The sequence below is a fragment of the Cygnus atratus genome, chromosome 8 (genome assembly GCF_013377495.2).
Source record: "Cygnus atratus isolate AKBS03 ecotype Queensland, Australia chromosome 8, CAtr_DNAZoo_HiC_assembly, whole genome shotgun sequence".
Taxonomy (NCBI): Eukaryota; Metazoa; Chordata; class Aves; order Anseriformes; family Anatidae; genus Cygnus; species Cygnus atratus.
In genome coordinates, this window is record NC_066369.1 from 6,553,299 (window position 1) to 6,697,477 (window position 144,179).

A 144,179-nucleotide genomic window follows, 5' to 3' on the forward strand; every position below is an offset into this window, starting at 1 on the left:
GAATATGAGCGATGACTTCTATTTCAACAGAAGGAGAGAGGAGAGATGACAAATGATTTCTTGGTAGACTGTGATGCCACCACTGATTTATTCTGTATGTATGCAGTCTACTGTACCTCACCTGTAGTTTATTTTTTGCAAAGTCATTTTTGAGAACCACTATTATAAAGTTCATCAGCCCCACAATCCAATATTGACGCCATGCTGTATTGCCTTACAAAAAAAGTTATCACGGGCACACTACATTCCATTTTTTCTTTTCTTTTCTTTTTCAGTCCAAGAAGCTTCTGAAAAATCATCAGTTCTAAGTTGGGAATGTAATCTCACTGATACAGCAACGAATGATGTTCACAACCAAACTATCAAGGCTAAGTATGGAGGGTTCAGCTACAACACGCACTCCAAACCAGAGCTTTGTCTTACACAGACACAATCTATGCATTTGTATAAACAAATGCCATCTTCATTACCTCAAATGGCTCCATGCTACTGAAATGGAGCAAGCTGAACACAGCGCAGAGCTCTGAACAGAGGTGTTTGAAGAATTTCAGCACAGCCTGGCGGGTAAACTGAGAAAATGCAGCAGGGCCACCAAGGGACTGTAGGGAGCACTGCTGTGGGCACGTTCTGCGTGGTCGGGATCTCAGCTAACTGTCAGGCAAGGTCAGGCTAGCATGAGGTTTGCCCTCCAAAACCAAAACTGTGATACTGAGTGCTAAAATTGGTCCAAAGTAAATTTCCTGTTTCTTTTTTGCCTCTGTGTTGTGCAGTCACACTTTTGGATTCAAAAGATAACCTGGCTGTAAATGGTTATATGCCTGTTCCTTTGAAAAAGGTTTATTATTTTAATTTCACAAATTTCAGATTCAATGTATTGCTGATGCTGAAAATTCTGAGTCTGAGGACACAGCTATTTAATAAACCCCCATTTTTCACTAAGGTTGAAAAAAACAATAAGACTTATTTACAGTAACTTACTGTATTGCTGTAGAATTCCTTTTTGTCCCTAGCAAGGAGATATTTTAAATTAAATTTCTTTAATAATTTTGCAGTTGTCATCTTCCTTTCATTTGCATTGAAAAGAAAGATCAACTAATAAAACTTTTGTATAAAACTTTTCATTTATACCTTGCTGTACGTTTATGATGTACTGGGTCCCATTCTTCTTCTGAAGCCTTACATTTTTCTGACCACCGCAGCCTGGACCAGTCCCATGCTCAGTGGGCTGGACATTTTTATGTTGCATAACATTCATCTCAAGAATCATGATATGGCTGGTATTCATAACATACTCTCTCTGCAAAAGATATTAATATTACTACCTTTCATTACAGAGTGCAAGAAATTTATAAAAATATAAACTAAAGAGAAAAAACACAAGGTTCATCCCCAGCTGTAGTTACCTGACCAAGAAAGACCTTGTGAAGGCTCTGAGACCCTTCCTCTCTCCACATCTTCCTACACCTGACTCCACTAACACATTATCATTCTTCCACTTTTCTACTGGTTTCTATCCAGTAAATTGTGGCAGAAATCCCATCCCTTTGGTCACATTAGGCCTTGATTAACCGAATTTGTCTCCCAGATTACCTGTTGCTTAACTCACCCATTGCTTAGCTCTTTCTATCCTGGATTTCAGATTATAAAATACTTTTGAACAACAGCTAACTCTTAGCTTGAGGCTGTGGTTACCAGTCTTTTTCAGTTTAGCTCTACTTGAGAAAGTCAATATCTTACTTGGCATGTTTGTTTCTCAGTTTCTAGGCTATGCCAGGTATCCGGCCTGCTTACAATGTTGTTCTTGCCTTAACAAAGCCAGAGCAGTTTCTTAGCAGATTATTAGCTTGGGCTTTGTGCCTCACCTGTGATGTGCTTCATTGTGTTCCTGGGAGACATAAAAATACAACCACAGACTACCCACATGAATACAGAGCCTCCCAGCATAATGACACTCTTCTACAGATTCTGTCACCACCTTTTGGATTTTTGAAACTCAAATGACAATAGAAAAGGAAAAAAAAAGGCACCCTGATGTATACATAGCAAGTTCCTAGAAGTAATCAGAACTTCTAAAACGTATTAAGGCAGACTCCCTCAATTGTCACATTGGGATTGTATGAAGAGTTATTTTATATATACATATATATATACAGATATATATATATGTGAGTGTTTGCTGCCACTTACTCAAGTAAGACTACCAAGGTGCAGCACTAAACTGATAATTGTGAATTAATTATTTGATCTCAATTAGCTGCAAAATTAAATTAATCTTTTAACTGTGACCATATATGTTTTTTACATAGCTCTCTATTTTCAATTTTGTTTTGTAAGGAGAAATTAGGAGCATGCAGTGATAAGTGGAGGGGCACTAAGTCTGTTGAGTAACTGTTTCTTTAATGACTTCAAGCAAGAGAAAAATGGTTTTGTTCACCTGTAATGAGAGAATCATAACACTTACCTGGATTCATACACAGTATTATAAGAATTTCCTACTGAAATTTGTATTTTTTATCCATATATTGGACAGCACAAAATTTTGTGCATTTAGAAGAAATGACCAGTTTACAGACTGTTAGAACAATTTCCACCTTGTTAACTATTAATTAATCTTTTTATTTGTTTTAAAAACAGTAGGCTAAAATTCAGCGAGAAACAGTAGAAGTATCACAACTATAACATACAAAATCTCTTCAAAAAAAAATCGTAGTACTAGTTGAAATCTACACAGTTTGGAGAAAAGCATCTACTCTGAAAACAGGTCATATGCATTCATGGAAGTAGTCTCTTTAAATTACAGGATATAAGCATACAAAATAAATGTGCAAGCACACAGTATTTCAAGCTCTAAGAATAAACAGAACGTGTTTTCTGTCAGAACTGTAATCATTCAAATCTCCAAACTTTCTGCTTTGAATCTAATATTGAAATCTCAGATGAATATATATGGAGCAACAAGGACATCTTGAGGCAAGTTAGAAAAATGCAAAACTTCTATTCCACATTGATTTGGGAGGATTTACTGAAAATCTGACCCTTGGAATTAGCACACAATGTAAACAATAAGCTCTTGAAGTTGTTTGGCAAAGTCCCATAAATTCCACTTATTAAAACAGTGCTTGGTCAGCACTCCTGAAGTGATAGAACATATGCTTACCAATTAGAGTACTTGCTAATAGTTTTGAAGACAGGCCTGTTTTAGCAATACACTAGTCTTGCTGTGTTGAGTTGTTTTCCTCCTTGTTACAGAAGAAAAAAATAAAATAAACACTTCCCACTGCTCAACGTAAGAACATAGTATTATAGTATTACACTGTGCATATTTTTAAAATGAAAAGCATAAAAACAGTGAAAAGTTTTGGAAGAATTAAATGCAAATCTACACAAAAAATGAACTTTCACAGTTCTTTGTCACTCTCTACAAGTTTCAAGTATTCTGTTAAATTTGTAACTTTGAAAATCTTATGTAAAAGTAGATGTCTTTCAAAAAGGTATGAAGAGGGGAAAAAAAATCATATACTTCTTATTTTGGTTAAGATTTTTGCACATGAAAATGCATTGTTTATTTTTTAGCAAAAAAATCTAAGTTAAAACTGGAGTTGTGGGGCCATTTGTTGAGCTTTCTGTTCCCTTAGTAGTATCTGCAGCCTTAGAATCCTCACAAACTTCAGAAGCCCCATTTTCCTCTGGTATTGATGGGGTAAGATCAATAGTGATCAAATCAGTTTCCTGATCTTTTTTTTCTACTTCATTGCAAAATTCAACTTTATCTTCCTGCTGGCTGTTCTTCTTTATTTGTCCATTCTGTGCAGGGTAGATACTGGCAATGGTGTCATACAGAAATTGGTAATGTTCCTTAAAAATAAAGAGAAGAGGTTAGTATGAATGGAACACACAGAGCCCACAAATAAGCCCATTCATTCTTTCTTTTCTTGAATTTTAGAAACATAGTGCACAATTGAACATGGAGGACCACATATGAAGCAGCTTCCACAGTTTTTGGTGTACAGGATAGTGGTTCTATGGTTTATTCTGATTTCATGTGTATATAATGTCTCTGTAGCTGCTTCTGTCAGATGCTCCAAGTTGAGTCACTCAGTACCCTCTTGGTTCACAAGGCAAAGTCCCCCAGATATGTTTTTCAGAGTACCTAAATTGTAAACAACATTTATCACAAGGACTCTGGGAGAGTTATCTTATATCTTATCTTAAACCAAACCTGGTTTGTTTTTTTAGTAAATAAAAAGTGTATGCCAGAGACACAAATTCTCTGGAGTGACTTAAAAAAAGTTGATGGCTCATAACCTGTGAAATTAAGTTCGCCTCCTAACCCAGGGTGCTGTGCAAACATGCCCCTACACCAACTGTAGAAACACCAATTTATGCAATTTGTAATTGTACAATGTGCAACCTTCCACTAGGTGTTATAGCATTACAGCTCTGGATATCTCACAGACTTCTTTATTCTTACCAGTAATGCCAATTCCCAAGTAGTGATTAGTGGCTGTGAATGTCTTGATTATAATGAGTATTCACTATGCAGAAACGATGCATAACATCATAAGGATATTTGTGACTGTGATAAGCAATCTTGTGATTTGTCCTGGTAAGTCACAGGATTTACTTACAAAGGTGGAGACCACTCCCAGCCTGGTACGACGGAGAGCTTTTACTACTTGGAAAACATCTATTACTTCTTCTGTTTCTGCACTTTCCAAGAGGGTCATTAAAGCACAAAATACACCAGTCTGCTGCGATCCATCACTAGAAGAAAACACACCTTTTTAAAATGTATAATCAGCAAGACTTCTCAGTAAACAATAGCTTAATTCAAAGTCTATACAATGAATTACATTTTCAAAACATTTTTTACTGGACAGAAATTGTTACAATTAAGAATATCTGTAGGACATACACAAGACAGTTTATCTAGATTCCATTTGGAACTCATTTGAACACTTAACAGATAAGAGAGAAATTAGAAGTTTCAGTCCTAAAATCTCAGCAATCATTATCAGGATTATCTTCTCTTTAAAACGGTATGCAAGGCAATTTCTGGAAATGATCCTAAAAAAGTGGGCTTATACACTGGGTTGAACTAAAAGCTCTGCTGGGTCCTCATTAGTAATACATTACAAAAACTCTCTGAGCTAGCATTTCTTCTCAAAATACATGTACCAGGCAAAAACACCCAGCTCTAACCGCCTCCTCCACATCCATATGGGCTGAAGAGAATTGCACTCACCTTTCAGCACTATAATCAAAAAGGTCAGTTCTGAGCATTTTGAGGAATTTTATACAGAGAGCTGAGTGTCTTCCACAAGCCATGGCAGGGCTTGTGGGAAAAGGTGGGTATCACAAAATTGTGGTTATTAAGTATATCCAGAACTTAGAGCCAGGTTACAGAGCGTGCTGCATTTAGACCCACCGGCAGTGGACGACGAGTGGGACACTGCGGTTGTTCCTGTTGTCCTCAGAGGCTGGTCTGGTTGGGATTTTTTGTTTAAGGTTTAGAATCATGCTGACTAAATCTTTAGGATCTTCTGGAACATCCAAGCCACTCCACCTGTGATACTGATACTGATACACCTTCTGTGTTTCTTTCCTCTGCAAAACAGCAGTGGAGTCATAGTTAATGTTCAGGCTAAAATTAAAGATACATGTAGAACACCCATTGCAACTATTTTACAAAAGAAAGCTTTTATTCCTGGGGAACTATATTGTGATATGAGTTCTGCCTTCATGCAAATATGAGCTAGGCAGAGGTCTAAGCACTGCTTACAGTACAAAAGAGAGCTGACCTCCCGAGACTCCACTACTACCATCTCAGCAATTCACTAAGTGGTAAATTTTAGCCAGTTTGTAACATTTATCATGATAAACTGCTGGTCTTGAAGAGAAAAATACTTCAGTTTTTTAGCACAGGAGGTACGTGTGTTTGGAACTGTCCCTCCCCTCTTTCTTTGTGCTAGGTTTATAATTAGAAGAACTAGTGTAAAACTTCCTTTCATAATTTGCAAAGAAACTTTTACCTTCAGATGTGTAACATCAAATGCTCGTATCGTATAGCTAGGACAACAGTTGACATCCGTCATTTGAACTTCTATGCCATCATATGTTTGTTTGCCTTCTCCCCAGTACTGTGCACAGTGTTCCTAAAATAGATAAAAGTACAAGTCAGTGCTTACCATTCAAACTTCCTTTTAGTTTATCTTCCACATGCACTTACAGAACACGTTCACTTCAAAGTAGTAGGAGTTTCTCTGTATTTTTAAATATAGCATCAAACAATACTTTCCCTCAAAAATTAATTAGAAGGCAAATTAAGGAGGTAAACAATAGAAAAAAATTATATTGGAAATACAAATTCCTCATCTCATGAAACACACTTAAGTGGAGGAACAGAGTAAGAGAATGAAATTCAGTGTTTTCCTTCTATATAGAGGACCCTTAATACATCAGTGTGAAAATCACGCCCTCACCTGATCTCCTTCTTTTAGCTCTGTCAGCATAACAATGACTTTGACTTTTCTTTGGAATACCATCTGCCAGAAGTCAGAGATAGTTTCCTGTAGTGGTCCCTGTGTTGCAATCATGGCTTTTGGACCCCAGTAACCCTATAAAAGAGATTTTAAGTATTTTTTTTTCCTTAAATTCATTTGAAATGTGAGTGTCATGCAGCAGAACTCATTGTTATATAAAGAATAGTAAACTAATTATCCATTTGTTCATAGGGAAAATATGCCTATCACAATAGGCAATGAATGATCTTACAGGAATTGTAACAGCCAAGTGACATTAAACTCCCAGTATCACTTCCAAAGTATTACTTCCAGACTGACAACAAGATATACTCATGCTATGGTGAGACCCGCCATTATCTACAAAGCATATTTTTTCAGAGCTAAAACAAATATTTAATTCTACACAGTTGTTTAATTTCACCAATGAGAAGTTTAAGCTATACGCTAGACTTAGTGCATCAGTCAGTTGACACTGAGCTATCCAAAAGCAAAAATACGTTTACTTTTAGTAGTTGCTGTAACTGTGTCACACTTTAAAGAATCTAGATAAATCTAATTTACCTAATAATTCCATAACATCTATTATCTAATTAGAAACTGGTAACTGCTCTGTTTGGAGGTAAATATGACACCAAAAAATTGATGGCCCAAATTTTTACTAGTACAGTTCTGTATATCTGAATAACTGTACTCACATTTCACTCCCAGAGAAAATATTAATACAGATTGTCTTGTAGTAGTGAAATGTAGAAGATTTTGATTATTAAAATTCTAAATGGATTTGCCAATCAACCATTAGGTCTTCCTCCTCTGTTCCAGTAAACTTATTCTATTTGTGAAGCCAATAAGAGAATGAGTTCAAGCTATTATATAGTTATCATAGGCAAGCTTTATCTGAAAGCTTGTGAGATGCTTAGAGTGGACCCTCTATATACATACAGTTATGAAGGAAGCATTGATGTATTTGCTTGATTCTTCACAGTCACTTTCTTCATCTGAAGAATCATCTGAATCATGTTCACCCTCCTTAGTTTGTTCCTCTTCATTCCTGATTGGCACTCGGTTGAAGTCATCTGCATGAGACAGTGTCACAGTTATGCCACTGCTGCTTATATACAGCATTAGAGGGGGGCTGTCTCCACATCACCATTCTGCTTCCTCCAGGGAATCCCAGCTACTGTTTTTTATTGCTGGATGAAGATGGCCACACACATGGTGGCCTGGCTTCCCTTGTGGCTTGGTTGCTTTGCTCTGGGGGAAGAGCAAAGACAAGTTTTTCCAATGATCCTGAACTGTAGCAAGTTTCTGAACTTGGTGTTGTGGTACCAAGTATGTTTGTGGCTTCCTAAGCAGTAGAAGGGAGTCAGGGAACTGGTGGCTGATTTTGCAAAACCCTTGCAACACATACTAAGACCAGTTCCCAGGCAGTTGTGTCTTTACTGGGGAAAGGCCAAAGGCATCAGAAAAAAAAAAAGGATTTGACAGAAGAGGGCTAAGGGCTCCTCCACCCTGGGTAATGTCAAAAGCCAACCTTGAGGTACTCTAGATTTGAGAACGGCTCCTCCAGGTTCCCACCCATCAGACTACCTCCTTCTCTCTCCTAATGCAATTTTTAAGTGAGCCACAGACATTTTGGGATGCGTTGCATCCAAGTACTGAGCAAAGTTTTACCCTATACATAAGACAGTGACCCGCTCTTTGAAACCTAGCGCTTGTGATCCTTCACTAGCTTGTCTAGGGGTCATCAAGTTCTAGTTCTTCATTTTCACCAAAGGAAAAGGCAGTTGGTTTCTGATGTTTTAATGGAGTCTGTAAGCAGAAAAAGTCCAGTCCTTCAATAACAGACTGCAGAATAAAGCCCACTTTATTTGAAATAAACATAAACACTCCCAAGAATTCACAGTTTAAAAAAAAAAATCTTCTTTAAAACACTAAGAGAAGTTTCTAATTTTACAACATTGAGAAAATTAATTAATCAAATACATCTCAGTAAGGTAATTTACTGTCCTTGTTTGTTCAAAATTTAATAGGTTTCCAAATAGATAAAATAACAAAAGGTTCATAGAAAATACTTACATGGAATTGTATTGGCATTCCTATTTTTGCTTTTATTTTCTTCTCGATTCCCAGTGTTCTGTGTCCGCCAGCCTTTATAGGAAGGCAGTCTCTAAAGAAAGAAATGTGGCATTATGCTTGGAATAAAAATGGTTTCTAGGATCACTGTCCCCTCTGGACACCCATATCTTTTCTTCATCTCCCAGTGCATCACTTCTTAATATAATTCTATAAATTTTGGTCACACTAGATTGGTCTATTGGTCACACTAATTTGTTCTCGCTACATTGTACTACATGTACAATGGCATGGAAAATATGCACATAGACACAAGTAATCATTTTATGCCCTTAAACTTTATTTAAAATTTTAACATCAAAAGCAAGAATCAAATTTAAGTCATTTACAGGATAGTTTTCTTTCATGAAGGTAAAGAAATTGTTTCTGTGCCAAAGAAAATAGCCCAGAAGTGATCTATTTTATTTATATGGTACCTCTTTTTCATGGCTATTGTGCAAGGCACTTTTTAATGTTAATGGGAGTGACAGGTTAGTGCACTAGAAGGCAATGCTTATTTACCTGAAATTCTGCCTCCAGCAGAGAAGGATCACTTGGAGGATCTTTTCTTTTCAGATTGTTAAGATAGGAATGCAGTTCTGAGAGACTGATCTCTGTTTCTCCATATTGATTGTATTCCACTAGCGCTTGATGGATAAGGATGTACTGTGACTGGTATTTCCCATTTGAAGGATTTAAAAATGAAGTTATTGATGAGCAAAAAAAATCATAGCACTTTTTAAAACAATTATAAAAAACAACTACTTATATGATGTTACTAGTGGTAATAACAGTAAACATTAACATTATATAGGCATTAAATTAAACTATTGAAAATCATAGGGGCTTCCAAATTAAATATTCTGGAGCACGGTGTGTTGGATGAAAAGTATTCTGTAAATAAACATCATATCTTTCAAAAAACATGCAACTGAGATTTGAAAAATTTGATCTGAAAAACATCTAAATAAGTTTAAAACATACATTCCATCAGTCCATGACTTTTATTGTACTCTCAACTCAACTGAAAATCTCAGGAGACAGAGATATTTTTGAATATGAACATTAAGTTTGATTATATAAGTCCACATTTGTTCGCTTGTATTTATGAAGTGTATGCCAGAAGCTGGCTTATCAAATCCAAAATGTTGCTGTCTTTTTTCTCTAATGTCTAAACTTAAAAAGCTAAAGTTTCTAAAATTTAAAAATTGTACTGGAAGTTTTTCTCTCTCTTAATATTTTTAGAGCTATATTTTCTATGAAAAATTTCACCTGAATTGTAGGAGTACCCAAGACTGAGCAGAGCACTTCTGAGAAAAACTGATGAAGAACTTAGTGAAAGAGAGTTCCAAGTGAAAGGATGTTAGCAAGATACCTCTACTTGAACCATGAGGCACCGCTGCCGACGCAGCTTCACAACATAGCCATAAACATCCACTCTGCCTTCTGCATCCAGCCCCTCCAGCATTGCATCAATTCCAATATAGGTTCCAGTGCGCCCAACACCAGCACTGCAAAGCACAAAAGGATTTGGTTATCGAAGGGGAATGGCATCTTCCAGTCCCTCCCTGAGAGGGGAGAAGTCAGTGAGAGAGAGAAAGTGAAAACCCATGAGAAGTGGATAGAAAGGAAATCAAAACAGTTCTTCTAGTGAATTAATTGGCAACACTAAAAATTATAAGTTTGGATTTTAAGCATCTTTTAATGAAAATAAGGCCAATATTGTCAAACATGGTGCTTATAGCCAGAACAGTGTGGCATTTACCTGGCTGCTTTTCAGAAGTCTACGTATCCTCAGGTTTAGTTGACTTGAATCAGTCTTCAGGGACTTCAGAAAACAGACCTTTCAATGCCTCTCTAGCTATTTCACTCTTAAGTAATCAAATCACAAAATTTGGGATCAGTATCAAAACTACTGAACTTTCCTAGCTCCCTTTTGTGAATAGTTTCACTTCATGTTCATTTAGCATAATATATATATATATCTATATTTAAGATTTACCTGCAATGAACCACTATTGGGCCACTAAAAAAGTTGCTTAGAGCATTAACTCTGCGTCGGAGTTTAAGAAGGAGATGAGGATCCTCGGGAACTCCGTGGTCTGGCCAACTTGTGAACTGAATGTGAGTGACTTCTCTACCAGCTGTCCTTTCTCTTCCCTAGACAAAAAGAAGTATGTTTTTTTGTTTGCCTGTTTGATTGTTTTGTTTTTTTAACATATCTATATATGCAAAGCTAAAATCAAGTGCAGATATACAAAGCAAAAGAAAAATAAGGACAACAGTCATCAAATGTTGAAGCAGAAATTTCAAATAGTGTGCTGTCACGTGGTGCTCAATGGTCTCTCAGGTTACAACATTTTTCATATTCCGTTTAAATTAAAAAAGTAGCAGTCAAGAAAGCTGTGAATCAGGAATTCAGAATAACTTATACAGTGAACAAGCAGGAGGTTCAAAACGTTGTTACAAATACTTTATTCTCAGGCTAGCTTATGATCCAGAGTATAATATGTCTCCCCACTCTATTCATGAATAACTTGGCTAGTTTATAGCTCTGCTTGCTTCAAGGGATACTGGCTAGTAATTCTCTCATGTCTCCTAGAAGTACCTTGCTGAGGGTACCACAGATTAAAAATAAAATAAATAAAATTAAACTAACTCAGAATAGAAAAAGGTACAGGAGAACCTATGATTTTCAATGATACTGACTCTCTTTTTTAAGTCACCTGATTAAGGCTTAAACCACATCTAGGGTTGGGTCTTATTTTCATATGTTGCTGCTAGATTCAAAGAGAAGACACACATTTTGATAATCATCATTATAAAACAAAATGACAAAGACTTCCTATGGCTTTTTTACTGGCCAAGATTCAGTATGGCTACATGGGTATCTCCCCAGTAATTAATCCCCAAATTCTTGCTCAGACTTGAAGTATCCAGCTGTGACACAGCTGTTCATACAGTTATTCACCACTCTTTCAGGAATTATACATCACTATTGCACCAGAACTGTAGAAGTGTCCAATTTCTTGGCAGGGATGACTCTTAAATTCCACAAGCATTTTCAGTTTTATCTATATTAATACGATGTCAGCCAGAGAGCAGACAGCTCTAAAATATTAGTCCTCAGCCTGCACCAATCTTTCCCTTCTACTATTAGACTTTTTTAGTCACAGAGCAGTGTCTTTAACAGTTAATTCTTAACATCATCATATTCTCACTGTCTTCACACAAAGTTGCAATTTTGGCATTATTGAAATGCAATGAGACAGCAGAGTAGGAATTCCCAGCTGTAATCATGGGTCAAGATGGGCGGAGTCTGTTGCTTGAGTATTTTGCTGAAGATCTGTGATTTATATTCCACTTCCCCATACTGGAATATATTTGCAAAGGGTATGAGAGGAGCATTTAGCCTTAGATGGCAAATTTTCTTCTCAATTACAAATAGAGCAACTAATATGATTTCAGATGTATAAAAAAGATGGGTTAACCAGCCTTAGTGACTTTTCACATAGCCAAATGGTAATTTTAAAATGCTTATGTTTATAAATGCACTTGAGATTACCAGAATTTGTACACTGTACAACTGCACAACTGTTATGAGGTAGATAATAGTGGTCTGTGAGTCACATTAATTTTACTCGTAAAAGACAATGCTGAGATACATATAAACCAGATAAATTTCTGGATTAAAAACAAGCTAAATATCTAATGAAAACACAGAATATTAAGTTTTCCATACTTAGTATATTAAGTGTCCTCTTAAAAAGTAGATTCCAAAGTACTAGGGAAAATACATTTTTAAGTTGGGAAATGCATGTCTAGCTCATATTTTCTGTAACGAATGACACCTACATGTGGCAAGTCTTTATTTAAACCAAATATTGCTTGGGGAAAACCAGCAGGCATCTTCCAATGACAGCTGACTCTTCTCATGCTTTAAAAGAATTTTTTAACAAAACCTACAGACTCCAAATACACATTCCAACTCCAGTCAGTCTTACACTCCTGAGTCAACTTACCTTTGTGATATGTAGTTTCTGAATTATATAGTCTGGACACATTTTACTTTCGTTGATCTTCACAATAATGTCCCCGTATGTTGCAGAGCCGTTCTCCATTGATGGCCAGTACTGGGCACATTTGTTCTACAAAGACATGAAGTTAACTGGTGAGCAAGCATGACAGCAAAGTGGCAGACAGTAGAGAGCTAGAAGGAAGTCTGATTTTAAATAGACAGCAACTTAGTATAGTTTTCCAGTTTCTCATAGGTCTTGTCCTCTCCTGAAAAGGTGGTCACTACTTAGGACATCACTGCCAAATAATTCCAAATATCCATGGAATTCAACTTGTAACATAAAGCGACAATACTATACAATAGGTGCACAGCAACCTGTTCTGTTCCACAAAAAGAATCCACAAAAGAATGGATGGATGGATGGATGGATGGATGGGTATTTCTCACCCTGTTTCCTTCCTCACAGCGAGTAACCATGACAATAATTGTTGCCTTCTGCTCCCAGATCATTCTCCAGAAATCATCTGTGGTTTCATCCTTGGGGCCTGGCAGGAGATATATTAAGGGATTTTTTCAAAAAGAGTACAGCTACACAAAAGCTGCCTTGTTGATATGTTTAGCTACGCAGTCTGAAAAACTCACCAGAGATCATGCAAATAACAGCCACAGGTTTGCTTTCTTTATGACTGCAGCCATTAGGCTAAAACATTTTAAAAGTTATATATATATACATATATCTTTAGTACATATCTGTGAAATATGAAAATCCCTTGCATAAAACTACACAGAATCAGACTGTGCAGTACAATTTGTTCATCTTCACAAAATTCCTGAAGTCAAATCTCGTTGGCAACTTTTTTCACGTTTAATTTCAAAATGTTAGATTTTCAATTTTTCTTTAAATTCACTAATACTTTGTGACTACTTCCTAAGTGGTTGAATGAAAAAAAACAGATTCTTTTAAGTTTAGAAATTACCTTGTGCAGCAATATATTTTCTTGGTTCTTTGAAGCCCTGTAAAAATGTACAACGTTATTCAACTTTTAAAAAGAAAATACGAACATTTTAAAAAGATTTGCAAATTTAGAAATCAACTAAATATGCAAAACTCCAATAATATCAAATACATTACAAAGACTGAAAAAACTCAAATGGAAATCCTCAGAGTGTCTCATACACGAAATGTGCAGATTACAGGGTTTCTTCAATAGAGCCTATGAGGTTTTATAAGTAGAAATCACTCACATCAATATGACTTGCATTGATATAGTCTGATCCTGGATCTCCTGGTATCTGAGAGAGCTCAACACGGTTATGGTCATCTGTTTAAAGTATTTAAACAAAATAATTATATTGTCTTGAGGCACTGAGACAACAAATATTTATAGAACATGCAAAAACTAACAAATACTCACATGGAAGGATATCAATGTAACGGTTTTTGTTCTGATTATGGCTTTTTTTGGCCTCCCTTATTGAAAATTTAGTGAAAATTCTAGGAATACTCTGTAAAATACAGTGTTTATTTAATTAGTAATCATGTAATTAAAAGAGCTACTCACAATCAAATATATATGAAAGAAATTTGCTACTAAGACTCTGGAAGATAACTTTCATACAGTACTATTTCACATACTTCTATTTAAAATAAATGAAAAGTATTCTCCCTTAATTATATATCTCCACAATTATATATTATTTATATCCCCATGCCTATTTAGTGAAAGAGACTGTAGAAAGTTAACCTCAAAAAGTACTTTTGAACCACTCCAGAAAGAAAAAAAAAAAAAAAAGTATTTTCATTGGATCATAAGAAGAACTTGGTAGCAAAATTAACTGAAGCCGTATTTGACCTCAGATAAGAATTCACTCAATTTTCTAGATTCTTTGTTATTTATTTATAACTAGTGCGTATCTAGTGCATATACTTTAGACATGCTCCTGAACAGAATTTTTCCAACCACCTGGCTACAAATCTGTGGTATATATTGAGCCAATGACAAACCTGAAATTCATCCAAGAAAAGTCTTCCTTCATCAGCAATCTTCCTCTTATATGTCTCCAACAATTTCTCAGAAGGTATTGGCTCTATGTTCAGAAGCTGTCTTTCATCATCTTTAACTGTATAAATATGTTGAACATTTATTTTTACTGTTTTTTAAAATGTAAACTACATATCAGTAATGTAATGTGCTTCTCAAATTGTCAGTTAAATTAACAAAAGGATGAACCCGGTTATTTCAATTGAGTATATTTATTTTTCAAAAACTGTTATTCCCCAGACAATCTACAAGCAAACAGGTCCTGGGAATAACAGACCTTGTTCAGCTGTGGAATTGTGGACGCATCAGGAGGAGGCCACATGCAGGGACTTTGCATGAACAGCACTTTTGCACAAAGTGGCAATTGTCATACTTGGGTCACAGCAACAGACAGCCCAAACACCCACAATAATTATGGAGGTGTACTTTAGTTCTAATCATTTCCTGGCAATGTTTAAATGGATTACTATACAAACAACCTGCTTAACATTTCTTTTGAAATATAACAATAAATGTTGCCTACTTTTCCTAATTTTCTCCAACTTATTCTGAGCTGTAATAATCTGTACTATCTTTGATAATAATGATTGAACAAGGCTTAACATCTCTAACTAGACATCTGTTGATTTTTCAGTTCCATTTAAAAGATTGTTTAAACAATTATGTGTATCTGAGCAAATGGATTTGGATATCAACGCAGTATTACTTCCAATTTAATGTAATTAATTTTTGTGGGCTTGAATGTAATAAAAGATGTTTTCTTGAAGCTTTCTGGTATTGACTTATTCAGTTTGTCTTCATAAGCTTTGAAATCCTGTACAAAAAGCTACACATTATGCTTAGTTTCAGTCTTTGGAATTCGAAAGCCTTCAAAATTTTACAGTGATAAAGTACTGCTTTATGTTAAAATTTTTGATTTTAAGAAGGTATAGGGAAACAGGAAATCTGGGGTAACTTTTTTTTTTTTTTTAATGAAATAATATCAGGTTTTCAAACTGATAAACTTTGAGTTAATTTAAGTACAAATACTTCCGGAATATATTTGAAGTTCAATATTTCAATATGTAGAGAAATACTGAATGTGTGTTTTGTTTGTTTTTCTCTAAAGTAGGTTTTATCATGTCAATATCTGTAATCTACATATAAAACCTAGAATGTAAACAATCCAAAAGTGGCAGTAAGACGTGACTAATTTTATTTCCACCTGCTAAATATGTAGATACTCACCTCCTACAAGGCTGATGTCTTCAGAAGAATTGCTGTAAAAAAGCAAAAGCATCTGTAAAAGCTTTGACTAGTAAGACATATCTGATAATGAGTTAAATAAATACAGTTTCATATATGAACAAGACTGTTCAGTAAACAGACAGCATTACAAGCTCTTTATGAAATAAAAATGACACAGCTAGGACTTACAGACCCTGTACAGAGGAGCTTGGGATCCCTGCCCTACAATTAGCGCTATCACAGGGGAGAAACAAGGGAGCTGCATCAAAGAGTCTTACTGCTTGCATAATTTTCATAGAATCATATCATAGAATGGCTTGGGTCAGAAGGGACCTTGAAGACCGCCTAGTTCCAAACCCTCTGCCACGGGCAGAGAACCCACTAGTTCTGGTTGCCTCGTCCAACCTGGCTTTGAACACTTTGCTATGGATGGGGCATCCACAACTTCTCTGGGAAGCCTGTTCCAGTGCCTCACCACCCTCTGAGTGAGAATTTCCTCCTAACATCTAATCTAAATCTTTTAGTTTAAAACCGTTGCCCCTGGTCCTATCATCATCTGCCCAAGCAAAATTTTCTCTCCATCTTTTTTATAAGTCCCCTTTAAGTATTGAAAAGCTTCAAAGAGGTCTCCCCAGACCTTTCTCTTCAGACTGAACAGCCCCAGCTCTCTCAGCCTTTCTTCTTAGGAGAGGTGCTCCAGGCCTCTGATCTTGTGGCCCTCATCTGGACCTGCTCTAACAGCCCCACATACTTCTTGTGCTGGGGGCCCCAGACCTGGAAGCAGCACTGCAAATGGGACCTCACAAGGGCAGAGTGGAGGGAGACAATCACCTTCCTACACCTGCTGGCCACTTTGTGTGTATTATTTTTAATACTTTTGACTTACTTTATGAAGGAAAGGTTTTGCAGATACTTATGAATATTTTTTCACAAAAGTACTAACAAAGCATATTGTTCTGACAGAATAATTCTTCTGTGGCCTGAAAAAAGGTACACTAGAGAGATTTTAAATCTCGTTCATTGTATTTACATTGCCAGACAAACCACCAAGAGCGATTTTGAGGCTGTTTGTTTTTTTTTTGAAAGGATGAAAAGAAGAAAGGATGTCTTTTCCATGTATTAGTGAAATACGAAACTTCTAACACTTTTGCACTACCTGTTGTGAAATATCATTGAAAAAATAAAAAATAAAAAATAAAAAATAACATTTTTATAAGGAATGGAGAGAAATATGAAGCTTACCTAAGCTTTTTTTGGTGAAGGTCATAGATTTTATACAGAACCAATAGCAAAGCAATTGATGTCACAACAATCAAGAACACCAAGAATATGATCAGGGCCCTAGAGTTATCTAGGGACAGGAAAAGAAAAAAATATATATTATTTTTCAAATAAATAATTAAGAGCATAAAACATACTTTTTTTTTCTCTCCTTGTTTTTAAAAAATCTCTATACAGAACCAGCCTCGAGTTTTTTTTTCATTTGTTTGTTTTTTGATGAAAAGAACTAAGCAATTATTTTTAAATATTGAATTTAGGTTTGTTATTTAAAAGTTAAAAAATGCCAAGCTCACTGACAAGGAGAGAACTTTTTCATTAACAAAACTTTCACTTAAGTTCTTCATGTCCACCTGTTGAGATGCTACATCTCACTCACTGGCCTGGCATTGACATGGTCTGCGTGAGCTGTACATGTGAGCAGGGGAGCTGCCAGCTGCTCCTGGTTTTCAAGGCTGTCACACTGTGTGACAGAGGGAATGCAGTGTCTCATCCCCAGCCCCAGGAGCTCAGCCAAGAAGTGCAGACTGCCCAGCTGTAGGACTGAATTATCCTGTAATCAGTTACTCGTTATACGAAATAATATGTGAAGTTTTGTGTATTTGGTCAGAAAAAGATCTGTTCCTAAATTAATTTATTAATTTACCTCTTTTTAATTTTTTTTTTCCTTTCAGCTCTTGCCAGTGCTACAAGGACACTTCAGTAACATATTCTTCAAACAAAAATGTCTTTTATCCAATTTCTTTAACTCAGCTGTCATTTTGAATTGAATTCAAAACAGGCCTTCTCATTTGGGAGCATCAATGACAGGTTCCCTGTGACCCTTACTGTTGGTTAGACTCCAATGGCAGATGTGAAGGTAAAGTTCCCAAAAAGATGCAATGGAAAAAGCCTTCCAGGTGTATAAGTTACTTGAGATAAGTAATAAATAAAATTCTTATTTATTTATTTCTCTTGTCTACAGTACTTCCCATGTCTACAATACTTGGACTTTCTCATAATTTTTGGCATTGGACACACGAACTCCATGGGAGTGGGGAATCCCTGACAACTCACACATGTTCAGCTCCTGAAACACAGTATCTGAACACAGGAAAATAATTCTAAAGTGAATAATATAAGTCAGAAGAATGAATTTCTAATCACATTAGAACGTTTCCTGAAGAAGCCACAGCTATGTAGTTATTCTGAGTCATGTTTGATGACTTGTCAACATCATTCATTACATTAATGCTGAAGGAGGATACTCTTTTTTTTTTTGAATGCAGATATATTTTTTATATATAACTATAAAAATAGGCAGATTGGATTTTTATTTAGAAACAACTGTAATAGAATTCACAATTTACACTATTACTCTATACTATGCTAAAGACAAAAAGTAAAAATGCCATATTTATTTACTTACATCTGGTTTTTATACTCTGAATTACTGGGTTTCCTTTATGTTTGCCATTATACACACTGATCTGCATGCAGCGGGTGAGAATAATAAAAATGTTAAGATATAGCAAGTAAAATGCCTGCATAATTTGTTTTCAAAAGCAAAGAACTATGGGTCTTTGAAATACATCCATCTATTTTCAAAGAATAAACCTCACTGACAGCATGATCTGTTGTCAATCTTCATACAGCCCTTTACAGTGCATCTCATATTTCCACTTACGTTACAGCAAGATCTAGATCCAGAAATACGTTTATGACTGAATAAAAATGTTAGTGCAAGAGGAGAGACAGTTTACAAAATCAAAATCAGATGCATCTCAACAACAACAACAACATATACATTGTTGTTGTATATATATACAATATATATATAGCAAGAAGCTTCTCCAACTGCAAAAGCCAGAAAACCATTGCAGCAGAGTCAAAACCTCACTAAACCAAAGAGTGTTGAGGGTACCCTTTTGTTTATTCCCTGACCGGTTCAGCAAGTAGACAGAAGGAAATTGTGACATCTGCCAGCTTTCACAGGAGACCTGTTTTTCTTGAGCCTCTCCTAACTTGACCCAGAATCTTTTCATTGCTATCTAAGGCCATAAGGCTTTCCCTGGTTTCTCCAGTAAGAATTGGGCAAAATATGTTCAAAGCACAAACCAGTGTTTTGAGACAACTGGAAGCCAACTTCTTGTCAGACAAGCTGCTTGCTGCAAGTTGTGGAGAAAGGCCTACACGGGTGTGTGGTTTGTGCTACAGGGGACATAAATATTTTTGCTCCTATTGGAGATCATCTTTGTTTTCCAAATACATAGCTTTCTGATCATAATCTGTAGGAGAAATATTGACAAAGGCTCAGAACAAAGTTTAGACTACAAAAGCTCTCTGACAGTGCATTCCTCAGGAAGACATGAAGGGGGGAAAAAGATTTTTTAAAAAAGGAGGAGAATGAGTGAAACTGGTTCCTAAGAGTAATAAAACTCTGTCATTCCTACCAGTTACTTTCTAACCTAATGTTTCCTGAGAGAAGCTGTCAAGACAAAAAGAAATATTCCAATTGTCCACATTAAGGGATGGACACAAGGCCACTGGCTTCGCAAACAAAAGCCAAAAGGATGAAATGCCTAAAAGACGACAACATAGCAGGAAGCCTCCAGGAAAGTGAAGCCTGTAAACAGGGAACTCAGAGAATGATATATTTAAGATGGATACATGGGCAGGTTTGTGAAAGGCTGATGTAAGAACATGTCACAAAAAGAATCCAAACTGCATTATGATAACTAGTCCCTAAAGCATTAGGGACAGCTGAAGAACAATGTACAATGAAAAATTTTGAACAATTAATTTCAGAGCAATGATCTCAAGACTTAAGTTCCATATTTATTCTCTTTGATAGAAATGACAACCAGATATTCATTAAATGTGTTTTAAACATTGTAATATCAGATACATTTAAGACACCCAAATTTCTCTCCGTCCCATGCTATTCAGCTTGTACTTTTCATGCTGGCAGAACTTATATGGAATAGCACATAAGGAATTGATTGATATGGCTAGAAACATATGCAGAGACATTTTATTTCATAAGTAACAGCTACTTCTTTACATCTCTGGCCTACAGATTCACTATATTTGCCTTTTTCTCAAAGATCAAGTATAATACACCTAAACAATGAAAATATAGTTTTTTTTAGATGTTTAGCTTCATAAGCTTACTCACATGAAAGCTATAATTTGTCAAGTATGAGAGATCTCGTATTTGAAAAGCACATGTATTTTCATTTCTTTTTCCAGCATTCCAGGATAATAGAAACTGTGTTTCTTTCCCGTACACTTGTTGATTTTTGCAGGTAATGTTGACGACATTATCATCTTCCAGACGTAGACGGACATCAGTCACTGGATCTGGTACTATTTATAAAAGATGTGTTACTCCTTGCATTCTCATAATTTGAAACCAAATATTTTAATAACCACATGTGTTCGTGTCTATTTGTTATCTTCTCTCTTAATAATGTCAAACAATTTCTTCGTTAAAAATTTCAGTCGCAATTTAACAAGATAGATAAATAAAATCAATGCTGGGTTAATCATAGCCTTATCCAAGCTGGAAAAGCTGTAAAGGGGAGCTGAAACAGCTGGGAGGACCAGAACTCTAGCAACAGTCAAGCTGCCAGAGATAATAAGATGGCAACTTCACCTCTTGCTACTGACATCACTTTCTCATTTCAGGAACATGAGACAACAGACAAAACATGGGAACAAACAAAATTTTCAGTATAAGTCAGTGTCTAAGTTTCAAAGCTGCTGTAACTTGATTTTCCTATCAGAACTTACTGCTGTATTTTGCAAAAGTATTCTTTTGCTTCAAGTGTCACCTTGTCCTAAAACTGGCCTAAAAAACAACAGAAACTTTTTACTTTTTAATGATTATAAATCTGCTAAGGCTAATTTGTTTCCTAGCTCTGATTTTGTATGTTGCACCAAAAGGGCTTGAGAATGGGGACACGGGATCTTTCCTTGAAAGTTTTTTAACCCTTTCAGAAAGTCAGAAAGTAAATAACCTTCAGCATAACGTAGCTTTATTAGCCACATCTCAGTAGAAGGCCACCGCAGAAATTTTCTTCAAAATTCCTTCAACTTGCAAGGCACTATATTAAAAAAAAAAAAAAAAAAAAAAAAAAAAAAAAAAAAGTGCAGTTGTTTCTTTCTTCATATGAAGAGTTAAGCTGTGTGTGGCTTTATGAGCAGATTTCATCTAGGAGCTAGCAGGACATACGACTCGGATGGGTGGGTGGTGGTGTGCATTTTTATGCACAGGGCAAGTCTGTGAATTTCCTACTCAGCATGCTACTGAAAAAGCTGTGGCGAGGAGAAAGTGGGCATTTCCTGAGGGAATGTGTTTGTTGAGGACAGAAAAATATTTTACACAATGTCATTTTTTCTAGTCCCAAGGAGTTGAGCTCTAATGATATATTCTCCTCTTCAAGAAATAAAACCCTTGCAGTATCAGATTGATCATGTTATCTGCTGCTGTATCACCTGGAGAATGTTTAATACCATTAATTCATGAAGGCAAGCAAAGTGTTACTTCCTCAAAAAATACGAGAACTGTGTGGTTTTTTGTTTTGTTTTGATTTTCTAGACCCTTAAACTTGTGTCATGGAACATAATCTCCACCCGAGGTATTAAAATATGAGTATAGCCCCAGAAAGTGGGGTCTCCAAAATGCAAATATGCTCATACTAGATAATCATAAAGAAAGAAAAAAAAAAGGATCATCGTGCTGATATTAGGACTGTTTAAAAATAAAGTATATTTTTCAGTTTTGGTTACAGTTAAGTCTCAGATCAAATATATTACATTATCAATCCATTCATTTACCGGTTGTTTATTTGTTTCCCTATGGGGTTTCAGGTGATAATTTTGATCTCCATATTGTTCCAAATAGAATCTAAAACGTGTTAGCCCAGTGACCCAGAGTAATAGGGAAATTCCACTGTTTTCATGGATAATATTTAAAACTGGATGCAAAAGCTCTGTATATTCCAAAGAGATATAGGATTCAAAATTCAAAAGAATAGTCTGCCAGAACTATTTCCCAAAGACTTAGTGAAACAACTTTAATAACAATAGCAGTCAGATTTAGCGTTCTTATATATCCAACTCTACATACTTTACAGAAGTGCTAAAAGCAATGAAAGATTTTTATTTTTTCCTAATATTAGGAAAACAACAATAACAAAACACAAAAAAAAACAAACAAAAAACATACACACACACACACACACATAAAAAGCCTACCATCACTAGCACAAAAATAACATTTTATTTTTCACTAAAAAGTAATTTTTGATTATTCAGTGCAATAAAGAAAATATTAATTTATTATCCTAGCAGGTATAAATCATCATAGTTTCCCTGTAGCTGTACCTCTATATTAGATGAGCCTAGAGGTGGTGGAACTAGAGCTAAAAAAAGTACTGGAAGAAATTAGACAAACATGATTTTTTTTATTTTTTTTTTCTCAAAGAAGGAATGAGAACAGTAAGAGCCCCTACATCTGAAGATAAAAAGGAACAACAACAAAAAAACCACTAAAATAACTGCAACACCCCCCCCCCCAAAACTAACGAACTAATTAAACAGCAACAATAAATTAGGAAGTAGTAATGTCTGCATCAGTAAATCAGGAAATATCTTTAAAATCTGTATTTTTTCAGCTCTTCTTGTAGTTATATTGACAGAACATGTATGTGAAACAAGGAATCCTGGCCAAGGGGATAGTCTTCCCATGGAGGACAGACCTTTCTGACAGCACAATGCTAGGTATGCTTTTTGTCTATAACCTAATGAGGAGTCTTAGAATTTGACTGCGCATATGTACACCCAAACTAACTGAAACACAGTACAGACATTAGTATTGGTGTATCCTTGGCCATGCAGGTCTGCTGAGAGCAACCAGGCAGCTACAGAATAGAAGGTACGTTCCGCACATCTTTGTAGCTTTCATTCCACAAAGATGTTTCTCTTTCTCTTTTTGCTTAATTTGAATGTTCTCTTTACATGAAGACATAAAGCTTTCTAAAGTCTTCTAAAAAATTCCAAATGAATGCAGATTTTTTTTGAAAAATCTAGTATAGATAAAAACAGTAAATGAATAAATTAAAAATAGATTAAAATTAAATGATTAGAAGTTAATGATATAAACGTTAGTGAAAAAAATCTAATGTTAATCAGTTTATTGAGTAGTAGTAATAACATCTATAAAAATGTAAAGTACAATAAGAAAGTACATATTTCTCGTGTTAGGGTCAACATTGTCCATAACAGTTAGCAAACAAAACTTACCTCCTGGTTCTGTTGTAGAATTGGTTTTGCTATATTCTCCCACAATTTTCTTATGTTTGCTACATATATATGCAGCTACAGACACATTAAATTTGGCATAAGGTCTTAATCCTTCACAAGTAAACTCAGTCTCATCACTTGTCACTTCAAAAAAAAAAAAAAAAAGAGATATAGATATATATGTTAGGAGCACAGAAACTCTTTCACCTCATCAGAGCTACCTAAAACCACTGTTGTGTACTTCCATTTTAATTACTTTGTCCTAAAGAGGCTTGGTTGGTTTGTCTTGCTCATTAACGCTAAATGAAGGAATGAAGGCTCAGGAAGAAGAATATATATATTCCCCAAATACACAAGGAGGAAGTTGACGTTTTTTGTTTGTTTTGTTTTGTTTTACATCCTCAGTATGTCATTAAAACAAGCATAATTAAAAACTAACATAAGGCACATAGACAAAGAGAGGCTGATACTTTCAAGTATCACGAAACTATAAAAAAAAGTGAAAACTGTTCAGCTTGGGAAGAGGTTACTAGATAAATGTCTGAAGTCACTCTGCACACTGGACAAGCTTGTTCTGGTAGTGATGCAGGAGATGCCATCTGCTTTCAGTGGTGGCAAGCAGGACAGAAAGGTATTGTTTGAGGAGCAGCATGAGCAAAGCTACTACCAACACCGCAACTGGGGCTTTGGTGGTCTGGAGAATTGAGGAGCAATGGCTTTTCGATGTCTCCATGAAGCACAGCTGCTTCAGATGAGACCTCCTCACACCCAAGCATACTACCTAGTCTCCTACATTGGCCAAGCCAGACTGACCACAGAAACAGCACATATGAAAGGAGAGAATGCTTAGTAAAAGACAAGTACCTGGCTTTACCTCTGTAAGCATGAATATGCCACCCTCTGTACTTAGGACCCCCTGACTTTTACATACATTAATGTTACACAGAAGGCAGCTCCCTTTCTGCTCTTCCCACCATTTCGGTAAGTGTACACAGATCCATAGTTCTTCTTAGAAATTTAGTTCCTGTTGTCATTCTTGGAGGAATAAATAGGTTCAGTGTTGCTTTACTAGAACCCACCAAGCTTATTATGTTAAGCTGAAACAGGGAAAAAAATCCTAAGGGAAGATAACTGCTAAAAGTTTTTGTATTAATTGTCCTTAAACTTTCTAAAAAAAAAAAAAAAAAGTTTTCACCTAGAAAAATTATTCCACTTCCCCACAAACTTCCGATTTATGAAAAATTAAAACTTTTAGATGAGAATATATCTTCTCTGAGAATAAATGAGCAAGCTATAGGTGCATTTTCTGAGGCAGACAACACCTTTCTAAAAACTGATCAGGCAACTGATGATCTTGTCACATTTTAATACCAGATACTTGAGAAATGAAGGATGACAGTGATGTCCTGAAACGATAAACTGAATAACCACATAGTTGAATTGGAGCAACCTCAAAGTAAAGAAACTTTTAAAAAAGGTTTGTAGAACAACAACAACAATAATAATAATTTCTTGTTTTTACTGGACATTTTTAAGAAATTCCAGTATGTTTGGACACTGCATCATGCTTGGTGCCCACTAAATATTAAAACATGTGAGGAATTATTTTGTACCAACAGAGGATATACTTACTGTTGTTATCAGTGCCATTGCAGTTTACAGTATAGCCACATATAAGAGTCTCTGAAGTCTTGCTAGGTGGTCTCCACTTAACTGTTACACTTTTGTTACAAATTTTTACTGTAAGATTTTCTGGTGCTTCTGGAGCTGTTTTTTTGTTTGTTTTGTTTTGTTGTTTTAAAAAAAAAAGGATGGGAGGGAAAAGTTAGAAAGAAAATGAAAAAATATTCCTTTTTATATCTACTTTAATTAAACTCAATTTCACTGGATATTAAAGCAAGATAGCAATACCATAAGATTTTGCATAGTCTATTTCATTCAGAGAAATTATATACAATTATAGAGTACATATAACAGCACCAAATTAGAGTAATTTCATAAATTTAATTGATTTAGGATATAGGTGAATACAGCAATATCACATCTTACTAAAATTATTCAACAATTCCAATTATTATACATTGTTTTGATTTCCTTATAATTTTAACCAACTTTAAATTTCTATCCCGAAATTTTCTTTGCAGGTTACTTGATTTAAGGTGATTTTCTGTTTAATTTATAAAATAATGCTAAGCCATTTCCAAGGACAATGCTGTATAAGACTTTATCATTTTATCTGGAGACATTCTTTGCAATTATTCTATCATATTTCTTCACAAGCAAGAATTTGATACTTGTTTTTCTCTAGGGCTGCACTTTTTTTTTTCTTTTGTCTTCATCTTCATTGAAAATTGCTTACATTTTGTCACTTTCTCATCCTTAAAAATAAAAAGTCACAGTCTCTTAGGGAAGGCAAGGAAGGCTTGAGACTGCAGGTCTGAGTCTGGGGTTGGAGGGAGAAAGGACAACTGACTGTGGTCAAAGAACTACCGTAAGCACAGGAGATGGGGTGATAAGAGCTGGAGGAGAACCTGAGACTGGCTGAGCATGCTGCTCAAAATTTAACTTCATCCTCCAGGAAGCACAGACAGTGGGATTTGTAATGGGTGTTTCTAGAAATATGTGGAATGCAAAGCAAAATTAAGTATTATACTTGCCATCATATTCCGTTTCTATATTGAAGGATTTGAGGACAAACTCATTTCCAAAATACTTTACTGTGTGATTGCATTTGTAAGGACGGTCAGGTGTTAAATTGTTCATTAATATGCAAGATCCATTTGATTTCTGAGATGTTTCTGGAAAGGTAGACAAAAATGGCTTATCCATATTTTTCACAACTCTAAAAGTATATCATATATCTAAAAGTATATCAAATCATATCTAAAAATATATTATACCCTCTTGACTAGGATTTGCTCTACCATATTTATTCAACATAATTTTTAGTACACTACCAGAATATCCCAAACAGAAAAGCGTACGACCTAGTGAACCCAAGTGACTGGGTTCTAGGTTCTTTTATATCAATTCAATTTGCATAGATCTTTACTTTCCATCACTAACACTCCTATTTTTATATCCCTTTTATATTGTGGACCCCAAAGCTGCACACAGTACTCAAGGAGAGGCCATACCAATGCTAGGTAGAGTGGAACAATCACTTCTTTCAAGTGATTAGCTATATATTGCTTAACACACCCCACAATACGGTTGGCCTTTTTGGTGACCAGGCCATGTTGTTGACCTGTTTTGAGCTTACCATCAACCAAAACCCCCAGATCCCTCTCTAGAGGGTTGCACTGCAGCAACTTGTCCCCCAGACTATATATACATCTAGGATTACACCATCCCATGTGCAGAATCCAGCATTTGCTCTTATTAAATTTCATACAGTTGGTGATTGTCCAGTGCTCTGCTCTATCAAGATCTCTCTGCAAGACCTCTCTACCCTCAAGGGAAGTGACAGCTCCTCCAGTTTAGTATCATCTGCAAACTTTCTTACTGTGCACTCAACTCCTGTGTCCAGGTCATTGATAAAAACATTGAAGAGAACACTCATCATGCATTTTTCTAGACCATGAGGATATGAAGCATGCATATCTTCTTTACCACACCATTTATTTTAAGCCAATGTTTTCTCAGTCTCCAAGGCTGGCAAGCTCCAAGAACAGAGTGTCCATACTCAGCTATCCACGAGCCTGCAGAGCCAGCTACGCACATAGCCTGCAAGGGAGCAGCTCACAGGAGACACTCAGATTTCCAAGCTCTCAGCTCCCCTTCAGGCCATCAAGCAGGAGCTCAACACCTCCAAAAGTCTGCAATTTGTGCAGCTGGTAAACTCAAGGAATGAGCTGTCTGGGCTTGAACTCTCCCCCAGATCTTCTGCAGTGTGTGGAATGGTAGTCCCTAACCTGCCCACCCCAGAAATTCTGAACACCTCTTCCCTCACTCTGGCACAATTAATTTAAATCTGCCAGTCTCATCCAAAGACAACATCTATATTGCTTAATAAATAAATAAATTAGCATTTTAAATTATGTTAGAAGTGTCTTACCTTCACAGCTAACACTCACATTATTACAGGCACCTGAGCAATCTGTATCTGAGGTATTGTCTTTGAAACAGAACTGTACAGATGTGCTGTCAACAATCTTCTTTTCTAAAGAACACTTGCTTTTATCTAGAAAGGATTAATATTAAATATCAATGTGACATTAGCTGTATTGATTCTTTAAATATCGATTTGTTCTTTTATATTTGTTAATTTGTTCTGCAATATGAAGATATAATTGGCACAAAACGATATGCAAAGAATTTAACAAGAAGATGAAATTTAAAAAGTATTCATTAGACAAAAACAATTGTTGTATTCAAATCATAAATGAAACTTTTAATTCAACAAAAGCAATAACTTTAATGAACAAAACATCCAACATAGATAGTAGCTCTCAGGTGCTGGCCAGCCTTGTTATTGCTAGCCATGCTGCGTATGGCTGATGCAGACAAAGTTCACTTTTCCTTTACAATGAAAAAATTATATTTTTACAAGAAAACCTCTGTCTGATTCTCTGTAAAAACAAAAATAGACAATGAAATCCATGAAAGCTGTATTACTGCATGTGGAGGGAAGGAGGGAAGGAGGGAAATTACTAAGACCCTTCTATACCTACCAGGTGGAATAATTATATTCATGTCTGTGCAGTTGTTAGATCTAACTGTATATATTTCGCATATGTTAAGTTTTGCTGTGTTGGTGCTGACATTCACCCGTGACTTCACCTCATCTCTGAGCCAAATAGCATATTCTCTGTTTTTTTTGAGATAATTCAGTGTAACTTCAACCATGTTTTTCTCGTCTGTTCCATTTCCTATGATGTAGGACATATTATCATCTAAAAGAGAAGGATAAAAAAACAAACAATCATTTCATGACAATTTTTAAGGACTCTTAAATGTTTTATGGTATCTGGTATCCTCAGCATCACAGGTGTTAAAGAATCAGAAAATACAGCAAAATTGCTTGCTTTATTTTTAATTTTATTTTTTACCTTAAAAATATTTAAAACAGAAAATTTCCTTAGGAAAATATTCTTTTAAATCATTCTCTAGTAAGGAAAACCAAAGAATTAAAAAGATTAACATTCCAGAATTACATTTTTTTTAAAATTTAAAATGTTAATTCAAAGTGAAATATTTTATTTTGACACATTGAATCCTTTGTTTGTCCAGAAATTTCAGTTTTTCTCATTTAAAACATTTCATAACCATTAAACAATAAAAGCCACTTCTGAAAACTGGGGAAGGGACAGCTCTCTCATTTTGAAGAAAGAGAAACCAATATCCAAGCTTTGGATTTACTAAAGTTATGAACTGCAGTTTGCAGCATGTGTTCATTGGCATTATGGGGAAAAATTAGAGAGAGCCTAGCTGAATGAAAGAAGATCTCTTCTGCAGCCCTTACATCGACAGCCTAGTTCAAAGGCAATTCAACAGAACTATAAATAAAAATGAGAAGACCAGAACTGTTAATAACTTTAATGCAAGTCTTTCAGAAGCATGAGACAGTTTATAAAGCAAATTGAAATGGTAACTCATTTGTTTTAGTGATCAATTTTCGCTGAGTTTAGTGATTTGTTCAAATATCAGGGCTGAGATAAATAAGGGGTTTGGTTCTTACCACAAGGTTCTTCAGTTGTCACTGAGGGACTTACTATAAGAGAAGAAAACAAAATGAAGGTGTACTTCAGCAAGTATGATTTTCACAGAGCATTAGAGGAAGACAACTGGTACTGTCTAAACTGGTACTCTTCATTCAACACATTACAAGTAATTGTATTCAGCACCCTATTCATATTTGAAAAAGGGAGAATATATCAGCCACGTACTTACCAATTTTTCTACAAGCTATTTTAATCATGTGCATTTTGTCATTCTCCAATGATACCAAACTGTTTTTTCATAACATTTCAGCATACAAAGTTACACAACAATATTCCGAAATCACACGTTCTCACAGTGGTATCATAAGCTACAGCAGTTTGCTGGGATACGAATGCTATGGAATGCCTAAGCGAACAGTTTCTAAGGTCACCAAAGAAACAAAATTGATCTACTTTATGCATAGTTACTCTTGTATCTGGAAACAGACTAATTCAAGAGTACAGATCGTTTTATAGCTATTGTTACACTGGAATATCCAGAAGAAATTAAGAGCTGGTATTTAGAAAATCTGTACAGAAGCTTGCGCAAAGAATTTCATCCTGCAACCAATTATTTAAAATATACTAAGGTATGAGTACTATCAAAAGAGACAGATATCTAATTTTCTTCACAGAAGAAATGCCTTGGATTTATCTCCTCCCTCTGGCCTAGGAACCGGATGGCTGAGCAGCGCCCCTAATGAGAGGGTAAGCTAAGAGGGACTATGGAGATTTGTCAAGATGGCTCAGGGCAGGAGACCCACAGGCAGAAGCTAAGCTCAGTCTGTGAAAGAAGACAGCTAACGGCAGCCTACAGCTTCTTGAAGAACAGTTATGAAGATAATAGGAGTCAAACACCTGGATCTACTTTACTCAAACACACACACACCTCAATGACCTAAATAATTCCTTACAGCACAATTGCAACAACAATATATGTAAATGCTTCATATATTAGGTCCCAAAAAAATATTAGTGCTGAGTGAAACAACAGGGAAGCCATTGGAAAACAGAGAGAAGTGCACAGGTCGGTGGATGTAATCTCATTTTTTTGCTGCTTGAGCAAACTTCTATGAGTATCGAGGGGAGTAATATTGACCAAGTAATTGGACAGATTCACTTTCCTACCATGGAAATAGTTGATATTTTTCATTTGCTTGACAAGCAGTAAATTTGGTGTCTCTAATCCTACTCTTAAACTATTAATAATATTCCTTAAAAAAAAAACAACTTAAGTTTAATGCAGTTGTGTGCCTACTTGCATACCTAATTTGTATGACTTAAAAAATACATATCAAGATTATTTCCCTCATTCTAACACATTTTCTGTGGTTGCAGTATCATAATTGTGACAACTGTGTGCAAGTTTGTCACCTATTGTGTGATTGGGGATGATCCCAGTGCTTGCTGGCATGCTGACTGGTGAGGTGGTGCTGTGCAAGGATACTGGTTTGTTATCATCTGTAAGGAAATAAACAATACATCAACATTAAAAAAGTAAAATTCACTATTTCATATGGCTACATCATCAGTAACGTTTTACGCTACACTCCCTCTGTCCCCTTTTTTTCCTTCTAGGGTTTTTGTAAGTTAGAGAAGAGTGCTGAAAAAAAAGATCACGTTCATATATCCAGAAAATGAGAAAATACTTTATATAAAGAGAAAGCAAACTTTTAGGAATATACCATTTACTAATGATCTTTGAAATGTACAGGGATATTTTTTTCTTTCTTTTTTTTTTTTTTAGGCATAATCTGCATTGGAGTCAACAGCTTAGAATAGAATAGAATAAGAATTACCTTAGTAACTGTGAACTAGGAACAAAAACATTCTGCTGTGTTCTGACAGTACAGCACAATTATGAACAGTGCCTGGGTTCTTTCAGAAACAAGCAATCCAGTAATGTTTATTTGCCAGATAAGATACGTTGCTCATTATATCACTTACTATATCTTAGTATTTATCTCCCTGCTTATAAGCCTCGGGCAGGTTTCTCTATTCTCTTAGGTCCGTTCCCATTATTGCTTTGGCAACAACCTCGTTGACAGTAGTAGGAGTTTTGATACTAATAAGGTAACTACAAGACTTGGCCATCAGATACCAGATACTGAAAATAATTAATTTGGCTCTGGCCAAATGCTGAATTGCAGGTACCTATTCCATTTGACGAACCACAAACTGGAAAATGCTACCCTGAGGCTAAATTACTCAGTTTTCCCCTACAGCTCAGAGGGCAGTGTGTGGCACCTAAAAGAAGTCGGCAAACCTGATGAAACATGACTGAAGGCAGTGGGAGTGCGTGTGGTGAGGGCAGCAGGGCTGCTGCGTGGTGAGTTGCTGGGTCCCGTGGCTGGGTCGGAGCCTGTGTGCATGGAGAGGTGTGTGCTGTCTGAGGGGAAGACACCTGTGGCAAGAGGTACAGCGGTTTCATTAGTGTTTCGGAGGCCGCCCACTCACAGAAAGAAGCAAAACTGCAAACAGCACAGGATGGCCCCACTGGGAGCTCTCTTGCACTGAAGCACTGTGAGTTTCGAGCAATCAAAGGTACGCTGAATGCACAAGGGTCGTGGTGTAAGGGAGAACAACAGGTGGCAACCGAACATCCAGTAAGCGTAACCTGTTATGGCACGGACTGCACATCTTCCATAATAAATGCTAGGTTTTAAATTACACTCAAGTACATGACTCAGAACCAAACTGGTTTGATATTCTTCCCTCTTAAAACAGTGTATTTCATTTCACTGGGCTGAATGAAAAAGCATTATATGTATTGCACGTTACACAAGACAACTATACACAGAAAATGGAAAGAAGAAACAACCAGAAAAAAGTGTCAGTGAATTTCTTAATGTAAATTAAAAGTTTCTTACCAGTCGTTTTTGCCATTTCCTGAACTCCTGGAAAAGACAAAGAGAAAATGTGTAAATTACATTTTCAAGGAATCACACGCAACCATATGAGATTTTTTTTTAAAAAGAAACATTTTCTCCTATCAGCTGAGATTTCCCCAGGGAATCACTTATTCTAAAGTAATATTTAAAGATAAGTAGCAACTACTAGACCCCCAAAACATCAAGTATGTATGTAGGCTGTTATTTTCCATATTAGAAGTCCCATTTCCTTGAGCAGGGAGTCTGCTGTGCATCCTGAAGGATCGACATAGTTTCAGGAAGGCTGCAGCAGATGCTGGTTCAGCTGAAACAGAAGAGCAGCAGTACCACGGTCCTGACTTCACGGTTACCTTCAGAGGTGCTTGGAGGTGAGAGTGACGTGGAGCGTGCAGGTGGAGGAGACGTAAGGGAGGGGGGAGAGCTGGCAGGTGCCAGATTTTCGTCTCCTGCTAAACAGTGAGGAAAAAATATCATTGGGTGAGCAATGTGTGAACATGAGAAGCTCATTGCAAGCAGAAAGACTACCAGTTGTCTTCTGAATCAAATGCTTCCCTCTAGCACTGGCAAGAACAAGTTTGCATTGCTCTCCAGTTCCTACACAGACCGTGTAACACACCTGCTTGGATTTATCCCAAGAGCATGGCTTACAATCAGGTCTGCAAAACCATGAAGTAGCAAATTCCTATCAATTTCTCTGGGATGCCTTTGTGGCAATGAGATTTGACAATCCTTTAGCAGGTGGGGGGATGTACTGACTTCAGGTGTTTGAAAACACCAGCTAAAGTGGGGTGAGTTAACACGCAGCTTGCAGAAAGTACAACCTGATTGGGGCTGTTTTGTTTCATGCTATTGATCTGGGAAGGACCTTCTTTCCAGAGATCCTCAGATACCGCTGTGGCGCCTGAGGTAACTGCAGGTAAGTACCACTGTGAGAGCCCAGTGTGAAATTCTCAGCTGGGAGCTCAAGGGCAAGGGGTGTCGATAAGGAAAACATGAACCCATAACAACAGCATGTTGTAGCTGGAATTGTAATTGCTTTCTCTAAAACGCATGCTTCAAATTTCCACCTTTTATTTAAATAGATAAATAAAACTACATATGTCTTCATCATATTAACAAATTTTGCTGCAGTATAATTGGCCTCACATAACCTAAATCACCAGATTGCTTTAACAGTGATGGAGTTAATATTTGATAGAAGTAGATGTCACTTCAGCTGAAATAGAAGAGTAGCAGTGCCGTGGTCCCAATTTTCAGTATTACCTTTAGTGGTGCTTGGAGGTGAGAGTGACGTGGAATGTGCAGGTGGAGGAGACGTAAGGGAGGGGGGAGAGCTGGAAGATGTCCCATTTTCATTTCCTGCTGTTTAGTGAGGAAAAAATACCACTGAGTGAGCAATGCATGAAGGTGAGAAGCTCATCTACATTAGAAAAAGGGCAGTAGTTTGTATGACTTCCTCTAAACCATGCTTCTTAGGACAGGTGAGACTGGAGGGTACTTAAATGGCACTTTCATACTTATCGATGCATTTTGCAATAGCAAAACTAAAACCCTCAAAATCTTTCACTTCATCACACAGCAGCATGTACAAGTAACATCAACAAATAGAGCATGATTTTGCTGAATGAAGAATGATTTTATTAGCAAGAAGAGACACCAACACTAATTCTCTTCTCAAGAAAAATCTTACCTGTCTATAATCCTCACTATACAAAAGCCAGTAATCCAAGGCTCGGTATTCCTAAAAGACCTTTAATTTACCTAATATTCTTCTCTAAATCCCAGCACACTTCCTGGACCATTCTGCTGATACTAAGAATCCTTCTAGAGAACTCTGTCTCCAGGTTAACCTCTCATAAACTACTGCCTGATTTCAGCTGGCAGTTACGCCCTTTTCACAGCTATAAAAATAAGCCTCACTTTTACACTCGGTTTTGAAATCCTGACCCAAAACATTCTTAATTTGTGTAATGTGAAATTTCTCTCAGGATAAAGGGAGACAAAAATAAATGGCAATTGTCTGGAACCAGGAGAATAAGGACAACTCGTAAGAGTGTCCACCATCAAAACAGAAGTTTGTTCTCATCACTGTATCTTTTACTCATTTAGAGGATTAGAATCTTCCACTTTGAAATACGAATTTTGAAAGCCATGCCTGCTTCCTGAAGACATCTTTCTCTAACACTATTGCCAGGCTTTCAAAAGGAGAAAAATTCCACTTGTTCACATGCTATAATTGTCCACAAACTTTCATTCACTCACGTCACTTCCTTTCTTGCCCTTTTTCTACTAGTTCTCCTCCCCTATGTTCCTGTTACAAATAAGAAACAAAAGTACAGATGATCTTCATATATCACTTCAGTGTCTGAAATCTCAGGTAAGGACTGGAAATTTGTTAACAGGAATTGTATAATCTAACTATATGCATTAAGCTGCCAAAGAACCACGTAAAGCTAACGTGTAATCATATTTGCCATAATCAATTCAATCTCAAAGTATCTTTTTATATTTTTAAAATTCGGTGTTTGAAAGCTGGCAGTTGGTGACTTTCAGTTTCATAATATGATTTTTCTTTCTTCAACCTGCTTACCAGCTGAAAAATCAATAATTCCCTCTCCTTCCCAGATCTTCCTTCAGCACATAAATGATACCTCAAGCCCAAAATTAGCTTTCTGTAAGCATCTAGTTTAAATACAGTGTGATGTTTATTGCCTGCTCATGGTGACAGATACCACATGCCACGCATGATCACAAAACTGTTGAGGTTGGAAGGGACCCGAAGAGATCGTCTGATCCAATCCTCATGCTCACACCTGGGTCAGCTCTTAAAACAGTTTGGAAAATAACCATCCTAGATCACCCTTACCCCTTTTTCCTCTAAATAACCGACATTTTAACCGAATGTCATGGCAGTTTTGTGCCATTCTAAGCAGTTTATAATTATCCTGTTCTTCTGTGATTCAATGATATTATATAATTTTCATAGCAATGAAATAGGATGCAGTTAATAAGAATTCAGTAGGTGGCACCAGAACACTAAAAAAAAAACCCTCTCGAACAGCAAAGGTATTGCAGTAACAGCAAGATACATTTCCCCATATAAACTTATACAGGGATATTTGATAAAACAAAGGGGAAAAAAAATAAAAGAAGGATCCCAACACACCGGACTGTATTTCTCCAGTATTAATAGACATGTTGCTAAAATGAATTTAGTTTTCCCAAAACGTCCCACAGCTATCAAATATGTCAGATCTAACCTCTGGGTAACAAAGTTAACTGCGAAGTCACTGCTGTCTGCTCATGCTTAAATTCTAAAACACATACCTGGAAACTTAAAGGTTCAAATCTGAGAATATCTTTAAGAAGGATGTTCAGCCCCCAGAAAACATTATGTGCAGTATGAAAGCCTGATGATTACCAACTAAGCAAGTTGGTCTATTTCCTTGCATCTTAAACTGCACCCAGCCAGAAGCCATTTTAAGATAATATACATAGGATAGTCTCAGACATTCCAAGTGCAAGAATTGAAGTACGTGAAAAGTTGCTAATACAAAAGGTGTATGCAAGCTTCCCTTCACCTTCTCTTGATTTCGCCACTGGCTGGTTCCTACTAACTTACCCAAAAGCCAAGACCTATCAGTAGTGTTGGAGCAGTTCTGGCCTCGGTCGAGTGCCCTGCAAAAAGATACCACCGGCACATACAACCAGCAAATGGACAGCTTGGCTAATTGCTTTTCTTCTCTCTAATGTCTCTCTGTTGGTTGGCAGACAAAGTGCAACTGCTGCTTAAAAGAAAGGTTTGAGATGAGATGACAGGTTCTCAAAGGAATACTCCTAACTTGGATGAGCTAACCATCCTTTCTCCTGAAAGCTTGAAGGCATGCAGGCCCTGAGATTGAAATATGGGATTATTATATTTTGAAGAAGCCCTTCAATGTTCAACAAGAAGAGTAGATGGAAGAACTATGAAAGAAATCAGGCTGAAAATAATGATAATAATTAAAAAAAAAAAAAAAAAAAAGCCAAACATCTTAATCTCCAAGCAGATCAAGCTGTAAGGCACATTTGGAGGTCCAGGAGCAGCTGTATCACTGACGCAGTCATGACTCTGCACCTGCTGCAGTGAACCATGGTTGCACCCTTATAAGAAGTTAATGTTTGCTGCTGTTCTCTAAGGAAAGACAGAATAAAGTGAAAACACTTCCCATTTGGAAGGACCAAGCAACACAAGAGCAGACAATTCAGGCCTAGGATATGTTAAAAGATACTGTGTTTCAAGTAAGTCCAGGGTATGATCTCAAGCAGAAGGAAGCACCAGCACATACTTCCTGTGCTTGTGTGTTATTAAAGGAAACTCCAACTGATAAGATAGTGAAACTGAAGAATCTGCATTAAAAGCCTAAAAACATTAACATGTTTTTATAGGCAAAAATGTCTTAACTGATGACAGGGAACATGCCTTTTAACTACATTCTGCTTCTTACATTGCACAGTGGGTAAAATGGACCCAGTTTTCTATTTCCTGCTGCTCTAGGCAGGGGACTGAGCTTGCAGGCAGGTATTTCAGGCAGCTTCTCCTCCATGCACACAAGTGCTGCAGTACTGCATCCTATACTGCACACAACACAGAAGAATGAGAAGAAAGAGGGTCCCTTTCTGCTAATAGCATATTTAGCGTTTTATCTAGCATGGTACCATACCTATTGGCTCTTCACAACCAGCTGCACTCTGCGTGACTTTGCTAGACCCAGGGAGGGGCAGAGGAAGTCTTTCTTCCTCTCAGCCTCATGTCTGCAGAACTATTGCCTGCCAGGTTTCTCTCCCAGGAAAAGCGCTTTGTGATTCTGCAGAGCTGCTGCCCTTTTCCCAGGACCTCCTCACCCTCTGGCATATTGGACAGACCCCAGCATCCCCCACCAAGCAGGACTTCACACTAAGCAGCCTGTGTAGGTCCAGAATTGGTCTACCCTCCTTTTACAGCTGAACAGTACTGCTCTGCCTCAGCAGGGTCAGGGCTCTTCACATCTGCACTGAAAGCAACAGGATGTGGTCTCCTTGCTCAGATGGAGTAAAGCTCTTTGAGGGGGTCTTCTAGCAAACAGCACAGACATTAGCCAGCTCCACTGCAAGCCAATGCTAAATAGAAAAAAAAAAAAAAAAAAAAAAAAAAGAACAGTTCCTGGTGGGAGGTAGAGGGTGAGTAAGGCAAGGAACTACACAAAATGCTGCCAACCTCCATTCTTTGATTTATTTTTAAACTTCAAGTGGGATAGGATATAATTCACACCTATTTTAAGGCTCCTTTCTGCTGCCAGAACCAGCTAAAGGGACCTTAAAGTAAATGAGCATCAGGGCTAGAGATGTTATTGCTGCTTTTTGCAGCAAACACAAAATGAAGGGATCCTTTGCCACTTTATAAATAAATCTGGGCAAACCTATGAATAGGCTTGAAAACACTTCAACATCTGAGTAACTCTATACCACAGAAGACCCCTCAGATTTTATAAGAAGGATCACGTGTGCTGAAGTGCTTTCATAAACACAGAGTGCAGAAATAAACTTTAGTCTTTATCATTATCTTTGTTTTGGGGAAGAAAAAAGTGTTTCTGTTTTCTGGGCAAGAAAAAAGTGTTTCTGTTTTCTGGGCAAACTGCTGCTTTTTGAAAATTGATTAAAAGAAAGCCACGTGAGGTTCACACACAAAAAATATGCGAAATTTTGCATGTCCTGAGTTAAAAATAAATAAATACTCATTTAGGATTAACATGTAGAAACTTTTCAGTTTGTAGCTGGGACATTTCAGATGGTCCTAAAAAAAAGTGCCTAATACTTTTTCATTGCAGATTTATCAACGAAAGCACTTCAAAATAATCTATAATCCTAACTGATGAAAAACTCAATAGCTGTACAGCAGTCATAGGAATGATATAAATTTACAGCAGCTGAGAATTAAAACTAAGCAAATATTATAAATTATATTCCCACGGGACATATTCGCAATATTTATTTTCACCAGAAATTTGGGATAACTAGAAATTTGGGATAACTAGTATGAGGGCAGGAGATGGAATTAAGACAAACTTATAGCAGGCAGATACAAGAATACAATATTGTGTTCCGCAATGTTGCAGACGTAGGAAAGAGGGGTAAGGACAAACATCAAAGTTTGTCAACTCTGCTATTATACAGAGCCTGTCTTAAGGAAACAATAAGAAGAAAAGCATACGAATGCTGAAATGTTTTCTCAGCTAACCTGAAATTAAATTTCAAAAATAATTTCAAAACCAGAATTTTCTGATTCCACTTATACAATGTAAGAGCTTAATTTTCCTAGAGAAAAATAAAAATGCAGAGAAAAACAGAAATTTCCCTCAAGAAATATTACATTTATGGAAGCAACATTTGTTACAAATGATATCTGAAATTTCACAAAACCATAAACCTGGAGTAGAACATGAACCAAAGGCACCAATTCAAATTCATTTTGCCAAGTACACACTTCTTGCAAACTTAAAATAAATACCTAGAAATATCAAGAATTTATCAAGCAGAAGAAAGGCATTTCTATCAATTGCACCGTATTTTAAATGACATCCTCAGTCTTCATAGGAATACTTTAACTACAGTAACCCACTTGTTCGACTACAGCTAACAACGCCTTTGCTGCTCTGTGGTTTCTCTCATGCTGTTTACTTCTGTTTTTCTTCTACAGAACCCTACTCAAAAGGAAGAGGGTGCAGCATACTGTGGTTTAGAGCTTAAGCACTTCCAAATGGTGAAACTGTGTTACCATAGCACCCACATGCTCAAGCAATCAGACCTATCTCAGTGCTAAACCACAACTTCTCTAGTGCAGTCATGAAATTTCCCTATTAAACTCCTTTTCACCAAATTTGCATTTATAATTATTTTTAGTTGTACAAATTCATTAATATGATACAGTCAAGGCTGCTTTGCAGGGAGAACGTGCAATGACGTGAATTGTCTGCAAGAGGGGAGAATATCAAATCCTGATGTAACAGTTAATTCGGCTGTGAAACGCTGGCTACCATTCACAGTCATTAAGAAACACGTTAACATGTATGTATACATATATATATACAACATGTATAGCATGAGGAATGTAAGATTGGCTGTCATACTTGCTTGGTAATTTTGTGATACGTGCAAAAGAAAAAATGTGCTAATGTTGCTTTGCCTTTTGTATATTTTCAGTGTTTGTGCACGTACAGAGCCAAGAGCCAGAGTACATGTGCTAAACTTACCGTATATCAAGCAGCAGTACCTAACCTCAGATATGACTCTTCTAGCTCCAAATCTACCATGAGCAGAAAGAAACACTTGATCCAAACTGTCAGCTTAATGATACAGACAGGCTGGTTCTGGAATTGCTGAGTGCATACTGTTTATGGCAAACAGAAGAAAGGAAGGACATGCAACAATTACACTCTCTTCTCAATTTCTGTGCCCATGTTTTTGCAATTGCCTCCTCTACTAGTTCTATGCATTCAGCATAGTTGAAGGCAGATCAGTTCCCAAGATTTTTGACCACAGAAAGAAGCTGCAACTGAGAACTGGCTGACTACTGGTGAGAGTGTGAGCTAAGGGCAAAACTTCTTGGTCTTGGACTATCTCATTGGACCTTGGCTTATTTAAATATCTGACTTACTTCTCTATCCACCTCTGAGCTGCTTCAAGATAAAAGTGTTATGCTGTATTGCAGACATCTCCTGACTACAAATTGCTTTTTACATAATTTTGCCAGCAATAAAAAATGAATGGGTCCTGGAAATGTTTCTCTAAACTTTCTCTAATCAGCTCAAATGACAAACCATAAACAGTTTAAATTCATACTGCATGAATTGCAGCATTTGAGCCACTGATAATGTAAAATCAACCAAAATCATAAATCTCCCATTTGTTATAGGTCTGTTAGCAGGAAGTACTTCGATCAACAGCTCTGTATCTACAAGAACTATTATTTCAGTGAGGTAAAATCAGTGAGTTTTAATCAGTGAATTAAAAAAAAAACGCAGCTAGCAATTTTTAAAAATAAATGAACATTTCTTTCAAGAAATTATACCCATCTATGAGTTTTCACTCTATGTAATAATATTTTTCTCTGAGCAGTTGCTGTGTTAAAGACCCAAACAAATATAATGTGGCTAACTGTCCTAGAGGTTCTGAGGGAGGAGTGTAGCTTACAGAGATAAACAAATAATTTTCAGGTGCTCTGAACATTTATGTCTCCAACTGGCATCACCTGGATTGCAAACACTCAGCTCTCCTACAAAATAGGATCAAAGTACAATCAAAAATGGAAAGAAAGCTCACAGGCTGTGAAAAGACACAATAATATTTCCTTTAATTTTATTTTTTTAAACTTTAGAAGTGCATTGTATTCAGAGCCAATAAAGAATTTTAGATGGGAGACTAACTTTCAAGGCAAGGTTGCTTCCTACTAATTTAATTTTATTTATAATGCAGGAATATCAACGTTTGTCAATCACAAATATAACTGCTTGGTGCTACGTTCTGTGGAGGTTGTGTACAAGAAGTTATGCCTGCAAAGTTTTTCATTTAGACATAATGGAAAAAAAGGAAAAGAATATTTATAGTTTTACAAAGGGAAAAAAAAAAAACAGAAAACTTGTCCCAGGTGTTTACAAGATCCTTAACTAAAGAAGAGATGCATGAAACAGAATAAAGATGTTCCTACTGAAAAGCCACCACTAAAATTTCATTTTTTCCAGTGATCTGGCATTCGCCTTCCTGCTCCAAGCTTAACAGGACCCTCAGCAGTTCCTGTGCCCCATGAGCCAACGTCCCAGTGAGACATCGCTGATCAGCAGTGCCCCAAACTATCCTGCTACTCTCAGTCACCTCCCATGACCCAAATTTCTTGCAGCATTAATAGAAGATCCTAACAGAATTGGTTAATATACATCTAGCTTCTGTTTCTTAAAAGGATAGAGAGTACAGAGAGATAAAAGTTCATCTGGCTCAGTGGAGAACCATTCCCACACCAACTCTGCCTGCTGGGCAGCTCCCTTGCCCACCCAGGGCTGCCAGCTGCAGCCCATAAACTGTGTTTCAAGGGAGAGTGATTTTACTTGGTGAGTACCCTCACTTTTTCTTTCTTTTTTTTTTTTTTCCTACAGACATTCAGGCCAGAAATGACCAGCAAAGTCAAATGAATACCATTCATCAAAGACACTACTGAATACCTTTTTTGTTGTTCATAAAGTATTATGACTAATAGCATTCACTGATCAACAGCTAAGTCAACTGTACACTTGTTAGGTTACAATTTAAAGTACAGTAAAATAGTTACACATAATGTTAATAGGAAGCATCATTTAAGGATCAGATTTTACCACCGTTACACACACAAAAAATGATTTGAAAAGTAAATTATTCATTGAAGCATATAAATATCTTTTAGAAAAACTGTCAGTTAAAAATTAGTTATATATGTTCCCTATGTAAAATAATAGGGAATCATTTTTATTTTGTTTTAATGTGAAAGCAGACATTTACCACTATTTAAATTAGTCAGAACTTCCAATGCTTGATGGATAACCTGAAATCCATCTTCTACTCAGCTAGCGTGAGTACAGTTGGGTCTGTGCCCTGCTCGGTGATTACATAGACACTGCTTCAGTTTTACTACTGTGTGAGCAGTCGGACATAGCCTCCATCTCTGTGCCTCTATAACAACATCTGCAAAGTGGAGACACTGGCACTATCCTACTAAACTGGCATATTGTGGTCAGAAAATCATTTTCATTAAAAATCATAAAGTTTGCAGTCAAACCTGACAGTGCTATTAAAAATAAATATGCTTTGACCTGTCTGATGGCACAAACAGGGAGAGCTGTGAGACTGCAAAGAGTGAAACAACTCAGTCTTGAACTCCCCAGAACACCATGCATGTACGTACAAAATCTCACATTATCTCAAAATCTGGATTGCTCTGCCCCTTCAGGAAAGCTGAGCCAACACTCAGGAGAATGGACCTGTGATTCGTGTCGCAGCAGAAGCAACGGTGATGAACAGCTTACACAGCAGTGCTGATACACCCACAACTCCTCCTAGAGTCAGTAAAAACTTTGAGTGAAAGGGATTTCTCAATCCCCTTTCCCTCTTTACTTTTTTTTTCTTTTGAAACATCAGATTATCAAATTTGGTGCCCAACCCTGGGCAGTTATGTGCATTTTAAACCTGACCTTTTTTTTTTCTTGCTCTTTTTTGCTATTTTAATTAAAGCAATCATGAGATGTTAGCCCCAACTTTAACCTACCAATCTACCTGGGAATCATAAGAAGGGGGTGGGGGTGGGTGGGTGTCTATGTTATAGTCAAATAGTTCATCTGATTTTGCTTTCAGTTTTTGTGCTGGCCGTCCTTTTCTAAAAGACTGTGTGCTGAAGATGTCAGGAGATGAAAATACAGGCTCAGAATGACTCCACTGGGCTCACAGGGATCGCCGTGCCCAGTATTCCAGCAAAGAACCTGTGAAATCTAAAGCTCACATTTCTCAGGATCTGAACGAGACTAATTTCAGTACTTCTTTAAACAATTCAAAGCAACAGAAACAGTCTGTTTCTTTCTTTAGTATGTAGCAAGTAATTTTTATTAGCGTTTCATAAATCTTTGCTTTTTTGTTTGTTTCTTTACTACAATTTTGTAACCTAAAAATGCTAAGTGAGTGGTCTGGGAAAGAAAATTAAAATCAAAGGTACTAGGTAAAGAATGCTGGACAAAAAGTTATTTAGGAAAAGTGTTTTATTGACTTTTCAAAGTATAGGGACCCAGAGAAAAAGCCTTCAGGCCAAAGCCAAGAGAACATCCAATTACATGCTCCAGATAATTTAAACTCTTGATTTAGACACAGAAATCCACAGGCCAGGAAATTTAGCAGACCTGTAAACGTTTCTGATATCTAATAAAAAGAATGACGTATGTAGTGGCAACTAAACATCTTACAATAGCAAGTACAACTCCCACTTGGAAGTGGGAGGTCAGAAAAGCTATGTGAGCAGGAAAATGAGTATCAGTTTGTATACAGACATACACGCAGACAGAGCACTGTGGAAGTAGCATGTATAATGTCTCCTGTGAGGACAGATGGAAAAGCTGACACAGAAAGACACAGAATGTGCAAATGTGGGTAAGATTTTATTCTTTAAAGGTCTATAATTTTCCAGCATTTGGTTGAAATAGTGATGAATTTATGACCACTTGACCTGGTAAAATTAACTGCTTTTTCCTTTTTAACTAAGGGAATGTATCAGAATTTTTTCAGTGTGTAGATTAAGACACTTGCAGAGTTTACTGAGCATCCCTACAGCCACACAAACGTGATTATATGAACAAAGCAAAAAAAGACAAAAAGTGCTGGTAAGTGTTCACTTCCACACGCAAATTCATCAATGCCTTCAGTAGGAAGTAAGCCCATAGTTTAAATTAAGACGATGTTCTGAATGAGGAGCGCTACAAAGGTTGTGGTATAAGCATGGGACGGATCCCTAATATCACCCCAGCAACAAATACAAATGGGTATCAGGGACTGACAGGGCTGAATTCAGCATTCAGCTCTGCTGGTTAGGGAAGGCATGTGAGCCTTTCCTCTGCCTGCTGCTTGGTGCACGTAGACCAGTTCCAGCGTGGAATTGCCTGGCTTTCTGTGGGCTCATCTGCACCAGATGTGAATGCTTGGATAAACTGAACTACAGTCAAAACCCGTCATGATCTACAGGACCCACTGCCAAACTTCAATAATTTGTCTATTTTTATAACACTTTGTGATGCAAACTGAAAATTTCAAGGTAATTTCATTCAAATTGAAATTATAACAGTTTGTAATGGTGCCCAACATCAGCACAGCAATTGAGACCATTACACCTGAAGCCTTGAGAAAGCTGCAGCTACTCAGTTTGGACTTTCAAGATTAGCTTCACACCCAGAAAGTCTGAAAAATCTATTAAAAAGTAAAACTCTATCTTTGGGTTCCCGTTTTGTACAGAATGGGTTTGTAACAAATTCCATGGTAAAGAATGGATGACGCTCTGCCCAGTGTAACATAGAAGGTATAGAAGAAAATTGAATTAAAGGCTGTCCTTTCATTTTGGCAGATGCCTGGGGTAGATAACTGCCCCAAGGGAATATGGTTCTCTAATGAATGAGAACAGAAATGGAACTATTATGAAAGCATTCTCCAAAGAGCTCAAGAAACAACAGTAGGATCCCTAACACCTCTTACACCAGCTGACATCCCCTCAGCCTTCTCATGGGTGACTGAGAATCAGGCTGCAGTGAAGGAGATGGCTGTGCAGAGGTGAGGGGCTGATGGCTGAGCGTGATCCCAGTGCTCATGGGGAACTTCTCAAATGAGACCAATTGCAGTCTGTTTGACCACACCGTTCCCCCCGTGAGCATGGGTCTACATTACGTGAGGAATGTAGGCCTCTTGCCAGAGCATCTGCTCTCCAGCCAGGAGTGCAGGTGCTTTTACTTGTGCAAAGGTAGTACAATGGCTTAATAGCCAAGCATGTTTTGTCTTACAATTTTAAGGTACTGGCAATTGCCAATGAAAGCCATCTTTTACCACATCGATGCTAATGAGCTTTGGTACTACATTACCAAATGTAGCATTAATGATCCTGCTTATGCAGCTAGCTGTATTCAGGGATTTGTCTGTCTTGCTTTGCTGTGCCCTGTAGTCATGTTCTATTTGGCTATGAGTCATTAGTCGGCTAGATGGTTAAACACCCATTTCAGTATAAGTCAGCTTCGGTTTGGATTTGAGTGGCTAAACTATGGGAGGGTTCCTTTTGTCTTGTGTGTGAATTTTCTTCCTCTGTCCCTAGGGGACAAAACTGAGAGGTCAGTTTTGGTGGTTACCCATCAGTCAGCTTGGAGTTTTGCTTGGTCTTCATCTGTTAGTTTGGCAGAGATTTTGAACTATCATAAAGTAAATAAAATGCATTTCAACTCACCACCTCTCTAGGAAGTGGAAGAAAAATTATTTGAGCACTTCAACACAACAAAATTGTAGTTAAATGGGCTTAGTCTCTAGTAGTTACTTTGTCCAACAATATGTTTTTGTGTGTTCCTGTCCAGGCTATGTATACTGCTGACACAACAGCTTATGATGACATGCTAATATACTAGTGGTCTAAAAGAGGGGTTTGGGGACAGCTGTAGGTCCAGCAAAGCTCTGATGCTTTGTGCACATGCACCAGACAATGGTACTGTCAGCTGGGAAGCCTAAAATTGCACAAGAAGTGTTTGGTTACTTCTAGCATATTTTTTTTTTCTCTCTCCCCCCAGATAGTTCCTAATTCTCTGCCTCTTCTGGAACAGTTTCAGCGTCCTGCCTCTAAACTGCAATGGTCCCCAGTGTTACGGGCAAGGCTCATCACAGTTAGTTTTCTTGCCATCATGCAACTGCTTACGTCAAGCTCCAGGAAACTGGTCTCTGCCTCCACAGCCCAAATATTCCCATCTTAAAGATGTGTTCAGTCTCCGTAGCCTAAATGCTGGCTGTTTGATACACAAGTCTCACTACAACCTTGCAGTTGCTTCAGAATTTCAATCTAGATTGCATATTTTGAGGTGCCTTGAAAGTTTTCTCTCCGTCTTCCAACTTGACCAAAAATCCTGAGATTTAGAGATGACAAGATCAAAGAGATTAGCTCAGCCTTCTATAAAGTTATTTAAATCTGATCGTTCAGCAAGCCTGTGACATGACTATGTCACCCTGATTATCTTCCTAGTCTTAAACAGATTTCACCAGGGGGATACTGTTTGACTTCAGGTAGACTAGCAAGCTTAATGAAAATTTATGTTTCTTTTCAAAAGATAACCTACTTAATTTCAAAGGAATTTCCAAATTCACCCATTTAACCCCCTATTGTTAAAGATAAATAAAAAATTAAATTCCTAGCTTTGTTCCTGCCAACCACAGAAAGAAGAAGGAAATGTTCACTTCCACCTTGTCTGTGACTTAAGAAATGTGTACGTGTTCCAGAAAGAGAACACAGTTCAAATCTTTTAATGGTTTAAGGCTGGATATTTTATGGTGTTGTTTTTTGTTGGTGGTGGTGGTCTTTTGAACAGGGACGAGAACTGAGACAGGAAATCACAGCAAATAATGGTTGTAGATGTATATGAACAGTTGCATTAACTACAAATTACAGTAATGTAGTTATTTTCATTTGCAGAACTAAAATGGCAGGCAAGTGGCCAGAGCTGTATTTTGCTCTTCCTCTGACACCACCAGGAAGAGTCTGAGTTGCATCAGAAGATCTAGCTCACAAGGCACGCTTTCAACTGTATAAAGGAAATCAAGCATAATATAAGCACTTCGGTGTTTTAACTGTGTTTGGAACTAATGGACTTCTTTTCATTTCCTGGTAAATGGCAGCCTACAAGAACTATATGGTATCACAGGATGTGGGTGTCTTAATTTTATCTCCTTTTTGCAGTGTGCTGGTCTCTATTTAGCAAACCAGCTCTCAGCTTGCATTTTAAGCAAGCGCCTTCCCGTTCCCGTGGCAAGGCTGCTTGTCAACCCACAAATGAGTAAACTTCCTCACTGAGGTAAGTAAGGTGAATAGCAGCAATATACAAAAATATTAACACTTCAGCCTACATCGTTAGAAAACACAGAATCCTACAAAACTAAACTACCAGAAAGTGCAATTGTCCTAATGACTCATCTTTCATTTTTAGCTACAAAGCAATACGTAAGCAGTCTCTCCAATGACAAGCCTCATGGTACATCACAGTACGAGACAGTCATCATCTAACAAATAGGATGGTTTGTGCTTTAACTTCTATGAGCATAACACTCTACTCAGAAAATCCCAAGACTGTCCTGGACTAGGGCTATTTGAGTTGCCCAGTACAAACACCTGATGTACTTTTTTCTCTCATAGCTTTGCTATTGCTTCTGCAAGTTGGTACATCAGATAACACACCTAGCCATGACAGACCACCTCCACGCCATCGCCAGCACACACTGCCAACAGGGATAAAGAGCTGCACCTCCTTACAGAAGGCCACTGAAGTAATAAGTAGGCCTGTAAAAACTAGATATAGGGAAATCACTTAAGAAAACGCATACAACCCACTAGCAAATATTAAAATGTATTTGATATGTGATTCTTTTCAACTATATACCACCCCTAAAAGTGACACTGAAATATTCACCTCAATCTACTTGCTTTTCCTAGCTGGCTACGAATGCAGTTAATCATTGCCAAGAGATGGTTCTTCCAGTCAAAGGCTTACAGACAGGTTTTAGGATTGCTGTACCATTTACAGTACACGCTATTGCCTGAAATACCTATTCAGATTTGTGGGTTTGTTCCCTCTCCAGAAACACCTTGTGAGACCTGATTTTGAGAAAATTCATTTCTGTCAAAAGTAAATATACCAGTTCAATAGTATTTCTAAAATGAACGTATTATATTTTCCTTCATCTAATCAGCTTCCAGTCAGCACAAACTATGACAGCACTGCTAAATAGCCTGTTATCCAGTATCCATCCCAGGTGTCTGGTAATACAATCACTTTTCCCCATTGTATTGTTCCTTAAACCTTTACAGGAAACTTTTATCAGTGGGACAGCTGTTTGAGAAAGAGATTGGCGTTTGAATATTACATTAATGCTTTTTACTATCACTATTTTCTTTCCACCTCTGACTGGAAATAACCTCAATGAAATGAAATTAGCTAATTTTTCATTATTCACTCTTTCCACAACTTCCTTTGCGTACGTGTGCTGGGACTGGCTGGGACGGAGTTACCTTTCCCCACAGCAGCCCATACGGTGCTGTGCTTTGCACTTGTGGCCAGAACAGCATTGATGTCACACCCATGTTCTGGCTGCTGCTGAGCAGTGCTGGCACAGCATCAAGGCTCCCTCTCCAATTCCACCCCCCAGCCCCCAGAGGCCAGTAGGCTGGGGGTGGGCAGGAGGTGAGGAGTGGACATGGTCAGGACAGCTGCCCTAAACTGACCAGAAGGATATCCCCTACTGTATGATGCCACACTTGAAAATATATCTGGGGGAGAAGGGGGGACACTCATTATCAGGGGGACACTCATTATCAAGGTGTTTCAGAGCAACTGTGATGCGCATTGAGGTCCTTGCTTCCCAAGAAGCTGCAGAACATCACTTGCTAATGGGAAGTAGAGACTTTTTTTTTCCTCCTTTTGCTACCGTACAGCCTTTGCTTTTTTTCCTTTCATTAAACTGCTCCTCATCTCAAACCAGGAGCTTTTCTTTTTTCATTGTATTTTCTCCCCCTGTCCTTCTGAGGAGAGGGAGAGAGAGAGCAACTTGGTGGTACTTAGCTGCCCAAAAGTTGTTAAACCACCACTGTACAACAAGCTGGACTAAAGATTTTTAATAGAATCAATCTGTGTTTTTTTTCTTTCTTTTTTTTTTTTTCTTCCGTGCCATACTACATTTCAAGTATTCTTTAACTAACTACTGAAGGTTCATCGATCTAAAGTGCAAAGAGCCACCCTCAAAAAGATGATTTCTGGAGTACACTGACTACCCCACCAAGCTCCACTCTAACAACTGATGTTAATGATAAGGCTGTTGTTTTTTTGGTTTTATTTTAAGTTCATATTCACAAGCCTCTTCAAGAACTTTTGGGTGAACACCACATCATTCGGCTCTGAAGCTAACTTTCTGAAGACAACATGCACAAGCTTTATATGGAGATCTTTCCTAAAAGAAAACCTAGCATCAATAAAAGGCAATAGTCTATCCCTATACCAACAAATCCAAAAACACTTCCAAGATTGCAGGTCCAGATGAAGCATACCAGAGAGCAAAGGGTCCATCTGCCATGCCATGGCTGCTACATGAGGAAGCCTAAATCTGCAGGAAGGAAGGGAGCAGTGCCATGTGCCTGGATGTCCCCCAACAGTCACAGGGCCAGGCTGCAATGAGAAGCTTTGAGCATTTTTTACCTGCAGAAGAGATCCACAGATGTTTACACCTAGGTATTTCACATCATATTTCCTATCTACCTTATCATTTTAAGGATTCTTTTTTAATTTAATAGTTTGAATTATTACTGAGTTTTTGGAAAAAAATCTGTAGCAATAAAAACGCTTTCTTTAATTTTAGAAAAGAAAACAACTGTTTCTCTCTGCTTAACAGATTTATAAATATTAGAAAACAGAAAAAAAAAAAAGTTGATTTCAATGAATTTGCCTGATAGGCAGATTGTAAGTGCCATTTAAAAGAAGGATATATTTATATAAAGAAATACAGAAAGTTCATTCTGATTAATTATTAGCCTGCTGACAGTACAGAGCTAATGCAACAGACCTGGATGTGTCCTTGTGAGCCAACAAAGCAGCAGGATATGGATTTTGCAGAATATGAACAACCCTTGTATCTCAAGAGAATCCTCAAAATTCCCCCAGATCTGCAGAATCTGTATGGTATGATGTTCAAATCTTTTTTATTTTATTTTTTTTTCCTGTACTGTGCAGAGAACTCCTGTCCTAGTTGAGAAATTCTAAGGAATCTTTTTTACTTCCTCTATTTTCCTCATAGCAAGGCTTCATATGCAAAGAAGGCATGAGCTTGGCTGGTGCTTACCAATTCAATCACATTAATAAATGTATCAAAAGCAATATCAAAAACATGCACTAGTAAGTCTGTAAACACTGGACATTTAAATCATATTAAATGTAATGCTTTTTAGGCAAAGAATCATCAAAGAACTGAAATTCTCAAAGTGTTTCAGTTTTTACAACAGCAGGTATATGAAAAGCACCTTATTAAAAAGACAATAAGCGGAGAGACCAAGCTAGGAACTATTTGCAGTCAAACCGATTTCTTCTTCAGCAACTGCATTGTGAAGCTTCTAAGTGGAATGTGCAGACAAGAAACCAACATCCAACACTTCAAATACTCAGCATCAGGTGCTGTCAATCATTCCCAGTATTCTTCATTATGAGTGAAATCTCCTGTCTCAGTATGAGAAGAAGTCACACAGATTTGGTTTTGAGTTTGTTTTTGAGCAAAAGCTTTGAAGCACTTTTTGTTCTGAAACATATCATTACAATGAATTTTGTGACAGATCATTTCCCTAACGATCACGTTTCCTGTAGTGAGACTTCTTATCTGTCTCTAAACTGCACCAACACTGCAACCACGTGCACACAGTAACAACTCCCACCTCCAGTGAAAATGCCATTATGTGCACACAGACTGACATGCGGACAGGACTCAAAGAGATGTGTCACTCCAACCTAAAACACAGATTAGGAGTCTGCTGCACCAGCATGGCTGAACTGTTTTGATTTTGCATTTGTTTTACAAAGATATTAGATAGTAACTTTAATAGAAATCCATATTGTTGAGACCTATCATTATAGTCCTGACCATGCTAATTCCTGTTGGCATTCACCTCCTGCAGTACCACAGTTATTCCAGAACATGAAATTAAGTGCAGCTGCTAACTGGACTGGTGCTGCAAAATGGCCAGCATTGTTTGCATTATTGTTATTTCCCTGCTCTTAATTTACTCATTTCTCTCTAACTTGCTTGTGCTCCAGAACACATAAAAGTTACCACTCTTTGATCTTACCCAACTGTCCAAGCAGCACGTTATTTTGTGCTTCAATTTAATGCCCCTGCCTGAAAGTAGGCAGAAATTTTCCATTGAAGCTGACAGCAATGTTCTCTCAGGAAGAGGGATTTACCCTCACATCATTCCCCACCAGCCCTTGGTGATTTTCAGGCTACATTCTTGTATCCATTTTTAATTTACAAATGCTCTTCTTGTGTCCTCATTTCCCCTCCTCTTTTTTGCTTTTTCTTACTCTGCAAAAGTTACAGAGTATTTCTTTTTGTCCAGCAAATTCCCAGGTGACATTGTGGACGTCAGCTCTCTGGAGCTGCTTCCATTTAACCTGGGAATAATTACTTTGCTTAACTAACGTGTTTTGAGCTCTATGTAACAGCAAGATATTTAAGAAGGTTCACTGAAGTCCATTTCTGAAGCAGAAATATTTTATATCAACTCCACAAGGTGACAATTTGTGAGGATGAACAGGTGTCCCAAGGCTCTTTCTTTTGCATTTCCTCTAATAATTACTGTTTAGCACAACTTAGTACAATAAACTTGCAGTCTGCTTTCTGCAAATACATATAATACCTTCTGACACAAGCATTTCACAAGCTAATAATGTAAAGAAAAATTTTCCGTGATTCATGATTGTCTTAAAGAAATTACTTCAATTTCTTTGTCTCACCTATGAGATTAAAATGACAATCAATGACATTGTTTCACTCAAAACCACTTGTATACATAGGAAACACTTGAGGCTGAGGTACATTCCTAAACACAGAAATCTGTTCCGAACCCTTCAGCATTTAGGAAGAGTTACTGTGTTTCTACTTACTTATGTGTAAAGCTACACACTATAAAGAACTATCAGCCCATTAAAAGTTTGGGAATACTGAGTGACTGCTGTATGAATATATATAAGGGATCAAACCTTGTGCATTTAGCCTGACACTGAAGTATTTTACCTTCACTCTAAAGAACCCCACTGAAATTGTCTCTTAAATTTAAGGTAGTGAATAACCCTTTGCTTTCTCAAAGGCACAGAACTTAAATAAGTAAAATTGCCAAAGTCTTAGTAATATTTATCTTAAAGACAAGCTATTTTTTCCTCAGTTAGCCTCTCATACACATCGTTTGAATGCTTCTCCAGGTAAGAATTTGCAGAAGGGAAACTGTAATCATTACAACAATTATTAATATGAAAGAAATGCCTTCCTGACTGGAAAAAGGATGCATTTTTCTTAACTAGATATTGCTTCTTCCCCTTTGCGTTCATTCTGCACATATGCTTACTCCATAGAGAAGAGAGACATTCTCAGCAACTTCTTCGAGCAAGAATTCCTCCCCCTCCCCTGTAAGGATTGTCTTTAAGTGGAAGAATGATAGTATTCTGCCTACACTTCCTGGAAACTAAGCATAGGTCTGTGTGTCTGCGTTTATCAAAATATCCATCAAAGGTCAGGTAATTTTCCATACTCATAGAGAGACAAAGATGCTACCTATCTTGATGAATCAGTTCAAGAGCGTTAGTGTTTGTCCCTCAAAATGAAGCTGATTTAATCACTGAGAAAACGAAGGACATTATTTCCATAACTTTAACTGTGCTCAGAATTACAATCTTTTCAAATTCTTCCACTGTGGGCCCAGATCTTCCCTAGCTCTGAAGTCGGTGACAGGAGACAAGTGACCAAGCAGCAAATCAGTCAGTAAGTGGGTAACTAGTCGGAAAAGCTAAGAGCTGGATTTCGGAAAGTATGAAGTCACTAGGGAGCAACAGGTTCCAAGTGCTGCCTTGGAGAAAGAAAAATAAATAAATAAATAAAAATGCTTTCTTTGTCCTACCACTAAAATGTTGGAGCTTAGTCATTAGATTTTTATTTTCTTCATACTAACATGTAAAATAGTGTTTGTGGCCTCAATACTTATTTACTCCCTGCATATGAAAGAATTCCACTTATTTCTTAGGGGAAAAAAAAAAAAAAAAAACACCTCTAGTGTTTGTTTTGACATCAGGATTGCAATTATTAGTACAAGGTATCAATATGTCAGCACATTCATAGTAAGACATTTCAAAGGCTTATAGTTCCAAAACAGATAAGGGAATTAGGAGCCTAAGTGATCCTCAGGAATTGCAGTATATCCATCAGGAAAGCTTCTGTCAGCTTCAACAATAACAATACAAAGAAACTTGACAGAAATCAGTTTATGCTGCAAGTATGTTAACCTGATCCAGAGAGGCCAAAATATTTTTTAATACTTAATTCTTATTTTGGCATTACAGCAGTAACACAAAATTTGCTAGATGTCTTAACTTTGAAAGAATTGAAACAGTCAAAAAGAAAAAAAAACACTTAGTTTTTCTTTTTTATCCTCAAACCTCTCTTACACCTGAGCAAAGATAACAACTATTTCTACACAATATTTTGCACCTGTATTCTCTAACATCTTTCAACTTTGCAAGTGTTGGTACTGATTAAATATATAAAAACAAAGGCTAAAACACAAAACATACTAGAGACTGATTTGATTTTAAACTGTGGTGGTTTTTCTGAAGCATCTTCCTGCTACTTCCATGTCAGTTCTATGCCCCGCTGAATGGGAATATACTTTACTATGTTTCAGTCCTTTTTGCAGGAAGCAGGAATACCTCAAAATATTTCATATCATTTGTCAAGTATGTAACAACAACAAATGCCATTTCCATTTTGATAAACAATAATAGAAAACAATACAAAAATGATGAAAACATTAACAATACACAAGTCAGTTTCATTGGTCATAAATACAATAGAGATAATCACGCTCCACAGAAATAAGTAGGAAAAGACAGCCGCCAGCATGTTGTGCTGGGTCAAGAGGTGCAGGATTGACATTACAGTACTGCAAAGAACTGGATGTGTTACCAGACCTCGCTAGATGTCTTAGCAAAAAAAAAAAAAAAAACAACCACCAAACGATCGTTGAAGAGTAGCTATGAAAAAATCTCGATTTGCTTGTTTTACAACACTACCAGAAGGATTTCAACACAGAAATACACTCTAGAAAGTTTCAGATAGATGTGACTTTCACAGGCATAACAACTATTTTATATGACAGTTCTACGCACACAGGCTGTTTCAGAAGACATTGTTTGGGAAGCAATGGTAATTATTCAAGAATTGGCAAATGTCCATTGGTATTGTCTTAGCCTTAGCTTGTAAAGCCTTGGTTCTTTCCCTTTCCTAAAACCTATAGACATCGCTGAGATCTTTTAGTCTGTGACCACAGATTGCTCTTTTTGTCCAGCACTGCCTAGAAACACCGCAGAGCGTGCAATGAAGATACCTTCTGCCTGCAGAGCTAATGCTATGCATGAGCCATGGGAACACAAAAAGAAAAGAGGTCTCATAGCTAAGTAGTAAAATTTTGCTTTAGGTAAGAGGATTATATACCAGCTCGCCACAGAATTCTTATATGATACTACAAAACCTACTTATGCTAAATTTTCCATGCAGCAGCCGTTAATAACTGTTCTGCATTTAACAGATTATTATTTTCATTACACCAACCTACTTTACAGAAATGGTGAGCCTTCAAAACAGCAAATTAACAGAAAGGATGCTTTAAAGGAATATAGTACTTGCTAGGTCTCAGATTGAGCTTTCTCTTTGGATCATTTTATCATCCTGAACATCGAAATCCATTTTTGTACAGCACTGAGACACAGATGACGAACACCATTGAAAATCTCAAGAGGAAACTAATATTTCTAGCTGCAGAAAAGGTTTTGAATAGTGAGTCAATAAATATGGCCTGAACTATGAATTGAACAACACAGACAAATATGTTGTCTGAATATATTTTCATTCTCTACACAGAGAAGGGAATCCTGTAGAGGGAAAATTGTGTGACTGTAAAAACTGCCATAAGACATACAGAGAAGGCTGAGTCCTGAAAACTGTGAGTGCTTGGCTTTACAACTTTAACGTCACTCTGTATGCGTGAATTTTTATTTTTAAAAACATCCTCCACCCACCAAAAACAAAACAGAACACACGCTCAAAAAAAAAAAAAACACGCTATGAGAGGGCACAGTAGTACTCCTCCCAGGCTTTATCAGCAAGGTTGAGACTTGTATATATCTCCTTGCTCAGGTCTGCCTCTGGAGTTAGGGGAGTACTGATAGCATTAGTATGTTTTCATCTTCTATGCAGGACAGTGCTAGAAGACTTTCATCAATGAGGTATTTGCTGACAGCAAAAGAGTGGTGAAACTCAGACTTTCGCTGAGTACAACATAGAGACAAACAATTTTTCTTACTTCCTTACTTCTAGTCCTGTATATCTTTTCTGGCCTGTCTTTGCTCAAGTCATGTTTTCTATCAAAACAGAGCTATCTTGTTTTCTCATCTAGTTAGACCCAATTCCTTAGGCTTCTGATTCCTACCACAGACCCATCTTTTCCCATACCCTGTCTAGGCTTGGCTATCAGTTTTTCAGGTCTTTCCCCTGCTCCTTCCAGCTGCTCTGTTCCCTGCTGCAATCTCAGTCTCAGCATCCAACCTCTTCTCTTAAACCAGTTTCATCACTTAGCTTCATATCTCATTAGAACTGTTTTCTGAACATTATATGCTTATAACTACAGGAAAAAAAAACTCTAAAAAGAAGATAATTACATCCACTAACACCATGAAGATCTGATATCAACCATAACATAGAAGATTTATCACTTTGTCAATCACTGCAGAGCTTTTCAAAGGCTGCCATTATGATTTTAAGTGATTTTTAAACAGGATGCAGGGCTGTGTACCTGTTTCCTGCTACCTATGTTGCACATTGTCACAAGGATAACCTGACATTACAGATAGAGCTCAGATTTTACAGAAAGACAGTATTATTAAACATATATTACATCAGTTTCATTTGGAAGTCTACTGACAGCCATATCTTATGATCAGCTATTTTAATAGCAACCCCAGCCATTCCAAGCCCTCAGCATTTCACCACAAAATCTTTTTACTCAAACTTGCAGCGATCTAGAACCTGAAAGTCTAGAACCCTGAGGAATTCGAACTCACAACCAATTTCACACACACAAACCACCTCTGTGGAGCTCAATAAGTATTTCAAAACTATTCTATACCGCACTACGGATCCAGGCCAAACTTGAATTAATTAGAGGCAATTCCAGAGCTCATGTCTACAAAGTTCACGACGTGATATCCAAGAAATACAATGCCATTCTCTGCACCCCTGAAAGCAACCTCTGTATTTCTTCTTCCTTAGTTTTTTTCAAGAGAAAAAAATTGTCATTTTTTTTTTCTAATCTAAATAAGTTTAAGGGCAATGACAACTCAGAATACATGTAACTATTGTTGTTACTGTTTATGAGCACTCAGATATAAGAATGCTGACCATAATGTAAAAAATTTTGAAACTGAACAGAACATGAAATGTGGTCCCTCTTTTTCACATGCAGATGCTATTCACATTAGATACTATATCTACAGAGGATGAGCTGTTACAAGAATTGAGTATCAGAGGGGTGAAATTATACGCTCTCCCAAACAAAAGTGTGAATGTGTGTTTGTAACACATCATCCACACATTCTGTTGTTTATTTTCCGTATTTCACTCACTGGTTAGAGAACACAATTTGTTAATGAAAGGATTAAACAGTTGGAGAAAATAATCATTACAAACAAATATAGTGCCTTCATATGTGAACCGAGTTTATTATTTCTATCTAGCAAGAAAAGAGCTTTAGAGCAGCAGAAGTTTTTACCTTTGGCTATTTTATCATTAAGAATAATCTGCCATAAAAAAGCTGCATCAGTCGTTGTCATGTAAAGAAGCTGTAAGAGCAAAGTGTGAGAATTACAATACATGGATCTGTGCAGGAGAGTTTTTTTTGGATCCAGGGAATAATTTATTCAGTTATGTGTTCCTCTGTATAAGGTGTTGTATGTTCCTTTCTCAGAAAAAGAAATAACATGGGATTGGGCAAGGTGTTTGGTTGGGCACATGTGCTACTATTGCTTTTTCCCCTCATCTGTCTTTCCTCTGTACCATTCCTTTTTAAGAAACGTCCATGCTGTCCAGAATCAGATCAAACTCTTTGTGGACAAGGCCGTCTTTCATCCTCTGTTAGTACAGCACCTGGCCCAAGAGGAATGCTTGATCATGCCTGAGGTCATTAGCCCTACTATACACACAGGTCAGACTGTCTCACACACACACACGAGCAGCTCCCTCCTGACTTTTCAAGTGTTCAGTATTCACAGCTGCAGCAAAACTCTCAGAAAAGACTAACTTGCAGCTGCACTCTCAAATTTTTCACGTTATCTCAGTGACCAACATGTAGAGGTCTTCTGAAAATCTGAAGATTTTCTACTATGAAAAAACTGCTCTCAAGTGTTTTGGAACTGACAGTGAAAACCAGGGGTGTCTCCTCCAGGCAGTTTTCTCAGGGAAGCAAACAGGAAAGCAGCACTTAAAGTTTAAGGACTTCAGGTAGGTATAAAATATATATATTTTTTTTTTTTCTTATTTTAATATAAAGCCAAAGAAAATTCAAAAAAACACAGTATAAACCACAAAGATAAAATAAACCCTGTAACACTTTTAAAAGTTTCAAAGGCTTGCCTTTGCAGACTTTCCACTGACGTCACCACTGAGGCAAAACTTAGGTAAGCAGCAGTTCTGTTGCGAAGAGAAACCAAGAGCATCAACTGCAGAGAGAGCAGCTGAAAATGGCGTATCTGACATGCGCGCTACTTTTAAAATGTCCTCATTGCTCAGTGGAGAGTGTTTTTTAGAAGCTGTGGTTTGCAGGCAATCTTTCCCTTGCCATTTAAGGCACACTCCTGCAATGATAATACACTTGTTGACATCTCGAGCAGAACTACTCACACATAAACAGCTCTCTTCCCAACATTAAAACACAAACTAAACACAGTTACTCACAGATCTCACGTTCATCTGCTTGAACTGCATCGCTCATATTCAGCACAATTCCACTGCAAAGCTTCTGAACTCAGAGCTATTTTGTCATTCTGCTCTCTAAGTATGTATCAGCTCAAGTGGACCCTAGGTTAAGCACTTATTAATTCCTAATGTTTTCTCAGAGTGAAAATGAGTGCATTGTGTGGCTCTTAGAAACGTTTTTCTATGTCCTTTGATTAGCAGACTAGAGCTGCAAAACCAGAAATGCTACTGTTGCACTATGCCACTGAGTCGCACTAATGTGTAATTCTTACTGCTATTTCACATCTTTCCCCAAACCTCAACCACATTTCATACTCCAGACTAGAACACCAGACTGCAGGTGTGGAGGATGTAGAAAAGTCTTTCAGTTCTGTTGAGCCAGCACAGTTGAGCACAGAAGCATTAATGAAACTGCAAACAAGGCCAAACCGTTTTGTGTACATAATGGGCAGACTCAAGTATCGTAAACTTGATCTCTCTGCTCGCATACACAGATACATTGTGCAGGCATACAAATTCACACACATGGGAAATATTATTGGGATGGGGGAGCTTGTATATTGCTTACAAGAGACCTAGGGCTATATTCTATCACCGCCATCAAGAACCAAGTAAGAAATTTGCATACCATTTAAAAAATAAATGTTTTATTATCATTTGAATGCTTCCAAGAGTGATGAATAGAGAAATCCTCCAGATACTCTAACCAAAACTCATTAAAACAAAAGATTTATCTAATGCATGCATGTGATTCTGTATGTGTTTTAAGATATTTGAGTTGTATCTCAGAAGATAAATTGAATTGCAGCAATATCGGCCATCTTTCCTTCTGTTTTGCGAGCATATGATTTTAAATGGATTCAGCTTGGCCAGCACTTCTCTAGGAGAGTTGACTTACATTTATAAATGTTACTACTACAACTTCTAAAACACCTAAGTTGCTAGAAAGACTCAGTATAGTATTTACCCCTAAGTGGGGAGGATGCTTTGTAAGGTGAAGCCTTTTGCAGCTATGGTCCATTTGGCACATGTTGATCTCACCTCATCTGCAGACAATGGAAGAAAAGCTGGCAGCTCTGTTTCTGTCTCTCAAGGGCTCACTGACTTCAGTTCTTTCACCCAGCAGTGGTTAAAATGGAGACTGCATTGGACATGATCGTATTTTAGAGAATTTCAGATTTGCTGACATTAACCACAGTATGGGTTGCTCTTATTTAGCACAAAAGTATCAACTCCCTGTTAACAACACCTGTGCTTTAGAATGGAGAACAGATCAGAACTTTATGCACAAGTCATTTGTTTCATGCTTTTCATTTTCTCTGCTCAGATACACTATTCAAAATATTCTAATGCACTCTAAAGTTTATTCAGATTAATTTGGGGTAACTTACAGGCTGCAAGGGACAAGCATCCCTCCGAATATTTAAGGAATTATGACTTTGTATGTTGTAATATGATAACCATTAGTACCCTCAACTTTATAGATGATGTAACAGATCTGGAAAAATGAAGACAACACTTCACACCATGAGTTTCTGAGACAGCCTTGACTACAAATGATTTCTGTCTCTTACATCTTATTCTAAAAGCTTGAATGTGTTCTGCCATTTATCTTACTCTTTTCTCCACCTACATACATTTTAACTCACATACACCCAGAAACAGTTCAGGAGATAACACATTAAATATTCCACTCATAGCCTCAGCAATGTATATGATTAGCTGGAAAGGCTTTACTAGCCATATGCTTTTGTACCATCCCAGCTGAGATTCTGTATTGTATTACATTTCCCTGAGTATAAAATCTGTCAGGTTGTATATGAAGTATAAGCTTCATCTAACAAAAAGCTATTTGCTTATGTGCTGTACAGAAAGCATCTTTGTATGGCTTCATTTTTCTATTAGACACAGCTAGTTTTATTTTTATTTTTATTTTTTTTCTGTCAGGAAAAAAAATATATTTGCAAAGGCAATTAAAAATATTGCTCCATGGTGTCCACATTTTTGCAACAACAAAAATTATTCATGCACAAAAAAATATACCTCTAGAGCTCTGTGCAGGGCAGTGGGATTATGAATGAAGAACAGACAGGTTGTAACAGAAGTCTTTGAAAGTAGAGAATTGAAAACTAAGCAAGCAGGCTACCTGAGGAGGCACTGACACAGAGGGTATAAGTGGAAGATCTTATTGTGGAAGTACCGCAAAGCAGCAGCATAAAAGAACAGAAAAGGATTGGATTTTGTTAGCTATCTGCAGCACTATGGATAATATACGCTGGCACGGCTCACAGCTAGGTTCTAAAATCTTGGCACTGAGGGCCCCAAACTGCTTTATTTGAAACAGAAGGAAGCCTAGAAATAGATAAAAGGCTGTAAATGTTACCGAAACCGCATTGAACATGACCTGTTTACAAGTGTATGGATAGCCTGGAAATGTATCAGGACACACAGTGCAGCAGTCTGAGAACAGTAAAGTTGCAGGGGAAAAAAAATTTAAAAAAAGGAAAAAAAAAAAAAAGCTTTCACTACTGTTTAGATTACTTTAATCTCAATATTTACAGGGGGAAGTCAGTTTTGCCACTTTGGAGACTTTTTACCAGTGATTGCACAGAAGGAATTCAGAGCATAATCTTTACCTTGAAGAGAGTAGACAATTACCTCCCAGAATGTTTTTTGATGTTCTGTACTTCATAAGTTTGCGTAAAAGAAATAACTGTTTGATTTCTAGTTATATACAATTAAAGATGAATAAACGCAAACAACAGACAACTCCACACAACGCGGAAAGCAGTAGAGCTCAGGGACAACCACTACTTCCCAGGCAGGGCTGGCAGTCCCAACCTCAGCAGCCAGCTCAAGGACACTTCAGTTCTGAGAAGCCCATGGGCATCCTGTCCAACCCTAGCTAATCCGTTAACGTTCCCATAATACACACCGGTTCTTGCTATGGTTTGAAAGGCATTCACATGCTAGCAAGCCTTGCCCAGCACATGACACCTTCCTGCATTGCCTCTTTGCACAGCTGTCTTGGGTGTCATTGCTGCAGCCACCCCAGTGCACTGCGGTCTTCACCCCCAGGGCCAGCAGCATGGGAGGAACAGCCACCGCAACTAGGGGGAGTGACAGCAGCAAGACTCGGGGTATGTGTGTTCTGCAAAATGCAGGGTAATACGGAGACACTTGAGCTAATGCTAAACAAGGTAGTTAAATGAGTATGAAGAAAAGTCACACCAACACAGCAGACAACTCAGTGTTGGTTAATTTGCTCTGCCTGCCTGGTTGGTCAGATATATGCCTGTTAGTAGTAACTCTTCAAAGTAGACCAAGAATATAAACAGAGGACAGAATATTTTCACGGCCTGCTGTTCTCCTTTGCTTGCTTCCAGAATGGTACAGAGCATGCCACAATGCATCTGCACAGAAAAAGAGAACAGGATAATTTTTATGCGCCATATAGAACACATTCACAGTTTCAGTGTGGAGGTTGCCTACTTGTTCAACGCATGCACACACTCTCAGGGAGGCAGACAGCTTTGCAGATAGGCGACTGAAGTCAGACAAATATAACTTGATTCCTAATACAAGAAGTATTTTGAAAAGTCACTTCATCCTGTTTCCTTCCCTTGATTCTTCTGCCTCGTTATATACATGATTTTTCTAACCCATTCACTATTGATATGTTATTCAGAATCAAAACATATAAACTTATGTTCACCAAAGAAAAACTAAAACTAGAAGAAATGGTTCCAATACACCCTGCCACTGACAGCAGGATTTTCTCTAGAACGAGTCTCTGCATGGCAGCTTTGTGGCTTTAGGTTTACAGTGGTAAAACATTCTCTGTATGTCAATACACTGATGTGAGTGAATACAAAATGACTAGCAAACATCATTTCCATACTATGTAAGAAAGACCCATTAGCTTTGAACCGATATCTCTTGCCCTAAATGCAGTTATCAATCAATATCCCACAACAACGCAGCCATCAGCTTATTCTGTTTGTGTAGGACCAGGTGAACAAGTGAGGAAAAATTACACATTTGGTCAAAGTCTGTAGCTAATTCTTGCTCAGAAACCATGTAGCCATGCTGGTGTGGTACTGTGCTCAGATTAACATGAGCATCCTGCTTAGGTACTCCACCATAATCAAACTGAATGGTTTCCAGTTTAGAGCTGGCTTGCATCTCAGACAGCCCAGGAAGTGAGCAGGACTGCCTGCAGCCCCATGCAGACATCAACTCTTGATCTTGAAGTAAGTATTTGAAGTATGCAAGATGTGAAAACCAGGTAATTTGTTTCAAGTTATTAACAGATCCCTGTCCACAGGACTCTGAGATATGTATTTCAGAAAGCCTCAAGTTCACCACTGAAATAAAGAATACGATACAGTCCTAAAGGAAACGTGCAGTGGGGTGCCTGTAAGAGGAAAACCTCAGAGCGGGTGTTCTGGAGACACCAGACTTCACTTGCTTTTACCCTAATGCCTATCCTCCTGCCTGCGCAATTCCCCTTATCCTTTACTGTACACAGAAAATGAGCCAATATTACGAAGTTCTGCCACTTAAAAATTAGATCTGCCAGACACTTTCCAAAGGAATAGACCTCTTCACAGAAAGTCAGAACCATAGCATGATCTATACAGAAGCTGATGACTGTGCAAAGAAAACATAGCACTTCTAGGTGGAAACCTCCACAGCTGTTGGGAACAGAGACTCCATGGCCTCAGATTTCTGCATGCCTGCTGAAGCTCAATACTTTTTACTTGGAGAATAAAAAAGTCAGACCGAAAACTACCAAGCAATTTTTTAACTTCCTGAAATAAAGGAAGTGGCACGGCAGTAGGGGAAGCTTTTTGAAAGCTGTCAAATTGCTAATACTTTTGTGGGGGAGAAACCTAAATAAAGAAGCTAATGGGAAAAAAAGTGCTAGTCCTGCAAGCATTTATTTTGCTTTCTTTATTATTATTATTATTTAAGGGGAGTAAAGGATTTTTTTTATTGTTGTTTTGATTGTTTTGTTCTGCTGTTGTTGCAAAGACAACATTGTTGTTGCATTGCATCAGTTATGTTAGCATTACTTTTTTGAAAAGCAAGTCAGCCTAGATATTTGAAAGTATTATATTATCAATTTCACACTGAAGATTTTAAAGAAGTATGCAGCTGTCTACTAAAGATTTTCAGAAAGCTAGCTATTCCAAGCAGGTGAGGATGAAAGACTAATAAATAGTGCACAAAGCACTGATGAGCTTAGTGGGATACTTCAGCAATGCAAATGCTTACAATGCTCTCGGAGTAAAATACTAATACGAAAACAAGTCCCGAAGCACACCCAACTCTTACTAATAAGTGCCTGAAAATTGTTCTTGCCATAAAACCAAAGCCTACGCCAACATTTCCTAACATTTATCCTCCAATAACAAATTCCTTCAGAGAAGACTGCACAGTAGTCCCTAGCCACCAGGCAGAGTAATCTGTGCAGCAAAGATGAGATATAATCGTTCTGTCACTCTGATGGAAGAATCAACCTCTCTGAGACACCTGCTCCTACCCTTCCCACTCTGACCATTATTTATATAAAGGGGTCCTACATCAAAATTCAATGAAAAGAGGAAGTTACGTAGATGGGTCATAAATGTAAAGTGTAATATCAGACAGAAGGAGAGGAGCTCTGTGTTCTCACAAGTGCATGTGCCAAACTACACGGTGAAAACAAGGTCTATGAGGTTGAGTACTTGACACTGTGGCATCAGACTGTTAATTGCTTTAAGTGTCCTAATGAAGAATTAAAACATCGTTTCTTTGATGCTCTTCGATTAGTTTAAAAAAAAAAATAACACACAGAGAGGAACTCGCTCAAGCTAGACTGCTGTGTGCAGACCAAGAAAATAATTACTATTTGAAATAAAATACTGCTAACCCTCTTTAAATCTTCCAGCCCTCTCTGTTAGCTAACACATCAACTGACTGTGGAGGTAGCTGTGAGAGAGCAGACACTAACCTGCCCTTCCTGAAGAAAAGGGACCAGTGGGAAGTCTTAGAAAAAGACTTATAAAATAGAAAGTAGGACAGCAGATTCAAAAAAAGAAAAAGAAAAAGAAAAAGAAAAAGAAAAAGAAAAAGAAAAAGAAAAAGAAAAAGAAAAAGAAAAAGAAAAAGAAAAAGAAAAAGAAAAAGAAAAAGAAAAAGAAAAAGAAAAAAAAGAAAAAAAGAAAAAAAGAAAAAAAGAAAAAAAGAAAAAAAAGGAAAAAAAAGAAAAAGAAAAAGACTTTATGCTTTTCCTTTACTGTACGGCATTCACTTTTCTTATAATGTAATCTACTAACCAGATTTATTCAGCACTGGTTCTCTTCAGGTACTTTGAAGGATAAAAGAAAAATAATGCTTGGACTTTAAAGGTTCTTCTTTGCTAGTTATCAACTAAAGGCAGATAATTTTCCTGCTCGCATCACTATAAACCTGGAGTTTCTACAGTGACATGATGATAAAAAACATACATACGTATGTGAGAAGAGGTTTCAGTGCTGCATATAATCTACTACCATTTCAGAATACATGTTATTAGCCGCTTTTAAGGCAAACATTACTTAACGGAAAAAAAAACCCTTTGTGTCTGCTATAATCCCTAATTACATTAACAAACTAAACTGATGGCAGGTACATGAATATAAAATGCTATACATTCTTTTTACAAAAATGTCTTCTTAAACATAGGTCCATAAAGTTATTACCTTTATATAGAGTACTACCTCAAAATTCATTGCTTTTCTTGCTACTTACAGTATCTGTGACAAATTCAGCTGCAGTAGGCTAATATCTATATCTACAATTCTGAAAGTTTTTTAAGAAGCAGTTTTTATAAACTAATTAATTATAAAAGTAATTTCCCAGATATAGAAAGTAACTTACAATGTTGAGATTTTTTTCTTCACCCCACTGCAGTACAAATCAAAATTTGAGGAACTATAAGTAGATTCTAAGATTAGGGAGCAGCTTAAATGGATGGGAATTTTTTTTTTGAAGGTTTTAAACACAGAAGACAAAGTACTGCATTGTGAGATGAAAACAAACATAAAGGTTATATTGAACACGTTCACCTAAGAGATCTGAATGTATTCGTTTTTAAATGCAACTACAAATCTTTTTTAAGCTGTTCTTAAAAAAATCACGAATGAAATGACCACACTGAAGACATTTTAGCCGTGTACGTTATGCATCAATCTTCTTGATCCAGGTTCTGACACCATTGCAAATAATTGCATTCTAGTTGCTGAATAAAGATCTTATTTCTCCACTTTACAAAGTTTTGAATCTGTTTTAGTTCTACAGAGGACATTATGGGATCAAAATTAGAGAATGAAATATCAGTTGCTACCTACCTTTGACAAAAGCATCCTGATCCTGACACAGGAGGACAACACCAAATGCCAGGAGTTTAAGCCACAAAAACATGGTTATTTCTGGAAATCAGGCGTATCCTTATGAAGCAGCATGTGTCTCTCACTGGAAAGCAAAATAAGAGTTATCTGTCTGCAAAATAATTTCTCAGCAAAACTTGAACCAAAAAGGAGAATAACCAGGCACATACATTACACTGCCTGCTTATCTGTGAAGGAGTCGCTTCCTCTGTTACCCCCAAACTAACCACTCACAAACTTGCTATGCAGTTTAGTGATGTCAGAGACAACTACTTCTTCAAAAAAAATTCTTTCAGTTTCCAGGAAGTCAGCAGGGTTTTTCTTAAGTTGCTGCAGTAATGCTCAGCTTCCTTAATTCAAATGAAACAGGTTGTTTTCAGCCATTTCTACTGAGGGACTAACAAGACTTAACTTTTCAAAGGACTGGACCCAACAACAGTCATTCTTTTTCTTCGTATTCACTTTTCTACTGTATACATTTCATTGAGACCTCTCATTTGTGGACTCTTGAGATTTCTGTTGAGAGAAAGAGAAACCCAAACAATCGGTGAACAAAACCCTTGCTCTGGCAACAGGTCTTCATAAAAAGATATATTTCTGAATCTTTCTGCAAGAATGCAATTCTAGGCATGACAGTAATATCTAACAAATGGATAGAGGTCAGCTAATTCTGCTTTCTGAGATGGTCAGTTCTTAATTTGGTATTCTCCGTGCAATTCTCTACCATGACAGTGCCAGAGGATTGTGGTCCCCTTCCTGGAGTAGATGCAAGGTAGACCAAAGGCCACTATAAAAAACCCCACTATATTCACTGAGCTAAGATTCGATAACTGGATAACAAATGCCCATTACATGGTAGCTTACAAAGGGAATAAATGTTGGAATTGCTTTTTTTTATTAGAGGCTTCAAAGTTTTTAAAAGATCCACCAGAATGCTGTCATGAAATTAAAAAGGAAGGGTATATATTTAGAATCACAGAATCATTAAGGTTGGAAAAGACCTCCAAGATCATCTGGTCCCACAAATTTTTGTGTTTATTGTTCATGTCATTGTGTTTATTGCTCATGTCATAAATACTTCAGAGACTTCCTAAAGCATCATACTTGAAAATGTTGCACATATTCACATAATAATTTAGATAATATAAGTGAATCAAACTCCTCATAAGATTAAATCCAACTTCTACACACCCAACATTGAGTCCTATAACACAGGTCAAAATCTTAGCTTCCATTAAACAGTACAATAATGATATTGTAAATGTGTTCAGAACGAAACTCACATAAGTCTGACACTCCAGAGACACCAGTTTTGATATATAACTCCATCATCCTAGAGTTGTAAGTTGAACTTGGAATATAGCCATATACTGTCTGCATCACTGACATCTTAGTCCCTGTTATTCTGGATGAAACCATACTACTGAAGAGTCCCAGCTGATGAATATAGTGCATTGCAGCCAATGGAGAATTTTGTGCAAAGGCTCTCAACAAGAACCAGGCTCCATTTCTACCTGACATTCCCCAGCAGTTGTACACAACCTCTGCTTGACTTCTCCAGCTGTCTCCTCAAGAAAAATTCCTTCACAGTGGACCTTTCCTGGCTGTGAGATATTTAAAAAGCCTTCACATCATTTAAAAATTGCAACATATCGCATTATTACTTAATGATAACATCACACACTCTCTAGCCATCATACCATTATTGCATATTATTATTACTCTCACTTAATAGCTGAGGAACTATAAACCATCATCAGCGGTTAAAATTACTGATTAAGGTTACAAATGAAACTCATACATGATTCACTGATTCAAACCATATGCCGAGTCTTAGTGAAGTGCAAAGAAAAATCTCTTTCCCAGAGCAGACCCTTCATTCAGCAAATCTATTTCAGTGGGCATTGTTTCGCAAGGAGTTTAACGATTGCCCTGTATCTGAGGGAGAACAAACACCCTTCACAAAAAATACCTAGTGCCTTTGATTTTAGGTCAGTCTCAGATGTTTTAATATTCCATCTGCTTGCAATGCATTTAAAATACAAATCTCAGTAGTCTGCCTATTTGACATTTGTCTGTTTGGACATCTGAAGGAGAAATAAAGGATATCATGGTACTAAAACACTGCGTTTCAAAGACTCTAATTAACAAGCTGATACTTTACTGATGCTCGCCATGTCCATTTTACTCACCAAGTCCTTAAAACAGCTGTGTACCTGGTCTACGAAGGAGGAAGGAAGTGTGTGACAAGGAGCAAACTCTCTCAAGTTTTCTCCCCTCATAATGAGCCTTTGAAAGCAGTAATTATCAAATACATACACAAAGCTAGAAGTTACACAAAAGAAAGTTTGCATCTAAGCAGAAATATAGAACCAGTCTGCAACCTTCTGTAGGTTAATATATTATGGCTACACAAATATATTGTATTCCATCTCTTATTTCATGGCTCAGACAGAACGAATCACAAATATGTTTAAGGCTACTAGAACCTACGAAATCTTCTCTTACACAGACTGCAGGCTTCTTCCCAAAGATAAATCCAGATTTTGGGGGGTGGTAGAGGATTTATTTACTCGCAGATTAAGCAATGGTCTTCTAAAATAAACCCCTTCTCAGGACACTGCCTTAACTTTTAATCAGCCAAATGATTATGTCAGTATATAACTATAGGGGTACACTTCCCCTGAGCCAAAAAGGATCAAAGCCAGAACCATCAATTTTACTATTAAGGATTTCTAAAATGACATTTAAAATAGCACAGAAGCATAAGTCTCCTTCTTCTGTAAGTTATGAAGTGGTAAAAACAAACAAAAAGCCTGTAAGAAGTTCTACAAGGAGGGGCTGAGGATAATTGAGTTGCCCAGTCTGGAGAAAAGGAGGCTGAGAGGCAACACTGCTCTCTGCCACCTTCTGAGGTGAGGAAGCAGAGAGGGAGGTTGCAGCCTCTGCTCCCTGGGAACAGATAATAGGACACACAGGAATGGCACAAAGCAGCACTAGGGGAGGTTCAAACTGGACATCAGGAAAAATGTCTTCACCGTGAGGGGGGTCAGACACTGGAACAGGCTTCCTAGCCAGGTGGTTGATGCCCCAGACCTGCCCAGAGGCTTTTGGATAATGCCCTCAATGACGTGCTTTAACTTTTGGCTAGTCCTGAAGTGCTCGGGCAGTTGGACTGGATGAAGGTCCCTTCTAACTGAACTATTCTAGTCCAAGTAAATCTTTCATTGTCTGATTTACCTATCTCACTATACAGTACAGGTGTTAAATTAGCATAAATGTCTGTACAGTTATACACCAGTTCAAAGGGCAATTGTGTCACAACTGAAAAAAAATCTAAAAAAATAAAATAGAGTGAAGTGCTAATAATTTTCCCTTCAGATTATACCCAAAACCCTTGGAAAAGATCACAAATGCATTGCAAAAAGGTACACTGAAGTCATTCATATTTTCTTACAGTTTTAAATAAAGTTTTGTGCTATAAATCACAGGTGGTGACAAAGGAATAGACAAATATGAACCTCCTACAGCTCACAGCAGTAATTACTAATCTACATCTACAGACATCAAGATATTGTTTTTCACTCTGGCCTCCTGTTTTATGTCAAAAATTAGTAAAGAATCAAGTCTTTGACATACAGAGGAAATAAGGAGAATTCAAAGTAGAAAGAAATAAAACATTATGTCCTTGCTGCAAATGCCTCCTGCACAACTTCTCATAAAGCATCAGCAAAAAACACTGATCCTAGATGGTGCAAAAAAAAAAGACTGATCCTAGATGGTGCAAAAGCCCTGACCAGGTCCCAGACAATCTCAGAGGTTGCTGAAAGAGACCAAGCTCTCTCATAGCCTCCCCAGTTGTTGACAACATCCTTTCTACTAAGAGGTGTTTCTAAAGGTCTGGTTTTTAAGCTGTGCTGTGGCAAGCACAAAAGCATCAGATTAGAGTGCACCAGGCATGGTGTGATCCTCGACACTGCTACACAAGGCATTTCACATTTTTGACTTCTGAAGGCATCATCAAATAGCAGTTGTCCTGCTAGGCCACGTCTTATCACACTGTGCAGGCAAAAGCAAGGAAGGGAAAATTCATCTGGCTGTGCCTGATGGCATGGTTAAGCAGATTTCCTTTTCCTGTGCATTTCACCCACTTTCAAACAAAACCGAATGGAAAGTTTGGGCTGTACCTGCTTATGCAGAAGTCACAAGGAATGAAGTCAGGGAGGAAGGCAGTGAATTAGACTGGAGTGGGCAACATGCAAAAAGAGACCACGGTTTTCTAATACATATAAGACAGGACAAGCATGAGCAATAATGGGGGAGTAAAAGGTACCCATGTAGGCCACATAAACTGCTCCGCAGCTTCCTGCTTTACAATAGCTTTACTAGGAGGTGGTTCAGGGCATGTGTGGCATCTTGCTCTTGTCAGTACAGAATTCTGCTTTATTTCCTCCCTCCTAAATAACATGAGGGAGGGCAAGGGAGAGAGAGAAAGAGAAAGAGAAAGATTGAGTATGCATCATGTCACATCCTGCCCCTGAATAGTTCCATCACATGCTTAAGCAGCTTCAAAATCCCCTACTATTCTTTGGGGAGGAGCTGGTTCCTACTCCCATGAAGGGCAGAGGAAAGTAGAGTCTCGCCATAAAAACCACCACTATTTACCCGAGAGGCAGAGAGAGCACAAACACTTCATCCACACAGGGGACTTTGAAACTTCACACTTCAACCCCCTCAGAGTGTTCCCAGAACTGTTCCCTATCTTTACCCGGTACAACAGGTAGAGACAGGGAAAACAAAGAGCGAGTGAAGGCCAGAATTAGTAGTAACCAGGGTATGAGCAGGGTTTTCATACAGCCGCAGACAAAATAAATTTATGTCTCAGGTTGGATTGTCATGGGATGCCCCCAAAAGACTGTGGCACACTGTATGTGCCATCAAGTATAAAATAATAGTCAGACTCAACATGCACACTATGCACCTACAGGGCCCGTGCCACCCAAAAGCTGTCACTCCTGATGCTTGCTGCATACAAAAACAGGACAGTGACCAAAAGCTACCAGTGCACCCTGAAACCACATTTTTTGTTGTTCTCCATATGATTTCATACTGCTAGGTTTCACCTTGTATTTGTTTTCCTGAAAGTTTAGCCAAATAATGATGGGGCATTCATCCTCTTCACCCTATACCACTTCCAAGTCCAGATTTTCAAATGCAGTGTGGTGTCACTTTAGCATTCATTCGAAAGAATTTTAACTAGGGCATGGTTATTTTAATTTAGGAGGTGGTATTCTCCATAGTTACATAACCTGATGCTACTTTATGCTAATGTGTTTACAGAATGTTGTATAAATTAGTTTTCTCAAGAAACTCTATTTTTGAGAATCCACCTTTGTTTTCTTTTTTGGTCCAGAGGCCTCAAAGTGTTAAACAAAGAGCACATCATTCAATAAAAATGAAATTCTCTAGATACTCCATTCATCACTTGGATTTAAATGACAAGTTAAGCACACTTTCTTTGTTTTGCATAATTGTCCTTGCATGGAAGTCATTTCATATGACTCAGCTCTGTTACATTCACATTAACCATGGCTGTACATCAGAATTAAGCAGTTCCACAAAATCTGAAGTCACACACCTTTGCAAACACTATGAGACACAGGACAAATTCATCCCAAGGACAACTCTGTTTAAATCAAGGGAGCCACCTCCATAATGCATTTCATCCTGTAAAATTAATTTGATGGGATAACTGTGAAAACATTGTCCATGCTAAAGAATGTGTGTTATACTACTTTTAAATTTGTGTTGAGTATTTGCTAAAGAATCTATTTTGCACATACTTTTTCAAGCTTGTTTGCAATTGCCAAGGAACATTTCTTGAAGAAAGAAGACATTTTTACTTAATATGTCATATTAGATCAAATTATTTTAAGCTCAAGAGTAAGCAATGCATCTCTTTGTGCAGGCGTACTACTATGCTACTATCAGCCCTCAGGCAATGATGATTTGACATCTTCATTTCATATGTTGTCTCTTGATCTGTATTATACCTGTTCAGGACAGAGATCAGATTTTGGTATCCCTGAGGCACTATTCACAATCTGGCCCAAAATGAGCAACACATCTATGATAAGCTCTCAGAATTGCCAGGCACTTGCTTCTTTCTTACACCTAAAATCATTCGGGGAAAACACTAGGCATAGCTATTCTGAAATGGGTGTTCTTGAATAGCTCTGTTTAACACACCCCTTTGGAATTTGCTCCCTTAGACAGTGGCAGCGTACCCATAAGCATTGCATCAGATTTTCACTGAACATCTGCTCCTCCTCCTGGTTTTGAAGGAGGGCTAGATTCTGAGAACAGCTCAGAATTTAGCTTTATAGCTTTCAGATATTGCACTATGAATGAGTTCATTACAAGTTATGCAGGCAACATCAAATAAACATTTTTATGCACGGCATAAAGGATTTCTTCTTATCCTTCCATCATCCAGTTTGAAAGGGAAAATAAATAGGAGGGACAGAACAATTATTTAAATATTTGCTACCCATGGACGACTCCTTGTTGAACTCTGTGCTGCTAGTTAATTTTCCCAAATTATATTATATATAAACACATAAACTAATGTATATACATATAAATTTATATATAAAATAATATACAGGTATATAAATACATATATTATATATAATCCATGATACTCTGCAGGAAATGCTGTCTTACCTGCCACATTTGGAAAGTCATAGTTGTGCCATGTTTACTGAAAGCCTGACAGAACATGAGTCAAAGCAATAGTAACACCAGCCCCCCCCCCACACACACACACACCCCAAAAAAAAAGAAAAAAGCCTATAGAAACAATCTTTCCCAAGCTATTTCCATTTTGGTTTCAAAAAAGCAGTCACATACTTTATCGCAGTTCACTGGATGTTCCCTTATCTCTTGGACATTGTCTCCTGTGTGCTCCGTAGCATACTTAAAGAGATGCCTGTTTATTCTGAAACAGAGTGGGGATTTTTTTTCTTCTTTTTTTCAGTGTGGTTCTGGCTGGAGAAAGCCAGGACCAGTGTCAGGGTGAATTACTGAACCTGTGTTTTAGGCTGCGTTTCTACAAAACGATACCTCTGAGTAACTGCTGGTTAGCCTGTATCTTGAAGAAGTAGATTAGCCTTCCTTCTGTGAGTTCTCTGTTCATTTTTTCAGCTTTTTCCAAGTAGTTTAGCACTATGTTCTTGTTCCACACAGACTGCTCCCCACCTAGGATGCCAGATTCGTTGTCGTATACTATTAGCTAGGGCTGGCAAATCCTCCCCGTGTTTTTGCAATGTCAGATGACAGTGCTCATATCCAAGAGTATTTGTAGAGTAGTATTTGTAGTATTTGTATTTGTATGAGTAGTATTTGTAGTGTTTGTAGAGTATCTTTGCAATAAGATACCAGATGACTTTATACCAAATGCCTTTGTAACATCCAAACTGTGATTATTTTGTGGATAAAAATGTATTCCCACAGCTGATTGCAGTCATTATGGTATAGAAACAGAAAAAAGCCTCTCAGCAAGGTAGTTATAAGCATAAACCACAAATATTTACCTAGAAGGCTGGTCTGCTTGCAGTAATGCTGCTGGCCATCTTCTGATAGCCCGTCTCTTACCATTCTCCAAGTTCTGACATGATTTTTCTCTCTGGGGCTGTCCAAATGGTTTAGATACATGTCTCCAAAGACAAGCATGTGGCAGGCATTACTTCTTCCTCAGTGACTTGTCAAGAAGCTACCGTTGTAAAGCTAAAAGAGTCCAGAAGATTTCTATAATCTTAACTCATAATATGCATCTTTGAATTTGAAATAGTTAGAAAGCCAGACTGATCCCACGGACTTACTTTGCACATCAGGGTCCATGCCACAGCTCCCTGCCTCAGTTTCCCTGCCTGTAAGCTCTACATTTTAGGTATGTTTACGCATGCGTGCGCACGCACACACACACACTAAGCCAACACAAAATGTAGCAAGTTCCTAATGAGGATACTCAAAAACAAGACTAAAGATACATTGGTTGTCTTTGTTTATCCTCACATCACAAGTACAACACAGTAATTAATACATGCAGTAAATTGAAATTTTCTTTAAAGAAAAATAATTATAAATCTTGAAATATTTTTAAAAAGTGAACTATAAGCAGAGATTAACCTTTCTGAGAGCTTTCTGTAGCATATAAAGATTTCTGTAACAGTGAAAATCTCATGAAGCTGCATCCTGAAACACGTTTTTTAAAAATATATTTAAAGTATTGTCCCAGCAACATTTTCAATTCACAGTCTTGGGAAAGTACACGCCTTGATTATTTGCTCCTTTAGTAGAAAGGCTAAAAATCTGATCTTATCACGTCTTCCCCTGACTGACCCAGAATGAGTCAATGATGTTTAAATAAATAAATAAATAAAAACGCAGTTTCACAATACAGGTAAGAAATGGGGATGAGGTGGGGACAGAGGTATTAAACATGTGGGATGGAATGCTGTAGTTTGGGAAAAAGAAAAAAAAAGGTGATTTGCCACATGTTATACGTGCTTCTTGGTCAAAATATTTCAAGCTGGTAAAGACTCTGCAATAACTGTTACTTTAAATCCAAATTTACCAAATTATCAGCCTTTTCTCTGCTACATCCATACTGACTTCATACTTTCTTTTAATCAAGAATGATACTGTCCTGGGACATGGAAGGCACTTACTGCAAATAAAAATGAGAGTGGAAGAGAAAAAAATGAAGATAATACTAGATTATTTAGGGGAAACTATGATCTACAGTTAGGACCTACTAATTTGAGATGGTCTGCTTGATTTTTTTTTAGATCACATATTCCTTTGGCATTCTCCAAACTTCTACAGTATTCAGAAATTTATTTGAAAATCATCACAATTGGGTAGACTGGTTCTAGTCTGAATGAGAACTGCAGAAGATAAATCTGAGCCAAAGTGAGAGAGGCTCAATTTAGCATTTCAACTTAATTAAATGGATTAAAATGAGTATTCTGTAAGGTCATTTATGCAATTTCAAATGCTTCTTTATCATTTCTTGTTAATGGGCGTAATTAAAGTCAGCTGACAGAGGTGCAGAAATAATGGAAATACATACTTTTAAAGCAACAGCAAGGTAAACAGCAGGCTCTTGTGCAAGAGAAATTGTGGCTGAGAGCCAAGGAAATGCAGAATGATTTAAAGACAGGTAAGAGAAAAGACAGCACTGGGAAATTAAACACTCTGAAATAAAAAGACTTGTTTCATTACTATTTTTGTTTCATACCCTATTTCTATTTCAGTGTAGGACGTTCTGTAATAAGCACTCAGAAATATTTAGCACAAATTGGCTATTTTAACCATGTCAGAAAACTTCAAGAAACATATTGCTGGACCCTTATAAAGGCATACAGTATGTTTATTGCACATAGTGTAATAGAATGGCCAAAAAAAGCCAAAAGAGGATGATGAAGGAAGAGCAGGAAAAGCTCGTAATCCATCACGCTGAAACAATTCATGCCATGATACTCCCAAAACACTAGGAATTCTCAGTATATAAACTACTGCATCACAATGGGAATAAAATAGTATTAGTTTCTATGAGTCAGAGGGAAGAAAAAAAAAAACTTGCGTGTCTCACAAAGAAATATAGAAATATTAAAATTTTATGACAGCTAATTTTATAATTTATGCTCACATATAAACCACCAAAACTCTAGTTTGTCAAAAAACAAACAAACATTGACCTACTATCACTTTTTTTCTTTTTTTTTTCTTTCAATTGATGTAGTTTTAGTAATATAAATATTGGCATGGCAAGAATACCTAATTTTTCCCATACCAAGTTCAGGCTGGCAGACCAACTGAGATAATGTGCTCTCCCTCCAAAGACAAGCTTAAAATATTTTCACATCCTCTTTCTGCCTTACAGCAAGTGTTATTTCCTATATTTAGTAAGTTAGGAAATATTGCAAATGAAACTCTGGGCAACAATTATTTGGAAAGAGGCTCTGTCATCTTCTGATAAGAAGATCCGCTTTAGAGTTAAGGAAATTCTGAATTAAAATGCAGAGGCGTTATTTAAAACTCTTCTTATGTAAAACTTGTTAGCTAAATATAGATAGTTCCTGGAGTAGTCAGTCTATCAGGCCTGTAAACTGGTAAACAAAAAATTTGAGTTTTTTCTTCAGATAATGGTAGAGCAAGAAAGGTATCAGCTTCGTTTTCAGTTTACTGGTTTTCAGAGGGTTGCTCCACACTGATCCATAGAAACTCATTCCAAAGAGCAGAAGCTTCTGACAGAGTTTACCCTCTCAGTCAGCACACTGACATTTTAGGGAGAGGAGACTGACACCTATGCAAAAAATACAGATTCACAAGGGAATTTTTATAAGAAAAGCAACTAATTTGGTATTCATTTTCCTTTTCTTCTTCTGCTGTAAACAGGAATATAATTTAAAGACAGACAAAGACAGTGAACAAAATAAGACCAGCCTGTCCTCCATGGTCTCTGACCCATAAAGTCTTACCATGCTAATTTTCTCACTATTGTTCAGAGAGTGTTCGTCTTCTTAAATCATAATCCTTTAAGGTCAGACTTATACTTCTAGCTGCAAATAAAGTATTTTGCATGCTACTAAAATATTTGGACAGTGAAAGCACCCAATACCAGTACCGAGGAAACCAAGCTCCAGTCAAACCCTTGAGTTAGGGGCAAGGCAGAGAGGAGGGGGAGTTGTCTTCTTTCCCTTCTGTTCACATGAGGAACACAAGCAGGGTGAGAAAAGAGAAGTGCCAAAATAAGATGGGGAGGGCCCTTTTCTGCTGCTTCCACAGTGGTGTTTGCTCTGCTCCAAAGGGCAATGGGAAGTAGAAAAAGTGTTTTGAGAAAATTTAATTTTGATGTATGTCCTAGGACAGTATTGGAAAGTTGAACAGGCTGAAAATGCAAGTATTCTTTGTACAGCCATCCAAACACGAATTCTGAAGGTGATGCATCTTCACTTATTTCTTTTAAAGAGTTTTATGCTTTCATTAATATTCAAATTATTTGAGGAATAAACTAGTTTGGTCTGCATGATCTACAATAAACAGACTGTGTAAATCTGATTTTATAGATCATTTACGCCAACCTTCAAAACCCCTTAAAAGTGCTTATTTAGCAAGTGAAAGCTCAAAAGGAAAAGCAAAAACTGAAAGCCCTGTTAAACAGAACTTCTATCTTGCATCCAACGAATACCCCCTTAAACTACTTCACTGCTGATACTGCTTTTTATGCCATTTGTCAATAGTTTGTGTATTGGAAGCAAGTTTTGTTTAACTGCATCTTAAGATGCACTTCATGTCTTTGCTGGAGAAATTGACATTTCTCCACAAAAGACTGGCAGCAGCATTATCAAGACCATCTGATTACAACTATTAGGCTCAAATATGCTATAGCTGAAGTCAATGTAACTGAACAACAATGAAAATTCTGCTTTCTGATTCTGCTTCAGCTTGGCCTGCAAAGCTACGCTGCTGTCAGCCTTCCAAAGCAGTTTCACTTTCTGGTTGCTGTATGATAATGAGCAAGGCCTAGCAATGGGGCAGAGCTGCAAAGTTTGTAACAGAGGTCTAATGAAATTCAGAACTTTTCTGGCTAAGTGAAATCCAAGCTACATCTGTGAAGGCACAATTGCTCTCATGGTCTCTGTAGTCAACCTCTCTGCGGATGGACTTTCTGGAGAACAGCTAAGGGATTTTGATGCAGCCCACTGCTGGTCCCTGCTAAGAAATACTCTGGGAGTAAACTATAGCAGTTCTGACATCCAGCCCCCTACTCCCCAGCCTTCATTTAACGTATTGAAATGCTTCATGTCAGCATCTGCCTTATCATCTTTGGACTGTTTGGACAAAAAGATTGCTCCTTTCAGGAGGATCTAATTAATATCTCAGATTTCATTTTGTACATCAGAGGTACGAAACTCATTTTCACCAATCTGTCTTTGTATCTGAAGTGCCCCAAGAGTCAGCACTTTCTCAATGGAAGTGGAAAAGAACAGTGACAGTTAATTGCTACCCAAATTCAGCATTTTTTTTCATCAGTTGCTTCATGTTCTTCTACTTTGATAATGTGGTTTCTTATCTCTTGTCAAGATACCTCAAAACTATTTCAAGTTTACACTGAACTACAGCATACAAGACACTGACTCCCAGGTCCTGCAGGACCATTGTACCCAGCTCTGGGGTGGCGATGGAGTTGCAGAAGTGTGCAGAAACTTGAAGATCTGTCCAATTCAAGTGCTGGGGGATGGCTGTTGCTCTGCTTGGCCTCTTTCTGCTCTTTCAGCTGGTTAATGTCTTCCAGTCAACAAGAGAGGAGTTGAACATGCTATACAGAATGAAATACCCTAATACCACTTTTCAGCAGTGCAGTCAATGAGAAGTCACAGAATCATAGAGTGGTTTGGACTGGAAGGGACCTTAAAGATCATCTAATTCCAACCCCCTGCCATGGACAGGGACACCTCCCACCAGACCAGGCTGCTCACAGCCCCATCCAACCTGGCCTTGAACATTTCGAGGGATGGGGCATCCATAGCTTCTTTGGGCAACCTGTTCCAGTGTCTCACCATCCTCATAGAAAAGAATTTATTCTTAATATCTAAACCTACACTGTTTTAGTTTTAAATCATTGCTCCTAGTCCTATCACTACAATCCCTAACAAAGAGTCCCTCCATAGCTTTCCTGTAGGACCCTTCTTAGGTACTGGAAGGCCACTATAAGTTCTCCCTGGAGCCCTCTTCTGCAGGCTGAACAGCCCCCACTTCCTGTCTCCATAGGAGAAACTGTTATATCTCAGTGTGTTTTGGTTTGTAGTTTAACCACACACTTGATCTACCTACTTTATACACAACTAGTACATCCCTCCTTCCCTTATCAGCTAAGGGGTGTGAGGTTTTCTGTATTTAGAAAGCTGGAACTGTTGCTTTATGGTTATATCTGCAGCATCCTTTGGTATAATTTAAACATTTTCATCTTTAGAAGATATATTACTAGTAGCAAGACCAATGTTGTCCTTCTCCTAAACAGGGATCAAGCACTGACAGCATCTTTCATTTTTCACCTGGTGTCCTGTAATCATACAACTTTTCAGAGAAACGCACACTTTGATTAATCCAGCTCCATGCAGCACTCATGTTCTAGCTTAACAGTGCAAACGTGCATGGAAGGGAAGGGGAAGGAGAAAAGCAGAGAAGAATAAAGTAAGTCACAAAGTAAGCAGTGTGATCACTCAGAGCACTGCAAATGAAAGTAAAATGCTTGTAATAATCTCAGCAGAGGAAGCACAAGTGCTGGTATGACGTGCTTCATTATGTTCACCTCCTGCTAGGTGTCAGATGGTTGTACTATACACTCACTGCTCTACATGCATTTGGCAAGTTCCAAGCAGTGATACAAATGGACAATGATATACAGGATCATGAAAATGTGTATAGGTATACACAGGAATGTATACATGAGCATGTATACATGTATGAAATTGCAAAATAGTTGTTACTTTTAGATGGAAGGGTTATCAGGATAAGAGGATTTTTTTGCATGTTCCATTTGTCTGTTACATAAAAATCTTTCATCAGATACTTGTTTTAAGCGACCAGCCCAGCGAGGACAACGTTCATATTTCCTGCTAAAATTACCACACATAGCATCTAAAGGGTCATGTCTTCAAGGTTCTAGGGTCTAATAACCAGGAAAAAAAATATCTAGCAAGTAATTTAGTAACTTAGATTTGTAGCTAGACCTTGAATGACAGGAAAAAAATCTTACAATGTTCCAGATTTGCGATTCTACTTCCTGGAGACCCTGACTGGAAAACTGAGGTTTGACTTCAAGAAAGTTCACTTCTGTTTTTCTTAGAAATGAGATTTGTCTTTGAGCCGTAGCAACCCGGAATCTTGTAACAATTAAATACAAACCAGAAAAAGCTTTCAAGTAATCTACATATTCCCTTAATAATATCCATATTCCCTATATTCCCTTAACTGTTTTATATAGAAGTGCTTTAAAACCAAGTTGGTGTTTGGATTTCCTTATATCTCCAGCTGCATAGAGATACTGTGCAAAAATTCTAGTTTTTATTCTGAAGCTTTCTTGAGATTATGATACTCTTTCTCTTCAGTTCCAACTTTTAAAAATACCTTTTCTCTTTCCAGGTTTGCAGCCTACAAACAAACCTTTGCATTTTAGTATATCAGAATTTTCAAAACCGTATCAAACAAAACAGCCACCATTAGGTATAGTTCAGAGCTAAATACTTTCAAACCTTAGGGCCTCACTCCTGTGTGATGTGTAAGACATGCCCCATATCCACACAGAATCTACTGCAATTAATATAATCTGCCAGAATAGTAATTTTTTTTTCAGAACAGAAACCTTAAATACAAGTGTTACTCACTTTACATATTAAGTTGATAAAGACAGACATGCTTATAATGAATTATTTCCTCTATTTAGGAGTCAGGATATAAACCTATGATATGACACTGCATGTTTTCTGTCACAGAGTTTTGTACCTCTCATTTACCACATTTATATACTCTACCCCAGTGCACTCTACTCTGCACCACTGTGGCCTCACCTCAAGCCCTGTGTTCAGTTTTCTGTGCCACAATATAACACACAAAACTATTTGAGAGTGTCCAAAGGAGGGCAACAAAGATGGTGAAGGGCCTAGAAGGGAAGGTGTATGAGGAGCGGCTGAGGTGACGTGGTCTGTTCAGCCCAGAGCAGAGCAGGCTGAGGGGAGGCCTCATGGCGGCCTGCAGCTCCCTCACGAGGGGCGTGTAGGGGCAGGCGCTGAGCTCTGCTCTCTGGGGACAGCAACAGGACCCGAGGGAACAGCATGGAGCTGGGACAGGGGAGGGTCAGGCTGGGTGTTAGGGAAAGTGTCTTCACCAAGAGGGTGGTAGGGCACTGGAACAGGCTCCTCAGGGCAGTGGTCACAGCAGCGAGCCTGACAGAGTTCAAGAAGCGTTTGGACAAAGCTCTCAGACACATGGTCTGATTTTGGGGTGGTCCTGTGTGGAGCCAGGTGTTGGACTTAATGATCCTTGTAGGACCCTTCCAACTTGAGATATTCTATTATTATAAAAGTATAGAAACCTGAGCACATGTTTAGCAAACAGAAAATGAGAAAACTAAGTTTGTTGATGTTGCTCTGGATTAAAAAAAAAAAAAAAAAAAAAAAGCTAAAAGGAGATCTTACTGCTGTAGTGGCTACCTGGTTGGTGGTTACAGTGAAGACAGTCTGACTCTTTTCAAAGGCGTGCAGTGAAAGAACAAGGAACAACAAGCACCAATTGCATTGCGGAAAATTATGACTGCACATTAAGAACAAAAAAAAAATCACAAGGATGATCATTCAGTAGAAGGAGCTGCCCGCTATGCCTGTGGGAGCATACATCACCAGAGAGAGTGAAAACACTATTAGAAAAGGCCACGATCAACTAACATGGAGACAAGCTCCGCTCTGAGCAAGGGATACAAACAGAGGATGTTATGAGATCCCTGCCAGCCTACGTTATTCCAACTCTACAACACCAATGCATAAATCTAAAACAGAAAAGTTTCAACTATTTGCTGGGGAGGGGGAAGGAAGAGGAGGTAGTTTGTTCCTAAAGGTTGGGGATTTTGTTGCTTGTTCTTTAATAGCTTCAAAAATATGAAGTTTACTTTTACCTTCCTCTCCTTAGTTTCCAGAAGTAACTACAAATGCATTTTTTTTTATTCTTTTTTTTTTTTTTTTTCCTGCAAAGGGTTGCTAGGAGTAGATTTCAAACTATCAGAGGTTTTCTTTCTTATTAGGGTCCACTGGCTGGCCATAAAAATGTATCGAGGCATTAGATGTATTTGTCTGAAATACCTTATACTGAAATTCAAACAGTTCTTCAAGCAGAATTCCTAGCAAGAAGGATTTGTGAAGGGGAAACTACAAGATTTACTCTGAAGAAAAAAAACACGTGTGTTTAAGAGACCCACAAACCTTCAAAAGAACACCTCCTTCAAAACGCCCCACCTCACAGCTATAAGGGATTTTTTCAGAAGTTAATGTATTTACATAAAGTGGAAAGACTTACAAACAGTACAAGGCAATTACTGCAAATACTGCAGTAGTATTGAACAAAATGTTCCTGATTTTCATTGTTTTTTCAAAGAAATCAATTATTTCTTTCATCCACACTAAAACTATAGGCCAAAGCCTGTAGTCCTTACTAAGAGTTATTCTACAGACCTCCTGCTGGTCTTCTATACAAAGAAAATGAATACGCCAATGAGGTGAAGAGAAAGAAAAGGAGACTGAAAATACAGTCCATATGGAAAGAAAAATTGCATTTAAAATGCACCCAATAAACACTAAAAATCTACTACATTGTATTTGAGTAGCTTTGAACTCTTCACACTATTGTTGACATTTATATATTTATCTGTACATATATAAAGACACTTATATGCACATAAATACACACATGCTTAGTTCCACATAAAACCATCCAGATTAAAAAGCCTGTCCCTTCTTGTTTCTAGTTATAACACACTGGATCCTGCATATTCTCTGGTATCATTAGCTAATAGCTCCCTGAATGTTCTCTGTGGTTTCTTATTCCTGCATATTTTAAATCAACTTTGTGAACATATTAAAACTGTATTTCATGAAGAACAGTTTAGAAAAGATAAAAGATGCAGATAAGCTGGAGTGTCTAGTTAGGCAATTCAAAGTGATCATTGCATCTTATCTTTGGTTTTACTTTTTTAAAAAAATCTACTTCTGGTTTACATAAATACTTCTGCATCCCACATTTCATGTTTCTTATTATTTCTGGGCTTATCCCTAGAATGCTTCAGGAAGAGGGGGGAGAGATCTTAAAATTATTATTGCAGCAAGGAGAAGGACTGCTTTCATCAACCGGCGTACATACGAACAATCACACTTCCACTGAGGCTTCTTTCCTATCTGTAACTGCCAGTAAGAACTGGAGGAAAAAAAAATTAAAATCACACTGCCAACCATGGTACAGCAAGTGTCCAATCTTTCTGTATAGCAGCTCTGTAGATTTCATGAAGGGATTCTCTTCTCACTGCTGTAAGCACAACAGTATCATTCAGCCTATGCACAATAACATATTTTGTATTTCAGTCCAGCAACATTTTCCAATGTGGCAAGAACACTAAAAAGTAAGAAAAGTAAGACAATGTTACCCAACATCTGCATTCATTCCCACCTATCTCCTTTAGCAACCACAAAAGAGAAATTTTAATCAAAAATTAGATTCATTTTGAAAACTACCCTAAACAATTAAAAAATATTAATAATCATCAATTCCCACTAAATTAATTACATTATCTGAATGCTTCACATTGTTTAAAAATATGCTGCCTACTTGAAGGTTGAAAATATAAAAATACAAATTTTTTTCTATACATCATACCCAACATATACATTCTATGAAAAATCAAGGTTCTGTAATCACAAATATCAACATTGCTGACAAAAAAAAATAATAAATAAAATAAAATAAAATTTCCTTATCATTCTCTGCATAATTAACAAGTTAGCTCTGAAATACTAGCAAGCTGAAGTGTTATTATTTCTTGTGGGCACTTGGATGGTGAATTCTGAAGATGGTTATGAATCAGTAACTGAAGTCAGCTTTCTGTTAATACCTAGAGCTTATAGATTTGCATTCAGAGCCATAACTGAAAGCAGTCCACCAAGCATTTGCAAAATTATGCATGAAGTTTGTTTGGGGTAACCCTAATGTTTGTTGTTTTTGTTTGTTTGTTTTTTTTTTCTTGCTTAGGGACCTAGTCTCCCATAATTAGTACCGCTCTTTTCATTTCTTCCCTTAAACTTCAATTTCCTCTGGTGGTTTTTTTTTAATAGAAAAACATAGATATTTCCTGTCTATCTGAAATGGTGATTTCAAGATAAAAATATTTTCAGTTCTTTTTTAAATTTCCATAAGTATATATTTCTGATACCATTATTTTATCAATAATGATACCACAAATAATATACAGACAGCAGAGGAAGGTCAAGATACCACAGACTGTGAGGCGGAAGAAAAAAAAAGGCTTCCAAAACTCATCTTTTAATCCTGGTGTATGATTTAAGATAACAGACCAATATAATAACCAAGTTGTACAAAGAGGGAAAGATAAGGTAACATTGATGGATACTTTAAAGATCATCAGTGTTCAATGAATACAGAGACCTAGGCACACCGTGTTCAAACTTAGAAATTCTTTCCATTTTTATGGCATTTTGCTAAAAATCAAAAATAATTACATAGCCACCTCTGGAATGAGCAGTCTATGAAGACAATTTTTACTTTGTGATTTCAAAAGTGAATCAAAGGTTTTTGTTTATGATTCTCCAGAGTGACCCTGACTGCCTTGTTTTCACCAAAATCATTCCATTCTTATGGGAATTTCAAATATTTCTGATTTTAAACATTCTTTTTAACGTGAGGGCTTCCCCAAGTGCAGAGCTGTCCTGGTTTCAGGTAGGACAGAGTTAATTTTCCTCCTAGTAGCTGGCAGGGTGCTATGTTTTGGATTAGGATGAGAAGAGCGCTGATAACATGCTGATGTTTTAATTGCTGCAGAGCAGTGCTTACACCAAGCCAAGGACTTTTCAGCTTCTCGCTCTGTCCTGCTAGCGAGCAGGCTAGGGATGCAGCAGGAGCTGGGAGGGGACAGACCCAGGACAGCTGACCCAAACTGGCCAAAGGGGTATTCCATACCATCTGACGTCATGCTGAACAATATATAGGGGTGGCTAGCCGGGGTGGGGGGGCGGCTGCTCGGGGATAGGCTGGGCATCGGTCAACGGGTGGTGAGCAATTGCATTGTGCATCACTTATTTCGTACACATTATTACTATTAATACTATTATTATTATTATTATTATTGTTATTATTTTCCCTGTCTTAATAAACTGTCTTTATCTCAACTCACAGACTTCACTTTCCCGTTTCTCACCCCCATCCCGGAGAGGGAGGGGGAGGGTGAGCGAACGGCTGTGTGGTGTTTGGCTGCCAGCCGGGCTAAACCACAACAAGAGCCTACTGCCACTCACCTTCTACTAAAACCCTTTCCACTAAGAACTTGTGCAATAATTGCAGTAAACACAAATCTTCCAGCCATTTCCCAATAGTCAGGTATTTCTTTGTTCACATGTCAAGGCCTGCCACTTAAAGGTTTCTGTGACAGAGACCATGATTTAGTAATATTATTGAAAACTACAGGCCTGAAAACATTTCACTGAACTCTGATTTCACAGGAGGAAATACAGCCTCTCAGGCCTTTCCACTTTTCCATACAGATACTAGTGCAAACCACAGAACACTACCTCTAGGAAGGATTTAGAAGCTAAATGTATGAAGCAGTTTTCCAACTTTATGTCTTTTGAACACCAGAAATAATTCATTACAGCCACGTGAATACACTGCTTGTTCCCTACTGCTGCCTGCAGCTGTTACACAACATGAAAGACTACTCTGTACAGAAAAGGACTGGGCCATCTCTGCATCCTCTCTAGACTAGGACACAGACAGCCTGTCCATAGACCATGTGGTGGAGGTCCTTTCATGCCATAGCACCTATGGTTTTAGTTTCCAGGGATTTAAGGATGCCTTTTTGCTGCACCACTATTCTGCTCCTTCAGAGCTCAGCCAAAGTTCTGACAGACAATGAGCTAAAATATCTTTCACCCTCTAATGCTGGTAAGGTTCAGGATTCTCAAGTCATGTTCCTGCAGAGAACTGTGAAAGTTTCCCTTGCAAAATTATTTTTCAAGTCTTTTTTTTTTTTTTTTTTTTTAATAAACACATCTCCCTGTCAAAGAATCTGTGTTAAGATGTTATTAAGATTTTTGAGACCAATACCAGCACAAAATACCTCTGGCCACAGGTTTGAGTTCACTTTCACACAAGCCTTTGGTTTCTTGGTACAAGGCTATCAGATACTGTCTGGGGAGGGGAAATGTTCCCACAACTAAGTCATCCCTTTATTTTTTTAATCTGCAAGCTTCAAAACAGCTAAAATTTGTCGAGAGGAAGTCAAAGTTACTGTAAAGTGTCAGGTTTCTGAACGTCTTACCGTCAGCTCTCCTCCCACCCTGTAATTCACATACCTATTGACACAACTTTCTACACTGCAGAGCCTTGTTATTTCTTCAGTATCATCAATGCTGAAAGAGCAAGCGTTCCACAAACTGCAGAACTGCAAAAACAGGACATAATGTGCACATTATGAAAAGTATATCAAATCTGTTGCTACTAGAGTCAGCTTGCACAGCATCTAAAGAGATTGAAAATGTAACATAATAGTTATTTGATGTACACAGGTGAGTGCTTTCCTCCCCCACACACAATTGCTGCAGTTCATAAGGAGAAAGTCCTGCCTTTTCATCACCATTCTCTCTCTCTCTCTTTCCCTGGTGGGATTCATAAAAACATGGCTACACAGGCAAGTGAAAGAGCTGGCGGTGCTGCATGCATGTGCATGCAGAAGGCTGTCCAAAGGATGTTCTGAGCACACAGCTGTGGACAGCCAGCACTGAGCAGAGAACAGCTGATACCTACAACATGCAGGTGCTGCTCTATTATCACAGGTTCCTTCCTAAAGCCAGTCATCTTTGTTCTGTAGGCAAGAAGGAGTAGAGTGGCCAGAAAGAGGTAAAAAAATAATAATTTCAGAGAGTATCAATATGTTGGCATAAGGTGTTCATCCCTACCTGGAAAAAGAGGAGAAGTAACAAGGACAGCTGAACTGCTCTAATATTTTGAATTCTAGGACACACATCTACAATCACCTCTGCTATTAAGAGGATGAGCTCAGGTGGCTTGGAAGGAAAAGATCCAGTGGGGCATGTTGACAGAATAAAAGCTATTACATTTTAGGCCTTTACTGAAGAATTTCAATGGATTTAATTTAATTTCAAGAGGATTTTGAAAACCAATATTGTGTAGCCTTTCATCCATAGTTACAAGCATGAAACTTCCCTTTTTTTATGCATCTTTTGAGGTTTTTCAAAGCAATGGATTTTCTTTTGAAACATTTCTATTATAGCCTGTGCGATGCTCTATGAGAAAAGGTTTAATCCACACTGCTTCTGCTGTTCCCCCGTAGTGTCAAAAAAGAGCAATGCAAATATTCACAATATTATCAGACAGAGATACAGAGAATAGTTTTCTGCTTTCGTAATAGTCTAATTATATTTTTTGTCCAGTAGAGAAAAATTCATCCACCTTCCATGATGACTTTGAACCAGCACACATCTCTGGTCAGAACATTCCCCTTTGAAACACTGTGTGTTACCAGAAATCTCGTGGTTCTCTGCAGGGCCTGAAAATTCTTGCTATGAGTCAACAAGGAACTCCCAAAATGTTCCTCCTGCACAATACTTTGTTCCTCCTTGTTCTTTGCACCTTCCAGGTAAAATTTGACCCACAAAACCTCTCTGCAATAACTACAGAAATACAGAGCCAGCTTCTCCACACAGGAGCTCCAACAGACATGTATGAGGAGCTCTTCCATGGCAGCCCCTGCTATTAAAAGCATAATTCCTACCAGAAATGAACCTTTCCAGCACAGCAATGCACATCATCTTTGACCAGTCTCTGGATCATGACTATCTCATGTGAAGGACGGGTCTCAAGAAACACTGGGCCAAAACCTGAATTTAGAGGCCAGTCTCACCCTTCCTCTGTAAAAGCGTTATGAGGGCCCCAGCTTCTCTGAAGCTGTCTCCTGCCAGCTGCAACCTCCTTTTGGAGGAGGCCTCAGAACAGGCCCCTAACCCCTATCTCGCTCCCTCATCTCAGGTTTTGCTCACAGCTCCCGTACCAACAAACAAGCAGCTCCAGGAGCAGGGAGCTCTGCCAGGGCTCTGGCATCACCTGCATTTCAGTGAGAGCAAATAATCTACACGTTGGCCTTTGGATCCACTGACGATGGCTTCCTTTTATGCACAAGGCCTCACAACCCATACACAATGCTCCTTTTCTGTAAGCTTGAAGCATTACCTCGTTCTAGTTTTCTGATTGCAGCTCCCATGGTTTTTTTCTTCACAAATTCTGCCTTTGTATTTCCATCCTAAAAGATACTATTTGTAAAGTAATGTTTTAAAAAATGATACTGCTGGATTAGAAACAGACTGCATAATGATGCATTGTGCCAGAGCCTAAAATATTCACCAGAACTGGATTGCAGAAAAAAATCGGATGTGATTTTTGCAGTGCCCGTCCTGAAAATACAAATGAATAAGACAAAACAAACAACAACCACCAAAAAAAAAAACACACACACAAAAAAAAAAAACCCACCTTGTATCAGTAGTCTTAGATGCATGCCCTTACCAGTTAAAGCAGCAAAATTCCTCACTGCATTTTCCAGCAAGGAAAACAAAGTGTGTCACACATAGACCTTTTGCGTTGCTCACATTTTTTACTTTCTGCACTCACCAGCATAAATCATCCAACTTTTAAAGAAGTCTGACACTGGGAGCCAGGAGTTGTTCAACATGCTGTAACTGCTTAGTTTAGCTGAGCTCTGAAATTACTTGCAAGTGAAGTGTTTGGAAAGAAAAGCAAAACTAATGGTGATTTTTGACCTTTTCTCCAAGTCTGTAAAGGGGAAAAATGAAATACATAAAACATACAAAGACCCTCACCAGCAGAATTACTTTCTGTGAAGCAAAACTCAAACCCCTGTAAGTTACCACAGAACTGAAGAAAAAAAAAATCAAGTTTACTGCATCATGCCTTGACGAGAATAGTCCTTTCCCCAAGATGAAGAACTGACTGACATGCAAGACTTGCTATTCTCAAAGTCACATGAGAAATAAAAGACGTAGAATAGAAGTACCAGAGACATGATGTAAAGTGGTGAATAGGCTAAAATTAGTTCTTTTTTTTTTTTTTTATGAAGAGGGTGTAAGGTTTTATTATTATTATTAAACTGAAAACCTTGGAAAGCATGGAAAGGTGAAGAAATGGAGATTTTAAATCTAAACGTACAGACACATGCATGTGAAGCTATATGTGTACCAGCATAACTGCATGCATCCATTTCTCCTTTCAGGAACACTAATTCAAAAGCAGGTGTTAAAAAAATAAGGAGAAAAATACCACATCTCCCTCTTAAAAGTATCAGGAATAACATCAGGAAATTTTATAATGACTAGGCAATGTCTATTCTGGTTTTAAATACAGATTGCCAATATTCAGCATTTTTTCCACCCCGGGTTTTGTTCCTTACCTTTCCAAATGTTCACTTGCTTTATGAAGACTAAAAATAAAGGCTTCTTTTTTCCTATTGTAGTATTAATATTTTCACTTGAAGAATGGGAATTCTTCTTATTCCCTTTATTCATTTTCGGTTTAAACTGGTATTACTCAGAGCTGGAATGAAATACAATGAGATGACTGAGTATAAAATTAAAGTTTTAGTCAAAGGTCAGCAAATTGGTTAAAAGTCCTTTGAGCTATATAAGAAGCAGCAGCATATAAGTACAGGACAGCAGATTACAAATTCAGCTAAGCTGCAAGCAAAGCTGAATTATTTACTTTGTGATGTCTCTGTTGAGCTCAGTAAATCTAATTCTAGACAGCACTGAAATTTTCTGATATGCTACAGTCACTTTCTTCAAGTGAATGTTGAGCTGTGACATGGATGCAAGTTGTTGGTTAGCCTACACACTTAAAAATATACTTTCATGACCCCCCACTTCACCTCTACTCCAAGCCTGCCTGCACAAGTGCACTGATGAGGCTGCAAACCTCTTTGGAAAAGCAGCAATGCTATAAAGTCATCAAGAGGATGTGGTAAGAGAAGAGGCATGCTCTGTGTGCCAAAGGGTGGTAAGAAAATAGTGGAGAACAGCACTAGGAAAGGGGGTGGGGGGAAGGGAGGAACACATGATTTGAAGCCAGGTCTGACTGGGAGTTATTTTTTTTCCTAGCAGCGTGCTACGTTGCCGTGTTTTGGATTTGCGGCCAAACCAGTGTTGATAACACACCTAGTGCTTGCAGGGTGTCAAGGCTTTCTCTGCTGCTCACTCTGCCCCCACGAGGAGCCGGCTGAAGGGGGCAGGAGGCTGGGAGGGGACCCAGCTGGGACAGCAGGCCCAAAATGACCCAAGGGTACTTTATGCCATGTAACACAAGGCTTAGCAATGACACTGGGGCACTGCTCTGTCCACAGCAGCCATTACTCTGAGGCTAGATGGCAATCACTCTGCTTGTGGGAGGTGGTGACTGATTTGTCTTTGCATCACCAGGGTTTTGTACTTTGCCTTTTTTTTTTTTTCCTTGTGCCTCACTTTTTCAACTGTCTTTACTTTGACCCACAAGTTTTCTCACTTTTGCTCTTTCAGTTCGCTCCCCTGTCCTGCTCTGGGGGAGGGCTTAGCTGCTGGCTAGGGTGAATACACCATACACTGACAATAGGAAGTAATCACAATCATATTGATAGTCGAGTTATAAACTAACCTGGACATTTTGAAGACTATAGTTGCTTTTTTAAAAAAAAAAAAAAAGTTCACTGTACCTGAATAATCACATGACTAACAGAAAATGCATTGTTGTCCTTGCAGTTAGAGAGATTTTTAGAAAAACTAATTAAATAGTTAACACTGTCATTCTCTGAATGCTGAACCAACTACAGAAGCAAGCATAATTACCCATATCTAGACTGCACAGGCCAAATTTAGGAAAAACTGTGAGCTGGTTTACAGGTGGATGCTCAACACAGGGCACGCAGGCTGCCATGGCAGCTGAAGCAGGGTCTGTGTCAATAGACTTGGCCAGCAGTCAATGAGCTTGCCCAGACACTATGGCAGCAACCTGCTTCTGGCAGTACATTAATATTTATTCGTCTTTGCTTACCTATTTGTTCCCCTGCTGTTCAGGCCTCTGGGTGAAACTCAGGCTGCTGAAGTCAACTGCACTAATAACAGAGCAAGAACGTCACTGTTAGAAACTGCTGTAGCGAGAATCCCAGGTTGCAGATATAATCACACCTTCCATACAAAGTTCAAAATTATTTTTCTTCAAATATAGTTGTCTAATTATGACAGAAAAGGGCACGATTTTGAGAGGCATATGATGGTCGTCAATGCATACAGTTTAAGTTATGCACAAAGTCTTTTAAAGTCTGTTTGACATGAATGCTGACAGAAGCAGCAGACCTGCGTGCCATGGCAGAACTTAGTCCATTTGAAGGTGCTCCATTTTTAGAGGAGCAGTCCTCGCTGTGGTGTAGGAAGCTACGTAGGTGTGCACAGTGCTCTTCCGTACTGAGGCCTTTCTAGAGCAACAAAACGAAAGGCACGCATGCTGACACACAAAAGCACCTGCGGCAGCTGTCCTGCCTGGCGCGCTGCTGATTTAACGCTTTCTCCTTGAACCAGCGTCGCTGCTTTGAAGCCGCAGCCTGAACAAAGTACACTACTTAGTAGTCATAGCAGCTCTATTTGGAAACAATACTTTTTATAACTTAAAAAATGATTACAAAATATGTGTGCTTAGGGAAATACAGCCACAGAGACAACGCATGGGAGACGTTCAGCTGAAACATGTTTCAGCGCAAGCTGCCTGCCCCGGCCCTACATACAGGACAGCCTCTGCACACAAACCACAATAAAAGGAGGCCACAGGCCTCGACTGCTTCGACTGCTCTGTGGTAGATGCACTGAGAAGTTGTTACTTTCATGCTAAGTAAAGCTCAATCTGAACAACGGCAAGCGGCCTTTTTCCAAATAAAATAATACAAACTACCTGGGGTGAATTACCCCACTGGCCCTGACCTCCCCACTGCAGGCAGAAGACAGCAGCTGCACGGCTCAGTCTAAACCAGAACCGCCAGACTTAAAGTGCCTCTGCTGGCTAAACTGAGGATGAGCAGGGGGATCTCTGCAGGGGCTCTCATCCTTTGCAAGACTCTTCATTTTCCAGCTCCGCAGTTTCACTCTGGGGGAGTGAGAATGGCAGAACTGAGCCTGTTCTCCCTTTCTGTTGGTGCCAATAACCAGAAAAGGCTCAGAAAACTCTGGGCATGAGACAGGTGGATGAGATGCTGAGAAGGAAAGGGAGGCATCTTAGAGAAAACTCTCTGCCCTCTCTCCCTCAGCTAACACCTCTCCTCCCATCACCAGTCATCCCCTCAGCTTCTCTTCTCTAATTAAATGAGTTTGGAGCTGACTTGGAAAGAAAGCCAGTGACTGCAGCACAGAAAAGTTACTCATTTACTTGGGTGATGAAGTAGGAGTCTGTTTGGTCAGTCAGTAGCTTAACTTACTTTATTTTAATGAATTATCCTAGAAGTGGGATACACAGAGGTGCCATGTCAAAATAGCCTGACATCATCACCAGACAAGCTTCAAAATGAGTTCTAAGTGGCAGCATTTGTGTGGAGCCTGACAAACCTTGTATTAGCACCAGCCAAAGTAAACCATCTTCTCCCCTGGCAAGGAGACATTCCAGTACCGGCACGTCAGGAGCGATGCCAGGACAGCATGCCACCGTGTGCTGCCCCAGCCCGCTTGCCCGGAGCCAAGACCTGAAAACTGACTACAAGGCAAATTATAAACTGAGATTCTTTGATTCGGAAAAAAAAAAAAAAAAAAAAGCATTGAAATACATGAATGTGACATCTGCAGCTCATACGATCTGCTTGAGAAATATATGAATTTTTGAACTGTGGAATAACTTAGTAATCAGTTCAAGGGTGTGCTATTTTTCCATAAAAATTCATCACAGAACTATTTTCTGTGAAATATTAAAATTAGCAGGTTGTAAATAACAAAATCTAGATCATTACTGAGGTCCAGGTAACATAATTACAGCATTGAGAACTGCTTGGAGGAATTGAAGTATCTCACCCCTGACACATCCAGAGACTCTGAAACAGCCTAGTTTGCTAGCAGTTCTGGTACATTTCTTGGAGCACAGAGATTTGCCTGACAAGACCCTTTGCCTTGAATATACTTCTGATGTCTGTGACAAGCCTGACGACATCTCTGCTCTGCTTCCTATTAAATTTTTAAGTAACTTGCTTTCAAGTTCTGAGCCCAAGTTTCCTGCCCCAAGTAAACCAAGTATCTTTTATTTTTTTCTTTTTTTTACTTTCATTTTCTACTTCTGCTTTTCTTTGCCGGTCAGAACACTTGAAGCTTAGCCCCAGCAGCACACCAGGCTTCCCAACCCTGTAGCTTGCACTTTTTCTGTACGACTGATCAGCACTGCCTTTTCTATTCCTAAATAAAATAAACTTGAAAGCTATGCATTAAAACCCACTAAAAATAGTGCCATGTCTGCTCTCTTGTAGCTAGAGCCGATCTCTGATGCCAGTGCTAGACAGGGGGAGGCATCTCGCAGTTTCTGGATGAAGGAAGAAGCCTGGCAAGTAACGTGCTGTAAGAAATGAGCATCTTGCCGAGAGTGAGCCTGGCTGGAATTTGACTCCACAGTATCACGAATCAGAAAACAAACTAACTTCTCAAAGCCTTAGTACTACTCTTATTCGGCATGAAGCTGAAGGCAGTAATAGGGCAAGAGGTTTCTCCCCCCATTCTCCCTCAGGCCTGCAGCCACTAGGAGGAAAAAGCCTTCGTGACAGCAATAAGCGTTTCCTCACAAGGGGCAGGTAAGAGCCCTGCAGCAAGCAAACGGGACATTACAGATTGCTTGATCTATTTTCATTCCAATTCTTGACATGTTCCCCTCCTGCGTAATGCCCTAAGTACCTTTGTTAGTGAGATTAGTTTTATTTTTTAGGATTCAAACTATGATTGTGCTGCTCATTTGCAGTAGCACACAAGACACATGCCCACCCTAGGGAACAGGATGTGCACCTACAGCCACGCACACGCTTGTTTGACCGCTGCACATGTTAGTAGGGCTTGAGAGGAAGACCTAGACCAAGACCTGCACCATCCCGGAGCCTGGATCTTAGAGCTAACTCCCACGGCTATCCACCACAGCACTCAGCTGTGCCGTGGAAGATTCCAGCTTGGAGCACACCTCTTCCACCACACGCTTATTTAAACTGTAGTCCCTGATGGGGAAAAAAAAAAATACCTTCAAGAAGTAACACCAAACAAAAGCCTACAACCAGTTCAGTGTGTTCAGTCAAAACAATTCAGACTGCCCGAATCTGATTCTTCAGGTTATGGGAAGTTTTATTAAAAGCAAGTTTCAAGAAACAAAATTGTTTCCCCAGTTCCTCTCACAAGGTTAACCACATTCTGCTTCAGCATTAGAAGATTTTTAAAAATCCCAATAAAACTACAAGCCACTTGGAGTGTTATTCTCCTCTTTCCCGAAGTGTTAATCAGACACTTCGGTGACCCTGAGAAGGAGGGAGCGTCCCTGTAAGCCCAGCCACCACATTTCTCCGATTACACCAGCAGCCCTTTGTGCCCAGAAGCAATCCGGACAGAGCAGGCTGGTTTGGTGCAATCTGGAAGGCTGTTGTAATAACTGACAGACCGAAAACACAGGGAAGGGTTTGGCAGCTGTATAAAGCTCCCTCCGAGCTCCAGTCCCTGCAGAAGGGCACCAGCCCCAGCAACCAGCATGACCAGCCAGTCTCAAGGAATCCAGCAGCTTCTGCAGGCAGAAAAACGTGCCAAGGACAAGCTGGAGGAAGCCAAAAAAAGTAAGCATCTGGCCTGTTGTTACTGTATTTTTCTACTGTAAGCTCTACGGAAATACAGTGGCTCATGGAAAACCAGCATTCTTTCATCTGTACACAGCACAGACGGGCTGCTCCTATTCTTTCTTCTGTGCCACTTTCCTCCCACTCGCATTAGTGCAGTGCCTTGACTGTAGTCAGGCATTTAACCAAGCCTGAAGGTGCATAGCGTGCTTCAAATTGTGTGCACACGTGTGCTTGTGTGTGCGTGCATGCACGTGCCTCTTTACACTGAACAAGGTTTTCTTTGTTATATTCGTCCTGTCAGCTCGATTTATTATTGCTTTTTCTCAATGCCAATAATGTCATTACATCCTTCTTCAGGCATTTAAACTAGAAACCTGCACACCTCTGGCTGCCAGCTCTGGAGAACCAGACTCCAAACTCCGTATTTCTCTTTACATAATATTTTCAGTGTTCCTCTTTACTTATCAAAACTAGTAACTTGCCTTTTAATCTCAGCTGGGCTTCAAAAAGAAATACATGGAAACAAATGGAGACTTCAGAGTAAAAATAATAATCAAAGTCACAGTACAATCCTAAGAAATGTCAGTACTGTGGTCATTGCTATAAGCCTTATTACAAACAACAAGCAATCACTGAGTGATCAAATGTTAATTTTAAAACAATCATCTTTTTTGCTGAATTCCTAAATGCCCAGTGTAAAGTATGAATTTATTATTCTTGGATATCTAAACAAACATTTTTATTCTAGTCAAATATAAGCAAAAAGTAGTAACAACAAATAATAACAGGAAATTAACATCCCAATAAAATGGGAAAAAATGTAGTTGAATCTGCTAATAATCTAAATAAAAGAAATAATTCATCTGGCAGTCTTACTGGTATATATTTCATCCATTTTGTGCACTTATCTCTCATTGATTTAGTACAAAATAGAGTCACCACAATGTCTCCTGAGTGTAGATACCGACCACACAAGTCACTGGCCTGCATTAGCCATGAAACGTTAACACTGTTTCATGGAGACATCTTGATTTAGAAACCAGCAGCAGGAAACAACATCATCCTCCAAACTCAACTAAAACGCATGAAGATATCACGTGCTGCAAGAGACTATGATGAAGGATTTTGTTTTTAGGGAAGAAATAGAAGCTAAAGAAAAATTATTTATGTAGTTTGTATATACCTTCTACGTACAAATCAGCATTGCTGTGTGCTCATTAATTGTATAACATGTCAATTTGTACAGCAGCACGCAGAAAATAAAGCAATACCCCTTTCCTAAGCATCCAGCCACTGCCTGCACTTTGTAGCCATGCAAAAGCGACAGAGAAAGAACATTTTCCCATCTTCATAAAACAGAAGGCTCACAAAAAGAGGGTGTTTGGGGGTGTTGCTCCTAGCTTGAAAGCAAGGAATTATGAGGGAGCAATTCAGACCTTATGCAGCCAGCTGAGGTGCTCTCAACAGGACATTGCCTCCCTTCTTATGTAGGGCAGAGGAAACGAATAGTTCCCCAGACCAAGAAGCAAGAAAGCATATGATCTGGGAAGGCACAGTCTCATGGAGGGAATGTGAGTTAGGTCTGAACAGGGACCGCAGAATCAGGCCTTTAGCTATGATAGCTTGATACTGCTTACCTTATTTTATTTTTTTTAATCCAAAACAGTCACTTCAGCCTTTTCTGAAACAGACTTTAAAAGGTTTACAAATTAAGAAACCCCCAAATGCAAAGTATGATAATGACACATAAATGATGACTGATAATGAGAGCATCTTGCTGAATCCAGGCACGAGCTCCAGGTGCACTTACTCTGCTCTGATGGCAAACCCACTCCCCTGTCACCACCTCAACCCTACGCACAGCACACGTGATAAGCACAGGACTTCCTTCAGGTAACCTATCTCCCAGCCCCTGAGCCAGAAGCCTGAATTGAGCCACTGCCTGCGCCTACCAGTGTTCCAGTGCTGAGGTAGAAGTTACTCAGTAGCTACAGAAAACCAACTATTAAAAATTCTGTCATCAGTAAAAACAGAGTAAAAGTATTTCATCTGTATGACTTTCTTCTCTGTTCCTTGCCTCTGCTCTCACCCATCAGACTGATCCCAGTGTACTGGCAGAAGTTTTCCTTGTCCTTCACTTCAGTCTTTCACGGTAGCGTCACTGCGCCACCTGACAGACCTAACTAAACCAGCATGGCTTAAATAACTTGGGACAGGGACTAAGGGGGTTCTTAGGGCCAAAGCCTGTTGTGCCAAGCTAGCATAATTTCAGCAGCCTCTTCCCCAGAGTGATTAAGCATTGGAACGGGCTGCCCAGGGAGGTGGTGGAGTCACCATCCCTGGAGGTCTTTAAAAGACGTTTAGATGTAGAGCTTAGCGATATGGTTTAGTGGAGTACTTAGTGTTAGGTCGGAGGTTGGACTCGATGATCTTGAGGTCTCTTCCAACCTAGAAATCTGTGTCTGTGTCTGTGTCTGATTCTGCAGTTGAGTCAACGTAAGGTATTGCCTCGTTTGTTTCAGATTGAGCACAGAATCTAAAATAAAAGGAAATGCATTGCTATCCACTGTCATTGGTGAACCTGCACACACCGTTTGGAGGAACGAGGTGAGGAGATGCTGCTTCACTCAGCAAACAGCAGCCCAGACCCACCTCGTACCAGTTCAGATCAGCAGCTCCTGCTCAGGGCTGGGCACACACGATTCTGGGCTGCAGGTGAAAGCGCTGAACCTGTCCAGCCTGTGGCACGCGGTGCTGCCCCGCCGAGCTGTAAGCATGACCTCCGCTGTCACTGCAAACAGCCCTTGAGCACCAGCGCTGTCCCAGTGTGTCAGGTTATTCTATTTACCTTGTAATGTGAGAAGGAAGAAAGGCAGGTCGTTTGTGGGACACAACCAGGAAAAGTCATTTTCAAGGAAATGTGATTACCAAAACTATCCTTATGCAAGACCTTCAGTGTTTACAGCTGATATTCGCATAACCAGATCAAAAGGTAGCATGGACACGCCTAATACTGTATATAAACACATAATGGACCTAGTTACTGACACAAGCAGCTGTTGTAATGCAAAATCCACTTCGCACAACTGAAAAATCGACAATAGAATTCTATTTATATTCATAAAGTGAAGCGGATGTATAGTGCTACAGCTCTTCTGTACACGCCTTTTCACACTTCTTGCTCAATGCCCTTTACCTGGCCTTGCAATATTCTTTACCATATCACCGGCTGATGTCATTTACACCTGACAATTTATTAATAGTTTGTTGGTAAATGCACATATGCAAGGCTGAAACTACCAAATTGATTAAACATGAACAAAAAGAGCCTGCAGTTCTCCATCCTTTTGTGTACTGCACTGCTTTGTCTATCATTTTTTCTTTAAGCATAATTTGGATCCCAGAAATAGCTTCACATTATCAGAGCCAAGATGTCAATTCCTGAAAATCCTTTTGGGTAAAACAAGGGAAACAAATGTATCGTGAACACTGGATTTAGCAAAACTCAGTTTCCTATAGATTTTTTATATTTTGGCTTGAATTGCTAATTGCTAATAAAAGTGAAAGTTCGGATGAAAACTTTCAGGAAGTCAAGTTAAAAAACAACTATTAAGCAAAATAAGATATTAAAAAAAAAAAAAAGAATTGCATCAATTACATCCATCATGCTCACTTGGATAACATCCAGGACATATTTTATCCAGCAAAAAAGCTATACATACACTGATCAGCTGTTTCTATTGTATTTTCATTAAAATTGCAAACGTCTGCCCAAAATGAGCATTCCTAAATCCCATTTAACAATTTAGTACTCTTAAAAACAACAGAAATGATCCTATTTAAAGAAAATGTCATTAAATTTTGGCAACTTATGCATATGACGTTATTTCTGTGCAGAAATTTAGCTAGAAACCTAAGTGTTCTGTATGAAAACAGAAAGCCAGTTTTAGCAACTCAGTTCTAAGAAAGTAAGATAACTTCGTGTTTAAGCAAATTAGAATGCAAAATTTTCAGAAATATTTTCTTTCTTTTGCAAGACCTTAACAAATAGTAACAAAACTGATCATTTTGAACTTAACCTGAGCTAGTTCCTTAACATCACAGCAATACCTACAAAGAATATTACCTTTCTCCATGCTAATAATGCTTTCCCACAGGTTAGATAAGAATATCTAGTACAGGACTGGCTTGCTCCAGAGAGTAAAATGATTAAGATTAAGCCAATTTGACGTGATTTCTAGAAGCCTCCTGACTCTCCCCTTCCCGCCCGCTCAGCTACCATACCCATGGACAGGAAACCTGAGCAGCACAGCTGATTTGCTGCTCCCCATCTTCAAGCACAGGAAGAAAAGACAAGCAGGCAATAGTGAACCTGGCCCTTGGGGCAAAAGTCTCCTCAAACTTGGAGTTTTCCACACCTCTTCTTTTTAATCCTGGAGTAAATCTCTCAGGGTCCCATTGTTTTGCCCATCCTCCTGTATTTCTAGCCCTCTTTTTGTATGATCTTGGCTGAATTTCAGTGCTCTGCTACCTGTAAGGATATAAGCTTTAATTTCAGCTCAGCTCTTTGATACAGAGAATCCTGTCCAGAAGATCAGTAAGACTTTGAAAAGGCAATCCCTTATTGCACAACTAAGTTAGCAGACAAGTGGTTAATAACAGACTGATTAATTAATTTTGGTTTGCCTCTAGTGAAACAGCAGGTTAAGCTCTAGTTTCTGCTTAACTTAATCAGGTGCAGCATATGCACTATCGCATATGTTGGCAGTTGCTGATTCTGTCCACAACGTTCTTGAACTAGCAGTAATTTACTCACAGCTTTTCCACTTAATTAAATAGGAAGCAGCAGGTTCCTGCTGTGCCAATCCTAAAGGCATCGTGGAAAAAAAGAAATGCCTGCCACCCTACAGTGACACCCTATGTATTGTGCTTACTCCAGTGCACTGTCAAGATCTGACACGTATGTGTATATATACTTTTTGTTCACTAGCTACTTTGTGAGAGGCAGATGAACTGTTGTTTTACAATTAATCTCTTTCTATTGTGTGCATTTTAAATGGATTTATTTATCTATCCTGTGGCCAAATATGCAACATATTTACTACAGATGGACCCCCAGATGGAATTTGAAATTAAAATCCCACTGATTTTGAAATAATGTAATTTGCTATAGAGACCTAGTTCTTCAGATGGTGAAACTGGCAGAGCTTCATTGTAGTCACTCCCTCCAATTACAGCTCCAGAGAATCTCCTCCCAGCTCCTTCTCTCAAGGAAAACTCTATAAAAGGCCAGTCAGCACTAAATTTGGAGATGAGAACAAGAACAGCTTCAAAACACAAACCTAAACATAGTTTTAAACTTTGCTGTCCAGACTGACGTCAGGCTTTTACATGTGTCAGTCAGTTCATACATACTGGTCCCAAGACTTCATACAGCAAGAGACAGAAACTGAGGGAATCAGCTTTTACCAAACAAATACAAACTTTGGGAAGGTATGTGCTAGGTTTCAACCTGCATCACTGCCCCCTGTACAAATTAGATTGCCTTGGTGGCAGGAGAACTCTGAGATAAGCAATAAACTACACGAAAGAACACTCCCTACTGATGAACTGTCAGAAAATCTGTTGAGCTCCCTACCATACTCCTCCTTGCTGTAAAATGCCGTTACACGATCACCTCTCACTTCTCCTCAGGTTCCACAATCAGTACAGCCACAAGAGTCAATGGTCCAGGAATCAATGCTTCAAATGGAAATCCGTGTTTCAGGCACCCCTCAGCTTCTGCTCACTGATCTGCAAATAATAGCTTTAGAAGGGGCCTCCAGCTGGGCAAATAATTTACTACAGGATCAGGAATTTTACCTGGGATTTTGTTGAGTCACAGAGGTATCACCAGCAATCGTCTTCCTCAAAGATTCGGCTTTGCTGTTCTGCCCTGCCTGGGGAAGCAGAATACCCCACGTCACACCTGATAAGGCTTCAGAAGCCCAGTACGGGTGTAACCAATCTGATATAGCAGCATGGAAAAACAAATCAGAAATACTAATGCTCCTCTCCCCTAGCTTAGTTGGAGAATAACGTTTAGGATTTCAGAAAAGGTACTGTTTTTAACAACTTTCTGAAAGTATTCATATTGCTCAGTGACATCAAGTAAGTGGTTCCAATGAATAAATTAACAGATAAATATCAGGGTGTTTCATGCACCAAATTGAGGTGCCTTTTTCAGTTGTCCAGTCTTCACGCTCTCATTCTGGTGATGTCCTAATTTACACAACTAAGCAATAGCTTTTTTAGCCTCTGGAGCCCTTTCCCCTGGTAAGGGAGCAGGCATATCCTCTCTTGCTCCCAAAGTTCAGGTTGTACAGAGGAAAGAGACCAACAACACAAATCAGCGTCAGCCCAGCAGCCTCAAATATAACATATCAACATTTAACGCAAGGGTTTTTACAGTTAGTGACTTTTTCCTCACAAAGTAGCAGAGCCCTGTGAAGATCCACGTGAGTTTATTGAGTTTCTATAAAGCAGGCAGACAGGCATATCACCGTGAGGTGGTTACGGCATGTTCAGCACTTGCTTTGCGTAAGAACTTAAGTATTGCATGCCCATCAATCCTTCTGCTTTTATCCTTTGCGTAACATCCCTGCGAGACCCAGGATGTACCTGGGCCTGGCCCTGCAATGATTTACATGGGTTTAATTTTATATACCCTTAGGATTTTACCTAAGACAAAGTAACCATTATCAGTGCACAAAATTAAGTTTGCAAACACAAGCCTTTCCAGAAAGAAGAGTCTAGTTTCCACTACAGCCTAAAATGCCACTTCCATAAGGATGCAAGATAACCATCCTTTTTAAAAATAAAATTATATATATATATATAATCACTTTCAAATTTTCTACACATTAGTAGAGATAATACCATCAGCTTCCTTTTTCTCTTAATCATTCACCTCTGCGTTTAGCAGATGCTAGGGAAACAGGGTGGGGGAGAAGAGGACAGAGCCTGAAGGTTGCAACTCAGTTTGATAGTGGTTAAGATGTACCTTGCAGCATGCTGGAAATCTGCCAGCTCTAAACAGCATCCAGTTGGTGCGGGATGAAGGTATCCTGGCAGCCAATCAATACAGAAAAACTTACAGAATAAAGTCTTTTCCAATCACTGACAACTAAAATCTGTTATCTGGCTGCTACTATTGCTGATGAAGGAAAGATAGATATTTATTTAAATACAAAGCTGTGATAAAAAAAAAAATCATTTCTGTTATGAGAAAATGCATAGTTGCAAAAAGACTTCTGTTGTTAGCAAACCAACACACTTTTCATTTTGATGCCCAGGGAGCTGGGCTCAGAAGATGGGTGCTGGTGAGACTGGCTCTCACGCACAAAGTGCCCTACTAGCTCACTTTGCCCCTTCAGACAATTCCAGGCAAATAGCACTGCTGTTCACTTTGCTCACAACTTTGACCAGGAAACTTCTACACCAGGTAGAAATACCTCTGATATTGAGAGATTCACCTCTTGGGATGAAGTGACACCTGTGAAGTAAATCCTTGTTTCTCCCCTCCATTAGGAAAGGGAAAGAGGCTGAAGCAGGCCAAAGAAGAAGCCATTGCTGAGATAGACCACTACCGGCTGCAGAGGGAGAAGGAATTTAGGAATAAGCAAACAAATGTAAGTAAGAAAGTTGCATGGGCTTTTGCAGTGTCAGTATGCTCACTAGTAAAACAAATTGTTTCAAACAGCATTACCTGGACACTTCCACAAACTAACCTGACCACACTGATTGAACCCAGCTGTCACACAGGCATCTCCTGTGATGTGCATATGCTTCATTTTGACTTTTTCACTGGTGTGGAATGCATTTGTACCTGGTACTGGGGATTTTAACACTAAAATTGTCTAGATTCTGTATTTGGTTCACGCTTGCCCTTTTGAAGACATTAACTCCCCCAAGTAAAATGCCTTCAGGTTCTCCTTCAATTCCAGACAGATCTCGATTCTGCCCTGAAAGTGGAGGTTGAAATAAGGTGGATGTTTCAGTAATAGTGATGATTTAAAATCCTTCTTTCTATTTCTGTTCCACTTTAGCTTTTTGTCTGCATACAACACTGCGCCTTTGATGAACTGAAATCATCCAAGCTTTGGGGTTTTTCATATCTTCATAGTAAAAGTGGTCTGGATAATATTTTCATATCTGAATTGCAGTTCATTTTATACATTTATGCCATCTTGCTGTCTTCCCTAGTATTTTCATGAAGATTCACAAACCATTCTCTTTTACTTGGTGACCTCCCTCTTACATTTTTGTTCTTGTGTTGTTTTGTTTTTTTCTGCCTTTTTTTTTTTTTGTAAAGTCAAGAAAACTACATGTGCAAAAACAGAAAAGAAAAAAAAAAGCCAAGGAGGCCAAATGAAAACTGCTTTATAAACCTGCTATTTCAGTCACACTTCACATAAAACATTCTCCAGCAGAGATCATAAACCTTAAGGATATACATACACAGTCTCCAACAAACACTGTCAGCCACCAGACACACCATCACACTGCCAGGCCAGGTGGTGTTGTCTCAAACATACAATATCATATTTTTACTGATACTAAAATAAAGTAAAAATACGCCTACAATTTATTCACCTTTTCAGTCAAAATGAACTTCTTGCTTTAGGTCTGGAATAGCAGAAGAGAAAAAAGCCTTTCTTTGGTGCAAATTCAATTTTTTCATCACAAACAATCAAAGCTGCAAGAAAAGGCCATTGTTTGTCAACTGAGTGCATTACACAAGCAGGCCAGAGCACATATTGCTCCTCAAATGACAGTATGCTGCTATCTGTACCTATCACCGCAGTCCTCCCTCATGTTCCCTGACCCCATTATGTCGAACATTTATCTACCCCAGACAAATGTCATCATTATTAACCTGCGCCTGGAAGGCAGGCATGAGTTCCAGCTAAGCCAGTGAAGTCTGATACCCACTTCACTTTGCTGGTTCAGGTATTCAGACACAAATACATGTTCCTTCTCATCTTTCTGTGTTGCCATATCCTTACTGGGGTAACTTCTCTCATACCATGAGAAGTTCCACTTCAGTCCAGAACGAACAATAGCAACAAAAAATAATGATTAATTTGAGGTTAGAGACAGCTAGAAAGATATTTTTTTAACATATAAAATTTAAGCCCAGAGTTCAAGCTGATTTTGATAGTGCTCATAGTGTTTGTATTTGGGGTCTGAGGTCACTGAACTCTGGAGATGTGAACCCTGGCTCTGAATTTGTCGTTTGTGTAACGTGTAATGTTTTGCCAACTTTGGAATGACACTAACATAAGACCAGTATAGGCAAGATAAGGGACAGACCTTCAAGGTCAGCAGAAATCACAGACTAAGCAGAACGTTGCCTGTATGATGACAAGAAAAAGATCTTCAAAATCAGAAGCAGAAAAAAGAATAAATAAATAAATAAAGAAAGAAGAGTAAGAATCATCAATCTCAGATTACAGTATTAGCATGGACCAGGAGAGCAAGTTCCCAGTCTACAGAGGCTCTTCTTCAAATTAGAATACTCTCCTTGAGGTTTTGCGAAAGTATTTAGTAGCTGGATAACAGGCAACCATCTGGGATCTCTAGAAAGTTATTTTGCCCAGTGGAAAAAAAATCAACTTCATAAATCCAGTTTAAGCTGTACAATCTTTCCCACATGAGGCCCTTACAACTTGTCTAAAAGCTAAAATAAAATGCCAGCTAAAAATAGTTACTATAGAAAACAATCTTCTTTTCCCAGTGTTTACTATTGTGTCTACATCCTGTATATCTTCCAAATCATAAAATATTTTGCATCTGGAGTGCAGACAAACTTCATACTACATTTCCAGGTACAGATAATTGCAAAGGTGATTTGTGCAAAAGGAGATCTTCGTTCAGCTGCTTTTCCTTCTCTCAAGGACTAAGTTGGGCTGAAATCACATGGAAAATAAAGCTAACGACCCCTCCCTTTGTTTGTGGTCAGCCTCTAGGTACCCCACTACCACCACAGGTTAGTTCAGCTGCTAGTCCATGCCAGAAAATTGTGGCAGGAATAAGAAGAGAACGTTATTTATTCCTTTCTTACTTTGTGTGCAGAAACGTCTTCTGCTCTCCTCCGTGGAATTCTCTAGCTGAAAACAAATTTCTCTCTTGCTATCTGAAGGACTTTTCCACAAGGGAAGAATGCAAGGGATGTTGGAGCAGTGGGGGAGGAAGGAACAAAGCCACGGATTTGGAACGTGTGCATCTGTTTATAACATAACCTTGCTAAAATGTTCAGCGAGTCTAGAGTCAATTAAATTCTAAGCGAATGTCCTGATATTAACTGTGCCAGAAGCTGTCTGGTATTTTGCCAGATAAGAAAAAGTAACATTAAAAGACCTTGTCTGAGGCCTGTTGAGGGTTATACATCAGTAGCTGCTGAAGACTCTTCAAATACTCTGAAACTCTAATTATGCATTTTCAGGAAGGCTTTCCCATGTTTTGCTCCGTAGCGGTGCTCACATTTATTCTCAGCGAGGCCAAATGAAGCACACTAGTGCTAAAACTTAGTTGACTAGTCATTAAAATAGAAAACAAATTAAAATGAATGGTATAAAAGACAAAACATGTACAACGTTGTTCCCACAGTGAGCTAGGAAACTTGCATTTCATGGGGAGATACCCATTGCTAATGAGCATATGAAAGAGTTCCCTTGAATCCTGTTTTTATGTGTACGGTTCAACCTAGATCATACCCTTACTGTTAGAAAACACTGTGACATGTTTGCATTATGTTTATGCTAGATGATAAAGAGAAGTACAATAAACACAGTCATATACAATGCCTTTTTTGCTTAGAGGGCTTCTGCTTTTCAGGTAATGGGCTCCCAAGGTAACCTCTCTGCTAAAATAGAAGAGCAAACAACAGAAACCATCCAAAAACTCACCAGCAGCTACCACAAGAACAAGGAGAGCATGATGAAAAAGCTTTTGAACATGATATACGACATCAACCCTGAAGTCCACCCAAACTTCCGACATGCAGCTTAAGATCAGCTATGTGCTGGAGAAAGATGTTTGTAAAAAGTTGGCTTCTTTCTTGATAACCATAGATATTTCCTCCTTTATTGTGTCTGTATTTGTGAGAGAAAGAACACTAAAGCAAAAAGCGCACAGTTCCAGAAAGGTTTTTGATGTGACAAGAATTATACAGAGTTTCAAAGCATTTGTTGGAATATTGTTTTTTCCTGGTGGTAGCTAAGCCCCTGTCATTTGAACGGGGGCAAGTCAATAACTGCAGAAAAACGATTATTTGACACCAGCAGCTTTTCAGTGGGAGTCTTTCTTTCTTTTTCTCATATAATATGTTCTGTACTAATGTGTTGTTGCATAAAATCTGTTTATCCCAATCTTTAGTGTACTCCTAGTCATGTGAAATAGAACTCCACAAAAATAAAAAATAAAGCATTTCTGTTTTCCTTGTGACACACGGAGCAGCCAGATTATGGAATATATAGGAACTATTACTTTTGGTCAGAAAGAAGAGGTCAGAACACTGTCAACTGTTTAATCCTAATTTAAAGCAATATATAGCTGACTTGTACAGAATCATGTTCAAAAGCCATACTCCAAGTATCATCCTATTTAAATACATCACAAGCTTTACATAGCTTTTTTAAGGCTGAAAAATGAGAACAGGAGTAATCATTATTCATAACATTGCCTTGGTTCAAGGTGCACTCTAGCATGCCCATCATTATCTATTCAGTTACACCAAAAGCACAGGAATCCAGTGGCTCAAGCTTCACCACTGCTACACTAAATAGTACCTTAATCCACAAGAAGTTGATGGAATTCAGGTCACTCAGAGCACTTCTGTTACCCAAAGCAACCTCAACCTTGAGTAGTAATTCCCTCCACAATGGCACAGATTTCCCTTGGAATAAATACTTCTGAGGTTAAGAAAATATAATATGATCTGGTTGCTTCCAAGGGGAAGCCTGTTAAATCTGACGGGAGGCACTGATGAAGTGTGTGTGTGGGGGGGGGGGGGGGGGGGGGTTAAAGAACCTGCACCATGAACCTCATTAATGCCTCGTCTTCACTACAGAATTATACTGAATTAGCAAACAAGCTTGAGAAACTGCAATGACTAGCAAACAATAGCCATGATTTTCAGTCCACGTAGACACAGACAAATCATTTCAATTTCACAGCAGCTAGTCATAGGCAATCTCCTGTTCCAGAGAGGTTTACACAGCTGACATGCTGTCATGTGTAAAATGACCGTAAAGCTGTAGTCAACTTAATGTCAGCAAACATGACTCCTCAAGGCTGTGCCTGATGCTACACAGTCTCAAAGCCCTGATTGTTACTGTCTCCTGCGCTTGATTATATTCTCTGGAGACACAAGGATGCGGAGGAATGGGAAAGAGACTAGAAATCCTATTGACATCAGCTGAAAGGCTCATTTCTTTAGGAGTGCTTTGAATCATGTTGTGATAGGGTTTGATTTACTGAGGGGATGAAGGAACCCCAGTCCCAGTGCCAGCACCCTTCTGCATCGCGCAGTGCAGCTGGGGCTGCCCAGGCACACACGCCTCTGACTTGCGTCGTGGCTGCAGACCCAGCGTAGTGGTCAACTGTGAAGCATATATTTTTTGTGAACTTAAACGAACACTATAAAAAGTGAACATGTTTAAAGGAATAAGCTGAAACACAGCCTGAACTCCATACCAGGGGAGTATTCTCCACACAAAGGGAATACTCAGTATAAGAAAAAAGGCTTAGGTTTGACTTCTCAGCGGTTACTGACAAATACTCGGATTTTGCAAAACTGAAAGAAGTTATTGACTGGGAAACTGATTCAAATTTTGGCTATGCCAAAGCAGGGACTGAGGAAGAAGAGAGAATTTCTTTGAAAAGTTAAAGTTTGAGGTGTGGAATCAATGACAGTAGTTATCAAGATGCATTATCTTTAATAGAATTAGATAGCAGTACTTTCTGCTTTTCTGTATGGTGGAAATCTAATATGAAAACTACTCCAGTGGCTAGAAAGCAGGCCCAAGGCCCTACAGTGGTTCTCAGAGGGGACATCACTAGATAGCAAAGAAATGACATTCCTTTGATACCTTCCCCTCTCCCTGCTTTACACAGTTGTACCAGCATTTTGGAAGCAGGAAGAGTTATTTCTCAAACAAATTCTCAGTTGTTTGTTCTTCTCTTCCCAGACACTTAGCAGTCAGTCCAGCAAGGTCCTCTGTTAACACCTTTCAAAGCGGGCACCGACCTCTCTCGAGCACTCCTTGCTGTGACCAGGACTGCTCCACTTGCCCTCCGTGCTACCTGAGCGCCCCTTCTGCCAGTTATCACTTATTTGTGACACCCTCCCTTTCTCTCAGTCTTGCCAAAACCTGTCCTTTGTTGCCAATTGCTTCTTGTGTGAAGCTTCTGTCCTCCTTTCAGGGCTGCTTTTTACCCTTCTGGTCCTAGAGGCCACACGCATTTCTTATTTACATCTCTAAAGCACGCTGTCCCTCACAGGCAGAACTAGGCCGCGACTGTCGGCCTAGCCACTTACTTCAGCGCCAGCTCTCACACAGCTACACTGCGAGCGCAGCAGTGACCTACCTGCAGCTTTCTACCCTCCGTGTACCCGCAATAAAATTTTTTGATGTTGAGAGAGAAATCTGAGAGCTTTGAGCACTCTGTGCATTTGCTCTTCCTACATTCATTCCTACTTCCGGATGGGGATAGGGTGGTTGTAGTGCCACTTTTAGCTGTGCAGAAGTAAAAGGCCAAGTTAGACTTTGTGTAAGTTGGCAAGATACTTTTTTTTTTTTTGATGAAGAGTGTAAAGTACCAGCTGCATCAATAGAATATTGAGGTGCCAAGAAAATGTCTGCTGAGTTTACAAGTGCGCAAAATACCTTGTATGCAACATTCAAGCATTCAGGATAATGGCAAACAATCGTTCCACTCCAAAGAAAAAGAAAATATAGAAGCAAAGAGATTTAATTTAAGAATGCTCTTAAATGCATTAAAAATAAGCAAACATCCCTGCCATCAATACTTTCTCTGTCAGGATGCCAGGAATGCATTTTTCCTGGTACTACTTACTCATCAGTGAAGATGAAAAATCTCAAAATGATCAGAAGTGGGATGAGCTTAACTAAACAGCCACAAGCCCAAGCATTTCCTGGAAACTTCTCCCTGTCTCTCAGTTTAGTTGAAAATGCTGTCAGACCACTGTCACTGGGGGCTCTGCCAGCTTCCAGAGCTGTAAGAAAAGTCTCCCAGCAGTAGGGCTACCGGCAGCCTGCAGGAATACATCTCTGGGCAGTCCCATGAGGTTCGTTTTGCTCTCTCCACCAAACAGGGCAACCATCGCTATATGCACAAGTGGTGGGGTACAAGAACAATGCGTGACTCTCACAGCAACATGCTCTGCAATTAGAATAAGCTCTTCAACATGCTCCTTCTTGGTGCATAAAAAGCCCTACCTGTCTCACCTGTGCTTCAGACCTAGGACAAATAGTCATAATTTTTTGGGTAGCAATGGATCACTAGCTAAGCAGACAGCCTTCTTCATTGAGGAGAGGTGGGAATTGATTATCTCAAGCTTTACATGAGATAAGTGCTGTGCTCGCATCTGTATCTAGTCCTGGCCATCAGCAGAGCACTATCTTGTCATGTCACCAAAGCACTGGGGCAGCAGGCAGCTACAATCTGAACTGGGCAAAGATTTTGGGGGTGCCAGCAGCAATTGCAGCCCAATTCTGTTCTAGGAACCCACCACAGGCATGGGTTGATTAAGTAGGAAGCATGAATGCTATATAATAATATGTTCTTCTTTAATGTATACAATGCATATACTTCAAAATGATTTTCTCCAGCTTGTCACAGGAAAAGAGGAAATGCCTGCTACAGAATACACAAGTGTCATATATTCCTGCCAAGTTCACAGCCGCCTGTCCCTCACAGATTTGATTATTCCTCATTTTATGGTAGAATAAGGCACTTCAAACTCTGAGTCTTCCCTGAGGAATGTTAACGCTTGTTAGAAGTACATGACCCAACCAGTATTACTACAAAACACTTGGAAAATGTTACATTGGAGGACTATTAATGCACTGCATTGCACTTACAGGACATGACTGCATGTGGAAAATTTGATGACTTGCAAGCCTATTAACTTACTGAGATTCCTCATTGCTTTTATGAAAGATATGCCACAACTGAATTACCTGACCCAGGGTGATTCCTGAAAGTCCCCTTTTGCCCAGAATATTTGGTTTATTTACAAGCACATCATATTCCAAACTGCTACCAAATTTCCATACCGCTTTTGGAAACACAGAAATTTTGAGTAGAGCTGTGCTCCAAAGAAAACTAGTTTGGTTAAAATTAAATATCATGCCAGAAAACTGATCTCAATAGTTAGCATTAAATAAACTTTGATTAAAAAAAATAAAATACAGTATTTATAATTCAATTCATTTTTAACAAACCAAATAACTCTAGTATAAAACAAATCAGCAAGGTTGTCTGATTTGTATAGCCTGCTCTTTACAGTCTACATAAATATTTATTTTACAGTCCTATGGCACTGATTGTAGGAAATGGATTGATAAATAAAAAACAGAAGCAGTTATATAAGATAAGTATAGCTGAACTATGCACATGTCACTTTGGTAAATAGATTCAGCATTTTGTGGCAGTCTTCTTTCCATTCGCACTCACCTGAGAGAAACTAAAAAATACCTGTGCAATCCCAGGGATGGTAGCAGGATAATTCATACTCATGCTTAAAATTAAGCCAAGATGACATGTGGTGGCAGCTCAGGGACAAGAGCAGAAGCAAGACCTCCCAGCAAGGAGAGGCTGCCAGGGCACCACAGGGCTGGAAGTTGCTCCTACCACGAGCCCTGGCCCATGGCCCCTTCCTCGGCTCCTGGTCCTGGCCATGGCACCATGGCTCTCCCGTCCCAGGATCGTGCACCGTGACCCTGCAGTCACTGCAGGAGCTGCCTTATACCCGCTTCATACCCCTGCATGAGGGAGATGTATTTTACCTCCTCCTAGTGGTTTCCCAGCAGTTAGCAGCAGTAAAGAATGTTTAATAAATGAAATAGTTGCCTTACATCAGATTAACACTTCTTAAACAATGTATCTTCTAACATCAGTTTCAAGGAGAAAAAATAGCATAGTTTCCTATTAACACTTAACTGCTCTGTCTGTATGGGCAATGGAAAATGTTTCTTGCAGCACAGGCTGCCAAACCTATTCAGCTTATTTCCCTGAATGGGTTTTCCATTCAGCTCTAGAGTAAGTAAATTATCATTCAGCACTTTTCTCTTTTCAAACAATTTTTCTTCCACATCTTTTCTTGAGCATCCTTTGGAGTTGCCCACAAACATGACATTAATACAACAATTTACTCCAAGAGAAATAGTTTGCAGAACCTTCACATTTTGTGAAGTACTCCAATCCATACTACCAAACACAATGTTTACTTACAGATACATATGTATCTACACACAAATATGTCCCATACATATCCATTGTATTTTTAAAAGTTATTTTACATTTTAAAAAGCAATTTTCATTTTCCAGTTTCAGTATTTGATCATAATTATTTATCTGCCATGAAAAAAACAAACAAACAAAACCTACTTTCCTACCTGTGTCAAATTCAAGCTTGAATAATTCACCAGTTTCAATTTAAACAGTGCTAGTAATAGCTCATATTCACCACCTCGGTTTGTGGATCTGACCTAAGAGAATACTTTCCAAAGCAATTGCAGGTTTCCTGGCAATACTCCTTCCAAACTTTTGGATACATAGAACTGTTGTGAAAAAAATCAGCTTAGACTTGATTGCCAACTGCTGTGAATCAGTGCAAGTCAGATTATGCTAAGGGAGCAGCAATCGACCCAGTTTTGTGATAATTTCTGAGCTCTGCATCAGCATATACCTCAGGTACTTCCTAGTCTCTGTTGTTCCATAACATCCCTGCACTTCTACTGCTCCTTTGATACTATTTCTCATCTCAGAAACAACTCAGCAAGAAAAACACCGTATGACAGAGAGAGTTGCTAGACTAACAAGGCATGAGAATCAAGACAACGTCCATAGTCACCATTTTCATCGGGCTTGTGTGCAGTCATTTTGACTCCTGAAACAGCACGCTGTCAACAAAACTGGCAATAGAGTACAACAGAGAATTAAACAGAATTTCAAAGCCGGAGCGTGTCTCAATAAAACTGGCATTTGCCAAGAAAACTTTCCATGATTTTTTTTTTTCCAATCAGCTCTAGCTTTAAATTATGATGCTGTATTATGTTCAAACGAGAACAACTTTAAGAATCAGAGGTTATTCTAAAACACTCCCCAGCGTACTGGCTGTTTCAACATAACAAATTGATATGACCATGGTCAATGTGACATGAAAACTTGTAGCAGAAATTCAATAATTCCATAGTATAACATGGTGCTTTAAAAATGTGACTCGCTTCTTTGAGATGCGACTTGCTCAAGCACTAAGACCAATATTTATACTCTTTGGTGGCTAAGAAAGATGTCATTCTGGAGAAAATATGTTCTACACAGAAACATGTGGACTTGTCAGCAAACACTGAATGCAGTCATATATACTAATATGTTATTAATTACTTTGTAGATAGTAAAATTGAGTCCCTGATATGCTTCAAAGTGAAAATATCTTTCCTTTCCTTGAAATGGTGAGCAACACTCATATCCTACACACAAGCACACACTACAGCTTTCCCCAAAATCTTGTGTAGCTTTTAAATTAAACTTGAGACTCATTCTCTAATATCAGCTGGAAAAGGATGAGATTAGACGTGCCCTAGCCAAGGCAGCATGTAATTAAAATTCAAAGCATTAACAAAAACTGTACTATGCTGTTTATAGTTGAGATGCAGGCATAAAGTTTAATGAGCCTCTTTGTTTTCTCACCCCCCTGCGACTTGTTCCAGCTCTTAACTATTCCTTTGCCTTGTAAAGTTCAGGTCCATGAGAGGTGAGGATCAGTTTGAAGGTGCATGTAACATAACAAGCGTGTCTGAGTTTATGTTACAACGCCTTGCTTCCGCTTTGCTGCTCTTGTGAGGCTGGAGTCTTGCAGAGTACTAACAGCAAAAAAGTTCAGAAGTCAACCAATAAATTGGCACTGAAGCAGTTACAAATGTTTGCACAGCAAAAACATTAGTAGTACATACACAAGCATTTGCTGACCTTACAGGCTACTGCTGGAGTTCTGACTTCAGCATGTCTATGAAAGAGCTGGGAATTGAACAAGCATCTTAACAGAGACCTAGCAACTAAAGGAAGCACACTCCAATGGCATGGGCTGGTAACAGGTCCAGTTCTTGACTTACAACCTCAGGCTAACGCGCCAGATAAATTGCTAAAGATGCGATATCCAGATCCTCTGCGCTGCAGTGGCTTTCACCAACCACTGCAGTGCTCTATATTTTTTGTGGATTTTTTCTAATACATTCATGAGGCAGAGAAGGCCTGTTTTCCAACAATCACACAGAGGTGCTGCCATGCCTGAAGGGCTTGAAATCATCTCCCCATAATCCTTGATACTAAGTTCATCTGCCTTCCACAGGATCACTGCTGAAAGTACATGTACCTACCACACCAGGGAAATATAGATGCCAAAGCAATATCACCAATAAACTTATAATCACCTTACTCTATTTGACTTCATGCTGAAAGGCTGGAAATATTAACTGACATCACATTGATCTGGAAAAGATATATAACTGATGTATGTTTTCATTAATTTTGGTTTTATGCTCATGTTTCCCTACACAAATTTGTCCAGTAACAGAATATAACATGATAATTGTATTAATTATTTGACAATATCTACAAAACTATTCCACTGTTCAGGCAGAAGTCTGATCTGCGGTGTTCCTGTCTGGTACAGATTAATGTTATTTTTTATTAATTTAAGTTTCAAATTATTTTTCCAAAGGAGGAGGGGGATTAGAAAATTACTTTCCTCTTCATCTCATTTTTTCTTCACTATTCCTTTTTTCTACCTGGCACAGACACAGATCCTTCTAAACTATTTTCTTTTTATCTCCTCATCTTCCCTTTTGGTCTTTTTTGCTCTTAGCCACTCATCCCTTTTTCATTTCCATCTCCTCCTGGTGCCCACTCCTGTTCTATTCCTCATGAAAGAAATATTTTTGGTTTCAGCCATCTTACAAACACACACAACTTCTCAAATATCGCTCTGCCTGCCTCCAATTAACCACTTCATCCCTCTTTTATCACTGCAGAGGATCTCGGTAAGCTTATTCACTGCTTTCCATTCATTTCCTTCAATGCATTCTGGAAACCCTTCAACCTATATTCACTCTCTGCCTTCCACTTCTGTCATTCTAATCCCCACTAGCATCCTCATCCTCCAACCTCATCAGTGTCAGCACAGTCACTATATGTTATTATTATTATTACTATTTCCCTGGGTCTCTCTGCTTCTCTACCTGTTCCTACCTCATTCTTCCAGTAATCCCCAAGCCTCTTGCAGTGTTCAGTACGGACAGATCCCAGGACCCCCACTCCTGATTTCCTCTCCTCCTGTATATCATTCCAGGGTACTGTATATGGGAAAGGAAAACAGATTCCCAGTGATCTCGGATTTATACTGCACCTCAGCATTACCTCCCTACATCAGCTTAGATCCCCCCTGCCCAAACAAAACTTCACTCTGTGCCTCAAACTCATCCTTGCTCCGCCTCACACTCAGTGTAGCTAAAACAAAGCTCTCCTCTGCATCCCTTCCCAACTCCACGCTTGGCCACCCCTTGCTAACAGCCATGTGTCTTCTCATTCCTCCCTGCTTCTTGCACTTATTTGGCCTGGGCATGTCTGCAAGTCCCGATGCTCAAGTAGTCTTTAAACCAGGTGCTTCCTCTGCATAATTAGAAGAATTGTCCTGTGTCGCTCCTCAATCACAGCAGCAATCTCTTTTTTTTTTGTAGCCACTAATGCCATTGTGAAGAATGAAAAAAATGAAAATGTAAAATCCCCCAAACTTTCCTGGTCTCTTACGTTCATCCAGCCAACATTTTCTCTCACATCAATCTGCTTTTCTTTACTTCTAAGGTGCATCCTAATTTATTCCCACCATAGCCTCCATAATTTATGAATAAAGCTTCCATTAGCCTCTAATTAGTTTTCCAAACCAGCATGTTCATGCTTTCTCCTAGACCACTCCTTTCTCTTACTGGAATTCTTTACACCACATTGCTTTGTTTTACTCTGAAAAAGCTTTATTTTACCACAAATCCTAACAAAAGAACATGGCAACCATAAAACAAATTGTGTTATGAGACTACTGACTATCATATTACTCAATAACATCACAATAATTTGTTTTTGTCTCATATCCCCATTTATCTGCTGTCACACTGTGCTACAGCTGGCAAAGTCCTGCTGATGGGAGCCGTCATCTCCTCCAACCTCAGCCCCAAGTCCCACGCCCAGTGCCATCCTGGCCCAGACCCTGGTGCCCAGGAGTTACCAGGCACAAAGCATTACCATTAAACAGCTCCTGGTGCTGTTGTGCCAAGCTCTAGACAAATTGAAGAACAGTTATCCCTGCCTTGAGCTGTTTTTCACGTGTGGTTTACGTTTGGGTGCCGAGGAATACATTTAGAGCATTAGCCACTGTTACAAGTGTGAAGCCGACTTTCCTGAAGTATCATGCAGCCATTGTTTACAACCTGTTTTTGGGAACACAGCTGTAACATATTGCTTGCAGCTTGAACAAAGCCTTTGCTAAACCCAAGTGAGGCTGCAAAGGCCAAACCATTGCATTAGCCTTTCCACGTCTAGAAGCAGTAGGTAGTTCTGCCCTGTCTCTATTAGGTTTGATTGAAAGAATATTCCTTGTGTTTATCCCTGCAGTAGGATTAAAAAGGCATACTGGAAGTGGAAAAAAAAATGCGTTGTATTTACTGAAAGACTTTAACTTAACAGATCTGACCTAGATTAAAAACTACAACCCTCCGATTTCCAAGCCTTCTTCATGCAAACGCTGGCTGTCCATTTACAGCATCACCTGAGCCAGTTCTGGACTTGGAGCCAGCTCCCCACCACCTGCCACTAACAGGTTGTGCAAACCTGAATCTGATTGCTCAGGGAGAGGTGGAATCCATCTAAATTATTTCTTAACTACCCTATCATGCCTAATTATAGCATGTCCATCTCTAAGCATGCCACTGTACTGCTGGTGGACAGACTATAACCTACGACATATAAAGAAGGGAAGGGACTGCCTTGCCACTACTGCTGGCTAATCTTAATAAAATAACAATGTCTATAAATAATTAGATGTTGGAAATAATGGGTACTGCTCTAGTTCTGCCCTCATCTTTCTATATTTGACTCAGTATTTCAAGAGAGAGTGATCCAATGGCCTCCAGTTCTGACCTTTATCAAGTATTCCCAAGTTCTGCAGCTCAGCTTTTCTAATCTTAGCTTGACTCCTCCTCGGTGAGCCCCCCCCTTACAGACTTCCCAATTACCTCAATATTCACAGTATTCCCTAAAGCGCCGCTACATGGAACACTATTATCTCTTATCTATTTTATCTATTAACCCTAGGAATATTGGCAAGCTATTACAGGCAACCACTGTGCTTGGAGAAAGAGGACAGAAAAGAGGCTGTGCTTTAAAGATGTGTGTGGAAATTGTTTGCCATTTAGGCTACATTTTGCATTTTCTTCTGAGGGAAAAAGAATGAGATATTTTAGAAGCAAGGCCAATATATCTCAATTAAGCATCTCAGCTGCTCTGCATTCAGTGAATTACTCAATTTTATTTATTTATTTATGTATTTTTGTAAAGCTGTTTCTACTTGCTTGTATTTTTGCCCACACAGTTTCTGTTGCTCACTTATCTGAGAGTCCTTCATAAGGCAAGAGCCACCTGGGGATAAAAATGTGCTAGATCTCTACCTCTAGCCCCATACCCTGTTTCCCAGGTTGACTGCCAGGTTCTCAGTTTGGTGATGCTCAGCATCTGCTTGGGGATGGGAAGCAGACTGCTGAAGAGCAGGATGCTTCAGGAGAAACAGACAGTTTGGGATAGAAGGAGCAGTCAGTGCAGAAGAGACAATGATAGCATGAGACAGCAGCTAAAGCTGAAGAAAAAGTCTGCTGGAATAGAGATCATCCCTGTCCATATCCCATCAGCAGAACCAGTGAATTATTTACTGAATAATTTACTTATTTTCTACTCAGAAATGTTTGGGGCTTTTTGAAAACTGAAATTCAGAAATATCCTCTGCAAAGACAGATGAGATCAGTTTTTTCCCTCTCACCAATGATTTCTGTGTTTTAATTGCAGAATTAACCAAGCAATCAGATTGTATAACAATGCTGATTTCAGATAGAGGGGGAAATAATTGTTATGTTTCATAGACAAACTCAAAACATAAAATTTTAATGTTTTGTTGTTGTTGTTACTCCTACTTTTTAAGCGAGAAAAAAAAATGCAGTTTTCCAAAATGCTCCAAAGGCTTTTGAAAACTATTTCTCATTTTGAGTAGCGGAGGAGTAAAAACACCTCTGAGCATGGGGAGAAAGAGGAATCCTTGGGGCTCTGCTTTACACCTTGGGTGAAATTTCAAAAGTACCATTATTGTTCAGGCTCCTTCAGAAAGGGCCACATAGCCCCGAAGCACTTGGTGTGATTTAGAGGTGGTGAGATCTTCCAGGGAAAAAATAAATAAATAAAATCCCAGATATTTGTTGCTTTTCAAGTTTTACAGCTGTTGTTTAGTCACATAGTTAAATTTTCTTTTAAAATGAAGAACATAGTAAATACTATTCCTGACTGGAACTCAGAGCTACTTCCATCTCTAATCAGTAGATGGCACCATCAATTCATCATAGAGCATGGAGGCCTAAAAGAAGTAAAAATTCATCCTCCCCAAAAAGCATACACCCAACTTGACACATATAAATCAGGAATTAAATTCAGAGGGTACAACCTTCTGCCCATGCCGCCCCTCCAAATAACGTTTGCTATGGAACACACTGTGTTATGCACTGAAACAGCAGCTACACCTAAAATGGTCCCCCCTTGCCCTGTTTTGATCTAGATTGTCTCATGACTTCCTGTGAAATTAAGAACAAAACGGATAACCTTTTCTTCTGTCCTCCCCTAGCTCTGAACAGTGGCATCACCAGAGAAGGGCTTCCCCTGGCTGAGTCAAGAGCACCCACCTGCAAGCACAGAGGAGAAGCTGGCAGGCAGGGGTGCAGATCTGGCCCCAGAGACTGACTTGGGGTTGGGAAAGCCTCACCTGGGGCTTCTGCTCCATGGACAAAGCCCGTTAGCTCAGACACTGCAGCATTTGTGCAAATGCATAGAAGGGGGTTTGAGAGGACATCCAGCTAACCACAGGTTGTTGGCATCTCTAAGGCCGAGTACAGAGTGCTGGAGAAGAGTTTATGAGACACTTTTTCCATCACCCAAACTGCAAGATTTCTACCTGGGATCCAAAAGCTTGTAGAGATGGCCTCATCCTCACTGTTCAGCAATGCCCTACATCCCTGAGGAACACAGCGCAAGGCCAGCAGCTCATGGAGGCGGCCCTCACTGCTGAAGCACCTGCTTTCCAGGAAGCAAGCTCCGCTCAGAGGAGCGGCTCAGCCTGACGGGTATTCACTCTGCTCCTGGCCTGGTCATGCTTACCCTCACCAGTGCTGTACGACAACTGGTTTGCCACTGGTGCCCACCCAGCACCTCCCCATGCCCACCCCGCTGCCACAGGGCTTTGCTGGCGGACTCCCTGTGTGGAGAGGCGTGCTCCTGCACGCACCAAGCGATGTGCAAGATGTGCTCAGCCCCAGCAAAAATCTGCTGCCTCTAACGTGGGCTCTCTGTGCTCAAACATGAGAACAGTGAGAGTGAAAATCCTGTCTGTCCATCTGTTACTTCAGGGTTTCTTTCTTTTGCTGCATGTTAGAATTTCAACCCAAATCTTCTTCAGCAGCACAAATCACACCAGTGACATTTATAAGTTAAGTAACTAGTATGCTGCTGACATCATCTATGCACAGGCACCAATAGATTTAATGCTATGGACCTCAAGCTCCATTTATCCGACTCTCAGTGAGCAGTAATTAAAATCTGCAGTAACAGAAGCATTGCTGTGAGAAGCAATAGCTCTACCAGGCAAAGCACAGAAATTCTGCCAACAGAAGAGAGTTCAATCAACAGTCCCAACCATGACACAGAAGTGAAACCTCTGATGTATCAACTCAGGGAGGAAAGTAGCACCACAGGAAAAAGAGTGGCCTACCTGGCAGAGCACAGAGTCATCTGGTCTCATGGCCACGGAGCAGGAGCTGTACATTGCAGCCACCTCAGGCTCTGCACGCCTGGCTGTTCCAAAGCAGTTTCTCTTCCAGGCCATTCCTTACTGCTTTCCCAGACTGCCTAGCAGACACAGCTCAGGAACTACCAGCACCATCGGCAGCAACACCACTGATTGAGCACGAGCAACACCAGCTTGGGTTTTGCCTCCAGTCAGTGCTCTGTAATGGCAGCACAAGGGCCTCGCTTGTTGAGCAAGAAGGGCTTTATATCGCCTCTCCCTGGAGCAAGGTGCGCGCGGGCCTGACTGAGATGGCAGCAAATGCACTGTCAGAAGCCATATTCTCAGGAGAAAGACAGAGCGGTGGAAATTAAGTGACAGCACAGAATCAAGGAATCGACTCGCCCCTGAGGCTGGGATATTCCAGGCTTCCCTGTGACACCTGCTAAAGGCACGCAGGAGGGCCTGGAGCCAGTGCCTGCAGAGACCCGGCTGCCTGCACCATATACTGAGGGAAAACCAGTGGAAACCTGCTGCAGCTCTCCTGGAGGCCAGGGACCAGAGCCAGGCACTGGCTGCATGCTCCTGTTTGAGGCCTGGGCTGAAAAAAACCAATAGCACCTTGTAGGAGTACCTGGGGCCCGGCCACCCTTTCCTTGGGACACTCCTCCAGCTTACACAGACTGATAAAATGTCCTTTCTGGCTGGGAAGGTGGTAACAAGAGATTTAGGATTTTCACCTGAGAGACGCAGACACAGCCCCAGCCCAAGCACCAGCAGAGTCACATTTTCCACAGGCACGGACAGAGCTTGGCCAAGGAAAACTGGGCAGGTGCCCTCAGCCCATGCAGGCCCGGCCGCTGCCTGCCTGCCGGGCCGGTGTGGGGGGGATATCTGCTCAGAGCCCTGGCCTGCCTCAGGCAGAAAATTGAAACCTCGGGGTTGTCTTTCCCATATTTGTACTGGAAATGCTCTTGCAGGGGTAATCAGTAGCACTTCAGTCTTGGTAAATAAGCCCAATTCTTGCTTCATTACAGTGAGAAAGGAATACTTCTGGGGAGCAATGTTTCAGTCTGCCTGTAGACTGTGGAAGGCCCTTGTTACTTTTGATGCAGTAACACATGGGGATGTGGATACCTTCTGGTACAATAAATCCATCCTCCTGTTTCTCCTCTTTATTTGTTTAGATTAAAGAAAAAAAAAAAACAACAACAACAAAAAAACAACATCAGGGCAGGACAGGTTGCAAGCAGTTAACACAGTCCTGTTGTGTGTCCCACAGCCAGGCCCCTGAGCTCTCCCCGAGGTTCCTCTGCACCACCAAGGCTCTCCATGGATATAGGGTTGTGCCCATACAGCAGCCAGACACTGGCTTATGTTTGCAAGTTCGCAAGGATTGTGGGGCCTTAAATAAAAGCTGAGGCCTCAAATACCCACCAGTACTAGAAATAATTCTGCTTTGATGCCAGTGTCCACAGGTCATTTGCAATGTCTTCACTAAGCCAGTCTCCCGTGCCTGCTTAAACCAGCAAAGTTATGAAGTGAGAACAACCACCTTCTTGATGTCTGAAATACAGCAACCTGCAACTGCTGCTCGGCTCAAACTAACAAAAACAGGGGTTGACATTACACAATTCAATGGCAAGGAGGAAGTGGCCAGCACTAATAACAAGTCTAGGTAATTCATTCACATTTTTTAGCAAGATGGAATTGGTTCCCTACAGACTTTCCTTCTCATTAGGAAGGCTTTTCTATGCATTTTTCTCCCAGCTTCAAGTTGGATAAAATCTTTTTAAAGCTAGCTGTTTAAAAGTAGAAAACTATTATCTTTGTCATGGCTTAGGAAAATTAACATTATTTGTGCCACTGTGTATTAGTAGTACATTGTTAGCAATTTCATTTAGCCAGAAAATTAATGGTTAAGCTAGCAACCAAAATGTATCCTTAAAATGTTATGTGGCTCCACAAGGCTGCTTCTTCCAACAGGGGAGCCATGTGGCTGCCACCACCCTTCTGCCACCCCTACCACCCCATGCCCCTTTCACATGACAGGCCTTTAGCACCAGTCTCTAGTTTTCAGAACTGCCGCTATTTCTAATTTTATGTGCACCTACAGCTGGTTACTGTTTAGACAGCTTCTCTACTATTACAGAGTAGCCATGACTGATCTTAAGCCTGAAGCAGTATTGCCACTATGAGAACTGCTGTTCCACTCTTATAAGGGGAACTAAGTAATTCAGAGAGAATTTTCTTTGACAAATGTAAACATGGTATGTGTGAATTTTCATTAATATTTCACATGAAGAAAGCAAGGTCAAATTATTCAGATATTTATTGCAATTTAGCAATTATCTCTAGAAATAAGTAACATGGCTCTTAGACCAAACCCATACCTTTCCAATTCACTCACCACTTAAAATGATGTTCTTTCTTTATGAAGTTTTCTGCTCCCCATACTTTCTCTCAAAAGCTTACTTACATATTTTTATTTGTAGCTCAAGTCTGAAAAGGTTTACCATAAGTTCTCCATCTCGCATTTCCTGCTCCCAAAATGCACAGTCCCTCCAGTGCCTTTCTCAGCTCGCACTCCCCATTGTCACTGCAGCAGCACTTGCCTTACTGGACACCATAAAGCACACGGGGGAAAGAAGCCACCTGGCAGCAGATCCAGACACAGGTGTATCCCACCACCCACAGAAGAAGGCAGAAACAAATTTGCATCCATCTACTGATACAATAGAAATAATCTTTTCCAAAATTTGACTGGGCTGTATAGCAGCCAGAGGCTTGAAGCGCGCTCACACAACCCTAGGAGCTATACCACAGGTGAGTACCAGAGCTTGCTGAATTCAGCCTGAAAGACACAGATGTTTTCAAACTGTGCAACCACAGAGTTGCAGATAAGCTTCTGTCCAAATTCTGCATTTCCTTGCAAAGAAGCATCAAACTCTTCAAATGCAACATTGTGCTAATGTCAGTACTACCCTAGAAAATATGTAGCTGTGTAACGGCAATTTTAATTCAAAAGTCAAAAGCTGAAAATATTATACTGACAAAATGAATGTTATCAAATGTTCCACATTAAGCATCTCAGACCCTTAATGGCTTTGTGTTGTTTTTGTTTTTCCTCAGTGCGGGGTCCTTTTATAGTTTTGGTAGCATTTTATTTACAGGAAGGTTGAAGACTGTTTGCCAATATATGCACATGCACCATATTTCTTTAAATTTGTTCCAGGAAATGCCATACTCATGAATTGCTTTATAATGTAATCCTTTGGACTGGAGCAATTCATAAGATCTCCAGAACAAAAAAGCTTTTTCAGCAGGTACACTTAATCAGGAAGTGAGTACATACCCACATTAGCATCCCCTAAGGGTTTCTCATGCTCAGCAAGAGTACGGCCAGTTTGTTGTTTTGCTCAGAAAGCTGTCACAGGACAGACGTCCTCATTAGAGCTCCATTTTCATGTTCTCTGGAGTTTAGAGCAGAAGCTTTGCCATCTCCCCTCCAAGACCTTTACTGGTTGTACCCCAGGACAGGTTTGAAGGAAAACTCTCAGCCCTACAGTCCAAAAGGTTCACAGTGTAAGAAGCAATTCACACTAAGGATAAACTGTGAAATGCACTCTTATAAGTGTTTTATTATCATTTTCTATTTGAGCCTTGTGCAGGAGGTAGACATCTTTCTTTTGACACAAAGCCCCTTGTCCCACTACCAGTGTGAGAGCTCCAAGGACAAAACTGCAAATTGGTTTCCAAGTCTACATTCTTAAGAATGGTTTAATAATATGACGAGGAAAGATAATATTTAAAACAAACAGCTGAATTTTTCAGTATTAAAGGTGATGCAGCAAGATCTGCTCTAATAGCACAGAAGGAAGAACAAAATGCAAATATCCAAGCAAAGAGAAGCTGCACGTGGTCCAACGCCCACTGAAGTCATGGGTTTCTTCCTGATGACTTCAGCAGGGGATGAGGCTGTAGGGGAGCTCCTGGGAGACAGAAAAGCAGGAGGCTTGGGCTGGTCTCCTCCCCCAGCACATTGTGTACAGCATCACATGCTGCAGTGGGCAGTGCGTGAGGTCAGCCGCACCCTTGCTGAAGCACACAACGCCCAGCACTCCATGATAAACTCTAGCTGCCTGACATGTCCAGCAAGACTACCCATCAGGGTGCATTCACCTAACACCATGGGTACGTGTGTAGCATGAGGCCCCCAAAAAGCAGCAATTAAGGGATGCAGCCATCCTAAATTTTGCACTTTCTTCTCTCTGCTGGAGCAGACTAAGTAAGAGCAGGATGACAGGTTATACCAGGCTGGCACGGAAGGCAATACCCCTCCAAATGTGGAGGCTCACACCACTCCAGAGCTGCCAGGTGTCAGCAGGATGCAGCACAGACAGCTGGGCTGCCCCGCCAGGGCGTACCTGTGTGGTACAGCTGCACACCGCAGCTAACTGTGGCCCGTACAGATGTGCCAATCCAGAGCATCTCAAACCGTTTCTAACTCCACTGACAGGAGAATATAAACATGCTCACAATATACATAAGCAAACCTAATTCATTTACAGTTAGCAGAGAAAGGTTTTTTTCAGTGTTTTTATTAAGCTATTTTTGAGCAGTATGGTTTCTTACTGTTCACTTGAAGAAGTGGAAGGACTTTATGGCTCTTTTGCCATAGAAGTAAGACAAACATTATCAGGTGACGGCACAGCTCAACTGCACAGGAGAACGGAGCAGCATTAATTTACCTGAGCAAAGGAGCCAGCCTCAAGAGTCCTCTGTACTTTCAAATTGAAATGGACACACTGCAACCCTTACTCTAAAGTGGGCAGGTCTGGTATAAAAAAATACTGAAAACCACTACTGGCTCACAGCCAGCTGTGCCTTTATACTAACTTTTCTTGTAGAGCATATCGTACACATTTTCATGGCTCAATTCAATTAAACACTACACCCAACCATACCCAATGCAGCATGTATGAAATTGAGCCACGTGCTGCTTTGAGTGTGTCCACATGTCCCATAGCACCACAAACCCTAATCTAAGTGTCATCAACACGGGGCAAATCAGTGCTCTGAGAGGTATATTCTTGCAGGGAAATCCATACTGCTCTACTTGTCTATGGGCTATAGGGGACATTTAATGATGCAGTTTTACAGATGTAACTGAGCACTAAGCCTCTGCAGTCACACTGATTCAACTCCCTACTACCAAATTAGGCATTTGCTGTTCAGTTTGAATAGCTTTAAATGCAGTATCATTATTACACTGGCATAATCATAACAGGAGATAACCCTTTGTGAACAACTTTTAAGAAGTGAAAGGGTTTTCTGCCCTGGAAAAGAGTAGGCAGATAAAAATAATCTTTCGTTTGATGTTTTTATTTGCTTCTCTGTTAGCAGGCTGTGTGTCAGGCAGCACGGGCTAACAAAAGGGGCACAGGCTCGAGACAACCAGCATCTCATCCCTGGTTCTCACATACTAAGTGAAACCAGGTAAGTCACGTCGTCTTCCCTTTGAGTTTGTTGGTAACACCAATATTTTTTCTGGCAAGAGAGGAGACATGCCAGTTTAATACAGTCATTGTCTAATTTCCTCAACTCTGATAATTTTTCTTCTTGATGCTGCCCAAAATAAAACTTCCGTTATTCCAGTATTATACACTGCCATGCTCCCCGCACAAATAGGGCTCCTTTTGCCCAGCATATCTGATCCTGACATTTGCAATAGGTTTGCATATTCAGGAAAAACAACCCAAACTGAGCTCTTCTGGGTGAATCTAACTGGTGTAATTCTCCAGAGAGAAGTGAAGAAGAATGAAGACACATTTGAATAAACTTCCTCTGAAGACACAGAGGAAGGAGCAGTTCTATCTTTTGGCACAACATGTTACTTTTAGTGCTGCAGAGATACACTACAGTGGCAGGACACCTCAGCTGTTCTAAAATAGATCGTGGAACAGCGTCTCACTCTGCTAGGTGAACGGGATATACAGTAAGCCCACTGTCTGGTTTAAACATCCTTCAAATGAATTTGCTGATAGTTCAGTGTTGTCCCAAAAGCCCTGCTGTGTATGTAAAACACTCACCACTACCCAAGAGCTGTGCAGATGCTCTGGAGTATGGCGGGCTGCTGCAGAAACCTCTGCCCCACAGAGCACCTCCAAGGCAGGCGCAGGGCCGTGGGCACCTACACGCCTCTGGAGGCCCTGACACAGAATCTGCCACAGCTCCCTGTTCCTGGTAAACATCCTATGGGGTCTCCGTAGGCACCTGCCTGAGGTGCTTCTCCTCCTGCATGCTCCCAAGGACAATACCTGGACAGCAGAATTGACTCCAGGCTTCCTGTGGGGTAGCTAAGTCCCAGTGCCTTTTCCTGAGGTTGATCTTTGCTTGCTTAACCGACAGGTGGGAACTGGGGACCTTATCTTCAGCTGCCTGCCAGCATGTGGGGATGTGGGCAGTGCTGCCTGGCCACAGCGAGAAGCAGCAAAGCCATGTCTCTGCCAAGCCAAGAGCTCCTTGCCACACGGCAATGGCCCCGCTGGGAGCACGACCACCCTGCGCCCTCCGCTCCAGGCCTGAGGCCTGCATGACACCCCACACTGACTGCACACCAGGGTTTCACACAGGTCCTGGTGCGCACAAAGCATTTCAGAAACAAAGAGTCCACAAGCAACACAGAGGCTAAGCAGATAACAGCTTGACATAAATGAGAGAAAGACGGTACCCCTTCAAACCCAACCTGCAAATAAGTGAAAAAAGCCAGTGCTCCCAAGGCAACAGTGTGAGACAATTCAGTTTAAAAGCTGGCAACATGCCATAAATCTCCTGAGCACACCTTGGGACATGATTTTTTTTTTCCTCCTGGTATTTTTGAATAACAGAAAGAGTAAATCATATAAAAAGAGAGTGTGGGTCCTCCTCCACCTAACCAGCACAGGCCATGGTCAGGAGGCCAGAAGGGATCACGCGTCCTGCAAAAGGCCAGTGAGAACAGCACCACCACGCACACCGCTGACACATGTGGACATGGAGACAGGAGAGGATGAAGTGGGGTGAACATGTGATAGCACAGTTCCCTAAGTCAGCTTTACCAGATATAACATGGTCTTATCTTAACTTTTAACTGCCCTCATGGTCCTTCAGGAGCATGAAGCAATGGATCTTTTTTTTTTTTTTCTAGTAACATGGACAACTTCCATCCATACTGCTCTTCACAAAGCACTAAGAACAAAGAAAACTGGCAATGTCTCACACAGAACAGTTTGGGTTAATTAAACACTTAAATGGAGATGTACAACGATATCGCTTGTATGCTACCCATCTAACACAGTCTTGCACACTGCAATGTCTGCCTGAAATCCTGAATTCACTGGAATTTTGAGCCAGAACCGTATCCATCAAGAACAGGTGGAGCATGAAACTTAAGAGAAAATGGATTTCTACTTTAGTTCATCAGTAAAGCTAACAGTTGTAGTGCTTTCTGCATTATCATACATTCATGCTTTAACACGAGAAGTCATCAGTATCCTGAAATGCTTAAGTTAGCATCTCTCTCAGACATTCACAGCTTAATAAAGTATAGCGACATGCTGCAACTATTCAGTTTGCATAATCAAATGAGCGACTCGTGATCTTGCAGGTGCTAAAAGTGCACACACTTATCTGATAAACAGAAAAGTCCATATTTCATTTGTTACCTGATCCATAGGTTTTAAAATCAGCATTCATTATTCTCAAAATATCTAAATACATGACTCGAGTCTGTCACACAGTAATCTAAGGACTGAGGTAACTGTTTGACTTCATACCTGAGAAAGTGAAAGAGATTATTCATATTTACTAAGCTAAATAAATATGCAGTTCTTTGAAGACATGGCAAACAAATTGAGATATGAAACCGCACAATGGGAAAAAGAGATTGCACAAAGAGATGACAAAGCCATATTAGATCAGCATGACATGGCTACCTCGCTGTTGGGGTGTCTGCTTGTGCTACTTTTCTCAAAACGTACTACATCTTTAGGAGATGCTAAATATTTACCTTCAGAGAAAAATCAAGCCCATCTGAAGGTGCCAGACAAGAAGCCTGCCCTTGCAATATAAGGCTCAGGTTTCTCTGCTGCGCCAAGAGACATTCTGCCTCACCTCAGCAAACCTGTAAAATACTACGATGGGAAGCGTATTATTCCAGGGCACTTGGATATCACAGCATGGGATGTCAGATAAATACCTGGAAAAGAGTCATCATCTGCAGCGTGAAGACTATTTTCCTTTAGGGTTTTTCTGCAGCTTGTTTTAAATTTGCTGCTTTCTCATTTTTTAATCTCTTGCTTAGAAACTCAGCAGCAAACAGGGAGCAGCGTGGGTCATCCTGCCTGCATTTTAAGCTCCACTGCTACAAGTGGCTGTTCCAGACAACAAGAAAAGTAAGAGATGAAGGGCATTGTGCACTTTTTAGGCGTAGGTTGTCAGTGAAGTTGCTACGCGTGACACTTTTTTGGTACGGGCACTCGTTTCTAGGAAACACTTTGGTAAACAACTTTGAAGTCAAAATGAAAAATTACAGCCCGAGTGCTTTTCTTGCTTTTATCCGACGTACCTTCATGACTGTACTAGTCCATTTAAATGGCAGAGCAGTGCTGAATGCAAACTGCTTCCTTCTGCAGGCTGTCTCCACAGTTCAATTACCAGTGCTTTAACAGTGCTAATTAGCATTCCTCAGAGCTAGATCTCTTTGAGTGACAGGTAACCATGGAGAGTCACAATCCTGTAGGTGATCAGCAAGAGTCTGACTTTTCTTTTTAATTAAAAATTAGAAATGCCTTAAACAAAAATAATAATTCACTGATTTATGCTATTATCCCAGGGTTGCCAAGCTGGCGAGAATAACATTAGCGTTGTAAAAATGAAACAATTTTTAAATGAATAGACTAGCGTGATAGAAAGGAGAGCAGGTTTATTATCTGCAACAAGAGAATGTACTCATAATGATGGTACAAAATAGTAGACACTTCTCCAGAGAGTTGGCATGGAGACTGAAAATAGGACACTTTCCTGAATGTGTGATGGGATTGCCCCAATTTATTTTAGTTTTTAATAAGATAGATAGATAGATAAATACAGAGTCTGTTGCACAAATAGAAATTTCATAGGGATATAATTTCAGTAAAAATTTAACCATGAGTTACGCTGAGAGATAATATTGCATCTGGTCCAAGTGAGAGCCAAGATTGGAAATTGAATCAGCCAGCTAATCAATTAGTGAAAATTGTTTTCAACGCAACTATGCCATTTCCCGCCAGCTAATGATCTAGCTCTCTTTTCAGAAACAGACTCCAGCAGCAAAAATTCCATAGTCATATTTTTTTAAAACTGTAGTGGTTCCAGCAGTGCTGACCCATCCTAATCAGAATATTATTCATCAACAAATAACGATGAGAATTTCAGGCTGAGCTTGCCAAAGATGGGGGAAGGCTTATCTGTAACTATGAATGCATATCTGTAATTATGAAGTATCTTCCAAGACCAAGTCATCTTGACACTGCAAGTTTGTTAATTACTTGTAGATTCTAATGACAATGATTGCATATCAAACAATAAAAAGATGACTGAGCAAAAATTATTCTAATGATGACCTCAGTTCAGAAATCTAACCACAGGTTGCAGGTAAAATCATGGTTGCTAATTGTGAAGTGTCAAATACTCATTCAATGAGGTTATATAAACCTTCCCTAAATAATTTTCTCTTGCATATGCAAAAAGCCTGCATCATTAAATCAATATGGTTTTGTCTACTAATAGATGTATTTGCATCTTTATGAAAGAATCCTCGTTAGGAAAATTTCATTCTGTATGGGAAGAAACTAAAGATAATTTCATCCGTATCAGAGGTTCAGCCAGATTAACTACTACTACTTCCTTTTAAAATCAGAATGGTAACCACAGAAGTTAATTTATACAAATCTGGGGAGGAACACTTTCCTATAAATACAATCCAAAAAAAAGAAAAAAAGAACTTCCTATCTTTACCGATTATAAATGCAGAGCAGGCACTAGTAATGAAAGTATCTACTTTTTAACTCATTTGCTAAATATTTATGCTTACAAATTGATAACAACAACAATAAAAAACTATCTATGGTTGTCAGGACGGGCATATAGCCAGGGCTAATCACGTTTTTAGCAAAGTATATAATACAGGCAAATAAAGAAAAAAAACAATTTTAGATGAAAAGCATCTCCATATGGGTCTAATATTATCTTTGTTTTCTTCAATATTTATAAAAATATCAATCACTGACAGATTTTTTAACTCCACCGAATGTCCTGAACTTTTTATTTTGGAAGAAGTTTTGCAAGCAGAAGAATCAGATTTTGTGCTGTCAGGAGACTGATCAATGACCCAGTCCTGCAAGCTGTTATGCAAGGAAGAAATCTCAGCAGAGCTGGGAGCACTGAGCTGATTCACTCTTGGCCTGCCCTGATGGTTCTCAGTAAATTCAGTTTGACTCTTTACTAGTTACCCACATACGCACACCTCAAATTTTTATTTTTTTTAAGGTCTTGTAACCTTCTTCGTACCTTCATGTTTCAAAGCAACAATAAATCAAGATTATTAATAATAAAATGTCCCAAATTCAGCCTGTTTATGTACCACTTAGAAATGTTTCATTCAAATACTATCTTTTAGTCACCGGCATTGACAAAAATTCTTAGTAATAGACAATCAGTGAGGAAAAAAAAAAAACCTCTCAAAGTAAAGGCAGTCTGCTTTTGAGACTGGATTCCTCACCTCATTTTTGAAGCCATTCTGTTTTCTTTAATCTCTACTATAATGCAGGGGGGAGCATGCAAGGGAAAGAAATGGCTTACACAAAAACGGGGCAGGGAAATAAATCCACCACTCTCTGGAATAACTGCTCTTGTCCTTGTTCATGGAATGAAACTCTATTCTTATGGATCTGCTATCACCTACTTAAACAGAAAGTGGATTTAAGCAACCACCAAAATCAGACTCCTGCCAGCAAGTTCCAAATTTAAAGACAAATCAAAAAGCATACAGTGTTGATTAGAAATAATCATCTTTTCCAGTTCTAAAGAATTTTCCAAAATAAGTTTAGTTCAGTTATTGTAATTTAAAGAAATAGACAATCAAACCTTCCTATAGTATCACCGTGTTGATTAACAGCTTATATCCTGCTTGTCTCCCTCACATAAATAGCTACATCCCAGCAAGTTAAGGTTTTCAACAATTAGTTATCCTACCCAAAGATCATCGTTTGCCTCCCGAACACTTTGCATGTTGGCATGCCGACATCAGCATGTTTATATCCTAGTAACAGGATACAACCCAGTCTTTGCAGCACCAAATCCCATTTGAAAAATGAAGCAAGCTCTTGGATAACTTGTAGCTGAGGAATTAAGTTCACTGACAACAGAGTTGATAAACTCCCCCCAGAATGGTTATCAGAATTTCACAGCAAGGTCTCCTGGTACACCAGCCTCAGTGGCTTGCCCTGTTACTGCAGAGCCGGAAGGGTTGCTAGCTCTAATCTCTTGGCTTCTGTGTCAAAGTCTGACAAAATCTTGATTGCTCTCATCCTTCCCAAAATCAATACAAGCAATCAGATTGACTTCAGTAGAACTTGTACCAAATCTTAAATTTGCTCCTTTTGCTGATTCTGTGATTGATCCTGGTGGGTATTTCAGTATTAGTAAATATTTATAAAATTTCAGAATTTTATATAAGCTATTATTTCTCCTCTTCCCTGACAGGCACCCTCTGGCTATGAAATTGAGTGGCATTTTTCTGAAACCACGCTCTGCTGCTCCTCTCTCAACTCTTGCCTCAGTCAGCTTAAAAACAAAAATAACCTCAACCCAGTCTGGTCTTTCCATTAGTCTACTTGTAGATAGGCATCATAGGGTAACAAACAAATTTCCTTTTTTTTTTTTTTTTTTTCCTTTCTCTTCTTTTAAGGGGTCCCTAACTCTTCGCCAGCCTTTGACTGTGAAGATGACTCCCAAAGCAGGAGTCCTCACAGGTGGCAGTTGAGCACAGTGCCCCATCCCTGCTATGATAAGCTCAGTTTGCTTTCATCATTTCTTAAAGTCCTGAAGTGCTTACCATTTGATAAAGCCCATTTTTTGAATCACATTATTGAGAGAAGTATAAATCTGCAGTTTAGAAGTCCCTCTGGATGACCGAATAATTATGTAGCTGAAAACATTTCCTTCAAGATTAAAAGCAAAATGTAATGAAAACATTCAATTATTAAAGTGGAAAATTTACTTTACTGAAAAACAGTGCCTGCCCAGAAAGCCTACCTAGTAGCAAGCTACACGCCGGAGCACAGTTTACCACCGGGTTACACAACACATGTAATTCCATGCAGCACCTCTCACCCTGCCACATGGCGCCAGCCGGAGCGAGCCTTGCCATGGGAGGCACGCAGCAGAACCAGGCTGCACCGGACCAGCTCTGTCCCCGGGGCTGCTCCACCACCTGCTGAAGCTGAGCCTGGCCGGGGAATCCAAAGGACTGGAACCTGGCACCCGTACCCAGTCCCCAGTGGCTCCGCGCCGGGCCACCCACCGGGACGACTGTGGTCTTCGCTTAATCTCAGTCACGCTGAGTGGTATTTCCCTCGGCACCAGAAGAGCCTTCCAGCAGGTCCTATGGGCTGAGCTCAGAAGCTGGACTGCTGCAGGTGGTGGACGATGGGTTCACTTTGCTCCCGACTCAAGTGCAACCCGAGAGGTCACAAGTCAAGCATGGCACTCACTGTTACTCATTTTGCTGCTACCTTTTGGGTTAGGTCAATCTTGGAGTCACTTTACAAAGACAACAAAGAGAATGGATTAATGACCTGCTCTTGGGCTCCTTTGTGAATGCACGCAGAGCAGTAGGGCTGTGTTTACATGGCTAAATCTTGTTTAAACACACACGGTACGAGGAAAGGGAAGGGCGCAAGTTGGACATTCGAGAAACAACTTTTATATCTCTTTTTAAATGAAGTTGGAAAAGCTGCTGGCATTTGCAGTAGCCCTGCCCAGCTCAGCTAGTTCTTTAAGACTCAGCATTATAAGGGGAAACGTCTGTGCTGCCCAACCCGATGTCGTGCCTCAACGCTCTCAGGAACCGAATGACGGAAAGCACACTATACACTTTCCTCTAGCAGCAAAGAGGATAGAAGATATCTGAACGCCTACAAGAAGTAGGATGCTTTTTTTTTTTTCAGAACAAACAGAATTACTTGCAAATAAAGGAGAGAGCATCACAGGCTCATATAGTGAGTATGTACACAGATAGCTGTGTACATACTACAAGGATTTCAAATGCACAGCAGCTAGATCTAACTTCCAGTGATGTTAAAAAGCTGTTTGCTACTTATTTCCATGGGCCTAAGTGATTTTATATTCAGGAGAATGGGACAGAATGCATTTCTCTCTTGTACACAGAATGCATTTCTCTCTTGTATACAGCAAACTGAGAATCTTGCAATGAAAGGATGCATTGTTTTGTTCCAGCAAAAAGAGGAATAGTTGATGAGTGAATAAGCGTGATCTAAAGCCTATTGAAAATCAATGGAAAGATTCTCATTGACTTCTCTAGGCTTTGGATCAAACCTCAAAAGAGCAGCTATTTCTCTCTGATACAGCAAGGAATCAATTCCCTCTCCCAGCAGTACTCTAAATAATTCAATATTTTGTCTCAGATCATTTCCTAAGAAAAATGATGAGGATGTTGTTTAAGTGGGCAATCCCCTGAAGTGACAGAGTTTACCACGCATCCAGCCATGTAAAAACACCCCCCACGCTGTACGCAGGCAGCGTCCAAGTGCCCCGCAGGAACCGAGGCGCCTGCTCACCCTCCACAGAACAAAACACGGCCACGTTTCTCCTCTCATTGGCCAGGGGGACATGTACGGACTTCACTACGTCTAGAGGAATGCCTGCACTGTGACATTTCTTTAAAGAAACAAAATTTTCTTTTTCTTCACTTGAAATCATAAACTCTTTTCTCCTATTTGCACAATTCATTTTGATGCACACAGATGGGCAAAAATTGCACCACTGATTGTGTATTTTACCTACAGCCAATGTGCACACTTTATAGAACAAAACACAACATACAAATGATAGCTTTTTTCTTGAGCTCTTTTGTTTCACATGAAAAATGCATCAGTAAGAAGCAGAGCAGCATTACACTGAGGAGGCCTGCCCCAAACCACTGCAAAACCTCGCTAATTTTCTCCCTCCTACCACGACCAGGTGTCTTTCTGCACACTGATCCCTTTTTCTCCTGTAAACCAGAGGATTCTGCTACGAGCTGCCCACAGACAGCCCAGGCACGAGCTGCAGTGCCTGCGCCATGCGGAGGCAGGCAGGAGCCCACCCCGCCTGCAGTCTCGCTTGCTTTCAGCCGGGTGCAGAATACCTGGGAGGTGTTTGCCCATTTGCACACAAGGATGGCAATTTGCAAGACTTTTAAGGGTGGAGGAAAAACACCGCCACTGCCACCACAACCACGCTTCTTCGCTCCCACCAGGCAGCTCCCTCGCACCAGCTGACAACCGCACACGATGAAACTGGTGCAGAGCTGCAGCTGGCACAGCTCTCCCCCGTCTCTCTCACTTCTGATTGAGTTGCAGCTGTGGGGAGCATCGCGCAGCAGCACCTCCGGTGAGCGCAGACGAGGCAGCTCTGGCACACCCACTCCATTCCATTCCCAGCACAAAGCACAGCACAGCGTGGTCTTTCATCATTGTCTGCGGAGAAGTACGCATCAGCACCGGCCCAAGCATGCTCCTATTTCCCCCCAGCCTCCTTGCTGCATGCTCCCACCCTCGTTCACGGTGCGTTTCACCTAAGCAGGATTACGGAGAGTTGAGCAGGGTTACACTTCCAGGAGCGGGTGGTACTGCAGGTGCCCATCCCAAATTCTCAACCTGGCTCCTCAGCAAAGCCTGGGAATCGTCCCATTGAGATCAGGAGTGTGGCTACCACCGACCGCTCTTCCCTGAGGGCAGGAAGGGACATGGACCCCAGTCTCACTCAGGGCTTCAGTGATGCTTCCCAGAGCCCTGCGGGGTGTTTCTGCCAAATCCCACCTGGCTGCTGCTCGCTGGACATGGCTGGCACAGCCACGGGGCACATCCACCCAAAAACACCCGTCAAAAGCTCCTCACAAGCTATGTAAAATGCACCGCTCAAAGGCCAGGAAGCGCGTGGTCTCGGCACGGCTGGAGAGGGGCGTCCTCAGTGTCGGGATCCAGCCCTGCTCTGCTGTTCACCTGACACTACCATGTACAGATTTCTTTTTTTCCATTAAAGCACTTTTGCATTAGAGAAGATTATATGTGCTCTGAACTGAGCTGAAACCCAAACAAAAAGACTCAGCTTATTCCTGACATTTCTTGCCAGGAAGTGCTCTTTTGGTTTCCAACAGCATCAGGACATTAAGGAATGAGGAAACTTGAAGACAAATGACAAGAAACAGATAATGCAATACACACACTGTCGAAACTTCTAGTCAGAGAAAAACTTATCTACAGATAGGAGAACATATGCCAGGAATTTCCACTGTTACTTTTATATTATGGTCAACCAAAATGCCCACATTTTTGGACAAGGCTTCCAAAAAGGCAGCAACTCCCCAGTAGCTTTGTAACTTTCCTTTTAAACACCTTTCCCAAACATTCCACCTCTGATTCCTCCTCCCAAGCTGGCATTTGTTTAAACAATTTGTTACAGTACCAAGTGGGATTTGGCAAAATACCATATTTAGCACTCACTGGACAAAAACCACGAACCTCCTCACTGATTTGCTGCCTATACCTACAAAGATAACGTAACATCTGCATCACTCAGTTACCTGAATTGCCATAACAATGCTTAGTGCGCCAACAGTAAGACTCAAGCAACAGTTTGAATTCCTTGTTTTAATTAGTATTTCAAGTTTCTTTTTAAAAAGAGCAACCTTTCTTGCAGTTTTTTTAATAAGCAACACAGAAGAGAGTAAATATTATAGTTAGAAGCTATCTTCCAGCACGAAGCATTTAAACTATTTTATATATGAAGGATTTTTACCCATTCGCATGGAGGTGTAGGCACTGCACACAGCGGGCACACGCTTCTTCCACCACCACCACGCATTCACCCCCTTTCCTTCTGCACCAGGCTCCCCAGCTCAACCATGGCACCAGAGAGACCACAATAAGCATCTGTGTGCATCACAACAGCCTTGCGAATAAGACAGAACAGTGCCTATGTGCCCCTTACACCTGAGCCTCCAGCCACTTTAATCTCTGCGAAAATGGGGATGAGAAACTCACAATTCCGCAAGTAAAGGGGGAAGAGAGTATGAGGATTTCATAGTTACAGATATCTAACCACAAAAGGAATTCACTGCTAAAAGAACATCTCCTCTCCTAATGAGCAATTTTACACAGCAACGAATAAAGTAAATTTGAGAGCTGCCATTTATTACAGGGAAATTAGAACTGCTCAGATGGCACAGAACGCATTCACTGGGGAAGACACTGCGTGCAGCTCTCAGACGTATCAACTGCTGACTGGGGGGATGCTCGGCTTTTCCTTCTGCCAGCCCTGTGTGTGTATTCACACATGCTCGCTGGTGCTGACAGAGGCTCTGCAAGAGCTGGGCTGCAGCTGCATGCCGGCACGGCACGGCACGGCACCCGGGGCTCGCGGCGGGTCCCACACCGGTGGGAGATGTGCGCGGGGCTGCCGTGCTGTGGGCCCTTTCATTACGTACTTTCTGCTCCTGCCTCCATAACTTTTCAGAAGCTGGCGGAGCCTTTACAATTTAATTGGTGCTGACACCTTTTGAAGCAATGCCTGGAGGCGCGAGGGTCATTGTCTGCTCTTCCCTGCCTTTCTGAGGCCGCCTGCATTCGGCCGCCCTGCAGCCCGTAGTGCCGTGCTGGCCCCTGCACTCTGCATTCATGTTTGTGCTTGTACCCGGTCCCCTTACAAGGACCCTTGTTAAACGCCCAGCAGGCAGCACTGAATAGAGATTTTGACTATCTGGGATTTGAAGGCCTTTAGCAATAATGGAGAAAGCCCTGAACACACAAAAGTATCCCAGTAGCAGCGGGACATTAACGTAATCGCACATTTATGCCACTGGACCTCAGGACCAAGCTCCTTGCTGTCGATTCACTGGCTATTAAGCCCTGGTAATTAGGTGGTTTCCCGTGACTTTCCTTTCTTGGGATTCACCAGCTATCCTTTTCCATATGTCCCTTTTTCCCAGAGCTGCTGTACACCCTCACACGTGCAATAAGCTGGGCAGATGGCACCGTGCGCCAGGCTCTGCGCAGCCAAAGCCCATTCAAACCAAGTGAAAAGGTTCAGCACAGCATTCCCAAAGCTGCCTGGGAAACCTGGATCCAAAATCCATGGAGTTCCCCTGGCTTCACGATGGCAATCACATCTTTCCGGGCTCAGCCCCAGAGCAGCACCTCCAGGAAGACGGATGGAGTCCCAAGGCCATGCAGGAGCCAGGGGGAGGCAGCCCCCGGTTCCCCAACATCACACCAGGCCCTGCCAGGCCCACACAGCAGCCGCCACAGGAGGGAGATGCTATCAGCACTCTGACAACCATCTCCCACCTCAAAAACAACTTTTAACGTGTGTTTCAGTGACTTTTCCCTGGTTTAAGTAAATAAAGATCGACTCACTCTGCTCAGTCCTAAACACCAGCCAGCTTGGGGCCACACCTTAGTAAAACTCAGCCTTAAGCTCTGTATTAAGACAGTGAAAAAGCTAAGAGCATAACCAACTACAACGCAAAGGGAAGTTTCAGCTAGACAGGCAAATTTAAGATATTAAGGTCCGGCCAGGACAACCTCAGTGGCAATTCCCTTTTTGAAAAATTCCCTCCCCTCCCCAAAAGCAGCATCACCAGCCAAGCCTGATGGCTGGGCTTCACATTTTCCAGCTCTCCCTTTGCCACATTTAGCCTGCTTTTTCCCATTCGTTCTGAAACCCAGAAGCTCACCTGCAGGGACACAACGAGCAAGACTTGTGATGTGATGCTAGCAGCTGCTCCCACTTTGGGCTCCCCTCTGTCCTTTGCCACCCGTGGGGTGCACCCCACAGACATGGGGTGTGCCCCCAGACCTCTGCCCTCATCGAGCCCCCATGTACAAGGACTGCACCTCTGGGCTCCTCGTGCGAGCCAGCGCCATGCCCCTGTGCTTCCGCCACCTCAAATCAACACAAGAATTGCTCAGACGTGGAATAAAAACAACTTTCCGAACACCGACAAACCTGCGTTCAACTGTGATAAAGGCCTTACCTTTATGGCCTACAAAATCCCTCTCTATCTTTCAGTGTGCTTTTCCTCTGGCACGGCGCATGGGTCTTTCTGGAAGTACTTCAAAGTCAAAAGACTTGGGGAAAACAAGCCCTGGGGCACAGCAGAAGAAAGGAGAGGCCAGGCTGGCCTGGCTATGAACAGACATGATGGAGAGTTTCACAGAAACCACCCCCGATGACAGGTGACAGGTATGCTGTCTCACCCAGCCAAATGCAAAGAAGGCCAAGCACGGCTCCCAGCCACGACACGCTTCATGCTGCGCTGCTGGCTCAGCCCAGCCGGGTTTTCCTCTGGCTGACAGGGGAAAACGCTGCCTGCAGAACAGGAGCGGCCTGGGAGCAGCACCAGCAGTGCCAATTTGCTGCCCCGGCACAGGAACAAAGTCACAGGATGAGGACTGACCATGTCCAGAGAGGTGGCTGCAGGCACCCGCAGCTGAGTTAAGGGCATAGCTGGGGCAGGCCCTCTCCGCTCCCCTGTTTTCATCATCTCATGCTCACAGAGCCTGCAGGAGAGGAAGGAAGGTAGCTGATAAAAAAAAAATACAGAAGCTCCTTGAGACCAGCTGCTCCATCATGCAAGTTCAGCCCAAGGCATTCCTTGCAATGACGAGGCTGAAATTACAAGCCTTTCCTCACAGAGGCAAGGACCCTACAGAGTGCATTGCAAAGCACAGGATGTTATTTATCTGCATACACAACAATCATATCTGCTCGAATGAGAGGCTGTAAGGGGCCTTTGTGCCCTTTCATTTAGCAGCCTTTAATAAAGTTATCCTCCATCATTGCACCCAGACTCTTCCTGAATCCAGGCAGACTTCTGATACCCCTGCCTAGGAAAAGCCCTATTCCAGAATCATGATACTTATTTAAAATATCTGCTGTTCCTTTAGTGAATCAGACATAAAAGCACAAATTACAGGAACTGTCCCCACAGGTAGAAGAGCATTCTGACCTCATACGCTTATCTTAATTCAAAAGGCTATGGAGAAAACATCATTTCCATTTAGGAAATGTTCAGTATCCTACTTTTGTGTTTTTATTTTTAATTCTACTCTATTTTCACTGAGATGGGACAAGCAGGTGCCGTTCAAAGACTTCTACGGCCAGTATCTGCTGAGCTGAAAGATGCCCTGTGTCTGCCCGACACACGCTGTGTGGGACAGCTCTTGTGCACTGAACGATCCTACACCTCTATGCCTCAGCACAGGCAGGCAGGAAGGGCTGTCCCTCTTCTCTTTAGTACCTACCAAGGACAGGTTATGTTTAGCCACAGTCTACATCTAGCAAGGCACAAAGGCTTCTCCAACATCTGCTACTCACACCTGTATCGCTGGGGCTAAATAGTCATGCTGATTACAACACACTCCAAAATCAGGTCATTTAGAGAGACCAGGACCCACAAAGTCAAAGTAAGTATTTTGCTAAATTTACAGTGGGACTTCACTCTACTCCAGGTTGGATTTACTTCTGCCCTGGTTGTCTTTTAGGCATTTACCTCTGGTTGACACCACACTGAAGATGAAACCGTCCATCTGATGCTAATTATCAAAAGAGCAATGCTGATCCCACCAGGCATCAGAGTGGGGATTAAAAATGAGGGAAGGAGCCACCCCAGCTGACTGGACACACTTCAAAATCCTTTCCTCTCTGCACCCTGCATTTGCTCTTTATTAAAGTAAAAAATAATAATGCAGTGTTTACTTGGTGTGCAGGGTAGCTGTAAAATTTAATTAATCACTGTAACTTAGCCTGCTGAGATTTTTAAATGAAAACAAACATAAAAATGCAAAGTTTTCTATAAATAAATAAAAAAAAATCAAAACTGCCTAACTTCCTGCTTTTATATTGTTCCTTACAGGATCAATGGTTGGACACTGCCTACAGTCCTGATTCAGCAAATTACTTGGAAGTAAGCACATACTCAGGCCAATGGACACTAAAGCATGCGCTGATATGGTTGACTAAGGACAAACTTAAATTGGTGCCCTGAAGACTCTCTGCTTCCATTTCCTCCATCCCCCTCTGAGAGAGTCCAAATTACCAAGGGATCCTTCCTTCCTTGCTCTCCAATTCCCAAAGGCAGCTCTGCAGCTCTAGTCAGCCATATAAAGTGCGAGCCCTTACTTCATACAACCTCTCACTTCATGCAAACCCCCATGGGTCTGAAGGAGGGGGCTCACTGCATGCACTGCAAACAATAACCGCAGCGAGGATCACTGATCTTGAAGACCCAAGATTCCCTCGCTCAGAGAAGCACTTGCCTGGGATTTGCCCCAGGGTGTAACACATGAATGCACACGGTGATGCAAAACGTGAACGCTGTATCTCAGGCAAGGGTTTCTTTTGTCTTCTGGGTAATTCGGTTTCATCATACCGATGTATACTGTTACAAGCTGAAAATCCCCACAGATCTCCTCCCTTTTAAATCAGATATGCTAGGCAAGAGCAAACACTCTTTTTGCCCTAATTTACAGCCTTAAATAAAGATTAAGGACATAGGGTTGGGATGAGCACAGAAGGATCCCACACACACACAAACACATAGGTATTTTCACTCTTCCCATCTCAACAAAAAGCCTCACGGCTTAATTCTTGAGTTACAGGGGAAATCAGACAGGGAAGAGGGCCCTTAGCGAGGCACAATAACACACGCGAGTTTTCTTGGATCAATTGCCGGCATTGACACCGCATCCTTCAGCTCACAGCCTGTGATGGATGGCGCCCAGCAGCCTGGTGAGAGCGGCAGCCTGGGTGACCGCACACCCTCCTCGCTGCCTGATGGATGGGGGAACTTGAGAGAGACACGGGGTGTGGGAGCTGGAGTGGTAAATGTTTTCTTCTCTCTCTTTTATGATCTTCTTCTCTCCATTTATACAGGACATTTTAGAGATTGAGCTCTGTTACAAACTATTAGCCCAAGGCAGTGGGTTGCGGAAGTGAGATTTCATGGAAAGACAGAGCACAAGAAAGTGTGAACAACTGGAACGACATGTGATATTAGTGGTTTGTTGTTGAAGGGATTTCTGTTTGGATTGTAGATCAGACAGTTGCCTTGATGTACTGGAATGAAAATCAGCACCCAATGTGCCTAGAGACAAACCACAGAACTGTCAAAAAACACTTTTTGCTTTTTATCTCCAAGGATCTTGAATTTGAAATGAAAAGTCCCCATTCACCCACCCAACAAAAAAATACAGCTCTGCAATCATGGAGCTGTGCAGTACCACACTACAGAAAATTACACAAACAACTCCCCCCAAAAGCACCAAAATTAATCATCTGTGTAGCCAATTGCCCAGATATATTGTCACGCTTCATGACACTGGAGAGCCTACCTGTAAGCAATCCCATCATTAATAACAACCAAGAGCCACAGAAGTACCCATTTGGATTGACCAGCTGTCAAGCTAGGGCAATTCTAGTGAATTCAATTTTTATTCTGCACTTTCTTTCATACAGTAAAGAACATGGCATTTGCTAATTATATTGTGACCTGTACGTGATCAGTTTCCCTGTGCTGGAGCACCAGCTCGTGTCTGTGTGACCTCCCTGCCCACCAGTACCCGTGCATTGGCACTGGCTGAGGGCAGAGGCCAGTGCTTGCGCACCATACCACAAGCTGTAAGCGACGCGATGCTTGCCATGCGTAAAATGCTTATCTTTGGTGGAGCTTGTGCATGCAGGCAGTGCAATGGCTTCTCTGAAAACAACCACAAAAACACTCATTTAAATGGCAGCAAGCAGTATATGATTTCCAAGAATTTTTCTAGTCTCTTAACCAGTTACAGTGCTTAACTACCAAGATGAGGCAGCTGGAGCAATGGAAACCATGTCTTTCCCAGGAATGTGTGCTGGGGATGGAAACATGAGAGGCTCCTAAAAACATGCACGCAAAAATCCACACAGAATCTGTACATGGAAAGGGATGCCTGGGACATGCAGAAACACCCTGATTCTTCAACAGTATGCCAATCTCACTCAGATGCTTCAGTTTAAATCAAGATGAGCAGTGATGCAATGCTATGAGGTCCTGCATGGTACTTGTTTGGGTTTACTACCAACAAGCCAAGGTAGGAAACACTGTGTGAAAATTAATTTTTGTGGACAAATTATGGAACTGTATTTGATGACTAAGTAGTCTTGCAGGAACTCTACAGCTGATTGAAATTAAAAATACTACCTACAACTTGTTATAATAGCTCTTTTTGTCCCTTTAACTGTGAAAGGACTAGCTGCAAGACTTGCTTCCTGTCACATAAATGGTTTTCCACTCAGAGGCAAACCAAACTGCCTACTGGGAGAACCCTGGAATGGAAGCAGCTGAGGAGCAGAAGTCCCAGTTGTGAGGAACTGAGGGCTTTAACCAAAGGGAAATATTGTTTTCCTTATTAAATTAATCCATTTACAAAATATGAGATCATAGAAGGAAAGGGGAGTTTCCTTTGTTAAATATTTACCATTAAATCTCTGCAGGGACTCCTACCATAAGTTAGATCCTGGCTGGAATTAGAGAACAAGAGAATTACAGTCAGATATTTCCTGCACAACAGTGCACACAATGCCTACAGGGTAGGACAAAAATCTTTGCCCTGAAGACAGCATTAAAGACGGAAGTGTCTTCTCTCTCTGAGTACACCTCTAGTCGCTGTAGGTTCCTCTCCTTTTTCTGTCCCTCATTGATATTTACTAAATTACTTCATATGAAAACTTGAGATCTTAGGGCAATGTTTTTAAAGATAGGAAACTAAATGTTCACATTTAAATACACAACTTGATTTTCAAAATTATACGCTATCATTAGTGGACTTAAAAACAGTTTTAGCTTTTATTAAAATTATTTTCACAAGGCTTTTTAGATCATTTATAGAACAATTTCATATTTTATCTCCCTTTGCCTTTATGCGAGATGGAAATTCAGAATGAACCAAAGCAAAACGGCTTTGGGAACATGCACATTCAAAAAAAAAAAAAAACAAAAAAAAAAACGCATTTTCACAATTAAGTAGGAATATATTCGAAACATTTCTTTAGTAAATCCATCAACAAAAATGGCAGTTGTCAGATCCTAAGGAGATAGCTGGATGATGCACACCTCAGGAAACGTTTGCCTGCTCAGTCATCAAGTCACACACGGCATTCAGCTTGTCCATGAGTATCAGGAACGTAGCTTTTTGTTCTATCTCAACAAGCAAAATACCACACCATTAGAACACTTTCCCATTACCTCCCACCTTCCTAATGCTCAAAGCAAAAACTCATTGGCCAACTGTGTTCATCCCAGGCAACAGCAATGATAAGGAACCAAGACAAGACAACATTGATGAAGACAACAGAGGAGGACTATAAGATCCAACAGCTCGGCCTGGCAAATGGCACATCAGGCTGTATTCGATGGCCAATATTCTGACTGGTTTGGGTCACCCAAAGAAAAGTTAAATCTCGTTTATTCTGACAGGAAAACCATGGGAAGAAAGAAGAAGTGTCTGAGAAGGCCTCCGGAGGAACCCAGCGAGGGTGACTAATGTTTTGGTTACAGTTGCAAGTTGCTCTGGCAACCATGGGAGATTCCAGGAATGCCTTCACCCACAGCTCTTCCACACAACAAAGCCTAAACTTGTCTGGAGTATGTTTAGGTTTCATATAGTTCAGGCACACCTCATTTGTAAATAGGCCGTGTCACTTTTAATAGAAATACTTGTTCTCAAAACAAGTCCAAATAAGGCAGTTAGCATGACTTCAGACGAGAAAATAATTCCAGGAGATTGCGAATTTCTGCAGCCTTTCACCCTCAAAGTCCAGTCCCAAAAAGCAAGTCCCAGTGTTGCAGCCCCAGAATGATGGAAGTGGCTGTGAAAGGGGTCTAAGTCCCTCAGAGACTGTAAGTGCCTCAAGAGATTCTTGGTGGCCATTTTGAATGACTCTGTTTCCATTCTGTTGAGGTTTCCACACAACTCATGGAGTGAGCTAATGCATCTTGAAATGGCCCCTAAGCAAAACAAGTACTAAATTTTATCTCTGGAGTTGGTAAGATTCACTGAAAGCAGAAGATTTTAGCATTAAGGACCTAAGCGGTCTGATTTTTTCTTCTCCCGAGGTTGCTTTATCTGCAGTATGCTGCTTTCCTCCAGTCACTGGTGAGCCCTGAGGTATTCTGACAGCCCCAAAGTATTGTACTAAGGCGAGCATAAAGACTGGTGCAGGACTTGACCCATCTCCACTAACCTGACTTTTGTCTGGTATCCTATCTGCTGATTCAATATGGGAACCAGTCAGAGTCTGTATCACCATTAATCAACAAGATGGCACCAGTGGGAGGGAAGAGATTCTCACTGGCTTTGTGACTTCCATATGGCGCAACACATAGAAGATTAGGGTCAAAACACACCATCAAACAAATATAATTTCTGGCCTTCAACTTAAGTCATGCAACTGTCACCTTTTCACCTTCAGCTCTCCATGATTTCAGGCCAGAGCAGCCTGCTGTTGTTACTTGAGAGGTGCTACATGGAGTGGACAGAAATCCATATTGAGCAAAGCCCACGTGCAGAATAACTCATCATCCTCCTGGCCTAGAGACCCAACACGCCACGGATGTGGAAAATGCAAAAATACAACCCTTAAAGAGCATTAAAAGCTCTTCTTCCAAGGCAAGGATGAGGCACACTGAAAAACAAGCGCTCACTATACTCACTTTAACAAGCAAAAGATACAGACTTTGCACTGCCAGTCCTGAATCTTTTACAAGCACTTGGATCTTCATTTTCCTGATATATCTCCAAGTCAGTCAAACTTCCAGAATTACCCCCTAAATTTGCATGGCAATGAAACACACAAAAAGACATGCATTTATCAATGTTACTTAAGAAAGTTAACATGATATAATAGAGAATCAATCACTGTTGAAAGAAAAACAGAAGGGCAAAATAAAAGGCCTCCACCTGCTTTTAATTTGAACCCACACCACAAGGGAGAAGTTAAAACTCAAACAGGTATATACACTCCTTTGAAAGGCTAGGTTTGTGTCTGAACAAAAGAAAGAGGCTTTTCACTTACATCCTGTGGTATCAAAGAGCCCATTAAAAACCAATAAAATATTATGAAGCTTTTTCCCTTTGTGGAAAAGTGCAATTAATATCCTTCAGCAGATGATTATTGATTTTTATAAAGCAATTTACAGGCTTCTAAAGTCATGATTATTCAACCCTCTGGGTGCCAGAAAGGAAGAGTTTTCAGAGGTAAGGACTGCATGCTCATTTCCACATCAGCACAGCCAGAATTTACAGACTCCTGATTTTTTTTTGCCCCCCGGATATTTTTTGTTGTTGTTGATGTTGCAGCGCTCCAGCACAGGATTAACCCTTTCATCCCCTCCCACCTGAGACAGATCTTTTTTTTTTGTGACTGGTTCTTGAAGTATATCGCCTGTCAGATATTCATCCACTACTCGCGGCTGGCGGGTTGGATGCTCAGCAGAGTAGACTTCATGTCAGAAAATCAGCAGCTGCTCATATATCACACTGGTCATTAGTAGAGGATCATTCTGGACCTTTGCCCACAGCACCTTGCTATGGCAAGAGAAGGGCTATAAAACCCTAGGCCCTGTCAGCTGTTGTCATTTAGGTGAGAATTTATCAGGTCT

The 144,179-nt window shown here is 39.7% G+C and overlaps 2 protein-coding genes across 3 annotated transcripts; one reads left to right on the forward strand and one right to left on the reverse strand.

Moving 5' to 3' along the window:
- Window positions 1–3,582: 3,582 nt before the first annotated feature.
- PTPRC (protein tyrosine phosphatase receptor type C) lies at window positions 3,583–65,153 on the reverse strand. Its single transcript, XM_050712242.1, has 31 exons — window positions 65,040–65,153; window positions 33,346–33,444; window positions 32,062–32,088; window positions 31,458–31,595; window positions 30,566–30,652; window positions 29,170–29,202; window positions 28,163–28,384; window positions 27,547–27,672; window positions 26,147–26,287; window positions 25,122–25,256; window positions 23,490–23,633; window positions 20,359–20,549; window positions 18,610–18,670; window positions 17,166–17,274; window positions 15,924–15,955; window positions 14,660–14,775; window positions 14,070–14,160; window positions 13,900–13,976; window positions 13,632–13,668; window positions 13,102–13,199; window positions 12,659–12,784; window positions 10,639–10,796; window positions 10,012–10,147; window positions 9,159–9,308; window positions 8,601–8,691; window positions 7,464–7,597; window positions 6,483–6,617; window positions 6,033–6,155; window positions 5,429–5,607; window positions 4,629–4,764; window positions 3,583–3,855 (listed from the first exon to the last, which is right to left on the reverse strand). Exons 1-31 carry the CDS (start codon window positions 65,110–65,112, stop codon window positions 3,583–3,585), a joined length of 3,678 nt encoding a protein of 1,225 aa, XP_050568199.1. The 5' UTR covers window positions 65,113–65,153.
- A 28,566-nt stretch (window positions 65,154–93,719) lies between these two features.
- On the forward strand, window positions 93,720–105,015 carry ATP6V1G3 (ATPase H+ transporting V1 subunit G3). 2 transcript variants are annotated; one of them, XM_035537599.2, is made up of 4 exons: window positions 93,720–93,816; window positions 98,505–98,507; window positions 101,374–101,474; window positions 104,683–105,015. In XM_035537599.2, the coding sequence occupies exons 1-4, from the start codon at window positions 93,720–93,722 to the stop codon at window positions 104,854–104,856; spliced, it is 375 nt and encodes a 124-aa protein (XP_035393492.1). In that variant the 3' UTR covers window positions 104,857–105,015. The 2 variants fall into 2 exon arrangements, with proteins under 2 accessions (XP_035393492.1, XP_035393491.1); XM_035537598.2 differs by lacking the exon at window positions 98,505–98,507 and having other exon boundaries at window positions 93,720–93,801.
- The last annotated feature ends 39,164 nt before the right edge of the window (window positions 105,016–144,179 follow it).

What these genes read in the sequence shown, in the direction of transcription:
- ATP6V1G3 (XM_035537599.2), top strand. Translation starts at nt 93,720, where the DNA reads ATGACCAGCCAGTCTCAAGGAATCCAGCAGCTTCTGCAGGCAGAAAAA. An exon ending in TTAGGAATAAGCAAACAAAT is followed by an intron (nt 101,475 to 104,682) that starts GTAAGTAAGAAA and finishes TCTGCTTTTCAG; the next exon opens with GTAATGGGCTCCCAAGGTAA.
- PTPRC (XM_050712242.1), bottom strand. Translation starts at nt 65,112, where the DNA reads ATGTTTTTGTGGCTTAAACTCCTGGCATTTGGTGTTGTCCTCCTGTGT. An exon ending in CTTCAGTCATGTTTCATCAG is followed by an intron (nt 30,653 to 31,457) that starts GTTTGCCGACTT and finishes ATTTCCTTACAG; the next exon opens with ATGATAACAAACCAGTATCC. An exon ending in AGCTAAAAGAAGGAGATCAG is followed by an intron (nt 6,156 to 6,482) that starts GTGAGGGCGTGA and finishes TATCTATTTTAG; the next exon opens with GAACACTGTGCACAGTACTG.